The following is a 142,607-nucleotide window of genomic DNA, read 5'->3' as shown; positions in this document are numbered from 1 at the left end:
AGTTCAGTCTTTCATTAAGCTTCACAAATCAAGTGGATGATGCCATCTGCTGGCACAGGAAGCTAAACCTACACAGAAATGTTTACTGCTCACTCCTACTATTTAAATCTGAATTCTGAAATGTATAACCAATGTTTAACAATTGCTTATTATTTCTAATAATGTATTTTTTTTTTTATATAAGCATAGCTGACTTTCTGCTCATCAAGGGAAAATAAATTAATATACCAACCTTCCTCCCATTTTGTATCCCCCTCCATATCCACCACCACCACGGTCACCACCATAGCCGCCCCGGTCTCCGCCACGGAATCCTCCACGGCCGCGGAAACCACCTCCTCTGTCACCATAACCACCTCTGCCGCCACGATCTGCAACACAAGTGAATTTTTTCAACTTTCAACAAGTGCACACATGCAGCCAAAAGAGCAGATGATGATTGGGGGAGACAGGAAGCTGGCACCTCCAAATCCTCCTCCTGCGTCTCCAGGTTTGGGGGCACCACACTTATTACACTCTTGTCGCCGCGCAAAATTCATGTTGCCGCAGGAGCTGAAAACACAAAACGGGAAGATCTGAGTAAATCTGTAATGTACATCATGCGTGCACATTTATTGTCCATTGCAGACAAACCTGTTGGGGCAAGGCCAGTCTCCTCCCTTCATGTCAAAGCTGGGACCTCCACCGCCACGACCTCTGAAACCTGAGACAATAAGGGCGACAATATTAATGCGAACTTTGGATGTGTGAAATGCTTGTTACTACCGCTACTGACCTCGTCCACCACCACTCCCTCGTGTTCCACCCCGCTGTGTGAACTCAGCTCTGCGAGTGGCAAATGACACTTTGATAGGTTTTCCATTGAACTCTTTGCCTGCGACGACCAACGGGACCAGTTAGAAGATGCCGAATGTTGGAACCATTAGCAAGCATAGGTTGGTCTGTGTGCCGTTACCATCAAACCAGTCAATAGCAGCTTTAGCAGAAGGCGGGTCATCAAAGGACACTGTAGCTTCACCCTTTGGCAGGCCGGTGGCCTTGTCAGAGTAGAGGTTGATCATTGGTTGACCAGTCTTCTTATTCACCTGAAAAGTGCCAAAGTTCACAGCTTCTACTTCAGTTCGCCAGACTGTACCCCCTTTTGAAGCTTTCAACTTCTTGTAATCAAGTGCTTCTTGCATCAAGAAAGTTTTGATACCACACACACACAGCAGTGTGACATAATTGGGATGTTAAAGGGGAAGTCAAAAATTCTTTGTAGCCCCACTAGTTGTAACAATATTCTAATTGATGCTGTGTTTGTGAAAAATGAATTAAACAAAAAAAAAAAAAACACCTGTCTTGATCATCTCAGAGGGCAGCCATTTTGCTACTTTCTGCAGAATGAAAATTACATCACAGTGCCTAAAGGCTCAGGTAAACGACTAATCACAGCTCACCTGTTTTCTGAGTTTGGTCATGTGATGTTCACAAGCTGAGCCCGTGATTGATCGCTACATGAGCGCTGACCAACTGCGATGTCATTTTCAGTCGACAGAAAATGGCCGCCCCACGAGATGCATAAAAACGGGTGGATTTGCTTAAATTTATTTTCCACCACACATTAGCATCATCATTCCGTGTTTATTAGACTAGTGGGGCCACATAGAACAAAAAAAATGCAAAGACATTTTTTGACGTGACTTCCGCTTGAAGATGACATGAGTAGGTTCACCACCAGTGTAAACAACGAAGTCAATACCTTAATAATGCCAATTTGCTTGAAGTAGTCGCCCACTTCCTGAACCGTGGCATCTTCTCCCATGCCTTGGACAAAAATGGTGTTGTTGTCAGAGTTGTCCTGATCCCCAGCTGTGGAGAACAAGGGAAGATAAATGATCAGTAATCCTCATACAAGCCAACATAAACACTTTTAAATCGACTATGATAATTTTTTAGAAACAAACTCAATCTAATACCGTTTGTGATTTTAATCAATATGTCCAAGCACAATCTGATATTTACCAGAGTCATCCCTTGAGCCGTAGTCTCGAGAGCCTGGAAAACAGGTAAGAGGATGAAGAGCACATGAGCAAGGGATCTTTAACATCTCATTTTACTTCAATCACATCCTATCAGAGTATAACAATGTAGAAATTTAAGAAAGTCCATGTTTACAGTTCTGTTAGGGGTTTTCATACCGTAGGCTCACAGGCACCTTTCAACGACAGACTCATTCCGCTTTTTTTTTTTTAAACCACCAACTTTTCACGTTCTAGAAAGTTTACCTCTTCATCCCGGGAACACCTTTCATGCTAATAATAAAGCGTTGTCTCTTCATGCAACCATTACCATTATTTTACATCTCAGGCCCCATGTCTGTTACCGTATCTGTAGACTTAAGAGAAATCCGAATAACAATAAGTTGAATCCCTTGCGATCTTGGTGGCATTCAGAGATGCTTTATCCCCACTTTTCCTTTTGTGCTAACTCAAGTTTTTTCCTCCCCCACCGACACAGTTCTGATGCTCGTCACTTACCACCGAAATTTTTGAAGCCACCACGGTCACCACCTCTGCAGAGGAAAAATTGGAGATATGATGGCTTTTCCTTTGTGTCCCAACCGAGAGCTCAAAGCTCCCCTACATCCCATCAGTATGCACTCCTGCCAGGGTGTGTGACTATGTGGAATGTCTCACACGGGGAGCATTAGTCTTTGACAATTATCAGTGGACAGATGACCAGGTAGTTCTGACTCAAGCAGACGTGTGAAGTCAGTTTAACCAAGAGTTTAACCAATTTGATACTTGTTGCAGTTTTCTATCCAAAAAAATAAAACAAAAAACTAAATTAAAAAATTTGATGGTGTTGAAATGGCAAAGTGAGGCAAATTTGTGTTTTAACATGAGGGGCCAAATTGGTGAGAAGGGCTTGATACGCAATCTTCCACTGAGTGCGGTTTTGACATCCTTTAACTGAGGTCCTTGTTATAGTTCAATCACTGTCAACACCTGTAGTATAAAATGTAGATCCATGTTAACAGAACACACATGTTGGCCATTGTCAAACATACAATAGTTGAATGAAACCTGTTGAATGCGAAGCAGCTGACGACGTCGCTCCAGGTCTAACCGCTGCGTTTCAGCCAAGAGTCCCTTGTTCAAAAGCTACATGATCCTCAGAACACGGACAGACCAAAGTGTTTCACTCACACTTCCTCTCGAGATTCAATGGAACCTTGAAAGGCTTAGTTATTGGCATGTTAACGCTCCTCTTTGGTCGTGACTTTTGATTTGCGCAAATCTTACACCTGCGTGTTGTGTCATATATTCATGACAGTATTTAAGCCTTGCGGCACAAACGTTTCAAAAAAATAAATAAAAATAAAATAAAAAAAATAATCTCGTGTCTTCTTGTGTGACCCAGCATAGCAAAATGAGCCGGAACTTACAGATAAAATTCAGAATTATGAGGTAATAATGGTTCGATATAAATTTCACTCTCTTCCATTGATTAATTTAAGTTTTATTTACATGAAACAAACCTGTTCAAAAATTGCATTTTGTAAAAAAGGTACTCAACACAGAAGCCAGTAATTATCTCAAAATACAGTTTAGCAAAACAAACCGCTACACCATTTTCACGCATAGAACCCCCAACATACCTGTAACAGGTCTAACGTGCACGACTCCTTTTTGCCATTTCATACTTATTTTAAGAATCCTACATGAACTAAAATTAGGCTGGGAAACCGCAGGATTTTCAATAAACAATTACCATGAACTCTAGCGTAGCAACAATTTGTTGAGGATTCCAAAATACTGGCCTCTGACTGGGCTATCGCCATTCATTCAAGTATTTGCCAGCATGCTGCAGCAACTCCACCATGCCAACAACTATTTTTTTTTTTGTTAAACCTCATCTTTGAAATATGGGTAACAGTCATTTTGCCATGCTGGATCAAAAATGATAAAATAGTCATTTCTCACATCCTCAAATGCTGACAGTTTACTTAATGGCTTTAACTGCTGACCTGACTCATGTTCTCTAGTCTGGACACATTTAACAGTCTGGGGGAGGGGAATGAAATGAAACTACTGACATCCACTTGGAACCTTGTGCAGAATCAAAAACAGTCTGGCACTTCACGGACTGGCTAAAACACCTTTATGAAGAAGGGGGGAAAAGCCCAAGTCCTCTAAGAAGAGAGAATTGAGTGTGCATCTTGTCTTGTATTAAAAAAAAAAAATCATATGCCCGTTTACCCTCATCTTAAGAACCTGACTTATTTTCCTCAGAAACAATTGCTTAATAAAAATTTTTAGCGTTCCACAGATTGTCTTCCATGACAGGCATTGTGGCGTATTCCATGTTGATAAAACTCCTGCTGTAGTATTGGTACAATTGGTGTACCATACATCCCATCCCCATAATGACAACACCTTCACTGGTTTAACATTTTCTGAAATGCAGTTATGAGTAAGTCAGCAGTTATGAGTGTGAAGTGACCATTTAACCTTTCCTATGGTATTGAATACAGAGGGCCTTGGGTTAAAGACGCTTGCTCCCGACAAGTTTGCAAATGGCACATTTTCTGTCATACTTACCGAATTTCCATTTGACTTTCATATTTATAGCTTAGAAGGGTATTTTTTTCATACACATGACATTTCACTGTTACGAACAGCATAAAATGAATTAGTTTGTACATTGCACACCAACGCAAGAACGTCATGATGCAACAAAGGCACTATCGGTTACAACTGTACTTTTTCCATTCGTCTTATACAGTACTCATGTTTAAAAGGTGTTTCCAAACAAATGCTTACTGTAATTTTGAGTTTACTACTGCATGAACGTAGATTAGTCACAGATCGTGGAGTATTTCAATTTGTCTACACATTGAGATTATGTCACCATAGGAACAGAACTCTATCGTAAACCGAGGACCCCCTGTATACAAGTTTCAACTATATTAAAAGATCCACATAGAATTCAGGTTTTCAGACCTAATATAATGCATGTTGTTGATTCGAAGTTTGCTAGATTAAGTCGTGCGTCGTGTTAAAAAAAACATTCAAGTACCTTAGGGGTAGTGGCACTGTGCAACTTACCCCATACCAGGATGTCCGCCTCTTCCACCACGGTCATAGCCACCACTGCGGTCATAGCCGCCACGGTCATAACCGCCTCGGTCGTAGCCGCCACGACCTCGACCTCTGTAACCGCTGCTGCCGCCGCCGCCTCCTCCTCCTTCTTCTTCTTCTGACCGGTCTCCTTGGTCACGGCCATACCTTCCACCCTGTCCGCCACTTTCACCTATCACATTTGCAGAAAGACAAATAAGATCCACTTCTTTGGTGATACGACAACCTACAAATAGTGACTTCTTTACCTTCACTCCATCTTCCATAGCCACCACCGCTGCTTCCACCACCGCCTCCACCACTGCCTTGTCCCTGCCCACTGTATGAGCTTTGTTGGCCAAATCCATCACCACTTTGCCCTTGACCACCACCGTAGGACGACTGTTGTCCATACGACTTCTCGCTGTACCATGACACAAATGGGTCCGTTAACAGAAACAGTTCATTATTTCACCCAATGTAATGAGTGGCCATAAAGGCATGCAAAACAGAAAAACAAAAACTTTGTCCAACTTGTGCATTTAACAGGCTCACCCAGATGACTCCTGTCCATAATTATCGTAGCTTTGTTGCTGCCCATAGCCACTCTGAGACTGGCTAAATCCCTCTGTCAAAAAAAGAAAAAATATATATATATCATCATTTGACTTTGTACAAAGTCAACCCAGTTTAAACAAATCATTATACAATACCTTGTGATGCTTGTGATGCTTGTGATGCTTGTGATGCATCTTGCTGACCACTATAACTACCATAGCTTTGCCCCCCATAACTACCTGCACCATTTCCTTGGCCTTGACCATAACCCTATAAACACAAGAACAAGGACGTATTAGGTACACAATTTGTGGACACTGTACATCTAATAACAAATAATCAAGGGGTGACTTTAGATTTTACCTGTCCACTCTGCTGACCGCCATAAGAACCATAACTGGAAGACAAATTGTTTGACACAATTTAGTATCTCTAAAGATTTAAAACCTTCACGTGAAGAGAATAAAACGTCAATAGAAACTTACCTCTGTGAGCCACCATAACCCGAATCTGGAAGAACAGAATGTTTGAAAAATATTAAAATAACATACGCTCTTCATTGTAAAAAATAATCCAGTTACAAGGAAGGCAGCGGCTGAGCACGCTTTCCTTCACGATGTTCCGGTGAAAATGGCGGTCAAATGTGGCTACGACTAAACCTTGGATTGAGGCAAACGTTCAAACGCAAAATGAACTAATTCTAACAAAACGAAGAATTGGGATCAATGATGGTTCACAGAATATGCGCGCTGTTATGGAGCGTCACATATTAGTTAGATCATGCACATTAGCATCAACATTTGTTGACTTTAAACGGGAGACAACGGCTGAGTTATAAACAAAGAGACATTTATGCAGACGATCAGGCGCCTCAGGCCAGTTTAACTAGCGAAGAACGCAATTTTCAGGCCGACTTGAAATGAATACGTAGATTGATATTCACAAACGAAGAAAACTCGAGAATTTAACTAGCAAACGACAAATTAAGAAATCGACAATTTAAGCCCAAGTAGTTCAGCAGTTCAACAATGACAAATCCAGGAAGTAGACGGGCCCCACCTTAGGCCTCGCGGTGAGCAGGCTTGTTAGCCAGTTATTTAGTCACTTTCATTTTGCATTCACATCGAATAAATCAATCATCATGAAAAAATAAATAAATAAAAAATCTTACCGGTGGCCATTGTGCTATCTTAAAAATAAATGACGTGCTTCTCCAGAGAATCTATTGCATTAAAAAATAAATCCGCCCCGGTGACTGTCTGAACGCCACTCGGTTGAGTGCTAGGCTAACCTGCTGCACTTCCCTTATGGAGATTCTTCTTCTACCGGTTGAGATAGACGTAAGATCCAAATATTTTTTCTTCTACCGCCACCTACCGTTTAAGAGAGTTAGCGCGCCCTTGCTCTAATGCTCCATTTCGACATTACTGAGTAATTATGGATCCAAAACAAAACACCACACACCAGTCTAATGTCTTTGGTGTTCTCAAACAGCCCCTTACAGGAGGGAATGTTTTACAAGGACCCCTTGATAATAATACATGGTAATAAAATAATTGATAATAAAAGCATGTCAGGCAAGCTTTTAAGTTGTTATTATTAGGTGTAGACAGTCTACAACCAATGTTAGAGGCATTGCTTATCTTTTTAACTTGCAACCTAAATGTTCTGATTCATCAAATCATCCATTATCTGAAAGGCCCAAGGCTCCATGGGGCCCTATGCAAAATTTGATTTGGGGGCACTCTGTATAATGCAGCCAGTAGGCTACAATACAGTAGGCCTATTGATGATTGAACATTCATTGATGAATTCCCCTGAGCACAATAAACTGAAAATACAAATGTTACATCATAAGATTGGACTGGTATACAATATTCCAAGCGACAAAACAAAACACTAAATGGGATACAGAATACCATTAAGGCCTTCAAAAAACTACAACAGCAAAAAATGATAAAGTGAAAATAAATAATAATAATAATAAACTTTATTTATATATATATATATATATATATATATATATATATATATATATATATTTCGTATAAGTGGCCAAAATGAGCTTCCTCCGCAGGGTGTCCGAAGAGGGACTCAAAGTCAATCTGCTGCTCCTCTGCGTTGAGAGGAGCCAGGTGAGGTGGCTCGGATGCCTCCTGGACGCCTCCCTGGAGAGGTGCTCCGGGCATGTCCCACCAGCGGGAGGCCCCGGGTTTGGCCCTTGACACGCTGGAGAGACTATGTCTCTCGTCTGGTTTGGGAACGCTTTGAGATCTCGCCGGAGGAGCTGGTTGAAATGACTGGGAAGAGGGAAGTCTGGGCTTCTCTGTTTAAGATGACCCGACCCTGGATAAGAGGTAGAAAATGGATGGATGGATATTTTTCAAACACTAAAGATGCAAGACAATGTGCTTTGTAGTCAATGGAAAACACGCACACACACGCACACGCGCACAGCACTTATTGAGTGTAGAGACATGACATGGAGACAGGATCCAGGTGAGGGAAAACAATCTGTGGGAGCTATCCGAATCAGATGTGCAGCAGCCAGCCCTCAACCTTGATTTCCCCCCGTGAAGTTAAACGGACTTCCGACTTCCACATGTCAGCGTCGTTTCTGGCCACTGATGGCCGCGTTCCAACACTCACTTCTTCTTTTTTTTAGGTACATGTCAATATGAAATGTTACCAATGCAATATGAAAAATGAATTATTAGAAAATCTGAACATGAAATTGCAATATGAAAAACTCCCTATTCAGACCCCAGTATCAACAGTATCTCTGGGAACATTCTTCATTAGCGTAAGTATGAGAAACACTATTCAGCCACCTTCTACAGGCAATGTACTGGTCGCCAGCAGTGCACTTACATAAATAAATAAAAATCTTCATATGTCTTCCAGTGTAAGATTTTGACCAAACCTACCACATTTAGATTTATATATCAAGTTGTGTAGCAAATTAGTGTATCGCACCCTATTTGCATGAGTACATTTTAACACCTTTCACTTCTCTAAAAGTAATTACGTTTGTTAATACATTTTAAAAATCCGTTTTAAAATTTAACAGTTAAATTGCAATTAAGAAATCAAGCACACAAATTATTCATTTTATTATTAATTTACATATAAAAAATTGTGAGCCTTGCGATCAGACAATTTCAGCATAAAGAGGAATGGACAAAAGCGACATGTACATGAAACATCCAGAAGGAAGAATAAAAATAGCTAAAGTGATGTTGACTAATCCAATATGTAAGGCAGTGTTTAAAAGGCACAGGCTGCACTCTAGCTGGCTGGTAGAATGGCAACACTTGTTTACTCTCCAAATCCATGATTCATGTAAAATTAGTAGGGAAAATGCAGAGCAGGGACAGATAAAAAATTTTTTCTCTATTGTGGTAAATAAGCGACTGGACAATATTTACATCAGTTGCATCAAAATGTACAGCCAGCTGTGACAAATCACTTTGTTTTTCAGTCAAATGCATAAAAAAACATCCAGGAGGCCAGACACTGTTACAGGTCAGATTTTTAAATGCTATAACAATTATTATCATTGCACCTACACATTTTCATTGAGAGAAAAAAACTGCATGCTTGTATGAAATAAAATACAGTAAAGAATCCCCTTTGCATCACCTACCTGCATCTCAAGTGAATTACTGATTAAACCAAGCAGTAAAAGTCCCTTGTCAAGCATAAAACTGAACATTACATCATTCTTTGATGTCAGTTAATTACAAATATTTCCCTCAAAACTTCATATTTTCTAACATATTTTAGGCAACTCGTGTATGTATACAGTTGGCTCCTGCATAATCTGTTATTCTCCCCCAGTATTTACCCCCCCCCCCCCCACCGTATTCCCACCATTTCTCCGTATATCACATATATCGGATGTTCGTTTTTTTTTTTTTAGGTGAAACAATATCTCTTCCCCAATGCATTTCAATGGATGTCAATTATACACGTCAGCCCCACGAATGGCCGGGGTCGACTGTAGTGCTTATGTTAGCACTCTTTTAAGAGTGTTTACAATAAAAACTGTATGACTTTGCTAATTCACTCACTAAAAAATGCATAATCAACAAAATAACATAAAAAATGCCGGTAATTTGATTTGCTTCTTGTCATTCCTATTTAATGTTTAAAGAGAAAAAAAAATCCAGGGCCATATCGCTTTACTTACACCTTGTTACAGCCACAGCAGCAAATTTAACAGCACAGGGGACCTGCACACTGCTGAAGGATGAAGGGCAAGAGCTGGTGATCCAGTTCGAGACAACATTTCATAAATGAATAGTAGAATAAAGCTGTGCAATGGGTTTACTAAATAACCTGCAGAGGTAGGGCTTCCACCTGTAGCTTCATGAACCAGAATGAAAATAAAAGAATGTTAAATATTTTCAAATTCAGTCACAATAAAATACCATCTAAACAAACAAACGAAAAAAACACAGATGCCACAAATTAAAAACAGCCGCTTGAGTCGTGAGATTAAGGCCGGGTTTGAGGGTTTTAACTCCACACGTCTTGTGAGTAGCGTCCCTTGGTCATCAGTTTCTTGATGTAGTCTGTGGCTTGAGTGCGTGTCATGCCTTCAAGCTCTTCTGCTATCTCATAAAAGGCCATCTGCACATCCTTTGCCATGTTCCTTGCATCACTATAAATCAAGACACACCTGGTTAGACTTGCATGTTTCCATGTGTCCAACAACAAGGAGATAGCAGTGTAATGGAATTATTCAGACTATAAACCAACAATGAATAAAGCATACCCGCAAATGTAGATATGGGCATTTTCTGAGTGAATGAACTTCCAGATGTCCTCTTTATTTTTCTTCATGAGGTGTTGCACATAAACCTTGCATGCAGGAAAAAAAATAAGAAAACCTTGTATTGGTTGCATAAATCAAAAGAGAAGGTTTGAATACACAAACTATAGCATAGAGTATGTTAAATACACAAACACAAAAATAAACCACAATATATTTTCACTATTTAGCTGGCATATATCCTTACATCTTGTGAGCGGTTTACACAAACCAGTGCAAGTCAGAATACAATCTGATGAGAGTCGGTTTGTTTTGTAGTCATTTGAGGTAAATTTTACACAAGCAAGCAATAGGATAGTCTCAGATTCTACCTTTTGCTCCTGGTCTCGGGAGAAGGCGACATTAAGCCGTGTTAGGACTTCATTCTTCTCAGCCTCTTCTAACTCCTCTTGGTAGAGATAATCTTCATTCTTATGTCTGCAGCCATAGAACAACACTGTCGGTCCAACCTCCTTGCCTGTACACAGACAGCAGAGGCAAAACATCAACAATAGCCACTGAGTCTACAACATGTGTCACTAGTTTATCCACAGGTACACCTAATTATAATAATAATAATTATACATTTCAATAAACACTGATTTGAATCACGATATCTATACACTGGGGAGTATTATTTATTATTTTGTCTGCTTTTTTGTATTCTTATTATTCATTTACATCTATAAATACCTTGCTGTTTGAGCCAGCCCCTCTCCTGGATGAATCCCATGAAGGGAGCGATTCCTGTCCCAGGGCCAACCATGATCACCGGGACGCTGGCCTTGAAGGGTAGGCGGAACTGAGACTTGCGAATATACATGGGAACGGTAGATTTGTGGCCATTGTCAGTGACCAGTTTGTTCTTCAGCCAGTTAGTGGCCACTCCCTTGTTGATGCGGTTGGTCTTGGTCTTGTACTCGACCACAACGGCACAGATGTGGATGCTGTTCGGATGAACCTGAGCAACAAAGACGATACAATTTTTGTATCCAAATAAAGTGCTGAATTCATTCTGTTATCGATGAGAGACGTACTTTAGAGGAGGAGGCTATGGAGTAATAGCGAGCTTGGAGACGAGGCAGCAGCTCACACAAGTGGTCAATGGGGGGTCTTAATGAGGGCATGTCCTCCAGAATGGCAAGAATGTTTCTGCAGGGCTCCAACACCCAACTGTGGTAGAGCGCCTAAAGAGAAGAAGAAACACAAAAAGACGCTAAATACTATTGCCCTGGGGATAAAACCCACATATGTCAAGTTTACTACAATTACTTGAGTGGAATAACTTTGTTGCACTTGACATGCAATACATACATTTCATGCCAAAAATACACTCAGCAGTTTTCTGCCATTGCAAATGTATGAGGCAATATATTTTCTGCAATGGTTAGCATTGTTGCACCACAGCAAAAAAGGTTCTGGGTTCAAATCTGTATCAGTTCTAGCCTTTTTTGGTTGGGCTTTACATGTTCCCGCTGTGATTGAGTGGGCTCTCTTGCAGTAAGTAGTCCAGTTTCTTTCCATATTCCAAAAATATGTACAATATGTTATTTCACTGACGACTCTACATTGTACAATATGTAGCATGTACTGCATTTAGTTATTTAATGGCAACTCATGCAATGACAATAGATCAATCTTATACGATTACATTTTCAAGTATGAGGTAAATAAGGCAATTTATTTATGTCAATCTCCACCTGTTATCGCTGAACATTTTAAATGCATCACATACATTTTCACCTTAAACAACACCACACACACACGCTGACCTTGCCCTGAGGGGAGGAGGAGGCCATCTTGCGCATATTCTCCTGTTCTTTGGGTTCTGAAGCATACTGCGCCATCTCATAGAGTACGTTGGTGCGAGGAGGGTGTGTGATGTCGAGGTAGTGAGTCAGAGCTGTGCGGTACGTTGTGGGGCAGGGGAACGGGTGCTTCTTATTGGACTCCTCTGAAAAATTAACAACGGATATGTATACATTAGTTACCTCGCAGACGAGACATGTATGCACGTTTTTATATTGTGTTAAAAATGTGCAAATGGAGTCACTCCCTATCAGCTCAGCCTAAATAACTCTGGTATTAATCAATCATTGCTCATTCAGCAGTAATTATTATAGCTTTCATAACCAATAACACACAAATGCAGCAATCATAAAGGAGCTGATTATATAAGTGCAGATATCAGGGCAAAATTTCATGACGGATTGGAGGGGCCAGCTGTTTAATTCAAAGCACTTTGCGCTTTCAATGCCATACCATCAAGGTTGTTCAGAGAGATAACCACATCAAGGTCCACACCAAGGACTTGTCCCAACTTATTGACTAATGCTGCATCGTTAGTAGGAAAAACAGCCACATGGTCTCCTGACTCATATCTGCAATCACAGAATAACACAAGTTAGACTTTGGCCAGATAGATGAAAAGCACTCTCACAATTGTATTAGCTTCAACCCGTGGAGCCCAATACTCACCTAATCTTGGAGCCTGAAATGTCTAATTCAAGGTGCATCAGATGCCTCTGACCACCTTTGTTGAGTTTACGGTTGACAGTGACTGGGGCCAAAAAGGGATTTTTAGAATCATAAGGCCTGTAAATCAGAGTACATAACTTTAACCCGATACTGTAATACTAAAGAATATCTAAAATCATTGTAACATTTTTTTTCTTGGTTTAGTCTGTACATACAACACATTTTACACACTATAAGTATCATCTATACAAAATTTTATATAGTAAATTGCAGAGTGCAAAAATGAAAAACAATGTCCACTAGGAGGCAGCAAGCCTTTAATGACCTACAGTAAACTTCGCTGCAGGCAGATATCTCTGTTACAGTACTTACGGCTTCTGGACCTCAAAACCCTTCAGACGGCCAATCTCTCCCGTGAACACTTTATTCATGTTGATGTCAGTGTGCTCCTTCAACTCATACTGCCGTATGCTATGTGACCAAACAGTACTTTATGTTAGTTTACATAAACTTGAATTACACTTCATAATTTACAAAAGCATCATGCACACAATGAATCAAAATAGCTTGTTGTGTAACATTATGCAGTACGATTTTTTTTTTTACCCGTCTAGTCAAATCAAAAGAAAAGGAACAATATAAAACATTACAAAGACTATACATGCACCTTGAGTCATCTCCTAAGGCTTCCACGCCAAAGTGTTCACAGACAGCTGGCCAAAACTGTTCCCGCCACGAGACGAAGTCCTCTTCCAAACTGAGAGAAAAACAAAGAAATATAAGGTAAGAGGTCAAAAAGAAGTGAGATATTTACAGTCAAAAATATTTTAACCGTTCAGATCACTGAAATATGTTGCTCTTATCTGATGAGAAATGACTGTAGTTATTTCTGACATCTAATCTTTAACACCATCGGAAATGGCAAGGTATTTTTTTTCCTCACTTACTTGCCATCATCATCCCCTAAACCGAGGTCATAGATGCGTTTGGCCCCGAGTTCCTCCAACCTTTTGTCCACGTATTTCCCCATGGCGTTGTAATGCTCATATGTCTTGTTGCCCAAAGAAAATACCTGTAGGCAAAGAATTCTGATCAGGCATGTCCAACATGATGTTAATGGAGCCAGCTACTTATATTTGCAGCTGTGGACATTTCATCTGAAGTGCATCATGTGGTATTGAAATTGGTTCCTTTGCATGCCATTACCTAGATCTCTCTCTCTCTCTTTTATTAAACTACACCATACATAATAGTGTTGCTATGAAAAAGGTATATTTCTCATTAAAATGGAAATTTTTGTATGTTATTTCAAATAATGAATGAAAAGATCAATTATGCACTTGGACAGGAAATGCAAATAAATGTATGAACGCTCATATACACTATGCCCGTGAATATTCTTAGTCATTTCTTTCATAGGCCACTGAATTGATCGCAACTAGACTGTTGTGGTGGTCTTAACAGAGGTTTCGCTTCTCAACTGAGCAGGCTCAATCAGTTCATAAATCAGCCTCGATGGGACTGTCTTAGCTAGTGATAATGCTGGTATAATACATTTGGTGAATAACTCGTATTTTCTAATATCTAAAGCTTGAATCACAAGGTATTCAATCTGCAGTGAACAAACTTTCAACTGTTGGACATTCGAAAAATACAAACAATTGTTATATTAGTTGTGTTGAGCTATTTATATGGTTCTTGTTCTGATGGTTGATTAGCAAACTAAGTTTGAAACGTTTTCAATGGATGTTGAAAAATTTAAGAAACAATTAATTTTTTGCACAAGTCTTCAAAGGTGTTAACGGTGCCTGTTCACAGTATGATCCTCTGAGACATGGATAAAACATTTATGGCCCTCGTGATCAAAGCTGCCAGTTTCTGATGCAGATCAACTTATAAATACTGTTCTCACAAACAGCAACAACAACGTTCTTGTTCAAATGGCTGCCTGAAATGGATAACTTACATTGATGAACAACTTTAAAGCTTTAAAAGTAGTGACTTCAATACGAAATGTAGAAGGGATGTGCAATTATGGCCAATAAAATCTCATGTACTGCTATAAAGATGACAAATGTCAAAACATTTGAAAATTAACAGTAACGCCAGGTCCCAAAAAATCATTGCGGTTGCAAAGCGACTATAAATCCAATGTATCCCGCTCAATGGCCTAAAAATAATTGTCAGCACTCAGTAGGAAATTGTTTGAATTCTTCACAAACAAGAGCAACCCTCGAGACAGACAGAAACAATGGTAGCAACATTCAGCAGCTTCAGAGTTGGGCAAACTTTACGTGGCACTGAATGAACACTTTGACGGTAAATTTCACAACGGTGGGTGACTGCAGACCAAAACTTCAAAATAAAGCTACCTTTAAAACAATATTGGCATGCCATCTCATACTGGCACTATTTATTTGAAATTAATGCAACCGTGCCATCATAAACCTCACCGTGAAGTTCAGCCCAGAGAGGTCTTCATCATCATTTTCCTGCAGCCAGTCATAAAAATCCTGGGCATTATCTGTCGGGTCTCCTTCTCCATAGGTGGCCATGCAGAATATGGCTAGCGAGTTTTGGATCTCAGACAAACGAGACAATTCACCCTGAAGAATATGACAGAGGCAGACAGCAGTGAATAACAAAAGTTTGCAATTTCTAGATATGTAAATGTGGTGGTGCACATTGTTCCTGGAAATGTCTGAGGTCACTATAGTGCTTACAATTTATTGTGTTATTGAAATAGCACACACTCGCTCGAATCAACAAAAAACTTGACTGAATTGGTATAATTTCTGACATTTGCAATAAATTTGAGTTTTCCCCAGCAGAATCTGATGAAATGGAGGAAAGGAATGACGCAAAAATAAAAAGATGCAAGAAACTAGAAACTCCACATGTATATTGTACACTACACAGTTTTAAGTTACCATCTCATATTCCTCTGGGTCAGCAGCCATTCCTTTCATGCCATAACGCTGAGCGTCTTTGGAGAGTCTGTTGGCAAACTCCTCTGCTGTGCCGGTCTGGGAGCCATAGAACACAATGATGTTCTTTCCCTGAGGGCGACAATGGACAGAAAAACAATTTACACAAACTGAAAAGAAAACTAGTGAAATTGTGATCAAATCTGTACACACGAAGTTGCTATGAGAATTCACAATACAGACCAACAGGGTCTGGGCCAATGTTTTTTTTCCGCTATCACGATTGTATCTGAATTATTTGCAGCAAAACCACATGATTCACACCCTAAATATTTTTAACAATTATCCACAACCGTTCATCCTAACCCAAAGAATGATGCATGTGCCGATCGTAAATGTTATTAAGGACTTAAGTTTACATGTGTCCTGAGACTTATAAAAAAGGAAATACTGTACCAGTTTTTTTAGGTGTGAATATTGTACATATAGGATGCATTAAGAACACAAAGACACGAACACTGAAACCACATTTAAGATGCATGTAACCACATACACAATGACTGGATGGAAGAGAAAAAAAAACATTACTACCAGTGGTATTATGGTAACAATATGTTTATTATATTTGCTGTTATTCATATGAAGCTAAGAAGGCAACCAAAATATTAAAAAAACCTCAGTGCAGTTCCAGACCTCTGCAGACTATAACCACAATAATAAACACATTTTTGGCTTAATATCACTCAGACAGTTTCACTCTCAACTTGAGCTTTATTAACTTTGGAGAGTATTCTCAGACTATACAGGTTTCCTTAGCTGCATTTACAACAATTTTACCAACAGCAACACACTATGGCTGAGTTGTTTGAAATAACAGAACTTACAGTTTTCTTCATTTTCTCGATGAAACTGGTTTCTCTTGTTGGGGGTGCTCTGGAAAAGACAAAATATTTAACTTGTTATGGGAAAGCAGATGGAAAATTAAGATAGGAAAAATAATTTTGCAATCAAGCTTTTATGACATTTAACTTGTACTTCTATTGCATTACAGTGCCACAATGAGTTCAGTGACCTTCTTCTTTTCCTTTCGGCTTTTCCCTTCAGGGGTCGCCACAGCAAATCAGTTGCCTCCAGCGAACCCTGTCCTCTGCATTCTCTGCTCTCACAACAACTACCTTCATGTTCTCTTTAACTACATCCATAAACCTCCTCTTTGGTCTTCTTCTCGACCTCCTGCCTGGCATTTGGAAACTCAGCATCCTTTTGCCAATATACTCACTATCTCTCCTCTGGACATGTCCAAACCATCTCAGTCTGACCTCTTTGGCTTTCTCTCCAAAGCCTCTAACATGTGCTGCCCCTCTGATGTACTCCTGATTCTATCCATCCTGGTCACTCCCAAAGAGAACCTCAGCATCTTCATCTCTGCCACCTTCATCTCTACCTTCTGTCTTTTCCTCAGTGGCACTGTCTCCAGACCAAACAACATTTGTTATAAACCTTTCCTTTCATTTTAGTTGAAGCCCTTCTATCACACATCACACCTGACACTTTTCTCCACCCGTTCCAGCCTGCATGCACACGCTTCATCACTTCTTTTCCACACTCTCCATTGCTCTGGACTGTTGACCCTAAATACTTAAACTCATCCATCTTCTTGGTCTCTTCTCCCTGTAACCTCACTCTTCCACTTGGGTCCCTCCCACTCACACACAAATACTCCGTCTTGCTACGGCTAACCTTCATTCCCCTCCTTTCCAGGGCAAACCTCCACACCTCTAGCTTCTCCTCCACCTGTTCCCTGCTCTCACTGCAGATCACAATGTCATCAGCAAACATCATAGTCCATGGAGATTCCTCTCTAACCTCGTCTGTCATCCTGTCTATTACCATAGCAAACAAGAAGGGGCTCAGAGCCGATCCCTAATGTAGTCCCACCTCCAATTTGAACTCCTCCGTCACACCTACTATAGCACACCTCACCACTGTCTTACAGTCTTTATACATGTCCTGCACCACTTGAACATACATCTCGGTCACTCCAGACTTCTGCATACAAAAACACAGTTCCCCTCTGGGCACCCTGTCATAAGCTTTCTCCAGATCTACAAAGACACAATGCAGCTCCTTCTGACCATCTCTGTGATTCTCTAACAACATCCTCAAAGCAAATACTGCATCTGTGGTACTATTTTTTTGGGGGGGCATAAAACCATACTGCTGCTCACAAATGTTAACCTCTGCCCTCAGTCTAGCTTCAACTACTCTTTTCCATAGAGTCATTGTGTGGCGCATCAGCTTTATTCCTCTGTAGTTGCCACCACTCTGCACGTCTCCCTTGTTCTTAAAATTGGGCACCAGCACACACATCTTCTCACTATCTAAGATCCTGTTGAACAACCCAGTCAGAAATTCTACTGCTACCTCTCTTAGATACTTCCATACCTCCACAGGTATATCATCAGGACCAAGTGCCTTTCCACTCTTCATCAGTTCAGTGACAAAAGAACAAAAATAAATAAATCACATAAATAAAAATGTGTTTCTATTATTTTTAGCACAGCTAACATTTTAGAAGATTATGTGAATAATTACAGTCCTTGTAAATCTCTCATCACTGTAATCTTCATCACATTGTCAATTAAAGCCAGAACAAATTCAAGAGGTGATAAAAGGTTGAACAAATCAAAACAACAGACATGATGACGCGCAACATGTATTATTGCAGAAAAACAGAGTAGCAGCATCAGGGGGGGCCTGAGGAAAAACCTGTAGTTTGGTCTAATAAAATATGCATACTCTGCAGAAAGAAAGAAAAAAAAACTCACATTGCGTGACATCATATCATGCGAGCAATCAGTGTAACTCAGTACACCTGGCAAGTGTATTCTATGTGTTTACTTTGCACTGATGTCTGTTATACCTTTTGCCATTTTCCACAAAGATGACCAACAAAACACCTCAGCTGACTTAATTCTATTCAGTAACCAAATATTTTTGCCGTCTCCTTTGCCTTTTGTCACCAAGACAAAGTCTCAACCGGAAGTTACCGTGATAGTTGGCTATAACCGCCAAGTGGATGAGTGATGCTCATATTTTGCAAGGTTGTTTTGTTAGGTAGTTTTGCTCATTTGCTTGACTAATGCTTAACAGATAAAACAGCACCAATTGAAGATGCAAACCTTTACCTTTTCCTGCTAGTTACTGACTGTTTTACAGCCTTATGATTGTTAAGGTTATGCTAGTAGTTGATTAAATTTTAGACTTTTGTGACAAAGTTAGATGTATCATATGCATCAGTGACTACAAGTATTACCTGTCCACGTTTATCTTTTAGGCTTAGAGTGTTTAATTGGTTTCAACAATCATTTTATTTTGAAGTAATTATTTCTGTCGTCTACTTATACTTTAGAAAATTAACAATAAAAAAATATTACATAATAGATTGCGCACCAAAAAAATGTTTAATGATGGCAACAGTTTAGGCTCTGGAACCAATTACTGAAAATATACAGTTGTGCTTGAAAGTTTTAGGGCTATGTAAACTTATGAGCACATAGTATGGTGAGAAAAAGTCTTTAAGCCCATAAAATCCAAAATACCGTGGCAATTGTTATGATATTTTCAGGGGCTGAAGTGGACATAAGTAAAGATGTGCAGGTGATTTTTGGTGACAAATTGACAATTCATAGCATTTTTGTGTCATTAAGTGACGTTTATCTTTTGTACATTTACAGTTGTGCTCATAAGTTTACATACCCCAGAGGGTATGTAAACTTTCAAGCACAACTGTAATTGATCTCCATGGCAAATGTTGTTAAGCAAGCAGATCAAAGAGAAGTTCGACAAGCACCCAAGAACAAACAAATTGTGGTCATGCATCAAGGTGCCACTGTCATTATTTCACAGTGCATTTATACAGTAACTTATGGTGTCTAAATCCGCTTCACACAAAAGATGATTTAATGCAGTCTGTGCCCAAAATGCTGCAAACAAATTCAATTGTTGAGTGTGAAGGTCCTCGGCCTGGTAGACTGGTTCTCAATGGTCACACAGGTCATGTTCTCCTCTTTCAGTCACATCATTCATGTGCTTTCCTGAGCTATTAGCTTCCCCTTGGGATTTTGGTGCTACACAAATATTTGGGTTGTTTGTGCCACTGTTCAACTCATTCTCCCTTAAAGTCCATCCTATTAATCACAAACAATAATTCATCACAGTGATCATACAATGCTTGTTTATCTGCAAAATGTAGCCTAGCCAGACTACTGTAAACGTAAGAAACCAATTAGAATTCAAGCATGAGAATCTGATGCCAAACACGCCATAAAACAGGCTCCTGTGGTTAACACTTGTACTCTGGAGCGAAGATAACTCCAGATGGAAATCGAAAAGCAGACGTTTGCCCTCAAGCTCAAGCATTCCTGTCAGATCTAATAGAGAGTTGAAGAACATAATCAGATGGTCTTGGAAATGTCTGCATCATAAGCAACAAACCTGAGCACATGAAAAATACATCGAATTCTCAGGAGAAAGTCATAATGTATGAAAAGCAGAGTTTCTGTGCAGTAGCCATCTCAAATATTGTGCTTCCAAGCCCTCCTCTCTTTTCCTTGACATTCTTGTGTCTCTCTGTCACAAAATGAAATGGAAATGCGCCCCTCCCCCCACACGTGAAACTTACAGGATGGTTAAAAGTTAATTGTCCGATGTATAATTACCGAATGCACTTTCAAACAGTATGAGCCAGTTTTGTGTTTTAAGTAAAACAAGCTCATTGACCCATGCAGCTTGACAGTGTCAAGCTTGCGTACACAACGTTTTCTATTTCTTTTTTTTTTAGGTGACTCATTACTGATGGCAACTGAACAGTGCAATTATTGGTTTAAAAAACATTTGATCATTATCTCAAATAACGTTGCAAACACTGGGTCGCGTTTGAAACCAGCAGATTAAGAATTCACATCCTGATCTTTCATTAAAGAGCACCACAAACTACCCGGAGTCCAAAACTAAGCATCATTTGGTAACAGTTAACGTGCATATATGATAGGGAGACAAGCAAACAGGTTACTGACCTCTCGGCAGCATCTCTCCTGTCTTCTGGCAGGGAGAAAACACAGCCCATGGCATGTAGCCCTGTAGCTCAGCACAGCCACTATCACCGCTGGCTAGGCAACGCCACACCGTGAACCGCCACACTCCGTCTCAATAGCAGGATGTCAACACTCCACAGCCACAAGCAGACAAAAACAACCACAGTCCAGAAAGACACTTTTTTTTTTTTAAAAAAGTGGTCTGCTTTCACCTCAGTGGCTCCAGCGTTATCTGAATTCAACCTCTTCCTGTGCTGCTCCGTGAATCCAGTCTGTTTCTCATATTCGCTCTCAGACACACGCACACTGCAGCCCTGTCAGTGTCTGGACACAATGGTGGGAAACTGACTTTCCCATAAAATGTAGCAGAGCTGCAGACCCACACTTTTGACTCACACCAGCACACACTGAAGCACTCTGGGGCTGAAAAGCCTTCCCCCTCAGGCCCGCCCCCTTTTCCTCTTCGGCCTGAAAGGTGTTAGGCACGAAAAAGTCTACAAGATCCATTCTAAGGATTTGACTAGTCCACTAACCAAAGCCACTCCTCCGTGGACCACTAAAAGCGGGGAAAGAGCTGAATGGTAGGTTTTTGTCCCCCCCGCCCCCACATCACTGGAGGAGAGAGGTGAATGCCATTGCTATGGCAACCTCATTTATCATAAAAGGATTCCATTTGTGACAAGGGCCAATGGCAGAGGAGCTCATCTAACGCACATACACAAAAGGGAGAGGGGAAAGGTTGGGGGGGGGGGGAAAGTAACTCCGGGTAAAGAAAGGGTTGCTTGTCTTTTGCCTCAACGTCCACCTTTTGGAAAGACCTCACAAAAGAAGCTTGGCACGCAACTTTCTCATGATTTCAGGGCCAAAAAACAAAAGCACAGAAAATACATGAAGACTACGCCTCCTTAAAAACAGTTAGGTAATCAGCGTACTCTTAAATGGGGGAGAAGACCATCTTTCCGCTTGTTTCATTTTATGCTCCCTTCCTGCATTCCCTCCCCTCACAGATCGACTAAAGTAACAAAATGCTTCCTGATGGTCATTCCTCTGGTGACCAGCCCTCGCACAATAAGACAAGAGCTCACAAACTCAACAGTTCTTTCAGTGACAAAACCTCAACCACTCAGAGAGCATAGTTTTGGGTGGTTAAATAATTTGTGTTGTGGTTGGGGAGGGTCTACAAATGTAGCCAGTTCCCTGAGAGTTCAGTGGAAACAAACCAAGCCTCCATCCCTCGTCTGCTGTGACGTAAGGAGGGAACAACCAAGGGAATGCTTTGACTTGAAGGGGGGGGGGGGGGAGACAAGAAAGATAATGAAAGCTACATGTTGAAAGTTTAAGCTCAAGATGTAAGGACTCCTACTTAAATGTGTCTTTCATGTGTGACAATAATTGATGACACAGAGGGACAATTTCGGTTCCAAAACATTCACAGGCCTAAAGCATTTCAATTTCGATTCTTCCTTCAGGATCAGGAACTGACCACTACAAGCTAGAAATCAATCAATTTTGATACGACTTTCAGATCAGCGAGCTTATATAAGGATTCACTCAAAACTAAGAGGAAAGAATGCTTGAAAATAGTTTTAAAATACCAAATAAGTCTGGAGTACCGCCTAAATTGCCATTTTTCAAAAACTTGGAAGCCCAAATGTCCTTCAATTCTGGAATGACCCTTATACAGAATTAATTACAAAATGTTGGAGCATGATGAAATGAGACAACTGGCAAGCTTTGAAATCAAGTGATTTTCTTCCACTTCTTAGTATGTGGTTTTCATCAATTTAATATCTTATAGGAATTCATAAGAGGTCAAGAGTGAAAATATGATTATATGATAGAACTACAAATATGCAGGGGTCAAGTGTAGTTTTTATGTTGTAATATCGCCAATCACCACTAGATGGCATACATGGCTGGTTGCGCTTAACCGTACACTGAGTCTATACTTTCCAATACTAAAACGAGAGTAGGGCTTATAACTTTTTGCGGATTTGGAATGATAAGCAGGACAAACAGTACTGTACATCAATGATATTACAATTTTGAGTGAGTTGATTTTTGTGAATAAGTGCACAAAAATTAGTTCTTGCACTTAATGTTGGTTTCTCATTCAACAGTTTGGTGCCTTTGCACTGAGGAAAAAAAATACTGTATGTAGTAATGTATTTTGATGTTTGCGTCAACGCCTTTGTAGTTGGGTTAGGTGAGTGGACATTTTATACATTTAAAAATGTATTATCGAAAATAAAATATATTAAGATAAAAGTAGTAGTACATATTTCACACATATGCTCGTATTTAGCCCATATCCAAAATAGCATTTTTTTCATACATCTAGTTAGTAAGTGTGTGGTCCGATGTGGCCCCCTCCAGCATTTAATTTGTCCATCCCTGATGTAGGATGTTCGTCTGCTCGCCTTAACGGGTGCCTTTCTGATTAAGTGTCCACATAGCACTTTATATTCTATTTGAGGATATACCATACAAACAAATTTGGCGCTCTAATTTGTCCGTGTTGACGACTCACACTGCTCATTTAATTTGTAGGCAAAATATTTCTACACTGGGCCGACTTTTGGCTATGTAAATAGTAATCCTTTTTCCACTTAATTTCTCCTACTTTACCTTGGTTTGGTCCTCACAAAGCGCACTTGCTGCACGTGTATTTACTGTGAATGCTAGTGGCCCCATCTCGCCCCAAAGACTTTAAAGAGGGTTCACTCCGTTCATTCCAATATGGAAGGTACTTCACCCAAACTAAAGTCAGCACCTGTTCCAAAGTTTAGTGTTCACTTCTGAGATGGTTTAAATGCAATAGACATATTTTAAGTACAGTATATGCATGTGTTTATGACAATGAGGATGATTCTTGTCACTTTTTAAAACAATCGTGGCTTGATTTCAGTTGGCACTGTTTGCATAACCAGTTCAATGATCAACCAATCATGAACTGAATGTACAATTCAAAAAGCTTTTTGGATGACATTTTGAGCAGCCTCATCACAATTATGAAACATTAACAAAAATGTAGTGGATGTTCTTTTAAAGAAGAACCACCCCTCCCACCACCCAAAGTAAGACTACGTCATGATATTTCTCTCAAAATGTTTTTTTAAGCATACTTAAAAAAAATTAAAATAAAAAAAATAGATAAAATGAAGGAAACTCACATTGTTACAATCTTCTTAAAATCAGGCAGGGGTTCAGGCTTCTTGCGGGACATGAACCAATAGACGACAAGGCCAACGATCAGAGAGAAGAGGAAGAGGTCAAGGTTGCTGAAAAGAGGCTCGTCCTCGTCAGCCATGGGTTGGGTGGCGCTGTCAGGTTCCATGTCTGCCATCCTCTTTTCTAGAGACAAATAAATTTAAAAACGTTCTGAACAATCTCTTCAATGACAAAATCATTTTAATTGGTCTCATGAATTGTTTTTTGCAAACTAAAAGACAATAACTAATCATTTAACTTTACTGATCATATTATCATTGTTATTTGTACTTCCAGCTTTGAGCATACCTGAATTAATACCAAATATGTTTGATGAGTTGTAAGATGGGGGGCTGCAGTTTCGAGAAGGATATAGTGAATGAAGAGGGATAGTGGCACAGAACCAGTTCAACTGCACTGAGAAATATGATGGTTAACAGATGTGGCTAATGCGTTTACTTTCTCTATACAATGCCAGCTTTTGTGCAAGCATTATTGAACAATTGGTTGGAAAGCAACAGGAATCTCCAGTCCAGCTTCAAGAATAGCATCTCTCTCTCTATTTTTATTTTTTTTTTAAATGGGTGCAAAAGGACTTTGTGCTCTGAGCTCATGTTTCAAGTCTATGGGTGAACATAATGTTGTTTTTTCAAAGACTGTTCCGAGCTATATACACAGTTGGACAGCATAGTACAGGCTAACATGAAAACCACAGGCTTACTTAATCACTTAACCATTTCACTGCATTTGATAAGTAAAGTATAAGTATACTTGTCAATGACATTTTTTTCAACAGGGTTAAGATGGGGAAATAATCATATTATACTCCAACTTTACTGATGCACAACCACCAGTAGATGGCATCATTGCCCCATTTTATACGAAATAAACACATTTGAGAGTCCATGGGAATAATGGCTGAATTTTGTGCACCCTACATTTTTCTACTGTCGATTATAAAAGAACAGGACGAGGCAGAAAGGAGAGAGTCTATTCTGTCATTTGGCAGATTTGGTTTGTATATAATTATTGAACATAATATAATGTGGGTATTGAAAATTTTGAAATTTTCTAAAATAGCTGGTAGTGAATGAGTTAATCGGGCTGTCACAGCAGCAACACACAGATTTATATACATACTGTACACATACATATCGCTGGCATCAGGCTGAAACCTTGTACCTCCAAAATTGTCACTTTTGTTCAAAACCATTAAGCTTTCACACTTGTGGACTGATCAATAGTAGAGATTTGATTTTTGAAAACATTTACCAAATTGTGACATACGGTATGAAGTTTCGGCCCGACTTCGGTAATATATACAGTACTTACACATGTATACATGATACATAAAGCATATATACACATGTATGTATACATACAGTGGGGAACAAAAACAAACGAACTAATAAACATTCAATATTCATTTTCAACAGATAAACGAGGGGATGTGTGGACTAACAAGCTCTATATTTGTATTTGGTACTACTGTTCTCTCAACAGATGCAATGTGACATAACCCAGAATGCAAGCTTATAGCATTTGAGAAACGGTTTTTTGAGTACTTGTAGTCTAGCGTTTTCATGTTTTGATTTCCTATCTCAAGGCCCCTGCACAGGCTGCCGGAGCCACGTCTCACAGAAAAATAAACCCACTATCGTGATTTCAACATGAACAGGATCCCAATGTTCTGCTCTTGCTAACAAAATATTCTTCAATGTGTAGTCCCAAAGTTTGTGTGCACTCACCAACAAATGACAACCTCACATATAACATCCTATGCAGCATGGCACTCACATAATGTCAGTTCATGTGTAGGACAGACATAGCATTAATTCCTATTAAAGATTATCGGCAGAGGTGTCAGCCTTGGAAGAGGTACAATGGTTGAAGAAAGTGAACACACACCTGGTAAAATACCCAACTGAAGCCAGGATAAACCAGTTTTTAGAAGAAGAAAAAAACAATGCAAGTGAAATTAAACTAGGGAACATTTTAATGTTTAGGGGAAGTTAAGTTGAATTGTTATTGATTGATGATCACAACAGCCTGGTATTTGAACAGGGGTGTGTTTACACAAGAACCGGAAAAATACATTTTATAACTAATTTCTCTCACCGTTTGCAGAAACTCCTAATACTGTAGATGACCTTCCAGTTCCCCATGTTACATGTTGCACATTATTTAGAATCTGTTCCATTCTACTCCAAGGTGTTTCCTACTCAAATAGGTTTTACTTGCAGTGTATATGACTGACGTTAAAAGCGCTGAATTAATAGGAGCACTAAATAAATAAAAAGAGCAAAATGTCCAGTTTTGGTCTGAAGGTAATAATTTAGCCCATAGTCTATTCCTACAAAAAAATTGATGAAACTGATGAAAATTTGTGTACTTCTGCTGGCAGATGTGCTCATCTCGAGGTGAAGTAACAATATTCACGAAACAATTTGATGTTTGAAAATAACTTTTGTGATTGAGAAATTTAGTCATTCATAAAAGCAGCTCACAAGGGATGGAGTCACCATCATGTGAAACCTTGGTTTGTTGCTAATTAAAATCCAATGAAAGAGGCTTTAAAAGTCTTGTTGCCATCGGCGTGTTCAACGGAACGATGGATTGGACATACACGTTGTTCATCCACACAAGTCACAATTTCGCAAAGATCAAATACAACATGTGAATGAGTAACTGAATGTGCTGACAAAAGGTTAACACGTTACTCTCAACCACTTTACTTTACATGTACTGAGGTACATGTAAACACAATTTCGACAACTTGCTAGCAGGACTTGATTTTGGCCCCCGTTATTCTCTAAACAAACAAACACTGTATACACGCATTGCCCCTAAAATAACCCGAGTTTTATGAGAAATTACGATTAGCTGCCACATGGCATAAAGTGGTCATCATCGCACACAAAGGTAAAGAAACCCTGACTTTAGCCTCACATTGCGTAACTAGACATAACATTGGTCAGCTACTTTTGGTCCAAAACGGAACATTTACTCTATGTTTTAGGGTTTGTAACGACCGCGTCCTCCCTAAATGTAACTCGATTTAGCTGCCATTCACTCACAACAAAGATAAATCAATACATGTTATCATAACCGCGATCTTACCTTCTCGCCTCTCAAACTCACGTTCACAGTGCTCACAACGCGGAAGGAAACTTTACGCCATGTAGGATGATACCATCTCAGTCCTTACGGCGGGGGTGGCCACGTTGGATAGTCCAAGTAAATACTATAAAATTGCCATTTTCTCCGCTCCTTTTTCGCACTCGAGAATAATATTCTAGCGGTTTGTTAGATACATTTGACTGTGAAATGCATCAAACGTATTCTTTACAATCCGAACACTTTAAAGATGACACGTGTTTCGAAGTAGACACCCCTAGAAAAGCATTACCTAATGTCATTATACTATTGTAACCTACCATGATATATAACTGCTGAGGTATTCGAGAGCAGGGGTCATGGTTATGTAATCTAGTCAATAGAATACGCTGTGTATCCCTGACAAACTAAGAGTGACTCCTCAAAATCGTCCCCCCAATTTTATGTGTTTATATTCATAAGATTTTTTAGGAATGGGCCCGTATGTGATTAATCCCCCTCATTCCCGACTCCCAATCTGAACACCAGTATAAATCTAGCGAAGAAGCCTCACATAACAAATGGAAAAAGTGTAGCGTCAAGCAAAGCGCTCACACTCTGTACAGAGGTACAAATGTAATTCCTGATATGTCAGTAAAATAATAGTACAGATATTTACAACAATTAAAAAAAAAAGAGTTACAGTATTACTGACCAATACTCATTTTGATATATTGGCACATCGAGAGAGAAAAATATGCACACAAATAAATTTCAATCTTTTATTTTATATTTTCATATTTATTTTAATTATTTATTATTCATAGTATTTATATATGTATTTTATTCATGAGTGGTCATTTTCACAAGAAGGGGGAGAGATCATGTTACCATTGGCTAGATTTTTATGCTATCAGAACATCATGAAATTGTACCAGTCAGTATACACATTTTTTTTTTTTTTTAAGGGAAAGTGAGTACAAATTAAGAGTAACAGACATTTTTTTTTTCCAAACCTAAATATAGAACAAAACAAAAAGAACGATGTATTTCAACTCAAGGTGTTAGTTTGTGGAACTGGATTGTAAAACAAAATCATCTAAGCCTATCTGTATTTTTTTTAAATGCATAAAAGCACAATATATATAGCACAAGGACATGCTTTTGACACAACACATATGAATGAATTGCGAATAGCAGACGTCAAACAGTTGTCTTATCTTGCGTTTCAGAATCTGTGATCACTGTTAATGCTCCCCCCCCCCCCTTTTTTTTACATGATGTTCTGTTGCCATCTGCGGAGGTTGAAAAAAAAAAAGAATGACCCCATTTTGACAAATTAAGGAGTAGAAAGTCCAATCTGTTTTAAAATTAATAAAGTACCAGTAAGTAAAAAGTTATAAGAAAAATAAACAATCAAGTACAGATAAAATACAAACAACAATGCAAGGTGTATGTCTTTATTATTTATATACCTCACACAACAAAACAAATTAAAGTACACTCATACATGTAGCCTACTAATATATTTACCTTGAGGAATGTGAAAACCAGAGGTTTACTAAATAATTTATAACATTAGATAAAACGGCAATTCATAAAAAAAATAATTCAAATCTCAAATATTGATCTAAAAAAACAACAACATACAGTGCAATGTTGAACTAATCCAGTGTTTCACAACATTTATAGAACCAAGGTAACAATTTTACATTGCACAAAATCTATTGGCAAACCACTAAACAAGAATTCCACAAAAAAAAAGTATAAATACCTAAATACAAATGATGGGATCGTGTCAATTTACTCACAAATGAAATCTGGCCATGTTGAATTAAACAAAATGGTAATCATCACAGAAAGCCATGATTTATTTTGATGTATGAACGGCACCAGGTGAATAAACAGGTTTATTGTACATTTAAGTGTTCTGATTGTCACTATACAGCTCTGTTAATACACAACAACTTTTAAACAGGTTAAGTTAAAGTGGATAATTTTCAACGGCTCACTAGTGTGCCACAGCACCCTACTTAAGTTTACCTACTAGTACAGAACTGTTTGAATCACAGGATCTTCGTTTTCTGATTCCTCCGCTTTACCTTCTGATGGACCACAGCAAGTGTTGTGAAGAAGTTTCCCATGAACAGAATGAAGAAGCAGAGACTGCACACCAAGACCTGGCATTAATAACAGAATGAAGGTGGATTACTGCTCTGATTGATTCTCACTTTCAGAAACACAGATGATGGAGAGACACGTAGATACTTGTAACTTAAACTTATCACTATCTCAAACCGAAAATATAAACACTTCCGATATGAGACTATCGGATAAAAAATGTTGATTTGGTTTGCTCAAACATTGTAGTGCAATCTGAACAGGCTTTATCTTGAAAAGTAAACTTGGAAATTCTCAACTCAAAATGGTTAACTAAATGCACTGAGTAAGCCATGCCTCTTGAATTGACGAGTCTAAATGTTTAATGAAAGCAATAAGAGGGCTGACCTGCCATTCTTTGCAGTCTGGGAGCTGAGCCATTCTGAAGAGAGAGAGGCTATTGAAGAGCTGCCAGAACTACAACAAAACACGAGTGTCTGTTTTTATGTGTAAAGACAAATGCAACAAACATGTTATAGATCGGATCTTATCACGTAAACATGCAAAATGCTTACATGAATCACGTGCATGTGATTGTGTGTATCATGTCGAAACCATGACAAAGCGTAATTGTTAATGCAAACTCACGCGGGACTTATTTGCGGACGTCCCATTGACAGTATACTCACATGACCGAAAAACAGGAAGGGCAAAAGAAATGTCAGTCCTTTCCACATCCAGGACTGAAATCCCTCTAAGAACAGAAATCAAACATGTACTTCTAAGTTCTAACTATTTGTACAGACAGCATCTTTGTTCGGTGACCATGCTCTGTGTTTGTGAACCTTACCCACGGTCAGATCCATGTTGTGTCTTTCCCCCAGTGCTCTGAGTCTGTATAGACATCCACTCTGATAATAACACTGCAGACACTGAACAAAACCTGCACGTTCATGAGGAGATAATTAGATGACAGTGGAACAAAGATCTGCTTTAACTTACTTTTTCAAAGACTTGACCTTACTTTGATAGAGGGAGTAAGCCAGGAACTGGTTCCTGAAAATCTTGTACAAGTTTCCATCTGGCCTTGAGTGCAGAAGGGAGGACATTTCAACCATACAATGCCAGAAACCTGAGTTAAAATAAAGTCTGTGTGTGTTTCACGTTGGTTGTTAAGGACTTTCCAGTATTTACCCACCATGTCAATATTACACCAGACAAAAAAGCTGAGATGTAATGATGGAAAACCCACCAGCCTTTAATTCTGTAATGTAGGTGACACGTGGTGAATTAACTTCCAAAATATATTTTTTTAAAGTAACATTTCTTCAAAACTATACATAGGGCTGACCTGGAGCCATTGGTAATGAGGATACTTTCCCTGATTGTTAATGTGCAGTAATACCACACCAACAGGAAGTTGAGGATCGCATCAAGAAATCTGAAGCCACGTACAGAAATTAAACACAAATGTTCCATCGATATATGGGATGGAGAGCACTTTTTCCTGGGAAAGCTTACCTGTAGCTCACAAAGAAATAGCACATAAAAGAAAACAGCAGCAAGACGACTGTGAGGTACAGCTTGAACTTCTCATAGTCGTCTTTGTAGGCAAATCTAATAATGAGGATTCAAAATGTTATAAGCAGAAATATCCGTAACCGCACAGGTCCATGTGGACTACAGGAAGTTAATCAGATGCCTTACTTTAAGTGTTTGCTGAGCAAAGTGACATTCACATTTCCAAGAACCAGACTGAGGTATAGCCTGTAATACAAAATCATATTGACCCTGAGAAGATAATCCAATAACATGCTTTTAACTATTTATGATGAGCATGTATTCATCGCTATACTAAATATATTTTTTAGCAAAGTTGACTTATTCTAATTTGTCACCCATTTTTCCTTGGGAGGAAGGCTTCCATTTCGCAGAAAGCATTGGTTTGCATCTTTATTTTCCCTTGTATTTCATCAATGGCGTCTTCTGACAGTCCTTTGCTGCATCTGCTTGATGATAGAAAAACACAACCAGGGTTATCGCTGCGTTTGAGTGTGTTGGTGTGTGCATATTCATGTGCCTGTCTGAAAGTCTCCCTTTTCAGTGAAGGGTGTGTGAGTTGGCAGTTACTTTTTCACAAGCGAGGACAGCTCCTTGAGTCGTGTTTGTTGACGGTAAATGGAGGACAAGCAGTTTTTTTGGAGTTTGGAAATGTCATCCAGCTTTTGTAGGTAGATCCTGTGTGTCTCCTGAATGATAAACAGAACATCAATAACCATAGGAAATAATGTTAGCAGTGTTGACTTTATATGGTTACTTACCTGAGCATGCTGACACTCTTCTTCCAGACATTCCCACTGCTGCAGAACATCTGTTAAGCTTTGCGCCATTTTGTGAGTCGTTTGTTGTTCCCTTGAATTTTCGCTAAAGTATTTGATTTAAATGTCAGTGTAATTATTTGTCCACATTAAATGACTTGGACATGATGTGTGCTGAAGTATTATTCCTCAGGGTGTGTATGTCATTATCACGGATAGTTTATTGCACCCAGTGAACTTTGACTGGTACACATGTTGAAAATTCAGACTTGGACATTGTTCGAAGGAAGTTCTCTCTAGCTCTGTGTGCCATTATCAAACAGCTATAACTGGTGGTTAATCCAGATTAAATCACATAGATAAGGTCTATCGATTGGAACAGTTTTGATTGATCATATATGATTTTTTTTGTTTTTTTTAACATGCAAAAAAAGAAAAAAAGAAAAGGAAAATCAACAGTATGAATATCCCATACAAAAAGCACTGTGTACCACTGGTCCAAAAAGGGATAAGAAGAACATTTAAATGCATTTGCCCAGTTGCCCCTCTGTGAGCAGTCACCTTATCATGGTGAAGGGGATTGTGTGTCCGACTCCCAATGATCCTAGGAGCTAAGTTGCCTAGGACTTTGTTATGCTCCTGGCGGGGTCACCCATGACAAACAGGTCCTAGATAACCGAAGAATAACTGTTTCAGATGATTACCCTATATGGTGGTACCAGAAAGGAGAAGGGCACACGATTTCCAAATAAATAAATAGAAAGCACTTCAACTCTCCAAAACACAAGAAGGAAAGTGTGATAAGGTTTGATGGGGGTGAGGGGGGTGAGGGGAAAGAACTATTTGGCTACAATTCTTAAAAGTATATTGGACACAAACACATCACTGCACAACACCCAAAAAATAAAAAATAAATACTATTACTTGTGGCTCACGTCAACATATCTCAATCTATCCGTTAGGGGGTGATAGTGTGCCTTTATGGTGGCTTTCAACGCACCAATGACGTAGCCCGCAAAGAAGAGAAGCTCGTACTCGTACACAAACAACTCAGAAACCGGTGGGTTGTCTGTCACGCACAGCTGATCGGACAAGAAGCACCATATTTACCTCCATAGGACTGACCAAGAAAGACATTTGCCAAGTGAACTGGGACTAAAACGGTCGTCGTACAGCTAAAGAAGGAACGCTCCAAGACTCTTAAGAAATGGGTAAGCGTCAGACTGGAGAATCTTGACTCGGATCTTAGGACGCTAGCCGGCTAATTGTGTTGCATTATACAACGACGTAAAATATGTACTTATACGCTATTGAACGGATGGCACTAGGATATTCGTAACAGGTCGCATCTGTGCGTGTCCCGCAATTTGTGGGGGAAATGTATGGTGCTGTTTACGCCCTGTCCACGGTTACGGGCTACGTCCTCACCTCCGCACTTCTGCTCAAATGTCCAACTCTACTGCACCGCAAGAAGAAAGAGAGGTTCCACAGCAAGCACATTTCCCATCGCGGAGGTAAGTGACCTGTGGTAATCCCTCCAGCAATGTGTATGATTTCACATTAACATTCTAATTTATTGCAATGAGATCCCATACAGTTCAAGACAGATAATACATAAGGTGGTTAATTGACTCAACTCCATTACCGCAGTATGAAAGTACAGATGAAGAAATCGCAATAGAAAATGGATTGATAGATAAAGTTTGCCTTTTGTGTGGAATCTGTGGGTCTTATTATAATATGTAGCTGTATCTAATGTGATACTCTTATCTGCATTGCAGGAGCAGCAGAGAACCTAGAGAACACAATGGCGGCTTTCAAACAGTAAGTTCAACTTTGAACCACAGCGCCAGGTGAAAGTCTGCAGCTGAACAACGTGTGTTTGTGTTGGTGCTCCTAGCGCCGTGGCTCTTGGCACAGACATGTTGGAGATCGACTGCCACCTGACGAAGGACGAGCAAGTTGTAGTGTCACATGACCCGCATCTGCAGCGAGCAACTGGTCTTAACGCCTACATTTCTGACATGGCATATGAGGTAAGTAGCTGCTTTTGAACATATATTTTTGTGTAAACAGCATACAAAGACAATCCATTAATTGGCACCAAACTCAATGTATACACGCTCTAATTGAACAATACAAATTCAGGATGCCACCCCTCGCAGTTAGGGCTTCTATGTCTTTCTGTGTTATGAAAGAGTTGCTCAGGGTAGAAAACTTGTTCTAAGTCCAGATCACCTTAGTTCTTATGCTTTTTGTGAAATATGTCAATGTTGCGGACTTGCGGTATATACTTGAGAATATGGGTTGAAGGTCAATAGATTTTTGTGCATATTTGAACATGTACTTCAATTTATTGATTGTCACATGATGACCTTTAACCAGACTTATCTGTTGATTTTCTTTTTTTCTTTTTTAGGACACTCATCAAAATTTCAGTATACAGCCAAAGCTAATTTGTTTCATTTTTAATCATTTCTACCCTGTGGGAAATAATGAAAATTAATTTTCTTCCAGGTTCAAACTGTTGCCTTTTATATAGCATTTATCAACTATACAGGCATATATGAAGTAGTATTTTAAGATCCTTAACTCTCATACAAGTAAAAATAAAGCGGTAAATATTCAATGGTCATCGTCACGCTTATATTTGCCATCACTGGTACCATTCTGTGCCATCTCTCGTACTGTGCATATTATTTTAGTTGCCTTATACTCTTAACAGTAGTCAAATAAGTTAACTGAACTAATGGAAACATCACTCCGTATGTTATCAGTATTATTATTAGCAGTAGTAGTAGTACTATCATCACCTATGATTCATTGCAGCTCAGCAAAAAAATTGTGTTATTTTTGCAAAAGACATGGTTCATTCTTTTACTGCGTTACATTTATTATTATTATTATAATTGTTATTATCAATTACTATATAGGGACCAATCTATATCAATTATTTTTCCAGCTTTTTTAGCTAAAACGTAGACTGTTTTAACAATTTTAATCACTTTAACAACTACAGAATTTCAATACCACTTTATTTCAGACTGATACCAAGTATCAATACCAGTAATAATTTTGATGCATAAACAAGACAATTTTAAATAAAGACCTGTATATCCCAATATAGTATTTTTCCTTAAAATTGCATGAAATGAATGGCAATTTTCTGTTATTGTTTTGTTCTGTTTGTTTATGAAATCATATTTTGTATAGAACACACAATAAAATAAATTTAAATAAATAAAATGAAACTAATGGTTCAGTGTCCAGAAAAAGTCCCAGTTATAGTATGTGGTTGTATATCTAAATGGGCATCTGTCAAACATGCATGGCTTTAGTACCTGATCCTAAAATGCCAACAAGAGGCAGTGGCCGCCGTCGTGAGTACCAGTACCCAGGGCTGGACTGACCATCTGGCATACAGAGCAGATGCCCGGTGGGCCGGCCTCTTTTGGGGCCGATGCAGTGTTTTTTGATTATTATTTTCCTACATTTTACCCAAAGAGACTGGCCCACAATTAAGACGGACTAGTTTGGTAATCCAGTTGGAATATAGATCACAAACTGAAACATCATCAATAAACATCAGTGGCAGAACTACATGTTAGGCAGGAGTCAGGCTGGGCTGGTGAGCCTCAGTCAAAATGCCAGGGCCTATTTTTTATTTTTTTGTGCCAGTCCAGCCCTGCCGGTACTCGCGATCCTTATTAGCAACAAAAGTCTTTGTTGCTTATTGAAACCTTCTCTCTTGACACACACACATTGGGTTTACATTTCTAGTGGGGACATCTCATTGACATAATGCATTTCCTAGACCCTTACCCTAACCTTAACCATCACAACTGACTCCTTTACCCTAACCCCTACCAAAACCAAATTCAAACCTTGACTCTAAAACCAAGTTTTGACCCTCAAAAAGAGGTTTGGACTCACGGGGACCATCAAAATGTCCCCACAAGGACACGTGGTCCCCACAATGATAGTAAAAATCCAGAAAATTGTCCCCATGATGTTATATAAACCCGTGCGCACACACACACATTAAATCACATGGTTCTTAAGCCTTAGAGTTGTAGTTTAAGTTAGTAATTGTGGTACCTTGCCCTATGACCTCATGTTTTTAATCCATCTCAGGGGGTGGCCATTTTGCCACTTGCTGTTGACTTAAAATGACATCACAATAGCTCAGGGCTCTGATAATGATCACGGCTCATCTTTAGAAAACAGGTGAGCGATGATTGGTTGTTACCTGAGCAACTGTGATGTCTTTTTCAGTCGGCAGCGAGTGGCAAAATGGCCGTCCCTGAGATGGATAAAAACGGGTTGATTTTGCCACTTTATTGATATTCCACAATCATATTATTAATCTGAATACCGTGTTTAGACTCATGTGGCTGCTTAGAACATAAGAAAAACCTTTTGGGTTGACCTCCATATTTGACCTTGTGTTTCCACTCCTTCACTGTTTGGTGTGTGCAGGAGTTGCCACCATATCTCTGCAAGCTGGCTGTAACCTTTCAAAGGGGTGAGTATCTCCGACCGGTGCCCTCCTATCACGCTCACTAGTCAGTCGGAGCAATTAATCCGAGTGCCCACACTGTAAACTGATAAACACCCCACGCAGGTGCTATTACATAATTACAATCGTTTTGATAGGGTGGATGTGGCCTTGACCGTCACGTCGCCTGAAACTGACCGTGTTATCAACTTGTCCTTGTGTGTACAGAGTGCATTTGCGAGGGGGGAGAGGACAAACGCATTCCTCTGCTCAAGGATGTTTTTGAAGCGTTTCCCAACACGCCTGTTAACATTGACATCAAGGTCAACAACGACACGCTCATTAAGAAGGTGCGTGCGTGCGTGCGTGTGTCTAAGCTGCTCTAGAGCATGAAATGCTCCTTAAGTTTTTCTGTGACAGCTCTATGTCATATACACGTTTCCTTCGACATTGAGATTATGTTTGGATCATTTTCTGTATTTGTGTCAGGTGTCCGAGCTGGTCGTCAAATATGACCGAGAGCATCTTACGGTATGGGGCAACGCCAGCAACCAGATAGTCAGGAAATGTTACAAAGAGGTAAGTCTGCTGCTTCCACATCACCGTTCATCAGCCAAAATTGCTATTGTGGTTGTCGTCCGTGGAAATCCCTCACCATCTTGGATTCATCTTTTGCAGAACCCTCGCATTCCTATGTTGTTTAGCTTTCCCAGAGTGTTGCAGTTGTTGGGCCTCTTCTATACTGGCCTTCTCCCTTTTGTTCCCTTAAAGGAACAGTTCTTAGAGATCCCAATGCCCAATATTGTTAACAAGTAAGTATATGTATGGCAAAAGTAGACTTAATGTTTGTCATCATCCATATTAGCAGTGCTTCATTTTTTACACATACAGCCTTATTTTAAAATTATTTCAAATTTATTTTTCCAAAAAAAAAATCAACAAACACCACACTACAGATGTGCCTTTCTAAATCATGCCCAATCAAATTGGTTTATCACAGGTGGGCTCCGATTAACTAATTCACTGCCATTGACGGCTATAGACGTCAAAAACTCATTGGAACTATTTCTAGTTAGTCCCCCCCCCCACACTTTTGTTAACAAGAGTATGAAAACCTAGAATTTTTTTAAGTGTACATTTAAAACAGATATAAAATTTATGATTAATCGCGAGTTAACTATTGAAGTCATGCGATTAATTACAATTAAAAAAATTAATCGTCTGACACCCCTAACTTTAAATAATCTTTTTTTTTTATTAGGGGCATCGGGCGATTAAATTTTTTAATTGTAATTAATCACATGACTTGACTAATTAACTCCCGATTAATCTCAAATTTTATATCTGTTCTAAATGAACAATTTTTTTTCTAGGTTTTCATACTTTTGTTAACAAAAGTGTGTGTGTGGGGGGGGGGGGGGGGTGAAACTAATAGAAATTAGTCCAAATGAATTTTTGACGTCTATAGCCGTCAATGGCAGTGAATGAGTTAAGCTGTAGAATCTCAAAAAAGAATGATGCCCCAAGCTCAATTTCGAGTTTCCTTGCAAATTTACCGGGATGGTCATGTGAGTTGCTGTGTTTTTGCATATGGTTGCAAAAATCTCATTAGGAACTTTGTTCAAGTTGTGATTATGGAATGTTTTGTGTAGAATTTTGAAATGAATTGAAACCATTTTGGAATGAGCCTAACATAAAAAATGTGGAAATAGTGAAGCCCTGTGAATACTTTCCAGATGCACTTGAAGTAAATTTATCAAAGTAATTCATCTAATGAAATTGTTAATTGTAATAAAAAAAATAGTAACATCAAAAGTAAAAACAAACATTTATTCATGTTTGTATTTATTTTCATACCATTACATTACCGGTAATTACAAATGATGGAACTAAAAATGACTGACTTATTAAGATGAACAATTTTACATGCACACTTGTATTTTTTGTCTTTTATTATTTTTGGTCACATTTACAAATGAACCTTACCAGACCATTTTTTCATAAATAAAAAACCCCAAAACAAATGAATGTAGCATTATCGTTACTTGAGCTAACTAATGAAAAGTAATGGCATCTGAATGACACTTTTTTTGGGGCGATGAATTTTTCACTATACTAACTGTACTTCTTTACAGACTTTATGATCCAGACAGAATAAGCAAGAGTCAGCGCCTACTCACCTGGCTTGCAGACAGGCAAGTGACACACCACCTTTGGCAGCCGAGTCAATTAATGACCTTTGTGGCTGATTGTTGGATTTAGCTACACTTGCTAGTTCTCGTGCTATTATAACTATTCTAATGTTTCCTTTGCAGCTTGTTGATGAGGAAAGCGCTCTTCCAGCATCTCACTGCTCGGGGAATACAGGTGAGGATTAGGCAAGTCTTTTCATCCTTCACTTCTTTCGCGTTATCCACTTTTGTCCTGGAGTAACCCGATGTCACGGTCAAATTGATTATGTTCAGAAATATCGTAGTGTAATACTACCGTTGCTTCTGGTTTCAGGTGTACATTTGGGTGCTGAACGATGAAGAAGACTTCCAGAGGGCATTTGACTTGGGAGCTACAGGAGTTATGACTGATTTTCCCACCAGGCTTAAAGACTTCTTGGATCAGAATGGCCTTTCAAAGCCGCAGTGACTTGCCTGCAACCACCTCCGCTCCGCCATAACCAAGATAAATGTGTTTGAACACCACACATTTTCCCACTACCAATAACTTTGAACCTAAAAAAAATCAATTGAGGTTCTCTGTTAAATGTAAAATCATTACAACCGAAGCTTGATTATTTTTTACTTGAATGTATTTGAGACGTTTGCAGTACTTCTGCGCTACTTCTTAAATGTTCTATGAACGCAAACACCGACAGATGGAGCTGCCAATCACAATTTACCTCACGTTTCATTTCATGGCAGATGCTTTGTATTTCGGCCAGCTTTAAAATCTGCCTTGGTGTGTGCACTGATAGCAGCCCTGTCTTCACAGCTGCTGAAAAATAAACGTCTTCAGGAATGGCCACCAGACAAGTTTTGACAGTGAGTGAGTAAAAACACTGGGAAGTTAAATTAAATTTCATATGTCGTGCTTGAGGAACACAGTTTTCCTGAATGCAGAACATTTTCGATCCAAGAGCCATTTTTACATGAGGAAGTATTTACGTGTTTATTTTAATAAAATGTACTGTTGTATTGAAAGAAATCCAAACATGTTGTAATTGTAATTATAACAAAGAGGCCAGAGACATAATTGACTTTGCTACGCTCAAGTGGAAAATTAAACCACAAATATTCTCCAATACAGATTGGTGACCAAGCATCTTGTGTCATCATTGAATGAAGTGTTGGATGATTTTTTTGCTTGGCCATTTGCTGTTAAATGTTGTCAATGAATTTAGTGTTTATATTTATTGAGTACTCTCCCCACAGTCTTATGCTCAAGTTGTATTGCAGTTAAACAACTGAAATTGTTGACATTATTTGTATTCTAGTACTGTATGTCATTTGTGCATGCACGTTTGATTATTTCCTGGTGTGTTTTGGTGACCTGACCTCAATGTTTAATTTTATCTTTGCTCAAGTGACGAGGTTTGTGGTATCTCTCCTATTTTGTATAAATAATAAAATGTACATGATCTATTTCTAACAGAAGCAAACTTTTTCTGTGTAAATAACTGTACCACTGCAGCTGCATAAACTTTGGTATTTTCATTCTAACTTGAGACGCTAGTGTCGCCGCACCAGAGACTGTTAACGTTTTTCACCACTAGGGGGAGATCGTAAGTTGCACTAAGCAGCACCCAAGTCTTTTGAGTACAGTTCTACAGTGTTGCTAAAGCACTGATGGCAAACAATGCGTCATGACCAATGAAAACACTTTTTGGCTTTCTTAACCGACCTTGGTGTTTACACCAAAAGAAGACCATTCTTTAAACCATTAAAAAAATATATACTTTTTTTTTCTTGATGATACTGTAAAACGTGAACCTACAGTCAGTGAACTTGTAGTTAATGAGCTTTCTTTCTAAACCAATAAGCGCAGTGTTGCTATGCTGTTTCACTTAGATGATTGGCTTTTCGGCATGCCAATCGTCTTCCATCCATCCCTTGCCAAAGATCTAACAGTTAAGTTGAAAGATTGAACCTCCGTCGCTGACGTTTTAAATAAAAGTTTTAATGGCTTACATAAACACAATGTGCGAGTTTAGATGCGATTCGGCGTTATAGACGCTATTGATTTTTCATTCAAATAAAACTATCGTTTGTAAAAGCTAGAGAAGATATGATAGTTGTACAAATACGTTATCTGTCCATCTATCCATCCATCCATTTTCTGAACCGCTTATTCGTTATTTGACTAATTAAAAACACATATTTGATACCTTACGATACGTCAAAATCTGACTTTATCTTGCTGTAAACACATATCTCATTATTGTTATTATTATTATTATTATTATTATTATTATTTGCCCATGTGTACGCTACTCACCATAAACGTTACTGCAATAATGTTCTTAAAATTTGTATAATAAATAAGTTCGAAAATAAATTAAATGCTATAGTACTGTACTATTAGTATACAACACAGTATATAGGTTTTTGTTTTGTTTTGCGACCTTAGTGCGGAGTAAGTGGTATGGGAAATGGATGGATGGATGTTTTGTTTTGTTATTGTTTACAGCGAAAGCGGAAGTCAAGAAAAGGGAACTTTCTTGCTCCGGCTGGCAGCGTCCACACTCTTTACCTTCCTCTCCAAACTGTGCTGGGCATCGTTGCGCGTCAAAACATTGCGTCTGAGCACGACTTGCCAGGGCCCAGGAGAGCAGAGACAAGAAACGAGAAGACGAGAGGACGTTTTCGTCAGGGAAGAAGGGCCAATGAACGTTTAAAATTGGCACTGTCACGAAGAAAACGAGGAGGTGCGACATTTTTCAGGCTACGCGTTGGTCCCTTTTTCTCCCCCACAAAGGTAAAACTATTTGCTGTGCATTGTTGTTGTTGTCGTCGTCACTTTAGTGCATTTCTTTTGACACACTGCATTTAATCAATGTCATTATGTGCAGATTCAGTGTCGATGTCAGCTCATAAAGTCTGTGGTGCTTGATTATTTATCAACACAGTCGGCACCTTGATGTTTCCCTAAACGTGTATTTATCGGGTCGTGCCTTTACTGTGCATTGATTTATAGGGACTTTTAAAGCCAGGTTTACTCTTCTCATCCACTTCATCCTCACATGTTGTTTTGTGGCGTCTGTCCTGAGCGCGTGCGTCACAGTCGGCGTGTGCACGCGGGGATTTGTCGTGAACGTTGCATCGCATCGACCATACGTGATCGATGCAAGTTAGGCTGTAACCCTCTCACGTGGCCTGCCAGGTCACTGCAGATCTTCAAGTCAGTGTCCGATGGCAGTGTGTGTTTGTTTGAGTGTGTATGTGTCTGCCTGCGTGCGTTTGTGCGTGCGCACGGGATTGCTGAGCTCAGGCATCCCTGCCATCTGGGCTCCGTGTGGTGGCTAAAGTTCTGGCCCAGATAAAGTGTGCCACTGCCTGTGACCTGATTCATACAGTAGGCAACACACACACACTGCAGGCCTTCAGCGTCCCCACCAATTCACAATTTTGTGTGTTTATTGATGTGTAACTGTACCACCAATTGGTGACGCATAGCCCTTCCTTTGCACGTTTTGGGCAGGCTTTTCCAAAACGTTTTTTGAAGGGCTACACAAGTTTTATGTTGTGTAAAAACTTGCAGCCTTAGCATCTTGCGTCATCGTGCAGATATATTTTGTGGTTATTGATCATGTCATCAGTCAAGAGTTTATTTTCAGCAACGGTATCATCATGACCGCAGGCCTACAGTATCTCACAAATGTGAGTACACCCCTCACAGCTCACTCATTTGTAAATAATTCCTTTTCACTTAAGGAATAACACCTTGTGGTTAGTCAGTGTACAGTTTGTATAATAACAATGTCAACTTACTGTCCCTGCAAAATAATTCAACAGACAGCCATTAATGTCTAAAGCACTCCCAACACAAGTGAGAATACTTCTCAGTGAAAATGTTAAAATGGTGGTCCAATTAGCCAGTTACACGTTCTTCTCAGGTGTTAATTGGGAGCAAGTGTGTCCAATTTTGTGCAATTGCTCTCACGCTTGTGAGGGCTAATTTTTTTTGCGAGATACTGTATAGCAAAAATAAAACCCAGTAGAAAGTTTAATGGCTTCTTCCTTGGTCCACTTGGTCCACCTCTTTGCAATGTTTGATGGGAATATTTTGTGTACTTTATTATGCTGTATGTTCTTCTTCCCCTTTGGTTTTATCCCTATTCAGGGGTCACATCTTCTTCCTTGCTCCCTGTTTTTTTGTCCTCTCTTGTCCTTTGGTCCTATCCTTATTTAAGACGTGCAAGTATAAGTACCTATAGACCTTGTTCAGTGAAACTGCGAATGGCTCATTAAATCAATGGTTGCTTTGATCGCTTTGCCATTACTTGGATGACTGTGGTAATTATTTTATTTTATTTTTTTAAACAGAGCACAGAGAAGTAAGTAATGGTGTGATTATGTATCACTTCAATTAAAACATTTTCATATTAAGTATACGTACTTGGTTTTGTTGAGTACTGTACTCAAATGTAAGTACTTGAACTCGTACTCGGTTGGAAAATATTCCCAGCATCCTTCTCCCGATATAGCCACTGTACCTCTTCTGTACATGTCCAAACTTCTGTATGTCAATCCGTCCTCTCTCACCTTGTCTCCAAACCTTCTGGTCTGTATTCTTGATTCTGCCCATCCTCGAAGAGAATCTCACCATCTTCAAATCTGCCATCTTCAGCAATGTCTCTTCTTCTTCTGTTTCTAAACCATACATCATGTCTTATCTCACTATCGCTCTTTTTATCCTTTCTCTGAGAAAATAGATTGACCGTCGCGTTGTACAAAACGCAGAGAAAGAAAGCATGGGATTTCGTAGCTGTGGTATTTGATATGCGGGCAGGCTAAGTGATGTCATTAGCAGCACCGATCGGGGAACGCGATGAAAGTAGGTGGAGTGCTGACTTGTGCTTGTGGGTGCAGCTCGTGCGCAGCATTCGACGCACACTTCTACTTCCCACTCTGTCCCCGTCTGACACGCATCCCTCACTTTGCCCCCATCATCGTCACAAACGGCAGCGACGGCGGCGGCGGCGGCAGCGGCGGCATCAGTGGGTTATATAACAAAGGTTTTTTTGTTGGGATATACAAGGGGCCTTTCGGCTGGTGAGACTGATGGCACGTAGCCCTTTGTGATGACACTCCGAAATGACCAGAACGGCCAGCGCGGTGACCTCAAACGACGCGCGTTAGGACTGATGAATAGACAGTGGCAGCACAGGAAAAACAAATGCAATTGTGTGGTGGTGAGGCCTTTAGACAAGGAGAGCACAGGTGCTGGTGTGGGAGGGGGGAAGGGGTGGGGGTAACCAAAATAGACAATGATAGAAAATGGACAAACGCTAATATCAGACACTAAGGTTCTGTGTTTGGTAGCAGTCACAGCTTCTGACATGTCATCTTTGATTACATCTGTCGCTGTCCATCTCACAATCTTTTAGCGGAGTCTGTCATTTCTTGTCAAACAAAATTGTTACTTTAATAATGCAGTCATACAATGAGTTGCCGACTGAAGCTGCAAAATGCGTTCACTTCATAATCTATCGTCACATTCCCTGTGCAAATGTGACATTTTTTGCAAGCTATTTCTGAAAATGTATCTGTAAGCAAGCTATTCTGAATTTTGCAGCATTGTGATGTGGCAGTGTGTCTAATTTTAATAACAGAAGTGAAGTCAATGAATTATGAGAGTCCTTCTTTCATCATCAATCTGTCAATATTTCGAGCCGAACCATATTGTAATCGTCAATATAGCATTTGCACCTGAGGTGGCCAATCCAGGTCCAGAAAGTAAAAACCCTGCCACAGTTTGGGTTTAGCTACAGGTGCTAGCTAGCTCCGTCCCTAGCTAGCTCCCATGGTACTCGTTTACCTGCTAGGGAGCTAGCTAGCTAGCATCAATGGCTAAAATCAATACTTCCCCTTTTTGGGACCCTTAGCTTTTCCAATAAACCTGGCCTGACTTAAAATGGCGAACCAAAGGACACTTAGCTGTCTAACAATGTGCCTGATGTCAAATAAACAAACTTGAGAACTACAGTAAACTCATGCTTGCTCAACATAGCAGTAATGAGGAATTTAAAACAGGAGGAAAACATTATCATGGTGGCCTGTAGTCCCCAAGTAGCCACTTGCCTACTCACGACGTCTTTGGTCAATATGGCAACGATACGATAGCCACACTATGAATTAAATGTACAGGGCTGCCTTATACAGCAGTAGCTCATTTATATGAGTGTCATGAGTGGATGTTTAGTGAGCAGCCTTTGATTAAGATACCTGGGAGCTGTTTTAAATTGGAGCCGTGTTGTTTTCAACTATTACCCGCTTCAGGCACGATGGGGTTTATGTTTTTGGTTGCATCTAACTATTTAAATCAAAATCTCCTTTGACATGATGTCGCATTGACTGATGAGGAGCCTATTCAACATGGGTTAGAAATATATCTATTTTTCCTTGTACCATTATCACTGTGAAAAGGACAAACCTTTTCAGTTCAGACAAAAATTAAATAAACAAACAAACGTATACATACAGTTATATCATTGTATTTTTTTGTGATCGTCAACCCAATAAAAAAAAAAGTGAGCCATGACAAACAACTGTAATCAGGGTACAATTTCAAGACCACCCGACGAGGACAGGGTCCAGGTGTCCCTTCTCCCCAGCAACGTTTTATAGCTCCTCCTCAGGGAGTCGGAGGCGTTGAGTAGTGTATTGTGCGTGTACCCTCGGGTGCTCTACCAGCTGGACATGCCTGGAACTGCTCCAATGGGAGGCACCCAGAAAGCAACCAAATCAGATTCATGTCAAAGCATACAAATGATTGCGATTTATTGGAGCATTTATTTGCTGCTAAGGTTTGAACTAGAGGTCAGATAGGTTTCAGTTGTTGTTTTTTTCTCTCATTGCAGTATTAGGAGTCCAAGTAAAAGACAATGCACACGGGGAGAACTCGACATGTATTATGTTTAAAAAAAAATTAAGTGATTCACTCGGTGATTGTGTTCAGTTGTTGTTTTTCCAATCAAGAGGCTGAGAGAAATTCTGGCCACCTTTCCCACTTTCATATGCTGGAATAATGTAATATGATTTAGGCATTGTTCAATGAGAAATCAAGGACAATGTAAAATAAATGGAAAAACTAAACGGGAAAAACAGATTTGATGGGCTCTTTGTTTAAAGTAGTTACATACAGAACCCCCCCCCCCCCAATGAAAGTAATAAAATGAATAACCTTGTTCAAGGGGGGTAACTGAAATCTCAAATTAAGCACTAAAGTATATACAGTATGTATTTTTAACTTCACAAGTCATTATTGCCTGTGCGTGTGTGTGTGTGGAAGTGGGTGGGGTGTTGGGTTGACTGACATCTGTACTGAGCACCGCTTTGTGTCCCAATCCCACTCAGCTGGCTCCAAGTCAGACAAAGGCAAAAAGGGCATGTCCCACGTCACACTGCGTTATTTATTTATATTTATAACTCCATGCTCCCTTCATTACTAGAACCGTTATCAGCTTCTGGCCAATATAAAAAAAAAAAAAAACAATCATGTTTCAGGAGGCCAATGAAAGGGTCTTTCTTTCTACTTCTCTTGGACAGACAGCTGTCTTTCCATTCAGAGCTTTATTAGTTTTTACAGATGGCTCCTTAAAGACTGACAGGAAGGAGACACCAAATGGTGCAGCTCGTTCTGACTCTCATTAGTGGCGTGAAATAACACTAGGGAACAGCACCACACTTTTATTACGACACAATTTTTTTTCTAATTAGCCAACTAAGCTTCTATATATAATACTGGTCATATCTGATGGGCTCGACTACATTTTCCATATTTGACTACAGGAAAAATGAACCCGTCTGATTTTCCATCTCGTACTGCTAACAATGGTACTCATTTACTAAGATCACAAGATCCCAAATCGTGGGTGCTAAATTGTGTTTTCATTCTAACAGATTGCACACACTGTTGGTGGAAGTGTTGCGCGTCTACTAAAATGGTGATGATTGTACATTTAGAACAGATGTAAAATTTGTGATTAATCGTGAGTTAACTATTGAAGTCATGCGATTAATTACAATTACAAATTTGAATCGCCCGACGCCCCTAATTTGTAATAATCTTTTCTTTAAAAAATAAAATAAAATAAAAACATTTTTTTAAAGTCTAGGTTTTCATACTCTTCTTAACAAAAGTGGGGGGGAAAAAAGTGAAACTAATAGAAATAGTTCAAATGAATTTTTGACGTTTATAGCCGTCAATGGCAGTGAATGAGATAACAGGCGCTAATTACATGTTCATTTAATCTAATAGATTGCACATGCTGTTGTCTTGTGATAACTTTGTTTTGCATGCAAATTTGGCCATAAACTACAAAACCTATAGAACAGTCCAGGCCAGCTCACTAATCTCAGTCACCCGGGCAAGTATTTTAAGGACTCGGTCTATTTGGTATCATGGAGTGAGTTCTGCATGAGATTCACAGTTGTGTTAGGCTAAGAAGATTAACTCCGCAGCCTCATGCTAGATTCTATGTGAGCTCGCTTTCCTAACTCCATTGGTTGGGTCAATGGGAAGCGTGCCTGCAAGTGTGGACAAACACCCCAATGCAGCTGCTTGGGGCGGAGGTCTGCAAATGGCTCCAGTCTGCAGAAGTTGTTTTCAGCTAGGGTACAAAAAAAACCAACTTTATTTATTTATTATTATTAACAGTCTAGGTCAATAATTGCACATTTTAAACTTGATTAACAAATACTAAATCCTTATGTGTGCTGTCAAAAACAGAGTTGGGCCAAACAACGGACTCGATGATTGTGACTTGAAAAAGCAATAGCTATTTTATATTGCTTGCACACTTGTTGTGTTTTGTGTCTCACAAGTCATACACAACAATAACAATGACAAGGATGCAGTTTTGCGAGTGTAATGTTATGTTACCACATAAAACAGTTAGCCTAGCTTCTTCTACTATTACTATTACTTCTACCGTAGTTACTAATGAATTTTGTTATTTTATTAATAATAATTTAAATTAAATAAAAACAATCACTATTTCTTCTTTGTATTTTTCAGCAGTCTGAATGCCCTGTGGCACCATGCTGCCCATCACAGGCCAGTCTTGGTACTACAGTAGCTCTTGTTTGGGGGCGTGAGACTCGCGATGGTCCATGGAGATACCGCACACTATAAGAGCACTAAACTAGATCTTCCTTTTTTTAATTTTGAAAATAAAATCACAGATAAATATCAGAAACAGCTGTTGTGCAACCGTGGAACCATGAGCTCTCTCATTCTTCTCTCGTGGCAGGTGTTTGCCTCCCGACCCGCCGCCCACCACGGCCCTCACCTGTGTGTTGCGGTGCTTCCCTTGTGAGCCGACCTGGGCCGGCAGTCCCTTCTTGCACCGCCCGCCAACCCCGCCCATGGTCAGAATGACGCGCTCCAAGACCTTCCAGGCCTACCTGCCGAGCTGCCACCGGACGTACAGCTGCATCCACTGCCGGGCCCACCTAGCCAACCATGACGAGCTCATCTCCAAGGTAACCGGCGGGTGCCGGCGCCCCTTCATTGCATTCATTTCACTCATTTTACATTTCAATAGAATTACTGTACATGCAATAAGGTAAAGTGCGGCGGCGTATTGTATTAAAAACTCCAGTCTTTATGAGTTTTTTTTTGCTGTTTTGCTTTTTATTTTTGTATTTTTTTTTGGGGGGAGGGCGAGATTTTTTAATTATTTTGAATTTTTTTAAATAGTTTTTGTTTCCGTTTTTTCGGAATATTTGTTACCTGTCCCCTATTTTTCAGATTTTTTTTTCTTTCAGTTTTTTTGAAGGGTTTCCCCCCTGTTTTTTTTAGAACCCCCATCCCCCCCCCCCGGGTTTCTGAGGAATATGTTTTCTGTTTTTAGAAAACGTTTTTTTCAAACGCCCACCTTGTTTTTCATAATATTTTTTTCCCTGTTTTTTGTATTCCCCCCCATTTATTTTTTTTCTGTTTTTCAGATAATTTTTGTATGTTTTTCATTGTATTTTTTTCGTTTTATAGGGTAATGTGGGGTTTTTTCAGAATAATTTTCTGTATTTCGCAAAAAAATATATATTTTGGAGGCAAAAATAACCCCGAAAAAAATATTCAGAAACAGAACAGAAGAAAATATTCCATAAAACAAGAAAAAAATATTTAACAAAACACAGGCCCCAAAAACCTCTTTTTTTTTGCAAGTGAAAGAAGAAAAAAACCTTGCGTTACAGATGTGCTTCACTTTTACAAGCATTTAAAACAGTTACCATGTTTGAATCCTTTTATATTTTACAGTAAGATTATACAAGTGAATAGGCAATTTGGCCTCTCTTCTATATTTCCTGTGGCTGGATTATGTTCTAAGGTGGTTAGTGAGTTGTATTACGAATGAATCACTTTTACACGTGCAATGAAAACAGCACTCACCTAGCGCACAAAGACCTTCTGTTTCAGCGGATAAATGACCTGGAACTGCACGGCTTTGATTGTTTTCATTAATACCTTCTGTGAGAGGCCATTCCAGCAATTTAAAAGGGTTCATGTGTGTCGCAGCCTACTCATCTTGCTTTTTTCTTGCCTCTGCAGTCGTTCCAGGGCAGCCAGGGCAGAGCCTACCTGTTTAACTCAGTGTGAGTGTCCGTCTTTTGTTCTTTGTTCCCTCCATCTGTTTTCAATTGGCTTAACTCTGGCTGGTCGGAAATAAGCTCCTATGCACGCTACCCTCGGGAGATGAGCAATTTTCCATATGTTGTTATTTAGGGAGGGAAGTTTGCGATGCATATTGTTCCACCAGGCTGGCACATTGTTTTTGTTTTTCGGCTGCGGTGTAGACGGGTAGCAAGGATGCCTCAGGGGTCTGTCATTATCAGATGAATTTAGTCCGAAAATAAGGCTGTTTGAGTCAATGCTAGGCTGCCCAGTTCTCTACTGTGAGAGCGAGTGGGTGGGATTCAGTGACTCACTCGCTCTGTGCACATCACACTCTGTATGAAACTGAGCAAGTTAAACTCGCTTCTGTCTGTCTCTCTCTCTCTCTCTCTCTGTACCCATTCTTGTTTTTGCAGGGTGAACGTGGGGTGTGGTCCTGCAGAGGAGAGAGTTCTGCTCACAGGCCTGCACGCTGTAGCAGATATCTACTGTGAGAACTGCAAGACCACCCTGGGCTGGAAATATGTGAGTGCCCTTGGCTTATTTTCAGTACTGCACGCAAACCGCTTCAAAGGTTGCGAGTGATTAACAGCCGCGTCCTAATTTTATTTGCACCTCCTATTATATTTGGACAACCTCCTCAATCGGAATCAGTCAAACTGCAGGCAGGATTCAGTAATAAGCATCTTTATTTATCTTTGGGGGTGCGATTTGGCAGGTTGGGAATAAAGTATGACATTTAACTTGAATACACTGATGGCCTTTTAAGAGACCGGCTTGCTTTCACAAGAGATTACAACATTTAAAATTATGATTTTGTATAGATTTTTTTTGTAATTGTACTCTAAATACAGTTGTACATTGGGCTATGAACTGGATTTTTCTAGAAATGTTTTTCATAAAACTATTTCCTGTTATTATCACTTTTTACAAATAACTAGCTTAGCGCTAGCTAGGGTGAGGCTAGCAACAATGTAGATGTATTTAAAATGGGACCAAAGAGGAAAAATATTCAGTTCTGTAAAGTAAATTATTTTAAACTATAAAGGTTAACCATTCCGTGTAGTGACTTTTATTTTGGAGGTGCCGCGGGAAGCGTGTCACGGCGTGTCTTCCTTCACAATAAATATGTTAGCACAATAAACATGTTAGCACAATAAACATGTTAGCATTTTAGCAAGAGGCCACGTTCCTAGCCTGGAACTGATTCTGGGTTTGGCAATTCCAGTCATAGTGACATACTCATGAAACACTCGCCTAGTGTAATTAATAGTGCCAACAACAACAAAATAAAGCATAAAAACAAATCACAGACAGTATTGTCACTTCTCATGAAAAAGGCCCATCCCCATACATGACGGTCGTAATCAAACAATCACTGTCATGTACAGTACAACAAAACAACCGATACCGTCACCATTACGTCATCCCAGTAATCAATGTGAGAAACCGGTCCCACGTTCGCCTGAAGTTCTCAACGTCATCATTTATCCTAGCCTAACATATGCTCATATGAAACAATTTGTGACATTGATTCCATCCATTTCCATCCAAGGTATGTAGTGATGTATATTTCTCCAGACTTAACTTTAATTTAATATAACAATAATAGAAATATAATATAAAATAATCATTTAAAAAATGACATTACAAATTATTAGATTTTTTTTTAAGTAGTGAAAATAGTTACTTTGCCTGGAAACGAGTAGCTTTAAGTCATTCAATTACTAACTCAGTTACTTTTTTAAGCAAGTAATGAGTAAGTATAGCGAATTACTTTTATAAAGTAATATTTACAACACTGAAAGTGAGACAGCAACCAGTGTGGTCGATGAATAAATATTCCCAACTCTCGCATGTGTGCAGAGGCCCATCTGAGCTGAATTCCTATGTATGACTAAATACGGTGGTACCTTGACTTCCAGTTCCGTTGATCCAAAAAAATGCGAATTTGTTATTAAAATTCAGTAAACTATTTTACATGTGCATTCTAACTTTTTATTTGACCTCATCTACGAATAACCTGACCCTTAGTCTGTTTACTAGTCAAACGACACATGCAGCATATATTTAGCGTGGGTTGTATTTTAGGTCCCATGTCAAGGCAATTGAATGGGCAGCACACGTTATCTAACTTCATATATCAGCATAGCTGATTGAGTGCAGTTGTCCGAGGCGAACCCTGTCAGCACGGAGGTGAGAGTTTACACTGGAGGGCACGTGAGCGTATTCCTTGCTGGTGGACCCGCACAAGCACACAATATCCTTGTTGTTCGGCCCCTGAGAGGGCTCCATTGACCGCTTGCATGGGCCTCCCCTTCCAACTGTAACATGCCCAGGATAAACATTTTCCTACATCAACGTTACGGGTAGTTATTTTTTCGTCCGAGGTTCTATTCCTGTCCCGCCGATCCCACAAGGTGGAGAACACATGGCGGGCGTGTGCGCGCGCACACACACACACACACACATGAAATAGTACTTAATTGGGGGTTGGGGGCGATGACACACATATCAATGGCAGCTGTGTCGATTTTCTGCTGTCATCAAAGTTCTGTGAAGAGACCTTGACCCACTGCCCTTATATACCAGAAATCTGATCATGACACTCCAAGTCCACACTGTCAACGACAAAACAAGGTAGACAGACGCCAGTCCACAGTGAACCATTTCTGTATCTGGTAAAGGATCTAACACAAGTATAGTATATCCTCTAATTGGGACTTTTGGTTGCCAAACTACAGTTTGTTTAGTTTTAGTGTTTAAATGCGGTGGGGATTTGTGACATGGGACTGGATGAAAATGACGCCGGATTAGAAGGCAGCAGTCATTGTGCCTCAGTATGATCACATGACCGGCCACACTTGAGACACATGCTCCAAACTGGCCCCAATTGAAGCTTTTGTTTGGTGACAATTGTAGAGGAAGTTTAAAATATATTGAAATTAGAATATCAGAGAAAAGTTCATACACTGTGTTTATATAATTCAATTGAAAAAGTGAAATTCATGTAGATATTTTTTTCTTTCAGAGGGTCAATTTAACCCTATTTTCTATTTTAACTCATTCACTGCCATTGACGGTTATAGACGTCAAATATTCATTTTAACTATTTCTATTAGTTTAACATTTTTTCCCACTTTTGTTAACAAGAATATGAAAACCTAGATTTTTTTATTGTACATTTAGAACAGATTTAATACAATACAATACAATACAATTTGTGATTAATCACGAGTTAACTCGTGAAGTCATGCAATTACGATTAAAAAATTTAATCGCCTGACGCTCCTAATTTTTAATAATCGTTTCTTCTTTTTTTAGAATCGCGTCAGGTGATTAATTTTTTTAATTACGATTAATTATTGGCTTCAATAGTTAACTCACGATTAATCATACATTTTACATCTGTTCTAAATGTACAATTAAAAAAATTCTAGGTTTTCATACTCTTGTTAACAAAAGTGGAAAAACTGTTAAACTAATAGAAATAGTTCAAATGAATTTTTAACATCAATAGCCGTCAATGGCAGTGAATGAGTTCAAAATAATTAAAGCAAGTTTCTTATGTATTTTTGTTTAGCCGGTGAATTTGGTGTTTTCATTAGCTGTATGGTATGACTATCAAAATGATGACAAAAAATATCTAGTATTTTACAATGTGTTGAGAATTTATGTAATAAGCGTTTCATTCTTTGAATTAGTTTACTAAACTGGTCAAGTTTGCCTTGATGTTCAAACAATATGTGGACTAAAGAATCTGGACATAATCAAATAATCAATTACATTAGTTCCCTTAATTATTCATTTTGGACAATTTTAGGAACAGTTTTAAGAAGTCCCTTTTTTCTGTTCCAGTATGATGGCGCGCCAGTGTACCAAATGAAATGAAAACGTTCCCTTCAAGTTCAGTGGAATTATTGAATGTTGAAGGGATACCCCATAAAGCCAACTTCTATCCTCTTGATTGAGAATATAAAAGTGTTCAAGGTTGGATGTGTACACACCACATTTACCATTTGGGATGCTATTGTTGGCTGAAATCATTTCAAAATCATTAACTCTCACCAGGGTCATATATATCCTCTGGAAAACTCTTAAACCGTTCAGATTAACATAAAACAAAGTGGAATCTAATATAGTTCTTGATACGCATACTTAATCAACTTTTTCTAAACCCATTGCTTACATTGGATAGTAAACGTCTATACACTCATGTAAAGCAACACCTCTTATAAGTGGGATTCAAACTCATGCTAAATGGGAGTCAGCACACACCTGTTACCGTTCAAAGTGCCTCTGATAAACTCCAAGTACAATTCAGGTGTTTTTATTTTTCACGTCTTATGGGAGATTTTGGTCCAACCTGATCAAACCACGGTTGACTCTTTTGGCCATAATGCCAAAAGGGCCAATGTGAGCATGGCATGTCCAAACATAACACTGATCATCACCAAAAGAACACTGATGATGAAGCAAGGTGGTGGCAGCACCATAAACAAGGGCACTTTTTCTTCACGTGGAGACAAGGTGGAGGGAATTATCAACAGTTTTAAATAGCGTTAGCATAAAACTTTCAGGTTTATGCTAGAAATCAATGGGGTATATGCCACGGAGGAGGCGGGACTTCCGACTTCCTGGTTTTCACACATCAGCTTTGTTTCCGCTTCCTGTTTTTGCGACGTGTGTGCCACGTCCCAGTTCTTGCGCTTCCGCCTTTGTGCCCCTCGGTTGCGCGTTCCCGTCGACGGGTGCGAGTGTGTAGTGTGTCTGTCTCAGTTGTCTGAAGCATTTCACATAGTTGAGACGCCCTGTGTTGTGTGGTTCATTCAAGGGAAATCAATACCGCTTTTGTCCAAAGGTGCTGCCATAATCAACAAAAACCAAATGCTCAGGAAACAGGTAATGACCAATCATGGCTCAGTTTGCAAATGTCACATGACCAGAAAACAGGTCACCTGTGATTGGCCGTTACTACTTTGGCTCCTCTGTATATATTCAAGGCCACATGAATGGCGGCAAAAGTTTGTAAACAATTCATCTTGTTCTCATGTTTTTTAACTCATTCACTACCATTAACGGCTATAAACGTCAAAAATTCATTTGAACTATTTCTATTAGTTTAACTTTTTTTCCCACTTTTGTTAAGAAGAGTATGAAAACCTAGACATTAAAAAAAAAATATATATATATATATATATATATATATTTTTTTTTTCTTTTTAAAGAAAAGAGTATTAAAAATTAGGGGCGTTGTAATTAATCGCATGACTTCAATAGTTAACTCACAATTAATCACAAATTTTATATCTGTTCTAAATGTACAATAATTTTCTTCTAGGTTTTCATACAATTGTTAACAAAAGTGAACAAAATAAAAAGTTAAACTAATAGAAATAGTTCAAATGAATTTTTGACGTCTATAGCCGTCAATGGCAGTGAATGAGTTCATCACAGAAACCTACCTTTGATCAGGGGTGTGCATACTTTTTATATCCATTGTGTGCCAGTGCTGTAAAAATGTTACCGTACTGTCTTTGAGCGCAAAAATGTCATCCCCGCTGTCCTGTGTCGCACCCTCCAGGAACATGCCTTTGAGAGCAGTCAGAAGTATAAAGAGGGCAAGTTCATCATCGAGCTGGCCCACATGATCAAGGACAACGGCTGGGACTGAGCGACAACGAGCCCGCCAGGACACGAGCACAGCGGAAGGGGGACAGGGTTTGGTGAATGGATGGGGAGGGTGGGCGGGGGAGGGTGTTAGGGGGTTGTAGTGGGTGAGTGTGTGACTTTGGTTTGGCTGATTTACCATTAACCTCTGTAAGTCCCTGCCCATTCCTCCCCTACGACGCCTCTTGCAACACACCGACACTCACACGCGACACGCGTCAGGTCGCTGACATCCGAGCTGGGAGCTGCGGCAGATGGCCTCTGACTGCGGATGAGACGCCAGCTCTCCTTTTTCTTACTGAAACCCGATTCCGTATCTTCGCAAGGTTCGCTAGTGTTCTGAAGCAGCTCCGAGGAAACGCATCCAGCAGTCGGCCTCGCTCGGCTGTTCTGACACCCACCGTAGCTAGCGATGACCTAAGATGATTATAGCAAATCGACATGATTGGGGCGGTGCCAGCTGGGCCCAGTGACGGGGCTTGGCACGGACGGCGCGCCCGAGCGCAGCGGGGATTGACGCTCGGCGGGGCCGTTCACTAAACAAGGAGCGGGAGGGGGCGAGGGAAAGATCGTGTTCCAGTAATGCGGGAGCTTTGACGGCTTCTGGTTGAGACTCGGTCCAACTCAGGGTGGCCATTTTTGAAAGATATAGCTCGACCGTCATGGGCTTCTTTTAAAACCTTGCGTTTGGTTTCACACCCCTCTAAAGTGACCTGCAGTTTTTTTGCGTAAGCACAGAAAAGGTCTCGGCCGGTCGCCAAAGCTTCAGTTGGATGGCGAGCGATCCGGAACTGTGACCATGAGTTTGAGAGTATGACGAGTTTATGGGTTGATCGTGTTTCTGAATTATTTTCATGACCACATTGAAGTCGACAGCGGATGCTAAAAAGCTAATGATTCACATAGTGGTGTGCCGTGTCTGCGCAATCTCACTTTTAGAGGAAATTACTTCGTTGATCTGGGCTGACTTTAGTGGCATGACTTGTGCTCATCCGCTTCACACTCGCACACACACATGTACTTGCTATGAATTCCCAGGGCAATGTTGAGTATATAGTGGCAAATAATTCAACTCTACTTTTAATACCATGCTGTCTTTTTGTGTTCTCACACTCCAGTGGGTGACATTTACATGCGTTCTGTCTAGATTGCAGAAAAGAAGCAGTATTTCCTCATATTCTCCTCTTTTTTTTTCTGCTTGCATCTGTCAAAATTCCAAAAGCGGAGTTCTTATGCTACTCTGATGGAAATGTGCTTATTTTTTTTTCTAATGAGACAATCCATTAGACTTTCCATCATGTGGAATGCACCACAAATATACAGTATGCATGAGCTAAAGTGCCAGTTGGCTTTGAGTCTCCGCTTCTTCCCATCTGAGATTGTTGCATCATTTCTGATCCATCTGCATCATGTCAAAAACATAACAGAGGTAAATGCAATCCAGATGTAGGGCAGTAGAACGTGTCATCTTCCTGTGGTCGTCTCTTTTGTTGATGCTCGTTCCAACCTCTCCAGTTAGCAGCAGTGTAAGGTCATATTCAAACCCATCACAACCAAAGAAAGCACCCATCAACATGAACCTCACCACAAGCAAAAGGTCCTATTTTGCTCGGGGAAAGTTGTGCAAAACGCGGGTGTGTATAGCTGAAAGCCAAGGCTGTGGATAATACTTGTCCGTCATATGTATTTTGCATCTTTTATTTTGTAAACAACAGATCTTAATATATGAATCTATTGTATTTGCCATGAGGATTACCAGTAATGTAAATAATGTCAACGTGTCATGTTTTATCGACAAACCCCCACGATGATGAATGAATTTGATTTGGGTCACGTCAGGCTTTCTCTCTGGTTGGCTGTACAAAAGGACTTTTTTTTACCCAAAATGTTTCAATTTTAACGTCTTTTGTAAAGAGGGATGCTGATGTTGACTTCATGTTATTGGATCATCATCTAATAAAATGCACCTTGATATCTCTATCGACAACACTGTTTCTTCTCTTACGCGGATGCAAGAAATAATTAGTTTTGCTCATGGGCTCCCCCTTAAGGTGTGAAGTGTAATTGAGTCATTCGTATGAGTCGTAAATTATCATTTTATCGCTGGTCCATTGAAAAACATCTCCAATTTTATTTTTCTACCCTATTTTATATGAAACAGATGTGACTTTATATATATATATATTTTTTTTTATATGCCCAAACAAAAAAGCAATTTATCCTTGACTTGATTAAAAAGTTAAGAATCAATTTTTTTTCCCATTAAATCAAGACTCTTTCTGTTAGACAGATTTCCCATCAACTCTCATTTTCAATAAAACATTTTCAACAGACAGTAAAAATAAAATGCATGTGCTCACTAGAGATGTTGGGAAGTCAACACCACTAGTCTAAACGTGGTATTCTCATCATTACTGTTTTTGTCTTAAGCAGCACAATCCCCCCATTTTTATCCATCTTAGGGGGCGGGCATTATTGTTATTATTATTTTAACCCCTTCAGACCTGCAATTTTTTTTTCTGATAGGCAATTTATTTTTACAGATTTTGACAACGTGGAAGTTTTTTGGGTGGTTATCTCATGTTTTTAGTTGTTATAGTGGACGCCAGGATAGTATGGCTGTAAAGTGTTGTAAACGTACCAAGCTTATATTAAAATTTTTAACATGAACATCATATGCAAATCATCTTGCGATTGTGATTGGTTAGCTAGGATCCAATCATGAACAAGAAGTTCTGACATCATCTAAATTATGCATTTTTATCAGTTTAGACGCGCAAATATGTCATGTCCACTGCAATCACCTATGGGTCTGAAGGGGTTAATTGAACAAATATGTATTACACAAAATTCAGGCAAACCAATTTACATGTTTTGCAAGAGAAATAAAACATTTAAATAAAACAAAATTATATAATAATTAAAATAAGAGGGGGCGGCCATTTTGCTACTTTCTATCGGCTGAAAATGACATCACAGTTGCTCAGGGCTCACGTAACAACCAATCACGGCTAACCTTAGGAAAACAGGTGAGCCGTGATTGGTCGTTAACTAAGCTCTGTGGGTGCGTTCAGAAACACTACGCAGAGTGTGTATGTTCAGAGAGACAAAGTGTGCCTCGCTCCCATTATTTTCCGAACGCACCAGTGTTTTATATTAGCAAGACTACTATTTGTGTTTTGTTTACAACTCAACTCGGTAGTATTCAACAGATGGATAAAAAACGGATGGATTTTGCTGCTTAGCTCATATTCCAGTAATTCCATTAATGTAATATTAACTCATTCACTGCCATTGACGGCTATAGACGTCAACAATTCATTTGAACTATTTCTATTAGTTTAGTTTTTTCAATTTTTGTTAGCAAGAGTATGAAAACCTGTAATTTTTTGGGGGTACATTTAGAACAGATATAAAATGTGTGATTAATCGTGAGTTAACTAGTGAAGTCATGCGAATAATTACGATTATAAATTTTAATCGCCTGATGCCCCAAATTTTTTAATAATCTTTTCTTTTTCTTTTTTTTTTAAGAAAGAAAAGATTATTAAAAATTAGGGGTGTCAGGCGAGTACTATTATTAATCGTAATTAATCGCATGACTTTACTAGTTAACTCACGATTAATCACACATTTTATATCTGTTCTAATACAATATAAAAAAACACTAGGTTTTCACACTCTTGTTAACAAAAGTGGGAATTTTTTTTAAATTAACAGAAATAGTTAAAATTATTTTTTGACGTCTATAGCCGTCAATGGCAGTGAATGAGTTAATCAGAATGCCGTGTTTAGACTAGTGGGGGCACATACAATATATTATTGTAAAGAAAATTTGATTAAATACTACACATGTAGATTATGTGTTTTGTTAGCTGCAACAACTTTTGCTCACACCAACCAATCAGCGGATGAATAAAATGCGGACGTCATGACGTCCTGTGAGGATGAATTTGAAATGTGAAACAGTCCCATTCCCTCAATGCTAATTCAGTTGAAGTTAGATTGGCCAGCGCTACTGATTCTGAAGGCCTTGGGCAGATTAGACCGACATGGCAGCACATACAGGTGGGTGGCTACATCAAACGACTGCAGTGAATTGTGGTGGACTTAATCTGACAGAAGATTTGTCATTACAGATACACTTTAGTGTATCCTTTCACTCTGACTGGCCACATGGTTGTTGTTTATGTGAACTAAGTGCAAAAGTCAACATTAGCACTCAGCTGTGACCCTTGAAGATGATGTTTCCTCGTCGCCATGGAGATGAGAACATCATGTGCTCCTATTTGGGGACAGACATCCTGAGTGAAATGAGAACGTAGGTTGTGTTAGTGTACATGAGTGGGCTACGACACGTATATGTGGAGGAGGGCGATTTAGAAGTCACACCTGTTAGTCACACATGAATCAAATTTCACGTTGCACTTGTGTGATTGTTCTGCCTCCCACTCTATTGTCCTCCACGCTCCCATTCAGATCCACTCACTTGCAGTATTGACGCCTCCCGCTGCATGTCCATCTACTGTAGCTATCTGTTTCCCTGCGTTGTTGTTGTTGTTGCTTCCAACGATTCTCCGGGGCTCTCCGTCTCGCTCCGTCCGACTTGGCTAAACCTCCGCAAATCTCACTGCAGCAGATGGTGCAGTGTTTGCATCGGACCAGGTCTCCTAGCAACTCCATCTCTCTTTCTCTCACAGTTTTTTTTTTTCAATGAGAAAGCAGAACAGAAGAGAGAGAGGCGTCACGCGCCGCCTGGATGTGCCATGCTCGCCCTGGCCCTGCATCTTGCATTGGCCGGCCAGTTGAGGCCCATGTTGTTTATGTCTGCATGTAAAAATCCAGGGCAGGGGGCTGACTGTCTGGCTTGCCGAATGTGCATTGATTCAATGTGACTTGTACGATGAGCAAATCAGGACACAGACAACGTGTTCTCCTTTATCCTGCAGGGGAAAAAAAGTGATTCGTAACCCGACGTGACCTACATTTTTTACAAGTGGTATGGTTGAGTCACGTGGTGTTTAAAGGAAGTCGTACCCACATTTTATGTTGGATGTTCATGTCTCTTTCATCACAGCAGGAGGAAACATTCCAGTGCCTTCTTAGCACCCCAGCGCATCAGCATGTATGGACATGCAGTCTGCACTGACTCAAGTGGGCTACTGTATAATAAATGATAAATAGTAGAAGTCATCTGGGTCAGCATTTTCAAACAAATGTTAGGCTGTTACTTATGGAGGACCAAAACTGCCAAAATAAACTGTCAAAATAAACAAATGACTAAAAATTAAAGTAAAAACGGATATAAAAAAATATATAATTTAAAAATTAAATCCCCCCAAATAAATATAAATAGAATAGAATATATATATATATATATAAATAGAATAGAATATATATATATATTCTATTCTATTTATATTTATTTGGGGGGATTTAATTTTGAAAAAAAAAAATGTAAATTAAAAAAAATATATATATATATATATATATATTTTTTTTTTTTACATTAATTTTTATTTTCACTTTTTGTCATTTATATATTTATTTAGTCATTTATCTATTTTTAATCTTGGCAGTTTTGGTCCGTACTGCCAGGTAGAAATGGTATTCAAACGAATGCTTAGATCCGCATAACATTTCGTCCTGGCAGTATGGACCAAAACTGCCAAGATTAAAAATAGATAAATGACTAAATAAATATATAAATGACAAAAAGTGAAAATAAAAATGAATGTAAATAAATATAAATCAAAAATTAAATATATATATGGTTGTTTTTATTTCCATTTATATGTATTTTTTTAATTAAATTTTGTATTTATATATTTTTTATATTCGTTTTTATTTTCACTTTCAGACATTTATTTAGTCATTTATTTATTTGGAATTTTTGCAGTTTTGGTCCTCCATAGCTACTCGTTTAGCTGGTTCAATTACCTTTTTTATTTGAACATAGCAGCACGTTAGTCTAGTGGTTAGAATGTCAAAAAAAAAAAAGAATGTCAAAACACAACATTCCTATTAATATTGCGTTTGTGGAATATGAATAAGCAGCAAAATATTCATCTCATGGGGTGGCCATTTTGCCACTTGCTGTCGGCTGAAAATGACATCACAGTTGCTCAATGCTAATGATGCATTCGAGGGAAGTGGGGAGTCGGACTTTCCGATCTCCAACTAGGAAAAGTGCACTGGAAAGCCCCTTTGAACTAGTAGAAGGTCCGAGTTGTACTTGACAATGGCGACCCCCATGGAGACACAGACCGTGAATGACAAAACATAATTTATACGATTCCAAACATATATTTAACAGTTTATTTATTATCACTGTACATTAATTTAGTTATTCGAAATAACTATACTCAACAAGATTTGTACCGACTGCGTGAAGATGTATGCTGTTTGTTTACTCTCTACATAAAGTTATTTGGTGAAATGTTTTGGACATAATATTCCTTTATTTACATAAATAAAAGAAATGATGAAGGAAGGTTTGCTGGAGGTCAAAATGTGTTGTGATGAACCAGGACAATGAACGATTTATCAGAGTGAGCTTTCTTTGTTTTCATTTGCCTCAAATGCTTTGAGGTCGGAACTGTGACAATCCGAGTGGGATCATTCCAATTCTCACCTTCCTCGAATGTAGCATAAGGTAACAACCAATCACAGCTCACCTGGTTTATTAGTTTGGTCATGTGACATTTGTAAGGTGAGCTGTGACTGGTCGTTATATGAATCCTGAGCATCTGTGATGTCATTTTCAGTCGACAGCAAGTGGCAAAATGGCCGCCACCTGAGATGGATTAAAAACAGCTGCTTAACGCTTGTTTAGACGAGTGGAGCTGCATAGAAATAAAAATTTTGACTTGACTTCCCTTTTAATATTTGGGCATGCCATACAAATGTCTTTTTTTTTTTCAAGTTAACAAGTTGTTTTATCAATCATCCTATATAGAAGAAGAAACAGACTTTAGCTAAGGAGGACAAGTTCATAACACAAGACTAAAATGACTTATTACTGGAGGGTAAATTCATCTCAAGCAGATAGAAATGATTCATAATTAATAATGTGATTTTCCTTGAACATAGCCTTCGATTATGATCAAATTATCATATGACTTGCGCTGGTTGACTCACTTTTGTTTTGCAACCCAGGGGGGGACTGAAAATACGTAGATTAACTTTCTCAGATAAATTATGAAACAGACTCTTCTCATCCACAGCCTATCTAAAAATAATTACATTATACAAGCTGCGTTTCGTAATGCTTGAGTCTCATTGAATACAGTGGTTATGTTTGTCGTAATCAATTTTCAGCATCTGCTATTCCTGTCAAATCGAATTATGTCATGGAAGTAAGCACGTCAACGTGAACTTACCTACACAAGGTCAAGGTACCAAATGGCAAGCCCACAACTGCATCACAACCATCACTGCCTAGTTTATTGTTGCCCAAATTTCACAACTAGTATCACCAGCCAGTTCTGACACGAACCTGGGAAGGAATGAAAGCGGTTGCAGTGAATAGAAAATGTCGGATTACTGCCCAAGGAGTCATCACGAGCGAAGGCCTTTGAATGCGTCATTAAGTTGTCACCGCAGACCCCGACCTGACAAATCTGGCAGATAGACTGTGGACAGAAAGAAGAAACACACTCCCCCTTCCTGCTGATGCATGCAGGTACAAACAAACTACAAAAAGACTGCACTTTGCTTCCCCTAGAGGCAAACAATTCCGTTCATAGAAGAGATGGAGCTTTCAGCTGCTGCAGGGCCTTCTATTGATTAGCAATGTCTGGAAATAGAGTCACTTGGGTGCACAAAATGAAAAAGAGAAGAAAAAAATCAACAACAGTGGAGAACTGGTACCTGCTGCTAATTTACAACAGGCTTCGGATAAAGTGTTGTATGTGGCATGTGCTGAGAGAAAATTAAAACAATTAATCAGGAGATATTTAATCATGAGGTTATGTTTGTTTTTATTCCTACTTTAATGTAGGCTATTTCAAGACACAGAATATTGCAAAATACTAGTTAATTAACCTTACCAGCAAGCTGAATTCTCGCGGTATTTGTTCACAAATACTACGAGAATACAGCTTGTACTGCTCCCACTGATACATTCGCAACTAACTTTTCTTCTTTTTTTTTTAAGTCAGCCCAATCAGTTGTTGTTTAGCGGGACGAAACTAGGAAGTACCGATGGCGGGATGGGGGAAAGAACAAACCTAACAGATGAATGGACGCTGCAATTAATTCTGTTCTCATATAATTACTCACCGTTTCGTTATTGAATGTTGAACATTGAGAAGCGCTTCGTGTATTTTTATCTGGTAAAGATGTTGGTGTGTTTTTTCCTGACGAGACCGAAGATGACTTCTGTTGCTGTGATTGGTCAAAACAAACGCGCTCAAGATGCCGCATCGTCCAATCAGCTCGAAGTATTGTCCAGAATGTCCCTCCTTTCCCGAACGGATCTGCCGAGTGAAGTTCCAGATTGATAATGTGAAGAACTCCATTGAGTGAATCACAATTATCAATCTGGCTTGTGAGGTTATTGGTTAATTGCTTAAGTTTAAAAGAAGTTTCTTTGGGGAGAATCTGCAAAAATATTTTCATGCATTGCCACTATTTGTACTGTATATAAAAAAAAAATTTTTTAAAATGTATAACAAATTTCACATTTCTCATTATTTAAAACAAGCAATAAGATACATTTATTTTCCAAGTACACTTGGAATTATTTTATTCTTTAAGGGAACATTTTGGAATTTCCATTATAGCTTAATCACAATTTTAGCCCCTGAACTAAAATAAGTTTGCAGTGTAAAAATAAAAATGGCATATCGATGCCACTTGAACTATTTTTTTTAACTTTAGCTTGGTATGACGCCTGCTAGCCAGAAGCTGAGATGCTGTGAGTTTGTTAACAGTATAACTGTAACTCGAGCATGTGGCAGTTACACTTCTTGTCCCTTACCTAATATGTTCTGGGTGATAACCCTAATAATAAGCACCCCATCATGTTACATAATTTTGCCTCTATTGGGTTATTATCCTTTTTATGATGGATAGTTTTGAACACAAGCCAAGGAAAAATGGTGTCATGTTAAGTCATCCTAATATACTTCCTAAATAGAATAATTTTGTGAAGTGTCTTAAATTAAGTGTGAAAGTCGAGACGTGAATCCGTGGTATCAAACATACGGCCTGCGGGCCAGAACTGGCCCTTCACTGGGTCCAATCTGGCCCTCGAGGACAACACAAACAGCAGTTTTCAGTAAAATTATTGTTACTAATTTTGTCCACTAGGGGAGCGCACTGAATACCACTTTAAACTTTGTTAAGAAATTTCAATTAGTCTACAGTAAGATAATCAACTACAGTAGTTTCAGAATGTACACATAATTATTTATTATCTGTCATTATTTATAGGTTATTAGGCAACGGACATACTGGTCCGGCCTACTTTTGATCAAATATGGGTGAAAGGTTAAGGTTATCAGCTGTTTTATTGTGCAGGCCAACTCATGAAAACGCTGTCTTTTCCCAAATATTTCTTGACCTACAGCGGTGTAACTCCATTTAGAGGTTCGAAGCCCAGTGATCACAGCCAGTCTTCATCAACTGCCCCGCTCAGTGATTAAGGGCCTCATTTATCAAATGGGATGTTTGCATACAGCACCAGCACAGTATTCAGGGCTGCTGTTGTGTCACATGGGCGATGTGGTGGGTGGTGCCTGGGAGAAAGACAAGCTGATCTATTTATAGTCTCTGCAGTCCTAAGCTGGGCTGCCGAACAGCAACTCCACTGGAAGAACCACTGAAATAAACAAACGGCTCTGCTTCACTTTGGGTTTTGGGAGGTGAGGCAGATGCTCATTCATATTTTATAGACAGGACTTTGAGCTGCTCACACATACGCAGAATCAGGAGTCAGTTGCATTCAGGTCAGAATGTGACTCAATAACAAGTTAAGTCACACAGTATGTTCTCTCTGACAGTGTCAGAGTTCTTGTATTGCCCCTCATTAGATTGTATAGGCCAGGGTCTGCAATCTGCGGCTCTGGAGCCACATGTGGCTCTTTAGCCCCTCTCCTGTCGATCTCTAAAAACAAAATAATATTTTTTAAACATATTTATTTTAATTTCTTAGATAAAATATTATTTGAATTGATTAACAATTCAGTAAAAAATGCATCATTAAATATTATATATATATATATATATATATATATATATAAAAAGTCAGAATTCAAATAAATAAAAACAAATTTGAAAGAGACAAGGTAGATGAAAGTTTTTTTTTTAAATACCTAAAAATGTCCAAAAAGGAAGAAAAATATAAAAATACTAATTTAGTGTACACAAAATTTAAAGAGTCAGAAAATTTATTTTAAAAGGCAGAAAAGAAAATGTTCAAAAAGTAACCATAAAATGTCCAGAAACAAAAGGCATACAATTTACATATAATGTACACAAAATAGTAAAGTCCTAAATTTTTTTAAAAAAAAAAGAGGCAGAAAATAAAACATTCAACAAGTAACTATAAAATGTCCCAAAAATTGCCAGAAAATGAATAGCAAAAAAGGCAATCAAAAAAAGTAAAAAATAAAATAAAAAAGTCATAAAATGCCCAAAAAAAGGAAGATGTAGAAAATTACCAACATATGCGCACAGAATTGCCCAAAATTTTTAGAAATTTGGCAGAAAAGACCCCCCGGTTTTTTTAATGTATGAAAACTGGTCTGATTAAAAAAAAAACTGAAGCCAAAAAGTAGAAGAAAATTAATCTCAAAGTATTGGATGTTGCACAATTTCTGTTATGGTGTAACTCTTGGGCCCTAAGTACAGTAGACTAACACTAACGCAGTTTCATTCAACACAATGTTGAAAGGTTTTGTAGCTCCAGACAGACTTTTGGTTATTCATTTGGCCTAAAATAGCCCTTTTGACAGTAAAGGTTGCTGAACCGATATGGAAAGTGAATACTGTACACTGTGACTGCCGTTAGAATACAAAAATCCATGTTTATAATACAGTAGTGTTGAAAAAGTATGTTTTATACACTTAATGAGGCTTCTTCTGTAGGCTACCCACTGAACGACAGTGAATGAAGCAGACAAAGCAGATATTGATCCTGAAGCAGAAATTTGTATAATCTCCCCAATGTTTTCTGATTACACAACACTTGAGCAACAGGAAGCCCACAAAGTTGATCTATGTCGTCGATACAGCTGCTTCTTGAGTTCAAAACAAAACAAGCACTTTAAATGAGTCGATGCTTTTAGTGGGAAACTAACTGCACCCCTAAAAATCAATAAAGGTGCATTAGAATTCAATGTTGGGCTACACTTAGATTTTGGACATCAACACAACAGACACACCCACAATTGTATTAACAAGTTGAAATATTTATTTTTAAAAACTGAAAAAATAAAAACAAACCCACCAACATAGTTTTAGTACACGATACAAAGACACATGTCAATGTCGCTATGCGAGTGAGTAGTTTCTTGAACTACAGTAGTGTGAGGCAGTTTGAAAGGCTGGCTGAGCTGGTACGACGTCGGACCCGAGACAGGTTAAGATACAACATTTGGACAAAAATACAAGCGGTGGTTACTCAAGGTGCGTTCCAGTTCATCATCAAAGACGGATGTATTCTCGTCTCCATCCACCATCCCCTTCTTAAAGTATTCCGTCTGGGAATTATTTTCAACAAGTTTGAGTGACAGATGACCACCACTAAAGCAAGTATTAAAACAGAAACAACAGCACTGCAGTAGCACTTGTCTAATCTTTGCACCCACTTTGTCATTTAACACTAACTTTTTTTTCTTCTTCTAAAAACTACAAATACGGTTTGATCAACTGTGCCCAAATGAGGTTTTCGACACACAAGGATCATCCATGCCACCCAGACAACGTGGTCATAAGCCTCCCGTTGAATGACAAAATGATGACATCATATTTGCATTTCGCTCTTCAAATGAAATGAAGGCAGACTGTGAGAGAGAAATATTGATGCAGCTGAAGGTTTGACGATGGTGAAAGTTGCCAATTAGACACACGCACACTCCCGACTTGCTAACCTGCACTTCCAAAAATGCATTAAAAGGACAACAGCTAGTAAGTAAGGAGGAATATGTAATTACCAGATGATGGTCCAATCTTAACAGATTAAACATTTCTGGATTTTGCTCTCCAACGCTACTGCGAGGTGTTGAAGCTCTAGTTTGGCAAAAAATAAAATGAATAATAATAATAAAATAAAATGTATTCTCTAATAAGGTGTGACTTTATGAAAACACATTTTGCTTACAGAATGAATCTCTGCAGAATTGCTGGACAAAAAAGGCAGCAGAGCCCAATGTAGTAAAAAAAAAAAACTCTTACTGTAAAATGGCCATGAATCAGTTTCCTGCTACATTTGATGGTTTAGAATAAGGGTTGCAAGCCCCCCCCATCTTGGCAGTTTGGAGCAGTTTTCTATGGAAGCAACTATTTAAAAGAAAAACTAAATGAAATGGTGGTTCAGCTTGATTTAACAGTCAGGTTTGTTAAAAAGGTGAAAAAGGCAGACAGTCCAGTGAAGCGTTATGGACTTACAAGTAGTGACGTCTGTCAAACTGACCTCTGGCTCCTGTAGCTTGTTAGCGCACTCGATTAAGAGTCTTTTTTTTTTCTTCTTCCCCCCACTGATGTGATTTGCAGACTCAGATCTCGTCTTTGCTGTTCCTAGACGTGGAACTTGTGCTCATCATGTCTCGAATGCAACTCTTCAGGCAAATTTGGAGCAAGGAGCACAGATAATAAATAAGTGATAGACTGCTCTATACACACACACACGCACATCACACACACACATCACATACACGCGCGCTCACACACACTCTTTGAAGAGGAGGCGTGATGCCGTGAAGTCGGGTCGTCCTTCCATCCCAGCCTCGTTCCTGGTGGCTGAGCCCTTGGCGCCGTCTGCGCGGAAGACTCCAGACATGGATGTGAAGAAGCGGATTTAGAGAGCAAGCACCGTTTCATTTGGCTTGATTAACAAACGAGCGGAAAAACTAGCGAGACAGAGATGGAGAAGAGTGTATAAATACAAGTTTCTTCCGGGCCAAGGCTACGACAGGGGGTGCGGTCAGCCTGAGCCTGCAAGGAAGGAGAAAACGGCATTGTATTAGTTTCTTACACAATTTGGAATTCAAACAAAAATGCACATCTAAAGCTTGAACCACTGCAAAATGATTTATTTACAACTAATCGAGTAAATGGCAGAAGGTATACACGTAGATAACCTGGTTGGTACCCCTCTGCTAATGAAGTAATAGTAATAATAATAATAATAAGAAAGAAAGAACAAATAATAACAATAAAAAAATAATGAAAATTAACCAATGAAAATAAGACATTACACACACGCACACAAAAGATTGAGAAGAATTTGACCATACCGAGGTGCGTCCTCTAATTAGCATCACAAGTGTCTTCAAACTTGTGAGCAAGTCAGTCAGCCTATTTAAAGTGACAGCGTAGAGCATTTAGCGCCATCCAATGGTGAACTAGTAATTCATTCATTTAAAAAAACATTCATTTAAATATTATGCAAAAAAAATCCCTCTGCTTTGCTCTCGCTAGCTTTTGCTAGCTTCTCCCGCTAGCCGCTCCAGCGAGTTCTTGCTAGCCACTCTTATTCGCCGCTCCTCTTAGCTCCTGCTCGCTCACTTGGCTTGTGAAGTGTGGTCACTCTGAGCCACCGTAGCACATGCGTCGAACTTATGTCATTAAATGGCACCCAATACTACACACTGTCCGTTGAAAGCAGTGCTTAACAGTTTTCACCTTGGGGCCTGCATCTTCTAATGGTTGCCAAGTTGTGACCCATTTTATAGACATTAAGAAAAATAAAGTTTTGTTAGTTAAAAGAAAAGCCTTTGAAAATACATTTAAAGTATGTTACATTTTCAAATGAGTTTGACATAGCGCCAAAAGCATATTGCTAGCTATGACATACGCTAGCCAAAAGCTGAGCTGCTCTGTATTTATTTTAAGTAGCTAGCGACTAGGCGCTTACAGTACTATTGTGAACAAGTCTGAATACAAAATTTGTATCCAGACTTTTTATTGCATTTGTAGTGTATTTGTATTTCTTTACTAACCCACCAGTTGAAAATCACCGATTTATTATTATTATTATTCGAGAATAACAAGTAGTCACTGCTGTTTGGTGTCATGGTATATACCACACTGAACATGAACCAGACGAAGCAAACAAGCGAGTGGTCTCTTAGAAAGAAAATCAGAGACATTAGCCACTTAAAGGTAAAGGCTACAAGGCCATCTAATGCTCCTTGGCCCAATTAAAGTTGGGAAACACTGGCTCACAAGTTCCACTGTGTAGCGTTGGGCCCTCACCCTCCTTGTCGGGCCCCCAGCCCTCCGCTACCCCCGCCAGCTCGTAGTGTTTCTTCCTCAGCTCCCCGAGACGCTCGCGCTCCTTCTGCAGGCGTGTCTCCAGCTCCAACACCAGAACCTGTACAAACACAATCACACAGACACACTCTTGTCACAAAGTTTCCCCGAGCAAATGGCGGAAAAACAACAATCCTAAAAGGGTTATTTTTATGAGTCATGTACAGGAAATTATGATCCGGCCAGTGACAAAAAGTGGACAAAGGAGCCTTTTTACGTCATACAGACTTGCTAACAAATAAGCTAAAAAAAAATACTGCAGAGAATCAAATGATTGCTCTTATTGCAATTCATTTGTAATTTTACAGTGCAGCGCTGACTCAGATTTCAAAATATTAGACTCAATTTAGGGTCGTAACATGCGTGTTTTTGGAACATGGAAGAAAGGGGGAATATGCAAACTCCACACAGTAAGCTTTATTCTTACACAAGCCTCAACTCATTTCTTTATTGGGCCTTTTCATGTCTTTGTATTACAATTTGTGGAGTTTATTGGCAACCTTCTGACTGCTGAGTGCTTAAATGCTCACCTAGAAAAACAAATAAGAAATGAAGTAAACTATCAGTGGCTCACAGTATTTTAGGACCTTGTTTACACAAGTTAGGTTTCTGTAAATACGCTTAATGCACTCTGCCAATAGCAGTTCCCTCTTTAATGTTTGCGTGTGCTTGTGGATGTGTGACAAAGGTCTGGCTACTTTTTGTTTTCCTTTCTCTTTATCCTTGTACATTTAAGTTCAACTTCCTGCTGGATGAAAAACAATTGAAGTGTCAAATGTGGAACAATGAGCGCATTCCTAAACAGGTCTGCTTATCGTTTGACTTTTGACATGGTGCGCGCATGTCGCATATTGCTGCCAACCTGGGCGTCCATCTCTTGTCGCTTGATCTGTGTCAGCGTCATGCTGGAGAAGTCCATTGTATCTGCGGCGCAATCCGAAACAAAAAGCCATCAATTGCTTGTATGCGACCAAAAATTAAACGGCAAACCGCTTAAGGTTAGGCTCTTAATATTGTTGTCTGGATCTAAAAGCCACCATGGTGACGCTGAAATGTTCTTACCTTTGTCTTCAATTTGGGACTTCCCAGACTTGGTGGAGGCCACAACAGCAGCGGTAGCCTGGGTGACACCTCGAGATGCCTGCTGCAGGCGCTGCAAGTTGGCACTGTCTTTGTCCGCTTTAACCTGGGGAGGACAAAATCAATAAACACCGGAGCACATCTCGATTCGCTCCTTTGATGATGAAAGAAGACGGCTTGACATTTCACTGCACTCATCACTCACCTTGGAAGCAGCAACAAGTTGCGCCGTGCTGGCCGCAATTTCATGGGAACACACCATCAACTCCTCAAACTTCCCTTTGCCTTGCACCACAAGATCGGCCGCGTCTCTGGAAAGACAATACAAATACAACGTAGTCAACTACATTCATATGTATAATCGAAATGTTCAAATTGGAAGAAGAGGTTACAAAATGACTCACATTTGCGTGTTTTGTTCCTGTTAAGATCAGCGCTTAAGTCATTAAGGAGTAATTTAATTAGAAGATCATTTACTTACACCATGACAGTGGCGCCCCATCCAACCGCCTTAGAAGCAGAAATTAGGCCCTCTGTCCAACGGGAATTCTTGACATAGAATTCCTTAGTGGATGCTGCACCCTGGTGGACAAAGAAGGAATTCGAACCAAATCAAGGCAGGGAAAAAAACAAACCACAAATTAACCGCAGATGCCAACTGGCTCTAGCCTTATCATGTTAAATTTGCTATACTACTTTGTCAGCAAATGAACGTTTGACAATAATGAACGTTCTGCATCAATTAGTAGAATAGCAGCATTCTATTTCAGAGTTACACTACAGGCACAGCTCATTAAATTAGGCAACGCATCTTCATTAATGAGACTATCAGAAAAGTTCATTTGTTTGGCTCAAAAACTCATTATAAAGATTCCTTAAATACATCCAAATACACTTTTCAAAATGCCAATTCCTACCAAATGAATTTGACTGGGTCCGATTCGATTAATGCTCTAATTCACTGGTTCTCAGCCCCGGTTCTCGAGTACCCTTTATCCAGCCTGTTTTCCATGTCTCCCCAGCCAACACAGCTGAGGATCGTTATCAGGCTTCATGCAGAGCTTGCTGATTATCTGATCGTTTCAAACACCTGTGTTGCTTGTGGGAGACATAGAAAACGGGCTGGATAGGGGTACTCGAGGACCGCGGTTGACAACCACTGTTCTAATTTATTGAGATAATGAATTTTGAGATTTTCTTTAGCAGTAAACTACTAAATAAAAACAAGGTTTCACTCTGTCTGTAGGGAATCAACATAATTTGATGTTTTGAATCGGATTACTTCAAAGATAATCCAATTTATTGAGATGCCCAGTTTTTTTTTTTAATGCCATATGTTATGGCATTAAAAAATATATTTTTTTGTGATTTGTTTTGGTTACTTTTTGGGGGAGACAGATCTTATAGTGCTTAGTTGTACAAAAGGGCAAAAAATAAATACATTTGATACAATTAATTACTTGCATAATTTAAAATAAAAATAATTATGTTCATTGCCTAAACACAACCTGTGCTACCTTAAACGTAGCCATCCACAATTAATAGTGCGACTAATCTGCGCTAATTCATGATTAATGCGATATTTTTTTGTGATTAATTAATTAGTTAACGCTTTAACTTTGACAGCACTAGTTTAAAGACGTATTACTGTGTTTAGTTAATTACTTGAATAGCAACTGAACTGGTAGGTCAACAGTGGGTGAGGTGAGTAAACAACTTCTACTTTTCCAAACCTGGGGACCAAGACCAAGAGAACGTACCCTGCCACTCTCGACAATATCCCTTTGCAGATCTTTGGAGGACAGAACAAGTGCCTTGATGGCCGTCATCAGATCCGTGCACGAAGCTAAGATCCTGCAGGGGCCACAAGACACGCACAGACAAACATTAAAAGTAGAAGATGAGTGAAGAGAGCAAAAATTGCATAATTTATAGACAGTCCAAACAAAGAACGATTACTGATATTGTTTCCTACAAAAGAAGCATACAACTCAGGCACACAGCGTGGTGTATTAAAAAAATTATGGGGTGAACAAGCAGTCACATTCCGAAGAGGTTTTGTGGTCCAAGTGGTGAAATACATCGCGCGCTCTCATGTGAGCTTGATTGCAACGCTACTTCTACAAATTCACTTCTCATATTTACAGCATTACATTACAGGAGGGCAGTTTTGAACTGAACTGCAGACAGTTCTAAATGCAGAGATCTCTATAGTAAAAAGCAGCTGGTTGTGTTACATATGGGGGGAAATACATGAATTAATTTCCCACATTGCCATAGCACTCGTTACGACGTCACCTAGTTGAAGGCAATACAATGCTACTCCAATGCTAAATGGTGAATCTGACAGCCAACTTGGAATGTGCAGTCCAATAGCAAAGACTGCCGTTGCTTATTTGTATTGGTTGAAGAAAATGTGTGTTCTGATAATGAGGGTATTTATAGCAGAGCTAAATTAAGACGCACGTGTAAACTTGTTATTCTGTCATCCTTCCATTTTCTATAATTGTCCTCAATAAGCTTGCAGGGAACTACCACTGATTTTAAGTTTGAAGCCTTTCATGCAACATATGAAATTAACTCTAAAGACTTTTACATAAATAAATCTGAATGTGAAGTAGAGGTTTGATTTTGTTACCTCTCATTGACCTCCATCTTGATTCCTGTATCAACTGCTCGAGACTTGTTGAGCATTTCCTATGGGGGGGGGATAAAGTGGAGAATTTTCAAGCCAATATGACTGCAAAGTGAAACGACCAGTTCCCATGCTAAAGATGATCATGCTTGTTATGCGTAGCGGCCATACTGAATTTACAAACGCATCCACACCTCTATCCTTGCTGCAGCAGATTCCACAGCTGCAGACGTGGCCGCCATTTCCTGCTCCACAAGATCTCCCAGCTCTCCTTGCTGCAGCTCCAGACCCCGAGGACGTAGTTTCTGAATTCAAATTGGAAGACATGGGAAAGCAAACTTTTCGTTATTGTGGCCATCATTTACTAACACCCAAGAGGACAACGTTTAGACGGGTACCGACCTCTGCGGAGGCCATAATGGCTTGGAGAGCCTCCTTCAGCTTGCAGTTGTCTACTACTGTTATGTTCTCCTTCTTCTTCATGTGGCCCAGCAAAAGCAGAGCCTCAGCGCCACATGCTTTCACGCTTTCTGAAAGGACTGTTACAGGGTGCACATAAAAAAATATATATACACTTGTCATTTTATATGTAAAAAACCCCCCCGCTATGTTCATGCTTACATGCATCATATTAGACTTATTTAATAAATGGAGTTTTTATTTATGAGAGTAGCATTTTCCAATCTCGGGAGCCAAGGCCCCTATTTTCCATAAGAAAAACTTCACGGGAAACCACCAAACAATAATCACAAAAGGTATGCATACTGAAATAATGATCTTGTTTTAGTTTAGTCACAAATGTACTTAGTGTGAAATCTGAGTTTGTATAGTTTAGTTGAACACAAAAGCTATATTTGCAGAGAGCAGGTTGGTTGTACCTTTTGTCATCTAATTGAAGAGCATTTTTATTGTTATGCATCCGTTTCCGTTATGCAGCAATGAGCAATAGAAGACAGCTAAGTTTCATCATTATTGACATTCCTGGTGAAAACACTGACAAAAAGAGCTTATTGCAACATGGCCCTGGTTGATCTCTTATACTCTGCTGCCACCCGCTGGCCGTTTTTTGTAATAACTACCATTGCTTTAAGCGACCTCTTCATGTCAGAAAATGCATCAAAGCCTTCTGTATGCTATTGAATTTTTAAAAAACAAGTTTGAGTTAAATAATAATACAATAATATTAATTAATAATGCTGTCGACATGATTTTTCGGCCAATCACAGATCAACAAGTTTGAAGGAAAAAAAAAAGATAACCGATCACTGATTCGATCATAAGATGGAACAATATATCTATTTGAAAAACTTTTATATTTACTCTACAGAGGGGTATGGACCGACTCGGCCCACAAATAGCGAAAACCCACGTATAATTGACGTCAATTGAAATGGAAAAGGAGGGGGGGGGTGTAATCCCCATAAAAATGCTGATAAACATTAAATATAACATGTAAAGCTGATCAATGATGTCGCAAATGAAGACATTACAGCCGATCACAGATTTTACATCAAAATGCTAAATATCGTCCGATCAAAATCAGATCTGTGTAAAGTCCACCAGTTCTTTTAACCTAACGATACAAGACATGATTGATTTTTCTCAAGGTCAGCACATAACGGACCAAACAAAAAACTGTGAGCACAAAACAGAGATACAAACTAAACCGTGGATTATGTGAACTGTTCCACCCCTTGTTGGGACATTTTTGTTTGGTGATGTATCATGAGGTTTTTTTTCTAATGTAAAATATGTGGCTTGTATCAATAAAAGGTGGGAAACACTGGTTTAGAGGTGATGGACTATAAAATAAGTAAGATGATAGTTTGATGGATAGCCATTTCTAAATGTAACATAGTGACCCACCAAAGGAACTCTCAACTCAAAGGGGCCTCACAACTACTATGATAACAGGCCCAATAAATAAACAACTTACCATCAGCCTGCTCCACAGGCACCATGTGAGAGGTAGCACTGCCTTGAACAATGGTGTCGCCCACTAGGTGGCCACACTGGGTCACCACTTTAAGCAACTGAGACACACCTGTACAATAATAATGGAACACAAAAGAGAATTGATCTCATTTGCTTTATGGGCTTTGCATAGAGCAAGTATGCAATGCATAAACCGGCTGCATACTTGTATCATCAGCTAGAAAGGCGTCTCTGGCAGGATGGAGCTGCTCCACACAGTTTAAGGACGCTTGACATCTGGATGCCAGGTAGTCTGCAGATGTAGGCATCATTGGACATTACTATACACAACGCACTGTCACACTAATGAGCACCCCGCAGCGGAGGGAGGCACGGCAACCTGCTGAGCTGGTGCAGCTGATGTGGGCTGGGTCATCGATCTGGGCCAGCGAGTCTTGGATGATTTTCTCGGCCTCTTCGACGGCTCCCTGCAAACTGGACCAGCGGGCTGCTACGAGCTGGCTCTCTAATGCTTGCTCCCTGCTCTCCTACGGACACACACGATATGGGCGCTCCGATTTGTTACACAAATCTGATTTGAATCCCCTTTGCTTACAGAAGAAGCAAATGACATTGACATAATTCAAAACGTTTTTTTTTTTTAGAATAAATACAACATTACAGTAGTCATAGCCAACATACAAAAAAAACACAACCGTATCCATAGCTGGGCCCTGTTGATTTAATCGCCAAGTGTTTGACCTTTCACCTTGTCATTGAGCTGATTTTGCAGGGTTTCGGCTGTCTTCACGCCACTCTCCCTCTCACTCGCCAACGAACTTTGGACCCGCTCAAGCTCCTCCCCTCGAACGGCCAGCTCGGCTTCCACTTTGGACAAGGACTCAACGAGTGCCGCTTTCTGACATTCCATGGCCGCTAGTTGAGTGCTGAGCGCATCACCGGACTGCAAAACAATGAAAAATAAATGATGTGTTACAGAGCACATAAACAATCGCAAAATACGATGGGAAGTCTTGATCGGGACAATATGAGGATGCGAACATGTTGTACTTAATAATACAAGAGACCTCCAGTGCTACTGCCTTTTTATAGTTTGTGGCTTGGCGCATAGTCTCAATGGAGCTCTAAGTGGCGGTCAAGTCAAATCAAAGAAAATGTGGGAAGTTGTGGTTTGGAAACTTGGCAAAACAAACTATGACAAAAGACTAAAGTTTCATCAGATCCTGCACGTTGAAAGCTTGTGTGTGAACAGCCTTTGCAACTCGTTGGAATAAGCTCACTAAAAATATGAAAGGGACTTCAATACAGCATGAGCAAACGGTCAGATGGTGGAAAGTAGGGGTGTGCCCCCCCCCCCAAAAAAAAGGATTCTCATAAGAATCTCAATTCTCATTTAGTACGATTCAGAATTGATATTAAATGTCCCAAAATCGATTTTATTTCAATTATTTTAAACTGTCTTGCCCTTGTTTGTGTGTGCCTTTATTGGGAGCACTGTTCATGTTGTACACGATTTGGCCACTTAGGGGCAGTGTGGTTCAGCTTGTTCTGATCTACTGTCAAGTTGTAGCCACATAGAAGCAAAAAGTCATGATCAAGTTATTCCAATAAAAGATGCTTCTCTGTATACATTCCTGAAGCGTTTTGTATGAATAGTCGTTCTTTTGAGTGATAAAAGTGCCACGAGCAGCGCGCTAATTAGCATTAGCGAGTCAGACTGGAGTAGATCATGACAATTCTTTGCATATCTATAAATTAAAGCAGAAATCATTGTCAGTCAAATAATTTTTAATCTAAAATCGATTCTGAATCGAATCGCAGGCCCAAAAATCGGAATCGGATCGTGAGACAGTCAAAGATTCCCAGCCCTAGTGGAAAGTTAAGAGTGGATGGGAAATTACAAATAAATTGGCATAGAGCTGTTGCAGGAGGCATATATAAAAGCAGGTTTGTCAATAAAAACATTTTTTTAGGGTGATATATTTTCTCACAAACTAACTTGATAACTTTTTTTCATGCCACTGATAAAACGATACTAGAGCATAATAATTCCAGTACATCCTAGTTGAGAGCAATTTAAATTCAATTATCAAGAATACTGAAAACTGGCATTGAATGTAGAGCAATAAGACATTAGGTCAATGAAAAGTATAAATAAAGGGTAAGTTCACAAATATCACATAATATACAGCCAGTGTTGTATCTGAATGAGTTCAATGAACTAAAGTTCATGAACCTGTTCATATTTTGGGCGAATGTGCACTGAATGTAGGGCATTTCTGCTTGATGAAAGTTTTCGCAAATACACTTAATTCTGGCATCAGTGAGCATTTCCCAAATGAAAGTTCATTTACAGTGCCGGGTTTTCGTTAGATTTCCAGGAGAAAACGTTGGCCAAACACAGTAAATGAGCCTCATATGCGGTGGGGAAAAAGACCTTATTTGGCAACACAAGCCACAGACACATTTGCATGGAGGCATTAAGATGTAAAGTATAAAGGATGGCTGTGTTGGGGCGGATGGGTGGGCGGAGTCTGTGACAGATACCTCACTGGGAAAATCTGGTTGGTGACAAATAGTAATGTAAGTTACTGCTTGTTAGTCCCTAGTAAGCATTCAAGCGTTTTCCCTTTGTATTTTGTGACGCGAGGAAGGGTGGGGTGGGCGTCTGTGGGCTGGGTGGGCTGGTTTTAGGGTGCTGAGGTCGCAGCAAGTCGCAGGTGCGTAGTGGAAGGTTTATTTAGAGCGTGACAGCTTAGCACAGAGTCTGTGACTGTTTACTCATTGTCCATTGGGTGTTTATTATTATTTTTTAAGTGTTTCTTTTTTTTTTATATACCTGATTTCATTGTGAAGTGTTTTAATTGTAGGTGATTTTTATGGCGCACTGTAAATAACAGATTCAAACTGCAGCTGTCTACGAGTATGAACTGAATGAGTGGCAACAAAAAACAAAAAAATCAAAAAGTTCGTTTTTTTAGAACAATGACCTTAGTTCAAAATGTTGAATTATGAACGGAACTTGTTCATTATAAAATTTGCGAACTGAACTTTGAACTAGTTTGCGTAGAAAATCAACTTTTAGAACATTGCATACAACCACATAGGGCAGTGGTGTCCAAACTACGGCCTGGGGGCCATTTGTGGCCCACCATCCATTTCTCAGCGTCCCGTGACAGACTTAAAATGGCATTTTCAAAGCAAAAATTGTTACTTCCACTTTCTGCTCTGTGTCAAGGTCTGATTTATGAACATGAATCATCCTCAAGTGTTTTAAAAATGGTCAATTCACTACAGTTTTTGTTCTGAATGTGAAGATTTGGTTGCTGTTGAGTTCAGGGATGCATTTAGTCTAGTGTGGTACAGGCTAAATCCGAAACTATTCGGCTCATCACCTTGAACAGAAAGCTGTGATGCACTTTTCACAAATAACTACAAAATATAAACAATATGTAATTGCTTGCTTGATTTCAGTGTGTTTAATAATTTATGGTCACAAATTCAAAACAGCCATTGCATTCTTCCCTTTTTCTATATGCAGCCTTTAAATGAAAACGTTTGGACACCGCTGACACACTATCTGTAGTGGCATCAGAATAAAATGAGATTATCCTATTTCTAAACTGGAATGGTTGTTTGGGGAATCCCAAGGGTTTTTTCTCAGGCAATTTGTACTTGCTATCAAAACTCTGCAACGGTCCTTTAAACGCAGTACTTGAATGAGGCGTTACAATTGCAAACTGTCAGGAATTGAACGGCCATCTGAACAAACTGGTGAGATGGTTGTGTTTTAAATGGACTTTGAGGTTTGAAGTTGCGACTTTCTTCACACCAACGTGACATACTCGCTCATTGATGTTAACTGGGCGCTTTCTGCGTTCGTCTGGCTTGAATCCAAAATTTTCCCACATTGCTGCTGCGACACAGCGGCTTTGGAACTAATTCCATTTATGTTCCTCATTTCTACGTGTGTGTGTACAACTACAACCGTCAGAAAACTTCGCTTCAAGTATGTTAATTGTTTCGCTCTGCTTTAATGCTTTTCACACAGTCTGCCTCGCTCTATGTGTGTGTGTGTATGTTTGCGCGCGCAGGTTTATATCACATCTTGGGGACCATTTTCTGGGTTTTTAGTATCATTGTGGGGACCAGGTGTCCTTGTGGGGACATTTTGGTGGTCCCCTTGAGTCCAAACCTCTTTTTGAGAGTCAAAACTTGGTTTTAGAGTTTAGGTTTGAATTGAGTTTTGGTTGGGGTTAGGGTAAAGCAGTCAGTTGTGATGGTTAAGGTTAGGAAATGCATTATGTCAATGAGATGTCCCCACTAGAAATGTAAAATTTTTTGTACATAGTGGGGCCCAACCGTCCATGTGGGGTCATTTTGCTGGGCCCCACAAGTTTAGACCTCTTTTTGAGGGTCAAGACTTGGTTTTAGAGTTTAGGTTTGAATTGGGTTATGGTTGAGGTTAGGGTAAGGAATAGGCAATCATTTTTGGTGGTTGGGGTTAGGGGAAGGGGCTAGGAAATGAGATGAGAAAATTATGTCAATGAGATGACCCCACAATTCTATAAGTACAAGTATGTAAGTGTGTGTGTGTGTGTGTCACCTCCTGCAGCAGCGAGCAAGCTAACTGACAGGAGTGAAAGAAACCCGACTGAATATTGACATATAGTATGTATGAGTTAGCATGCATTGCTTTAAAAGAGTCTGACAAAGTGAGTAAAAACTGAAAAGGACAGCAGTTTTTGTTGTTGATGTAATGATGAATAACATCAGACCTGTTGTGAGGAGGCCATGGTGGTCTTGAGGGAATCCAGCTCGGCCCTGCTGGACACCAGCTCTCTCTGCAATTTTTCAACATGCTCCCGCTGCGCTCGTTCCTGGGTTGACAACATTTTATTTTTCTAAGAAAGTGGCACACCTGATTATCTCTAACAATATACAAGTGAGCTGCAGCATAATGACTGAGAATCACTACTGAAGATAAATTACACAAGCCATTTTATGAATTTGGTTAAAAAGTAAATAAATAAATAAAAAACAAGCAAAGTCTAGGTGACTTTGATGCCCACCTGTCTGTCTGCACAATCTTGGGCGCCCTTCACCTTGTCCTGCATCTCTTTCCTCACTGCGTCTATTTCATCCTGCGCTGCCCGAGCTAACGTCATCTGCCGGGTCACCTCTGCATTCTGCACCCAGCACACAAACATACACTTAGGGCAGTGGTTCTTAACATGGGTTCGATCAAACCCCAGGCGTTCAGTGAGTCAGCCTCAGGGGTTTGTGATGATACATCCACAGGTGACGCTACATAACTTGGCCTATCTGTGCTGCATAGAATTGTGCGCTCAGTAGTCGACTTGTGGCTGTTGTGATGGCACGTCGTGTGATTTCTTTATTATTGTGATCCCTTCATACTAACTACGTTGAGCAAAAAAAGAAAGTGGTCAGACAAATTTATGCAATGTAAATTTATGTATAACGGAACATATGGTGTTCCACAGGGTTCAATTCTGGGGCTTCTGCTGTTTTCATTGTATCTGCTGCCCCGAGGTTCCATCTTAAAAAAGAAAAAAGTGGTGGTTCTTAAAACACTATAAATATAGAGTCGAGTTGAGTGAGTAACTGATTTGCAATGTCAAGTCGAGCAATTCAATTCAAAATTTTTTTTTTTAAAGCGCCTATAAATATAATGCAATATTATTATTATTATTATTATTCCAGCACAACTCTCTCTCTCTCTCTCGCAAGACTAAAGGAACCGTTCCTTCAGCTGCATGGAGATGGGGACTACAAGAACAACGCTTTCTGAATTCAAGGTAAATAGAGCCATCTTTGATGAAAAGGTTCCTCTCCCTGTTCATTTTGTTCACCAGCAAACTTTATATCGGCCTTGAATTTGAAAGGAGAAAAAACATTTTATTTTTCAATCAAGAAAGGTTCGGTGAATGCGCACAGGAAACTGGTGGGATTCAGTACCTTCAACAAGGTTAAGAACCACTGACAGACGACGACAATGTGAACGGGTTTTCAATATGAACAAAGGTGTTTTTCCTCACCTTCCTCAGCAATTCTGCATGACCTTGTACCAGCTCGCTGTACTTCTCCTTCAGCTTGGTATAGCGCTGCTCATTGGCCTGAGCTTTTTCTGCAAAATGACCAAGGATACAAAAAGCGTTAGCCACTTTTCTGGATGGACTTTGACCTATTAAGTTAACGCATGTGATAAACAAGTTACCGGTACATACATAATCCCAAAGTTTTTTTTAGAGTACATGTATGTACACATAAAATGCACAGACCAATTTTGTGTATTGGAAATCCTGTAAAAACAACAAATTAAGCGTGTTATTATTACTATTTTGTTTTATAGTCGTTTCAATTGTTTCCATCTAAAATATTTTTATACTCAAAAGTGGTCTAACAAATTTATTATTATTTCTTTATCTGTTTATGCCTTATTTTTCAATTTCTAGGCCCTTTAGGACTCCTTGTTCCAAAAAAGTACTGTAGGTATTTGTCTAACTTTATATTTATTTAAGAGGTGAATTAAATAAATATTTTATATTTCAAAAAGCTGCACCCACTTTGTCAAAATACTATAAAATTAACGTGTTTTAATTCTATTTTAATCGAAATACAGTACATGCAAGAAAAGGAAATGGAATGACATGAAATTATTGTTATAGTATATATAGTATTTTTTATATTTTTTTAGCATATATTTTGGCTTTAAGCCTTTAATCGATAGGACATCAAGAATTGACAGGAAATTGGGGGGGAGGATGACCTGCAGGAAAGGACCACACAGCCTGGGAATCGAACCTGTGTGGCCTGATCTGAGGATGAGCCTCTACACGTGGTTCGGGTGCTCAAAACAGTGAGCTAACCATCGCCCCTCAGAAACCTCCTTTGAGCGTTTAACATACTTCACAAGTACATTTTGTCAACAAGCTCTTTTGCTCCATTTAATATTTTTCTCCGCGCTGTCAGGTTAAAAATAAAAAAAATGAAAAAATAAAAATAACCCTGTAATATAAGAGTGCGAGGACTTACTCTCTATCTCTGTCAGACTCCGCTGCTCTTTCTCCGTGTCCTCCCTGACCCTCCTCAGGTCGTCAAGCTCAGCCTTCAGGAACTCGCTCTCTCCTGCTGCCTGTAGCCTCAAGTGGCTCTGTTCTGCTAGCTCGGCCTCCAGCTCATTGACACGGCCCCTCAAAGTCTGACATAATCGCCCACTCTGGCAGATGGAGAGAAGGGGGGGGGGGGGGGGTGAAATTACATTTGCTTAATCAAGGAAATTATGAGCAGATTAATTTATCGTGTACTTGGATTAAATTATGGATCGGGGAGGATTGTTTCCCTTTTTACCTCCAATCGGAATGATTCCAACTCGTCCTTAAGGGCCTGGATCTCCCTTGTCAGCTGTTCAATCAGTCGGTCTCTGGTGGATAGAGAAAGGCAGCGCCTGTCAATCAAAAGCTCCAACCATATTTCTTCTGAAATTCACGTTTTACATTGAGAACATATTTATCATTAATTAATGTACAAAAGAGTATTTGGATAAACATGACTTATCTTATGCTGTGCTAATGACAAGTGAGCAACCAAATTAAATACATTTTCCACTTTATATACAATTTCTTCAAGACGTACTTTTCGTCCTTGCGCATCCCATTCTGATTGTTGAAGTTGAAGGGGTCAATTGCAGCGGAGTTGCCAAACAGGTCATCAAATTTTGTCTCCACTGGCGCCTAAGCAGTCAAAACCACAACATATGAAAAGGTAAAGATCCAAAGTACTTAATTTCAAACATAATTTATTAAAATAATTTCTTTAAGCCTGGGATTTTTGACTCCTTTGGATTGGCGATATAACTAAGAAGTCAAAAGTGAATAAATTCTGCTATGAGGATAAACCAAATTTATATTAAATCTCACTTTAAATTCACATCTGAAAACAAAATTCAGAGCTGTGTGTTCAAAATGTGATTGATTATCTCACTATCCAATGTTATTAGGTTCATTGCGTATTTGTAAACTCCATCCGGTCATCTTAATTGAGACACTTGTCCTGAATTTACCGGAAGGACGGGCAGGTCCGTGTCCACCAGGTCGTCAGTTTCCACCATGTGTTCCGATTCCGGAGAAGACGACTCGGCGGGGATCACGACCACAGGGCTGATGTGCTCCGACAGGGCAGATGCACGCAGGAAGTTTGGAGGATTCTGCGAGGAAACATTTCAATCATTTAAAAGTGTTTTGAATTTGTAGTATTCAAGAAAAGAGAGGAAGCAAATTGCACATTGCCATTGGCAAACATAAACATTTCACATTCCATGGCCTTAGCAGAATGATCCGGCACTTTTCAACATAAAGACCAAAAAGAACAGGCTTTTTTTTTTATTAAAGTAAACTATCAATAGGCTTTAGGCTGGAAATTGATTTAACTCCTTAGCATTTCTGATACGACCATTACATTAGTATAGACTAGGGATAACATCTGGATGTGTTTAAAATACTTTTAGGACAGACCTTTTAACTCATTCACTCCCAGCCATTTTCACTGAAGCAACCCCCTTCGCTCCTGGCTGTTTTACTGGATTTTGACTGATTTTGCAAGGCCCACACAATATTGGGTTCTATTGCTATAAAAACATGGAACCTATCAAAATAAAGATTAGAGTCTCTCCTTACATCAGGGGAAAAAAGTATACTTGTATCTGTCTCCGTTTTACAGCATTAGAATATAGCTAAGTTTCATCATTATTGACATTCCTTTTGAAAACACTGACAAAAAGAGCTTGTTGCAACATGGCCTTGGCTAATCTCTAATACTCTGCTGCTACCTGCTGGCAATTTTTTTGAAATACCTACCATTGCTTTGTGTCAGAAAGCTGCATCAAAGCCTTCTGTATGCTCTTGCATAAAAAACAACAACATATAAATAATTTTTGGGGAGCGAAGGGCAAAGTATTAAAAACGTATTTACACGTTATTGGGTTTGAATGAGTTCATTTACAAATCAGTCTGAGTGGAAACTAGACCCATTAACTCCCGCTGAATCAGTCTTTAACAATTCTATGCCTAAAATTACAACAGTTTGGAAAGTCCTTTTCTGATCCAGCATGACTACAAGGGGACATTTGACTGTACTGTAGTCGTGTAATTGTCATGTTTTCCAATATTTCTGTCCATACAATTAATGGGAGAGATTTGGGTCAATCATCACCTCTGGCAACTGTGGGATCTGAATCAACCGCTTGAAGTACTGCAAGTTACTGGAGCGATAAAACAGACTCTTCAACCTGCAATAAGGCAAAATCAAGGAGTTGAAGAATGACATTTTAACAGGGCGATCGACAACGTTTGGGTTTCGGCACCAGTGGCCATTCATACTTCTTAAACTGTTCCTGGAAGCGATCTCGGTGGCCTTGGAGAGTGTCTGCAGGAAGGCCTGCATTGAAAAATACAAAAGAGAGAACACATCAAACCTTCAAATCACAAATGAGATTACCGTCATGTTTTCAGATTAGAAGACTTTCAGAAAATATTGGGAGAATTTAAAGGAGATGATTGAGTGGAAAGTTTGAATGTAATTAAACACATTCCACATTTTTCACAAACATCTTATAGGCTTTCTGTCAGCTCACTGTTGCTTACACTCTGGTGGCAGATGGATTTATGTTTTCTCATTTGTTCAAATCGTGTTGCACAACAGCATTTCCACATTTTGCTTTTCCGTCCATGTGCATCAACTGGCCTCGCTGGCTCCTTCACCAAATATACATACACTCATGTTTGGTGTGTTTGACCGACTTAATATTTGTTTCACAATAACTTTTGGATCTTAAAACGTTGCTTCTAAATCACCAAGATTGTTGTAAATAAAAAGTATGAAATCTATAGAGAACCACAAAAATTAATGAATGAATAATTTGAGTTGATTTTTAATGGAGCAACAGAGTTGTGTGTTACTCACATGAGTGCAGCTTAAATAGCAGCTTGACTGTGTAGTCGTACAGGTGGCTGCAGTCCAAGATGACTTGGATGAGCGGAGCCAGACGACATTGGCCTGCAGCAGTCACCGACACCGACCGAGACATATCCAGCGAGCTGAATACTGGGAGAGAGGGACACACACACACAATTCGTTTTACAAGGCATCTCTTGTTTTCACGTCCGTTGCATCCCACATTGACAACAAAACACACGTCAGTCACATGTTCCAATACTTTTGCTCTCATAACAAATGGATGGATTCGAATCTTATGAGTTGTGCATTTGATCCAGAATACAAGCTTAATGTAAATAAAGGAGTGCGTTTCAAGAATGATGACAGAAAAAAAATAAAATAAAAATAAATAATAATAAATAAAAAAGAATGATGACAGAATGTGAGATTTTTTCTCTCTTCATAATTAGATTAGTATGGAGCTTGCTTAATATACAGAGAATATTTTCTGTATGAATGTCATTTGATTAGTATAAAACGGACTACTGAGACTTTTTTTTCTTTCTTTCATAAAGTAAAGGTCATTACATTATGCTACTTCTCTAAGGAGGTGCCAGGCATCCCTGTTTAATTTGACTCATTACAGAGTCCCACCTCTGAAAAAGGTAGGAAAAATAGTCTAAACGAGAGGCATTTGCAATGTCAACACTAGCAGGTTTGTCACTCTCTCCCGATCGTCAAACCTCTCTTGCCCAAAGGTGTGGTTTCCTCACAGACTCAAAAACACTCACAGAATTATTATTATTATTTGTATTTTATTTTACAAAAACACAGACATATTGGGCTGCCTCTTAAACCCTGAATGATGAAACATTTTGGAAATAGATCAGAAGTGAGAATGAAGGCTTGAGCTACACTTCTGACTAATCTGACTGTTGTTGATTTGTAGTGAACATTAATGTCAAAATTCTCTTTCCTCAATGGTAATGCTCAATGTTAATGCTAATTAAGCCATGTGCCTGAATAAGTCTGCTATTAGAAAGCTGCCAGAAAAGGGAGAAAATGTTTTAGAAACACCTCTCGCTCTCAAGGCAATTCTTGGAGTGGATATCCATGTCGAGTTATCGGAGAAAACGGCCCCTCAAAAATGTGAATTGTATGAAAATACTAAGCACAGGATGCAGATTGAAGGCCATGATAAAAAGAAACGAGAATGTAATTTCCTTCGATTCATTTATGAGTAGATGAGAGCAGCTTTTGCAGCATTTCCTCTCAGCACACATCACATCCCAGCAGCCTATTTTTAGCCATGTCCATATACTGTGAGACACATGCACCTTCGATGACTCACCCCGACAACAACAGAGTCTGTAACCACTCAATCAGAGGCATCGCTGCTCCGATGGTAAAAGTGTCTATTTTTGTATAGCATTAGAACTCTACCACTCAACCTACTACTCCTGTCTGCCCAAGTAGGAACTTTGCGCCCGAGTGAATGTGTGTCCACAGCAGATTTTCCCATCAGTGCAAAAAAGCTCACCGCCAAGGAAGAGGTTGAGTTCACACTCCAGGTAATCAAACATCTCCACTGTTAACTGAAAGCTGTGGGCAGACACAAAGAGAAGCACATTTCACACTCCTTTAGCGTATATCAAATGTTTCCGTTTTGCTACTTTTATGCAAAATATATGTACCACATACAACACTGTTGGCTAAAACTAGGACTGTGCAAGAATTGATGCTATATTACAAAACGAATACGGAATCAGAAGTTTTGGATTCAAGTAAAAAAACAATCGTACACATCAGTAGCTGTAGCACAACATATGCTATGTAGGCTCTGTGCCCATCTCAATGGAAAATGAACTTTAGTCCTCTGTTTCACTTCAGATTTTTATCACTGTACAATTGCGCTTGAAAGTTTACATACCCCAGGGCAGTGGTTCTCAACCTTTTTCCAGTGATGTACCCCCTTGTGAAATATTTTTTTCAGCCAAGTACCCCCTAACCAGTGAAAAACATTTTTGGTTGAAAACAAAAAAACCAAAAAAACAGAGTGCTGTGCCATAATTTTCTGATTTATTAAACTTTGGAAATTCATTTGGTCGCTCTTGAACTATTCGGAAACCGAAAGACAAAAAAAAACCGTAATTTTTTTTAAATAATTAATTTAATTACAAATAAAAATAAATAAATAATAAAATTACATAAATTGCACATACAAATTATTTATCACCATTAAGTGTCCAAAATAAAGATCTGTTCTCAAAAAGAAATCATTAACTTAAATTTAAATAACATTTTCATATGATTGACAGGTGATCCTAGATGGCATATGACAGTTTGGGTCGAACTATTCTGGCTTGAGGAGACTGGATTTTGACAATGACAATGAAATAGCCTACTGAATATAAAATTCATTTGATTAACTTAGATTCTCCTAAAATATTTACAGTACAAAATATAATAATTATTTTTAAAAGATGTTTGCGTGGATGCTGTTTTTTAAATTTATTTTAAAGGTGGGGTCTTAAGTTTTGACCGCTTGTGATTGTAAACAAATAATTCAAAATGGACCCATGGCTCAACCCCCACTCTTCTCGTCAACATTGCCCCTGAGAACCACTGCCCTAGAGTATGCAAATTTATGAGCACACTGCATGGTGAGAAAAAGACTTAATGCCCATAAAATCCAAAATACAGGTGCAATTGCTTTGATATTTTATTTCACATGTTGAAGTTGACATGATTAGAGATGCACATGCAAATTTTGATGAAGATCCATAGCATTTTGGTGTCATTAAGCAACATTTTGTACATTTACAGTTGTGTTCATCAAAGCACAACTGTATGTTATAGTTTTATAATGGCAAAAAGTTGACACCTAGTACAGATTAATTGTGATTGCATTCATTCAAATGGGAAAGATTATTTTGAACAAAAGTCAAACTGCCTTGCAACTTGCATCTTTCGGGGTCCAGTGTGTAAATGGAGTGGCAGCTTGCCTTACTTACAAGTTGTTGACGTCATTCTCTCCTGCCTCTTCAAGCTGTCTGTTTGACATCTGCAGGTTGCCGGGGAACCGAGGGTTCTGAAAGAAAAGACGACACAAGAAAGGTGGAAGCTCAAATAACATGAGTGCCACAACATGGTCTACCTGTGATACAATAGGTTGTACAATGACATTTAACTCATTCACTGCCATTGACGACTATAGACGTCAAAAATTAATGTGAACTATTTCTATTAGTTTAACTTTTTTTTTTTTTTTCATTTCATTTTTTATGAAAACCCAGAATTTTTTTTTATTGTACATTTATAACAGATATAAAATTTGTGATTAATCGTGAGTCAACTATTGAAGTCATGCGATTAATTACAACTACAAATTGTAATCGTCTGACGCCCCTCATTTTTTATATATTTTTTTTAAATGAGGGGCGTCAGGCGATTACATTTTTTTTATTGTAATGAATCACATGACTTCACTAGTTAACTCACGATTAATCACAAATTGTATATCTGTTCTGAATGTACAATTAAAAAAATCTAGGTTTTCATACTCTTGTTAGCAAAAGTGGAAAAAAATGTTAAACTAATAGAAATAGTTCAAATGAATGTTTGACGTCTATAGCCGTCAATGGCAGTAAATGAGTTAATAAATGTTTAGATTACTGAATTGAATCATTCTACTGTAAGTTACCAACTAAGCTTTTTGGCATAGAGTACTGCATTTAAAAAAAAAATGAAAGAAAGAAAATCAGGCTATCATCATGACTTTTTGTTTATCTACGACTGGCCTCAATCGTCCCATTAAAAGAAGCTTCATTTAAGATGCTTGAGAAGCCATTAGCATCACAGCCGGAATGTTCTATGAGGACCCACCCGTGACTCCCGCAGAGAAACGATGGCAATAAAAAGAGACTTCAGGCCCAGATAATAAGTGATGAGGGAGTCTTGCTCGGTTTCATAGGCCATGCCGACTCACTTTGATGTGAAACTCCATTTTGGTGATGAGCAGTTTGAGGTAGACGCTGCAGAGCTTCCCGTAGCCTTCACTCAGGTGACTCTGCAGGCACAAAAGACTGAATCACAAACGGAGGCAAACATTTGGAGAAGGGTAGAAAGTTGGCTGCTTAAGGAACACTGGGAAATTCCAGATTACACGTTGGCCCGAGGCGGCGTTTAATTAAGATTCAAAGTGTGAGCAACTTCGTCTGGTGGAGCACAACTACAGCCGTAGTTAGGACAAAATATTCCATCTGCCTGCTTTGTGGAGTGGAGTCGAAAAAGGATCAGTTAACCTTGCAGTAGCTTCTCATATGCAAGAGCATAAGTTCACTCTGAGAATGGGGACAAAGTTGAAGTACTGTACTACAACTACACTCATTACTTCACCAGTCGGTAGTGGTTACACAACAGGAAGAAGAGATTCGGTATTTCCCTAAGTGATGTAATAAACACTTACTGCAAAATAAAGTAGAACAGTATCATGCAAGACGATTTAATTCAACAGTTCTGCCTATTCATGATCAGTTGTTTCAGCACCAAACCAAACTGTACACCTTTATTTGGCCTAAATCTAATGAGATTTCAAATTTTGCAAATGGGAAAAAAAATAAACAAAATTAAATAGCTTTCTTCATGGCCCTTGCAAATACCTCTGTGTAAAGTTTTGTCGAAATTGGTTAGATTGGTAGCTAGGGGTGTGAATTGCCTAGTACCTGGCGATTCGATGCGTATCACGATTCATAGGTCACGATTCGATACCGATTAATCCCGATACAAATCTATAAATTGATTATTGAGATTTTTTTTTACTCAAATTTAGAAAATACTAATCAGTAAACTTGCACATTTACACTGTAAGATTTGTATGAAAATGTATTTATTTATCTGAAAATTCAGGCTTATATCTGAGCCACTGCATTTAACAAACAGGTTGCAGTCCGTTTCATGTTTAAACAGCACTGAAATAAAATATTATGGCTTAATGTTCCATTAATATAACATTCTTCCATGCTTAATGTGTGAATCCTAATCCTAAGTAAGACGTTTTATTGAATATTTCCATAAAAAATTGATGGTTAAAAATCAATTCGGCCGCTGTAATATCGCGATATATTGCCGAATCGATTTTTTCTAACACCCCTATTGGTAGCTAACAATAAGAATGACAATAAAAAAAATCTCAGAGCAAATGTACTTTATTATAATATCACATAGGAGGTTCAATTGTTGTAATGACCCCAAATCCCATTTTTACAAAGCTGTGTGATGTGATCCACTCAAAATAATGCTATAGCGAGTGTCCTCCAAATAAGCCATTGCGATGATTGTGTGTGTGAGATCTGAGTGCGGACGCATGCTGCCAAGTCTGTCACTTTGCACCTCAAGTACTGTAGATACTAAACAGTTCATTCGATTTTTGGAGCAGTCAAGTGAATCACACCCTGCAGGCATTCTGTTTTACTTCGATCTTTCACACGTCCTTCTTGTGGTCACAACCCAGGAAGTGTCAGCACTGCAAAACTGGAGACATTTCCATGTATTTGTGGTTTCAGACTTTTCATTGACCTTTGAAAATGTCCACTTCCATCATAATTCAATGTTTTCCGATGTTTTATGCACAAGATCATGAATGCCAAACTTGTGTCAGAGTCATGTCAAAATGGGCCTGTGATATGGTTTAAGGTTGACATCAATAAAAAGGCAAAAACAAGCAGATCGTAGGATCTCATTAGTCGAGTATTTTCCCAATTCATGGTTGCTACGTGCGCACGCAATTCAGGAAAAATGACCGATGGTGACAAAAACTGCACAGTGTCTATAACTTTAAATCAGTTGCCTATTTGAGAGGAGTTGAGAAATAAATCGCTTGAACTTATTTTGGGGGATGAACTATGACACATTCAATTTGGAACCAGAATTGTGCTTTTTCTGGCATATTTCATGAAGGATGGCTTTGTGAACTTAAACCCTCACAAATGCTACAAATACATTTCCAAGTTTTAGGCCACACAGCCACACATATTGGTCAGCCAAGGTTGCACAGCGTCACTATGGTTTTTTTTCTCCAGGTCCATACTGTGCTCTCCTGTAAAGCAACACAGATTATTCCTTGTTTTTTCCCCCTCTTCCTCTTTCCTCCTGTTTTTCCATCTAAGAATTTCGGGGCGCTAAGTAGCGAACCGCAAAGCTTTGTTGGTTATTGTTATTTTACAAATTATTGTATAAAGTAGAGAAAAAAAAGACAAACGTCATTAACAATAACTCAGACAGCTTGTAACTGTGAAGACAAATTAATAAATCTGATTCTGATGGTGATGTTTTTTTAATCTGAGTATAGCAGAATTTGAGAAGCAGCCGGGTGATGTGCCTTTGTTCGTGCTGCTCATTCTCTACCTATTTTGTGAATGTTAATGAGAAAACGGACCATATTCTGACCAACGAAAATACCTTCAAAAACGGGCATCCTGCTCATTTCCAACACAATTAAATATCATAAAACAAAATTAAAAGCTAAAAGAAAACGACCTTAAAAGATGCAAACAATTTCACATTCACAACACCACCTACGATTTGATCATGTATTAATATTGATTTTACAAAGTCACCAGTATCGGCATGCAATGATGTGAACAGACAGTCGTGTGTCCTTGCTTACCCACATCCTGCTCATATCCGTCAAATCCGCCTTATTCCTCATAGAGTCCTTTATCACCTGGAATGGTGGCAACAGCCACAGAGGAAATGAAGAAAGGAAAAAAAACGGAGTTTATACAAATAAAAAGGGTTATTGCCTAACGTATAAATGGAGAGGAAATTAATAGTTCAATTCATAATGGAACATGTAGTCTTTACGTACGTTTGGATGTCCATCTCGTAGTAGTTTGTGGAAGACGTGACAGAACTTCCAGCAGAGGACTGCATTGCTGGAGAGAGGAAGCCGGTTGACCGCTGCCCAGAAAGTGTGGCCGCCTTTCTCATGATGAGTCCCCAAAATGCAGGGTGACACAGTCAAGGACCAATCGCTTAAACTGCAGATTCATTTCTCTAAACCTTTGATTCCCAACTAAGAGATCATCAGGGGTCTTATCTAATTGCACATAATTTGTCTGAAAATTATTATTTAATAAAAACAGATATCTTTGTTTATTTCTCTATGAGTTATAGTAACAGGAAGAACAATGTATGTGTTCTTCCATTAGATGGCAGAAGATGCAATAAAATGGCTTCCTCCAAGTTTTGTGTTCAAACAAACGGGCTCATATTTCATACTGCATAAATGAATACATTTGTGAATAGATTGAGCCAAGATAATCATTATTTCAGTATTCAATTGTAGTGGTGTTGGTGATGATACATGTACTGTATGACGGTGCCATATATAAGGTGCCATATATAAAGCGGCTACTTTGGCTTATGATAGTTTTTCCAAACTAGGATAAACACAGCATCAAAACCAGTGGGACCTCTAACAACAGCTCAGTCGAACATTGCTTAACCCAGGGGTAGGCAAGTTCGTTCCTAAAGAGCCGCCGTCCGGCATGTTTTTGATGTCTCCCTCCTCGAACACAGCTGTGAGGCTCCTGCTGAACATAATTATGAGCTGATGATTTGAAACACCTGGGTTGGAGGCAGGAGACACCGAAACCATGCAGGAATGCAGCTCTCTAGGGCCGAACTTGCCTATCCCTGGCCTAACTTATCTGAGACCGGCAGTTTGTGTTGTCATAGCTTTTGGGTCAGTAAACAGTGAAGTGCGACAAATTGTAATACTGATTGTATCAATTCTAATTTCCTCAATCGATTCAATTTCGATTCACAAGAGTTCAGTTTGATTTAGATTTGTTTCAATTCAATCAGATACTGATTAATTATGGAACATCAATTCTTCTTCAATATCAAGTACATGATAAAAAAAAACTCCACAAACGTTAAATTAAATAACATTTTTGGGATGCAGTAACTGATTAAATTATTTAGTTTATTAATGAAAGTAGCGTGTTATAATCACATAAGTGTTACACAAACATTGGCATCATCAAGGATGAGATGAAAATATTTTCATAATTCTAATTCAATCATTGTAAATAAAAAATAATAATATTCTGCATTCCTCTAAAGTGCAATAATTCAAGTCTTTCATAAATGTAAGAAAATACTTCTAATTCATGTGAACAGTAAATTTCAAGAAAGCAATAAAATACCCCCAAAAAAAGACCTTTAAAATTAAATTTTCTTACGAATTTATGGGGGGGGGGAGATTAAAATAATTGATTTATGGTTTTAGGAATATTAGGCTCGAAAAGGAAAATCGGTTCAATATCGATTATTCGATTTTTTTTTCTCCAAAACCCAGCCCTACTATTGTTATGTTGGTCGGACTAAGCAGCAGTTTCCCCATCAGCACAGGTCACCCCATGGAGCATAGGCGTCATGTACTGGCACCTCTTCTGCTCTGCAGTGCAAATAAATGTTTATTGTTTTACAGACTGCATTGATGCAGTAACTTAGCTTAGCTGTCGGCTGTTTACTGTACTGTATTTTTAAGATATAGCAATCTTTATAAGTGTTTGAAATGCTATTAAAGTGTTTTGAGGTCAGTTTGTGTGTAAACTATTAATATAGGCAATTATAATCCCTTTTAGGGGAGCGTCAATTATTCATAGGAATTCGCTATTCCGGTCAGTTAGTTTCTATCCCCTGCAAATAGCGGGGATCCACTCTACTGACTGATGATGACTTTGTTCTGTTATTTGTTTGGGACACAACACAAACAAAAAGCAGAAAATAACTCCCGGAAAAAAATCCCAAAACTTTCATTTTGTCCGTCTGTCCACCCAAACAGACAATAATATTAGAATCAATTCTACTAACAATCTTAAGCAGCTCTACATTGCTGTAAACGAAATACAGAACTGCACCAACTGTCTCGCCTTCTATTTTGTATCCCAAAGGATTAAATTAGCTTCAGCACAGATGAGGCTACCCTCAGTTACTTGTTTTGATCTTGCACTAACGTAACCTCAACCGGAGAACACGCGTCACACGGGAATGGCAATTTCACACACAAAAACACACACACACACTTTTGTGTATACAGACAAAATATAAGGATATTCCTAGCATGCTTCTCTTTGACAGCAACCTCCTGTGTGTTGATGGCCTTGTTGATGCTCACTGCCTGTGAGGAAGAGGAAAGGAAAGGAAAAATCAGCCACGATATATATTTTTCAAACCTTTCAAGTGTTTTATTTCACAACTTGACACACTTTTATCTTTCACAAAAGTGCATTCCTTTTTCAAGCCGCCCGGAGAATGAGAGTCGGTCAAGTTTGAGTGAAGGTGATTGACCTATTTTCTGTCGAGTTGGTATTCAAGGGAGCAGCTGAGAGGCCCGACTGAGCTCTTCTCTGTATTTGATGATTATGGGAGGCTGACAGCAAACAGTCTGAACATATGAGACAGTTAACCCGACTCAATCATACAGTACAGTAGCTGTCTAAAATGAGATATAAGCCCCAGTACCTTAGCATCTTATTAAAAAAACATTCAATTTAAATTTGGTGAGCCCGCACATAATTCCATGCAAGTTCCTGGTCTCCAGACATGATTTTCTTTTCTTTTAAAGACTGCAAAATGACAAAAGAAAATAAATCACAAATGGCATTCTGTCAATTTCCATTTAGTTGTGGTTAGGAGAGCACGGGAGGCTTGTTTCATAATCTCGCTTCCCACAGATGACCCGAGTCTACTTGTGCCAGTATGCAAGCAGTCAAGATCAGGAAGTAAACCACAATGATCACAAGGGGAGGAGCGAGCTCAGTACCACTGCACCATCAGCTTTTACACAAATACCTTCTGTTATTACTTGAGATTTCGTGCGTTTTGCATGTTACAATTCTGAATACATTTTCATCCCCCATTTTTCCCCTTTTAAAATCCCACAGTATTCCACTGCAACTGCTTCCCACAAGAGGATGACCCAGTTAGTCCACAGTGACACTTTGTACTTTGGTTTGAAAGAGAGGGGCAGCTGCCCAGGACTCCTTGAATTGGCTGAGGAGGCTAACTGGCATCAATAGTCAATTAGCTCTTCACATTGAAACCGACTGACAAATCCAAGTGAAGAGAGAGAAAAAACACAGTCAGAGGTGAGGTTTTTTGGTGAAGAAGAGAGAGGATTTACTCCGGTTAACTAGTTGATCTACTTTCTTTTAAGACTCCAGCAAGCCTTCATTTTTTCCTTACACATTTGAAAAAGTAACTCAAGAAGTACAGAAATGATACACAAATGACTTTCTAAGTGCTGTCACAATTATTATTTTTTTTTTTCAAACCACAGTTGTACAACCAACGATACTTTAAGGCATGTTAACTTGGCCCTGGCAGGCCTGATTGAGCATAAAAAAAAGCAGGGCATTGATATGCTGATGGTAGGCTAGCTGTACTGGGAGGAAGCTTCTTCTGCTAGTGCCTACTTAAAGAAACAACTCAGTAGTCAAACGGATGTTACAGTTTTTTCGCATGAAAAACAAAAGGGCGTTTAGTCAAGTGATAAGTCTTTTACACTGTTAGATGATATTATTGACCAATAATCCATCCATCTGACATTATGAGCATTAGGATATCATATTACATACATTTATACAATTCAGAGACTAGTTAAATACTGTGCTTCTCGCCCAAAGTCGGCTTGGTATAAAAATAAAAAAATCTTCTGTTTTGATGCCAGCGTCGTATTGAGCAGAATTATGCGGCCTATGGAAGTGTCATAATGGCAGTCTGCAAACTTTCCCGCCATTTTTTATACTGGAATGATCTTCAAACGACTCAATCAGCATATCATTTTCTATATTGCTTATCCTCATTATGGTCACAGGTGTGCTGGAGCTTATCCCAGCTGAACCAACCACAATCAGTGAATTGACCATTCCCAATCCTGACTGTATCATCAGTTAGCCTCCATTTTTTTGAGTGTGGGTACCTCACAAGAGTGGCAATTCCAATAGTCAAATAAAGTATTTTTTATACACGTTGATGGTCAAGAAAAAAAATATTTAAATGAGATATTGTTTCAATATTTAAGTTAGAACCATTTTGCACCCCTTTCATGTCATCCCATTCATAAACGCGACTAAACGTGAATGTTCATGCATACGACGAGCTAAGGTGAACATGAGCTGATTATATCTTCAATGAACTACACCAATTCTCATTGTTGCCAAATCGGCTGTTTTAGATCTTGAAACAACCAAATGGTAGCCAAAATGTTTGCAAGTGCTCTGTCATGCTTCCTTGTCTTGGCACACCCAGCACTACCCATTTCCTGCACAGCTTCTACTGAAAAATACACTGCTCCACTTCCCAAGATAAAAAAAGCGTGTTAAATGCCCCCCAGACAGTGGCAGGAACACCAAAGTGAAACACTTTATTCCTTCTATCCCTCTCACATTGCTTGCAAATGCTTTAGGTGGGTACCAAACTTTTAATTGAACAAATATATCATAAAAAAAAAGGCGCGAATAAGTTTGCAAAACAGCACAAAGATTTGTTTCATAAAACAACATGAGCAATTCGGTATCTCCTTTATACTACAATCAAATAAGACCAAAACTAAATTTGGCAGGCTGGGTTAAAATTACAGCCATTCTTTTTTTAAACATAACACACCCATCTTCCTGTTAAAACATGCATGGCCATTACGAACATTAAAACCTCGCAGAACATGCTTCTCAAACACACACGCCATCATCAAAAGTTTACAACAGCAACTAAAAAAAGTTTTTAAAAAAATTAATTAAAAAAAATACAAAAATCAATGTGGAACTAAGGTGCATTTCCAAATGCAACACCACTCCATTTAAAAGTCATTCCTCTGAACAAGAGTCCCCTGTGCTGCTTGTGTAAGGACCATTTTACTTGTTGCATCAGACACAAACATCCGTTCCCCTCGAACGTCACTCCACACCTCTTGAAAGGCTGGCACTGAGGAGAGGAAGGTAGTGGAAAACAGTCCGCTTCACCAAACTGAATTTAGCTTACAAAAACTCACAGTCTGAGGTCATTATTAACAGGAGGAAAGTCTGTATACATCATCCAACACAGAACTAATATCACCACTTTGGGAACATGCTATGTTGACTTAGATCTAATCACAAGGTAAATTGTAGCCTGGCTAACACATGAAGTCTACTGTAAATCATGTAACCCGTTTAAAAGTGTTTTGGTTATGCAGGGGCACGGTGGATTACAAATATCTCTTAAAGAGCCTATTAAAAAGGCATGAAAACATTAGAAAGTCAAATGTGGGTAACAGAAGTTGAAGACAGAAGCAGAAGCTAGTTAAAGATAGATAAACGTGCTGAAGGCCGGAATCCGGCATAATTAAACTCTTAAACCGACACCCCCGTGGCATGTTTATGAGCCCCTCCTAACGGGATGTCATTCCTCAGCCTCGAGTGAAGCCTCAGCTCTTAAAGCTCTACTTCTGGGAGGACTGCTGATGTCATGTGGACACATCATAAAAACGAACATCTGTGCAGCTCAATGAAGCTGCTCAGGCCACTTTGTCAATGCACCCACCATTCATCACGTGTGGTCATCCATTACAGACTCCCAGTGTGGGTGTGTTTTCCCGCAGGAAATGATTGGAATTATGTTGTGACCAACTACCACACAACAAGTGTGAAAAATATGATGTTACGTCGATAAAACCTGGAATGAATTAGCTCTTGTGTGAAAATACGATTTCGGAATACTAATGTGTAGATTCACCAGCTGAGTTTGTTAGGAAGAAAACTCCCAACAGCCCATGGTACAGCATGGTAGGGAGCAAGGAAAGCCTGGTGGGCGGCCGGACTAATAAAATGCTGGGGGAAAGCCTGTCGTGATGATGGTGCTGCATTGGACCCTGGTGACGTGGCAGAGACGGCTGAGAAAGTTCAACTCCAGGTGGATTACTACAAAGGGGAATACTTGTACTTTGGATATAAATCTTTTGTGACGCCAATCCTGGAACCTTTCTGACACCTGGTACTTGGCGTTGCCGCAGATAAAGTTTTCCATTTTCTATTGTTTCTCATTCTCTAAACCAGGGATCACAAATGTCTTTGAAACCAAGAGCAACTTCTTGGGTACTGATTAACACCACTGAAATACCAAATTTTCTTAAATTACCTTTATCCATATGTTATTAAATTACTGTATATTTATCCATGTGAAGACATTGACCAAGTTGACCAATGATTTCTCACAAAAATTATGAACAACGATTTAATAAGTAGGTTAGGAAACAGATTAATATGAATATTAACTAACTGAACAGGGTTTTTCCTGTCCTGGTATCATCCTGACTATGACGGGTGACTACCGATACCAGGTATTTATATTGGTGCCAATACCAGTCTTATTTTAAGGTATCAGTACTCTTGGCGGTGACTTATGCCATCATCAGCCGCCCTCTTGCAGCCATTTTACGATCAGGGACTAGAAATGAGAAATTCTATGAATACAAAATTGCCATTCATTTTTGCAATTTTTTAACTACACACATTAAAAATTCATCCACTAGTACATATTAAATTGTAAATATAGTTCAGCGTTGTTGTAAAATACTTTTATGTTTATACTTTGTTTTTATTTAGGGTGACCACATTCTCATTTCCCCAAAAAGAAAAGAAAAAAAAGGCCACTTGCCCCGGCCTTGAAATTGTAGTACCAGTTGCAGTTACACAGTGTACTTCACCTCCTATTCGTCATGCAATGCCAACCGGACATTTTCATGAATTTATAAAAACCCCGGACGCCCGAACAGGAAGTAAGAAAATGCTAATTCCTCCCAAAAGAGGATGTTTGGTCACCCTATTTTTATGACTTTGCCGATGGCTGGAGCGCACCACCTCTGCCTCACAACCAGGAAATAGGTGTGTGCAACTGTTGCTCCATGATATGTTTCATCTTTGGTACATTAAAGTTTTAAAAAAAGGGGAAAAAAGAAAGCCATTTCTTCTTTGATTGTTGCTTCAGGTCTTATTGCTGAACTGCTGTTGATATAGCGCCTCCATAATTGCGCAACACTGCAACTGCAGTTAAAATGAGTTGCTGCCGAGCTCAATCAACACAGCTGGAGTGCTGTGTTGAGCGTTATCAGTGGCTCAGGCAAGAGGTGGCAAACAAATGAGGTGGAAGGTGGCCGCCTCTGAATTTTGTACACAAGAAAAACCCTGTCTCATTGTTGGTGAGCTATTTTTAGAATAGGCCCACAGGTTACTCAGGTGGTCCTTGGGGGCTACCTGGTTCCCGTGGGCATATTGATGACCCCTGCGCCAAACTCACAACTAATATCAGCATTATAATGGGAGCTGTGAACCCAGCTTGTAGTATCAACTATTTGTTGGGCTTGTTTTCATTCCACACCGTCTCTAGACAAGCTCAACAACCTAAACAAAGATAATCACAAGGAACAACCTTGAGAATTACAGTATACTGACTCAACTCTTTCCCAATAACTCCAATTGCTATCACAAGAGACGTCAGTTCATGTTGTCACTAAAGATTTAGTCTACAAAAACAAAAAAAAGTTGGTTATCAAATTAAGCATCATGGTACTAACATTTGAACTCATATCATCTGCTCAGCCACATTAGCAGTACCCCTCTTTGACAAGGATAAAGAAGGTGTGTTCTCGGTGTACATTCACCTCCCCACTCCTACAAGTGCATATACCAGACATGCTTCCAATGAAAGCCTGGTCTTGTTTCTTACATGCACCTGCTTCCAGTGCATTCAGAACACGGCCCGCTTGTCTCCATCCCATCATTTGCTGCCACGAGTGATGCAAGTCAGTCTCTTTTTGTGAGCCCTACTGCACCACATCTTTCAAATTACAATGCATTATTTTGTACGCAATAGCATGCTTTATTTTTCTTAAGCTTACAGTGAAAGACTATTTTCTCAAAGAATTTGATTGCTTAATAAAGCCACTATTTCTGCAGTTAAACATCTTGAATCTATCTGGGTGGGTGGGTTATCATAGTAGAATATTTAAACCAACACATACAACATAATAGTTTGAAATTAGTCTTGAAACAAGTTATAACTTGCCGGCACTTACAATGTTGATTTTCCTAATCACATACTGAAAAAATATATATGTATATATATTTTTTATTATTATTAGCATTTGCTGTACTATTCTGTTAGTTCATTACTTTGTAGTTGAGCTGGACACTTTAAGCAAATACATTTTACTCTTGTTCCCCAAAAACAGTTCAAGAAGCAAAAGAAGATCATGTTAATATATGTTAAAAACACAGGATGCTCTGTGCTGTTGTTTGGCTTATGATGGTAGTCATTTTAATGATTTTTGCATTGAACTGAAGCAACTTTCCATGAAAAGCACCCCCATGCCTTACCCCCCACAATCAAAATACACAACTTCTCATTGGCACGTTTAGCCACACGTAGACAACAAGTCCATACTTGCAGTGAGAATACCATCTACGACTTCTTACATACCACCAGGACCTAAAACAACACCGTTCTATTGCAGCCTATAATGTCATGAAAATGCATGTAGGCTACCTTTGAGCACTTACAATTTTACTGAGATCCATGGTCCTTTCCCTCCCCACAGCGGTGGGTCGAAGATCCGCTGGCTTGATCCAAACGCGAGGAGGCAACAAATGTGTTCGGTAGAAGAAGGGGGAGGTGGAGGAGCGCGACGTTAGCTCAACATGTGTCCCGTTTTGGTATTAAAATGCCTCCCTGTCCCCACTTCCTTCCTTCCTTTGGCGTTCCTGCTCTCTCTCTCTCTCTCTCTCTCCGCGAGCTCCATACAACAGGCGACCGCGGAGAAACTGAAGTGTCCGCGACTCGAGGACCGCCGCTAAAACAAGCACATTTCACATCCCGCTCGCCAACACGTCTCTACACAGCTTGGAGCGAGACTCTCGTGCTAGCTTTATTTTGCAAATAGTCCGCTTCTATTTGAGACAATAGCAGCACGGGATACTGCATAGTAGGATGGCTCAAACCCCGGAGGTTCTCAAACTGTGTTCCGGGGCCCGCCAGGGGTCCTGCAAAGAATTGAGAGAGAGAGAGGGGGGGGGGGGGGGGGGTTCCTTCCAAAACAAGCTTCCGGAGAAAGAATGATCCGCTTTCTCCTGCTCACCTGTAGACTGTAAACTGTCCCAGAAAGATGTTCAACATCTCTTAATCCTCACAAAAATGTTACATCAAAAGCTGTTGTTGAGTATAAATATGATTTCTGTACGCATGCAGAAATGTTTTATAAGGCAGCCCAAAAGTATGAGGACTGTAACGGGACTGTTAGCAGGTATGACATTTCTGTCTGTCTGTTGGATAGTTGTTTGTGTAGAAGAACAAGCTTTGAGAACAAAAACTCAATTCATAGCATCAATTTAGAGCAACTCTTGGTAACTGATGCCCCCATCTGGATTCTTGGAAAACGTGCCATGGTATTTTTTCCCCAGGGGAAATAAGTGCATAATCTCTGTTTGTTGGGCCTAATTGGTTTAATAAAAATTCAAATGTAACGACCGAGCAAATGTTCAAACTCCATTTTAGCCTGGTCAACTCACAAACATTCTGAATTTCCACATTGTATTAAATAATGATGAGACTTTGAATAGATTTTCAGGTTTGCTCACTAGCAAGCTTGCACATTCATCACAGTCACACTCATTGAGGACGTTATTTCGTTTTTGATACATTTTTACTACCCATCAGATGATCCATAGTATGTGATGCACAGTATCTCTAAGCCACACAAATGAACACACTGGTTCAAGACAATGCAGCTTCTTTCCCACTGTGTCTTTTCACTTCCTGGTACGACGAGGGGCCTTCACACTGACCATTTTTGGCATATGAAGTACATAATCTATTGAGGTCAGGTCAGTTCAGCCATTAGACAAAATGTACTTATGTTTTCCTTTTTCTTTGGCTTTTTTTATATGACACAAAAGGACAAGTCTCGACAAGGGGTACACATTTATTTGCTTAACAACATGATAGTTAACAGTTGACAGTTAAACGATTCCCGGTAGATTTGTTCCACGGATCTGCAACACAATTAGTCACCCCGTCCTCGTTTGCTTAGTCGATAAATGTTAAAATATTATTTAAAACATGCCTTTATAGACAATAAATGTTTCATTACAGCTAGTTAGTTACACACCAAAAAAACAGGATTTAATATGGGAAAAAAATGCTTAGACGTCAGCCATTTTAGAAATAGACTGCATCTCCCTGGTGCCACTGTAATACGCGGTGGATATTTAAAATATATATTATTTTTTTAAACCTGCACACAAACACCCCTGTTAAATTGCCAGGTTTTTGTGACATGAATAAAAACGACTATCATTTACAACCTTTTTCTATTATCATTAATGTGATCTACCCTGTGAAAAAAACTAAACAACTGAGATGATGTGGTTGTACAAGTGGTTTTAACTGGTGACGTGGCTGTGTTCAGAATTAATTTGACCCATGTTAAATGGGAGTTAGCACACAACCTGACACTATTTAAACCCCTCTGATTAGAAAAGTAGGCTTTTCCTGACACTTGTTTTTTTTTTTTTGCTTTCTTGTCTCCCTGAAGGTTTTGTGCTAATACTGACTGGTATTTCAAACTGTTCATTATTCCCTCCACCTCACATAAAAACAGCCCCAAATCCACCAAAACAGCCCCACTGCAGGTATGATGTTTTTTGAGCGATAAGCAATGTTGTTTGTATCAGACATGATTTTTAGAATGAGGGCCTACAAGTTCAACCTTGGGTTCATCGGATTGCAACACATTTTCCCACATTGGCCTGGGATATTTCAAGTGTGTTTTTGCTAAATAGAGCCAGACTTGCATATTTTCTTTTTGAGATTGGCGTCCATTTTGCCACCAAACCCCATAGCCTAGCCATATTAAAAAGGCAGGAGATTGTTTTCACATGTCCAAAAAAGCTGATATTTGCCAGTAATTCTTGCAGCTACTTCAATGTTGCTGTCTGCCCTTTGGCAGTCTTCATAACCCCCCCCCAAAATCATCCTTTCATCAGTTTTGGAGGGACATCCAGTTCTTGTTAGGGTCTCAACATTGTGCTATACTTTCTCCACTTGATAATGACTCTTTATTTTATTACATATTTTGTTTAATGTCTTGGAAATTAGTTTCTACCCTTCTCCTGACTGTTACCTTTGAACAATAAGAACCCATTGATGCTGTAGGGGGCTCTTCTGCAGGCCATAAGTTGTGCGATGAGACTGTAAAAACATCCGAAAAAGCATACGAGAACATCTGAACTTTACTTGGGGGTTAATCAGAGGCACACTTTAACCTTCCTGTTGTGTTGGTTTCTTAACAATGTTTATGGGTCAATGTGACCCGTTCTAATGTTTAATAAAAAAAAAAATCACATAACGCAATACAATATTTTTAATATTTAAATAACTAAAAAAAACAAAGGCCAGCATACAAAGTTGAACCAAAGTTGTTTTGTTTTTTCTAGATTTGAATGTGAATTTTTATTCCTTAATATAACCACATCCCTAGTTATAGGAAAGCACATTTGTGCACCCATATTTTCCCAGATATTTGTATTTACCGTCTTGAAAAGTTTAATTATTTTTCAACTGTATTGTACAAGTTATAATTCTCATGGTGGAACAGTTTTGAAATTATTTATTTTAGTCCAACTGTAGTCTACCTAGCATTTCAGCAGGGGTGTGTAGACTTTTTAAATACACTGTATATTCCTACACAGCGAGATAATTTCCCTCAACTATCGCTCCCTATCAGCACTGAAGCAAAGTCCAACAATAGTGACAACAGACATTAAATAGTAATATGATTATAGCATTACAGTCAAAGGTATCAGGGCATAATAATCCACAGAAGAAAAATAAGACAAGCTGTCCAAGAACATTATTGTTGATGTCTGATTTTTTATTTTATTTTTTAAAGATGGCATGATCCACGAGGAAGAAATAAAGAACAAAATAAAAAGTGTCTTTGATCAAATCAAATAAAAAATACTTAAATGTTTTTAGCCAAGCTGACAAACTAAAATAGCATGTGTCATGCCTGCCTACAATAAACCCAGTGGACTGTGATTAAAGTCGTCTGACAAAGACGTACTTGGCAATAAGTAAACTATTAAAGTTAAATTCACTGTATCTGCAAGTAGGTAATAGAAGAGTATTATGATGTGGTTGAATACTGACGCGTTTGGATATCAGGATTGTAATAATAATAATTATTTTTAAAAACTCCTAAAAGCCAAATAACAACGAATCCAATAAACAATATCAGACAGAGCATAACAGTTTCCCTTCTTTTTTTTTATACATAGAATTCATAATTGTCTGTACTAGTGGCTTCCAAACTTTACCTTGAAAGAGCCACCTACAGAAAATTTGAAGGGATTTTTTTTTAAATACTTCACCTCTTATTTTTAATATGCTAAAATCAATCCATTAAGGTAAAAAGCTGCTAAACAATTATATATTATTTTTTATATAAATATATATATTTTTAAAGGCTGCCAGTAAAAAGCTAAGGATTTTTCACGATTTTGAGGCGGCCAGCAGCCCACTGCAATAGATCCGACTGCACTGAAAACCCACAGAATCCCAGCTCCAAATTCTGAGCCAAAACAAGAGAATTCTATGAATTCTATTTTCTCTTATTCTGCCTTTGCCAGAAATTAAGTAAGTACATTGCAGGCAAATGACACAGGCCGGGTCAAATGTTTAATATTTGTATATGTTACATGCTGTTGAAAATAGATGGTGGGCTGCAGGCCATAGCTTGGACACCAATAGTCTATACATACTGGATTCAACTTTGACTGGATAGAACAACAGAGATGTAGTGTAACCTTTGACCACTGTGCATGCGGTTAAAACACTTGGGAGCGACTTTCTAGTTTTCTGCTTCACAGTAGTGCTGAGCAGAAGATGACAAGTACAAACATGAAGCAAGGCAAAGCCATTGGTACTGTCAACCAGGGACTCATCAGTGCACTTTGTTGCACAAACTGGCCTGCCACTGTCCAACGCTTTCATTCTGTGTCCAGTCAGTGCAATGAGGCCACCATCACAGTCTGCAGTTTCTGCTGTCTCAGTACATTCAGGGCTTGTTCTTTCACGCTCGCTTTCTGCGTGTACATGGGTAATCCATGTGTTACCTTACTGGATTTTGATGTACCGGACATAAACATATGAAGAAGTACAGTCCAGACATGAACTAATATATGTGAAATGTTCTTACTCAGCCCATCAATGTGCATGTATTTATTTCTTAATATCTTGCAATAAACTTGTGAAGATGAGTGTTTTATTTCACTTACATGTTCATATTTTGTCTTGTGTTAAATTGAAGATTCAATACTGCCCATTTCATGGTTATTTAGTCAATTCGTTAGCAAATTCCCCGTTTCAGTTACTATTATCGTTACGATGTTTATATTGATGTAGTGTCATACGTTTGCATTGTTGTGAATGAGGTCCAATGAGAGCTGGGGACAGCCAAGCAATTTGGAGACCTAAAATTGCTCCCATGCCCTCACAGCAATAACATAGCGTAACTGTGCTAAAGAAGGAACGGTATGTAGATATCACAACCAGCCTAAACACACATGCTTATTTACAACAGCAAGTGAGTAACTGTTTGAATAATGAGAATGAGGAGGCTGGTAGTCTAATTTTAAGGCCTTGATTTGGCAACGCACAATGTGATGTCAGTTAGCAGTTCACACTGCATACCCCAGCAGCGGAACTCATGCCCCAGAAGCCTTCCACAAGCTTTAATTATGGTTCATGTATCCAAAGATTACTACCTTCACTAGTTCTCAAATTTAAAAAAAAACAGCCCATGGAGCAATGTAGGAGTGACTAGATATCTTCAGCATAAACAACAAACATAAAGCAGTAACAACACATGCTTCTACTTACAAACTCACAGGCACAATAGTGAATCCACAAAGAACATAAAAACATGTCTGAAACAAACCTATTTGCGGTTAACGTCCAAATACTAAACTAAAGCGAAGAGTCAGCTGCCATATTGAGGCCAAACAGGTTGTTAAAATCAAGCACTATGCGCCATGTTGCCACCCTCATCCATTCTTATATCCCATGTGGACACAGAACACAGTGACAGAGAGGATTTAAAGCCCTCCCTGGTAGTTTACCCCGCTTAGTCTGAGTGACAGGAAAGTGGTTCCAAAATTGCAAAATGACATACAAAGCTGTATAAACAAACCTGTAGCCCGGCCGGCGTACAAGTTTGTAATATTGTATTTAAATTAAATAAGAAAACATTTTGCTGCATACCTCAAGCAAGTTTGAGCATTTTTATTTTGAGAAAGTTAAATCAAGTTAGTTAAGATAGTTCATGTAAGTCAAACAGTTTTATCCTTCTTTGCCAGAAAAGCTAAACAATAACCAATTAATCTAATCTATGTGACAAAGCATGCAAGTCGAAAAGGAAATGATTAACAACGAGTCCAACTGGCAGCCAGTCATGACAATGCCAATCCCAGTGTGGGCTTGCACAAACAATGCAGAACAGTTTTGTATTTAAATTGATGGACACAAGAAGCTATTGTTCACCATTCTCTCTCAAATCATGTCAACTACAGTCCAAATGCCTACGACTGCGTATCAAACAATAGTTGTGATTTAGACCTATTATATTTTATTATGTTTCTTCCATGTGGAGAATGTGTAATGCTTCCTCTGATTGTACTTAATGGCAGGAAACGCAGAGATCTAAACCACACAGAGATTAATTTGGTTTACAACAAAAGAGGTGAAATCGACTACACAACAGATTTAGGCGGCTTTAGAACAAAACAGATCAAATGGATTATCTCTCGTTGATCCCTTGCCACGAAAAAAAAAGTGGATTCATTGATTCCTGCCATCACTTGACTCAGCTCCCGGGTCAAAAAATCAGCCAGGAGGCAAAAAAGTAAACAATCACGATCGTTTTTGATCAATATATTTATCATGTTAGGGCAAACATCTGTATTTTTAAAGCACTATTTTCCAACAAACAATATGTACAGTTTCCACGCAATGAAGGGATTATCATTTTAGAATAAATTATTCAAGCTACAATTTACCCAGGAAATTCTAATTTACAAAGGGCTAACTGAATAAAGATGCTATTATCTTATTTAGCAGCACTCGCCCTGAATCTGAAACAAGTGCAAACAATGGATGCTGACCCCTTTTCGAAGCACAGGCTTCCTCATCTCCAATTTGTGCTGTACTTTCTTCTCTCACTGTGACTCAGCAGGGTGCACTTAACGGTACTTGTTATTTAGGCAGCTTAAATTTGAAGTCAACCCAAAAATGTTCTTTAAATAATATGTTCAATGCAGCCTGACTACTCTAAAGACGGTATTCTGATTAATCTTGTGTGTGTCCAGCCATTTTTATTCCATCTCAGGAGTGGCCATTTTGCCACTTGCTGTCGACTGAAAATGACATCACAGTTGCTCAGGGCTCAAGTAACGACCAATCACGGCTCACCTGTTTTCTAAAGCTGAGCCATGATTGGTCATTATATGTGACTAGTGTCGTATTTGTCGCACAGTCATTTTCTGGGTTCAAATCACTCCTCTAACATTGTTGCTTGCATGTGTCTCTGTTAGGTTGATTAAAGACTCAAAACCGCCCACTGTTGTGAATGTTCGTCTGTACAGCATGTGCCCTGTGATTGGTGAGTGGTCAGTGCATCCTGTCTCTCACCCAAAGTTGCGAGGATAGACTGCACCTTCACCAATGACCCTAAAGAGTGATAGAAAATGAATGGATGGATATACTTCCAAGGAATATGACGTAGGAGCCTGACAGTGACCTAGTGACCACGCGTGGCTTGGAACAATCCTTCTAATCCTGGCTGCTGCTGTCTTGCCTGAGAGAAGTGTGTGAGTGCAAGGGGGTTGTCAACTGCATGACAGAGACTATACGCAGGCTAGCCAGATCAATGCTGTTCACATTCAAACGTAATGTCTGATAGTGTCTATAATCGGGACCGCAGCAGCAGTTTGGCTGCCTTGATTCACTTGACCTACTTAACCCCCACCCCCTTTGTGCCTGGTCAGCGGGAGAGGGTAAGAGTAAGACTACCAGGCAGGAAACAGAAGGATCCATAACACAACAGCAGCATGCATGCATGCATGCTCAATGGGAGCATGAGTGATCAAGTCAGATCTTTTTTGTTGCTATGCATCTTCATCCCAACAGCACATGTTCATGCATTGCCCTTATGACAATGCAGGTCTGGCTTGGCATGGATCCTTGTGTAGTGAGGGTGGAAAGTCATACACAACGCTCCTGCATGGTTTGTATCCAGCTGGTAGGCTAAACAGTACAATTATCTGAATTCGAAAGGCCACTGACCTACATTTCAACAGCTCTTTTGTTGTGGGTACTCATTGGTATCTGCTGATCACAAACAGTGACTGACAATGAACACAGCACCGACATGCTTGGTGAAGAAAATCAGCATAATGTGTCACTGTCACACATCTAAAACATGGGGTCATTTATATATATCGTCTCTATCATTTCAGACACGTTTGTTTTGCCTCCATTAGCATCGTACATCCCCACTTTACAATACGACTCATCTAGCTGTCGTGAAAATGTGTTGTCTGTTGTGTTACACACCTGCCCTCTCTCAAAGTTTTCTTTCTCCAGCTCCAGACTGTTGGCGCCTCCAGTGCGTCGAATCACTTTAGGGATGGCGTTGGGTACTTGCTGCATGGAGTTTTTCACTCGATCCATCGTCTCAGGCTGATAAAACGCACCAAGAGAAAAGCGATCGTTGATAAACTCGAGTGTAAAAACAAGAAAACTACATTAACTATGGCGGGGAGCAGTCCATTGCTGTACTGGACTCGTCGTTCCGTTTAACGGACCATTTGGCCTCTGTAAATAACACCCCCAGTCAATGACAGCAGCAGTTGAAGTCCATCTTCACAAGATTGAAAGCTTCTTCCACCTTCTATTATTTCAAAATAAAAACAACACCCATTAGTTCCCTTAAGTAAACACTGCCCGCCCATTGTTTTACAGTTAGCACAAAAGTAGTAAATACAATATGATACATGATCGTAGCCGAAGAAAACTAAAATGCCAATTTTCGTCAGAGGGGGTCTATAGTTTGAATTGTGCTATTTTTAAACGATTTTACTTTGTGAGGCCAAACCGACAAAACGGAAATAGTGTGTGTATCCATCTTCTGGTGACTTAACAAATTCCCACATGCGCATTGCTGCCTGCAGCTCTAAACACATGTGTACGACCTCTGACCGTTTCAAAAAGAAATAACAATGTAGATGTACTAATTAGAATACGATGGAAAATATCACACTTTATAAATAAACACTAAGGCGGCTTATGTATGTATTGACTATGGTCGGTCTTGGAATTTTTCCCTCTAGCAACGGGCAAAAACTCCTCCCAGTCCCAGCGTTGGCAGCCACCAGCTGGAGGCACAATAATTCCCGCCCACAGGCTCCTCTCATTGGTCGGTATTTTATGGTATCATCAAGCCTATTGCTTGAAGAGGGGGAAAACATAGTGGGAGAGGCAAAAAGTTAGGTTTTAAAACAACAAAACACCGTAAATATGTTTAGAACTACAAATTAACTTTCTTCAGTTTTGTTTTTTTTAACTTTTATTTATTTTTTTATTTTGCCTTTGAAATAGGCCATCTTATTACTTCTCAAAATATCTTCATGACTTAAAGCTGCTACTTGTAATATTTTAGCCAAATATATCTTCCCAATATCCTTTTTAAGTGACCATTTATGACTGGGTGTGTGCAGTTGAATTTTTCATCAACAGGTGGCAGTAGCAACATGAAATCGAATTTTCTGCGTTCAGTAGCTGCTGCTCTTTGTCACAAATTACACAAAAATATCTTTAGAAGCCGCCTTGGGTTGGTGCTAATGCTGACAAATCAAAAGACAGCTTTTGTCCAACTGATCTTGCCAAAGTCTGGAGCGTAGACAAGACCCAAATGCAAAGTATGCTGGCATCACAGTCCAAGACACCTGATTGGAAAGTGAAGCTTCCTTTTTTTTTTCACTAAAGGTTCCAAAAAGTGTTCAAAAAAACGAAGGCCTCCTGAGAAACGATTTTTGGCCCGCGGCTAGCAAAACACGTCAATGACACTTTGGGCATTTTTAATTGGAAGTAAATGATGTTGAGTGAAAGGTTGAAAAAAAGATGGGCGTGCACAACATTATCATGTGTGCTTTGTATGTGTGCACTATTCTAGTTCACGTTGTATAGCATATTGCCCACTCGGCATCCATGCAAGCCTGTTCAGCCTGGAAGGGGGATTCCCACATTTGCAGTCCCTTCTCAAGGTTTCTTATTTTCCCCCTGATGGGCTTTTTGGAGTTTTTCCTTGCCCTCTTGGGGTTAAGATCAGGGGATGTTGTTAATATTTGCCAAATGTGGGTGTGTGAAGCCCTTTGAGACTCTTTTACGATTAAGGGCTGTAGAAATAAATTTAACGTGATTTGACTTTGGGTTGTTTTTCTCCCCTCAATTATTCTCGGGGTGAACCGTTAAGATGGGGTGGCACACTTTTTTTTGATTAGGATAATCATTCCTTCTCCTTTCTGTCATTTTCTCATCGCCAATCAATTGCATGCTGATTGATTGATTGATTAGCTCACTCTGAAAGACTTTTGAAGTCAGTTAAGTCTTTTTTTTATTTTTTTTAAGAGCTCAGTATTTTTAAGAGCTCAGTATTAAAAAATAAATAAAAATAAAAAATGAAGTCAGTTAAGTCAAATGGACTTTGTGACTCATAGAAGATCCATTCAGTCATCAAATGGTTCTAAAACTCAGTGTCATCATTTCCTCCTGACATGTTGAAGCTTTGATGAGTTGGCTTGAACGCAGTTGACAAGCTGCCATTATTTACTTGATGTTATTTTGACTTATTTGCTGGGAGAGGCTCCAGCACTCCCGCGACCCTTGTTCGGACAATGAATGGATGCTTTAATGTTACCATGCATGCGGTCGCCGCCTTCTCTTTCTCCTCTGCCCAGTAGATCACACAAACGGCATCATCAATCATTTTTGACTTGCCTAGTGTCCAGGGGACGGGAGGAACTGGAGGTAAAGTTCGAACACAACCGCCGCATCATCCTCACTTGGATCATCTGCTGCTTTTTTGACTGAGCTTGGCAGCCACAGGCGAGTCCAGTTAGCATGAGGACATTACTCCCCGCGACGCTGCTTGTCTTCTTTGACCTGTGTCTGACCTGTGCAGGTGAGCAAATATTCACTTGGGATGGAAGTGGCCTTTTTTTGTTTTTTGTTTTTTTTGCATTCACCAAAAGTAAAGTGGAGTTGAATTGTCAGAGTGTAAATCTATCGTCGAGGTTTGAAGTGTCTTTTCTTGTATTTTAGTGCAATTACGATAGTTTTCCGGTAGCAACTAAATGACTGCCATTGAGCACTACAAAGTGCGTTGCGTGCCGTGAACACATCCTGGCCTATTTGTTGTGAGTGAGTGTGGATATGGGCTTGCAAGGATGTGCATGCCTTTGATTTTTGGGAGTTAACAAGTAGGGTAACACATGCAGATGTTCCAATTTACAAAAATAATCACATTCTTAGGAAGAATGTTCTCGACTACGTTCTGAGCAAGACCGTACCTGGCGGTTTCACAAGACCGTACTCTATGTTCTTCATATTGAGTATTTGTCCGCTTTTTGCCGGTAGGTCGTGGGAAGCAAGTGTCACTTGACGTGGTCGAAACGTGTGCACAGGCTGGCAGCTCGTCCCTGGGATTCCTTGTGGCTGAAGGGAAAAGCCGCTGGATGGCAAGCTCTTGTCTGCCACGGCTCTTTGGCACCACCGGCTCTGGGTCAAAGACAGTTTCAGGCCCAGGTAGGATACTCTCAAGAATGGCAGAGACTGCGTTGCAATGTCCAAATCATCAACAGTGGAGAATAGCTGGAACAAGTTCCCATGCAAACGTGATAAGAGGTTCATCTGCGAGCTTGCCTTGAGTGAGTCCACACCTTGTTGCTACGATGCTGAGATTCAGGGATGCGTCTAGGATTAGTCACAGTCGCTCCCCGCCAGCATGCAAGCAAGTGATGGTGAAAGACGTCACAGCAAAGTCGGGCTCGGTTTGTTTTCTTTGACGCTTTGGAGATTGAGAAGAGTTTCGTGGCCGCGAATGGCGCAGTAAAACCAGGTCCTATCCCATCCAAAAGCATCCATTGGCCACTTCATGGCCAAATGTCAAAGTGCATGAACAACAAAAACATTTGCATGTCTTCTTAAGTGCTCTCTCATAAATGTTTCCCTCCAGATCAGTGCCCATGTCCTGCTTGTATCTGTAAACCTGCTCCTTGTCCTGAACCTGCTCCTTGCACCTGTAATCCTGCTCCTTGTAACTGCCCCACTTGTCCTGAGCCCAATCCCTCCTCCCACCTGCTGACTTCGACCAATCGGGAGCCAGAGATGTGCTCAACAACCACCAGTCAGAGATTGTGCTCCTCCCACGACGTCACCTGCTTGTGCCTGCTGGTCATGTTTGCCACCTCGGTGACTCAACGGTTTTGCGCTGTGAACGCTGGAAAGCATTTTTACTCTCCCGCTTTTTGTCCGTCATCCATTGCAACGTTTTTCCAACACCTTCAAATTTCAAGCACATCATCCGTCCACCACTTGGGATTTTCCCCACAACCAACCGTACATTTTGAGCTATGGGAACGTCAGCGCTCCTGCGACAAAAACTGTTAAGTGATCAGCTACATCAAAAAGAGGACCTGATTAAGGACATGTGTGGAAATGTTTGTGCGCTTGTCATCTTCCTCTGTTGCATACCTCGGTGGATTTCGAGTGGCGCTCAACGACGGTCTTAGCGTCAACCGGAGCCATCCTCATCAGAGGACAAGCTAATTTCAATGTTGTGGACGGGTAATGGGCGGCGCCCCTCCCCCCCAGCAAAGAAACCTGTGTTATCTTGGCGTGTTTGTGCGGCAGTCTCACGGTCAACCTGCTGGTGCGTAAGCTCGACAACGACAAGAACGAAGCTGTGGCGCTGTGCCTCAAGTTGATCTTTGCAAGCAAAATCATCCTGCTAACTTCCAAAGTGACGCCTTTCCCAGAATGCGCCCCTTTGGACCCGGGATCGACTTCACAAGGTCACGTCGGCGTCCCATCTTGACGCAAATGAATGCGCACGTCGGCACTTGTACCCACTCCAACCTGCCAAGTTCTTCCAATCGTCCAGGAAGCAGGAAAAAGGCTCGACATTGGTCAAATCCAAAAGATCCCCTTGCAACATTTGCAATGGTTGAAGTGGGAACAAGTGTAGACGTCTGCATCACATTTGCTACTTGGAACTTTCGGTTTTTGACGTGACTGTCCATATTGTCATTCGGTGTGATCATAATGCTTTCCACCTGACCTTCAATGACATCTAGCTCCCAGCGAAGCGTTAGGTGGCTGGAGGTGTGGAGCGCATCATTGACGAGTGTCAAGCTGTTGTGACGACGTCGCCGTCTGACCGCTGCTACTTTAGTTTGTTTCTTTGAGCGTTTGGTGCTGCCACATTTTGTTCCTTGTCCACTGCTTACATTAGCCATGCAACTGTATGACAATTTCAGCGTAAGACATCTTCACGCCATTCAGTCCACGAGTGTGTAAGTGCCAGCAATGTGAAGCGTAAGCACAATTTCTGTAATTGAAGAGAAACATTTTCAAGTTTTTTTCAAAAAAATTGACGTAAAGAGTTTTGAAGCTTTTGTCACGTTTCCGTTTCAGCCAACGTGTATGATGTTTTGTGAGTAAATGGCTTGTAAACATAAAGTGAAACTGAAAAGTGCCCATGTAAACAAACGAGGGAATGAAATTAACAAGATCGAAAGCGTTGAGTATCTTTCAAGTGGTTTGTTTGTTCGTTGGTGGCTTGTTGATGAATGCCACTTGAAGTAGATTTATTTTGGCCACGAGTAGCCCCCCAGGTCACATGCAGTTTTTATGCTTGCAAACAGTATTCCTTGTCACAAGGAAAATTTGAAAACAATTTGATCAATGTTTAAAACGGCATTCCGCCAAATCAAGGCTTTAGAACAGTGGTGTCAAAGTCCGGTCCTCGAGGGACTGAGTCCTGCATGTTTTAGAGGTTTCACATGTTCAACACAGCTGATTCATATTTAAGCTCATCAGCAAGCTTTGCAGGAGCCTGATAATTGTCCTGATCATTGACTCAGGTGCGTTGAAATAGAGAAACCTCGAAAGCATGCAGGACGCAGTCCGTTGAGGACCGGATCTTGACACTGCTTTAGAACATATCTTGAGCTAAAATCTGTGGAGTAAAGTTAGACTCGCTTGGTGAGTGGCTACGCAAGATGGTTGCTGGTGGTTTCACTTCCTCCGATGTGAGTAAGCGACATTTTAGTCCATTTGTGTGTATAAGTCTGTGATTTGTTTACACTGACGGACGAAAACACGTCCGTCATTACATAGTCCGCCAATTTTTTCAAGTTTCTCGTCATTCGTCAGCAAAACTGGGGTCCGTCGGTGACGGACCAACGGACAGTGAGTCCGTCACTCCTGACGGACTGCCCACCTCTCATAATGATGGACACCATACTCTGAACATAAAAAACATTCAACATCTGTTGAAGCCTTCAGTGCACTAATGGGGGTGAAAACCACCAAACGGTTTATCTGCATAGGTGATATAGTCTTTGCTATGCTTTCTTCACCTGATGGGAGATGTTGATAGACAAGGTAAGGTCTGCCTCAGAGTCTATATCTCTACAGACCGAACCAACATTTTCCATTAGGTGAGGAAAGCACGGCAAAGTTGCTAAAGTACTTGAAAGTACTTTAAGTGGTAGTAAAGAACTTTAAAGTACTTTCTTAGGAAACTATGCCAAGCGCAGCTACCCCAACAGCTGCTGATATACTTCGAAACAGTTACCAAGGAGGGCCTTCTGATACTATCACAGATTGGTTTAGCAGCTGTACTGTCAAGGAAAGAATGGACTTGTGAAAGAAGCAGAGTAGGTGCCAATCCTCAGAGACACCTACGCTGGCAGACTACTGCAGAAAGCCAGTGGCACGCCTGCCACACCAGACACTCCGTTTTCTCCTCCCTTCCTTCTAAAAATCTAAAACTCTAGGCAGGGGTTACCTCACTGATGTGGTGCTTGTGGGCACCAGGTAGCCCCCAAAGACCACATGAGTATCTCGTAGGCCTGTTCTAAAAATAGCTAAACAGTGATGGGACATTACGATTTCCTAGGAATGTTGTTGAAGTGACCATTTGAAAATGTAAACACTGGCAATAATAGTGTAGTGCAACATTAATATTCTCTGTTTCCTAATTATTTTTGACAATTCATAAACATGATCAGTGTCTTCAAATAAATGAACATAATAATTATTAATAACATATAATGACATTAAATAGTTAATTAGAGCAAATTATTGCATACAGTAGTGTGTCTCAAACTGGTAGTCCTACACGTAATCAGTACAAAGAGGAGAATAGCTCTCAGCTTCAAAAAGGTTGGTGAACCTTAGTCTAGACTCTAGAGCCACAAGGCTCAAAAACAGCTACACTTAGGTATGAAATGCATCTCAAACAATTTTTAAGGGCTGACATTTGGTTGAATATTTGTTGAATAAAGCACTTCTCGTATTGCAAGGTCTACTCTTCAGAGATAAATAAACGATTGCCTATTTTTATGGCATATTTCAATTACAAGATAAAGTTGTGATTTGTCTATGTACGCTCTACATCAGAGCCGTATATAGAGAGAGTTTGACCACAGTGTGATTGGTCAACTACTGGTCTCATGACATATGGACGCCATCTTGTTACCCTGCCGAAGCAGAGTTGGCAAAACTCTCCCTATATACGGCTCTGCTTCTACATGGCTCAATACTACCCCCACCAGGACAAAGAGGGCAATGTGATAAATAGACCAAGTTGTGGACTTGAAGCACACGCTATTTAAAATATTGAACGTATACGTCTATATTGTAATGGTTTCTGATCAATAGACACACTACGTTAAACAAAAAAAAAACATAACGTACACATAATTGTACGCGCCCCATAATCTTAACTTCCCAGATGGCGCTCCTAGTAGTATGCATCCAGTCTGTCTTTTTTGTGTGTGTTAAGTATTATTTTAACAAACATTTTTCATCTGCTGGATATTTTCTGCATATCAATCAGGGTCATAGTAGTGCTTCCAGATTCTATCCCCTAACGGGTGACTGCAGGGGTTGTAGCCAAAAACGGATAACATAATGCCTGCAACCTGACTGTCGATACCCAAATGCTCTAAAATCTGATGTTATTTTAAGCGAATTATATGTATGTGACAACGTACTTTAGGCCTACCTCCATTTTCAAGCTGGGCGAAGCAACGATGGTACAAAACCCGCATCTGTTTTTTTTTTTCTTTAAATTTTTAAGGTGAACAGTTGTGCACTGTCATATGTTCTTTATTCTTTACTCTTTCATGTGAGCTAATTTTTGTGGGCTGTCTCTTCCACACACTTACTAAAACACTACATTTTTGGTCAAGGAAAAATTATTTTTGGTCCTGTGATGTCTATAAACGGACAATACAGGCTGTTTATTTTTTTATTTATGGGTGTGTGTAACGTCTCTGGAATGTATATAAAATATATATTTTAAGTGTACTTCCAAAAAGAGATATACATATTTCAAATTTATTTTTGGGGAAATTCTGTCGCACGTGTTTAGCTAATACCAATCCAATAACATTATTTGTAACATAAATATTGCAGCGAACTCAAATGTGACGCCATCACCACTGCCGCTTTCTGATAATAATGAAGCATAGTATGTGTACTTCAATTCATTCATCTGTCTTTATTACTTAAATACTGTGGGTAGTACAGTACAGTGAAATAAAGTACTGTACTAGCATATAAGCACATATGCGAGAAAAGGAGGTGAAGGGTGGGGTGGGGGGGGGGCGGGGTGGTTAAAAAGAAAGAGTTCAGAGGAGATTCTCGCGAGACTACCACAGTATAGAAGAAGCGGGGGCTAGGCCTGAAGTTTTCCTCATGCATCATTAGATGATTCATATCAGCGTCAAGATGTCGGGACGTTCAGGCCGCGCTGAGACCCGGAGTCGCGCCAAGGACGACATTAAAAAGGTTCTGGCCGCAATCGAGAAAGTTCGCAAATGGTACGTAGGCTGTCTAGTTTACAATATGGAGGAAATGCTTCAGCGGACCGTCAGTCGTTAGCTGCTACGTCGCTCAACTAACTTCAGTCGGAAAAGTTAGATAATTGACATAGCGTCTAGCCAATCGGTGTTCCTGTTTGTGAAAAAGGGCGGGGCTATCGGATTTTTTTCCGCCAGGAGCTGTCAATATGGCTGCAGCTCTGCACAACTAATTACGACGTCGATTCAGTTGACGTTTCACAATGATAATAATAAACACGATAATTTGTATACGAGAGCGTGACATTCATTCTAGAGATAAGTACTTTATCTGGATACACAGAAAACGTGACCATCTATATCTGTCGAGGATCAAATTGAACCGATTAGAGGAGATCATTGTTAGCTTTTGTCTAAATATAGACAAACTACTTTAATCCCCAGGGAGAAAAAATGGGTGACTGTTGGCGACACGTCCTTGCGCATATTCAAGTGGGTGCCCGTGACAGAAACAAAGCAGGTGGCGTTTCAATTATTTATTATTTGAGGATTCCCTGTTATATATTATTTGTGTGTTTGACTTCATCAGTGTCATTTCTAATATCAGATCTATCGCGCCAAATCTACTGGTGGAGAAACTAGAGGGTTAAAAGACGTGGTCCTTGAAAACACTAACTCTTTGCCAGATTTGACTGGTGAGTCTCATGGTGTGATGAGAAGTACAGTATGACCAAACACGAGTTGATTTAATGCACAGTGTGAATATTGTGTTCTTTACATCAGATGAAAACAGCAACCAGAGCTTTCTGTCTGATGTTTACCACTCTAAAATGGATAACAGCAGCAGCAACTCTAGCTCGCAGCAGGTCAGCCCTCCGCATACTTCCAGTCTTCGAACTGAAGACTCCCAACCACCAATGCTTGGACAGGAGAGCGTGGATGGTAGGTTGATGACCTTCTCACAATTCTCCTACTTTAAAGTGTTTACGTGAAAGGGACGTTTGCTGGGATTTTCTTGATTTATGTGTTCGTATTAATCAAAAGCAGAAATACACATTTTGACACTGTCGGCACGTAATTGATGGTGATGTCCTCTAATGAATCCAGATCCAGTTCACTCTGGACAGGATGGAGCAGACGAGCCTCCAACTCTCATCAAGGAGGATCTTCTGTCGTCAGGAAGTGCCAGACGAAGTGCCATACACACACAGGTTTCATACCACTTTCCTTAAGCGGCTTAACTGATTAAAAACAGCATTTGTCTCAGTGACATTATGTAAAGGTAATGCTAAGGGTCTATTTTTTTCTATTCAACAGGAAGAATCAGACGAATCAGGAGCACCTCCTTTAAAGAAGATTTGCACAAGAGAAAATGCTGTCTTAAGATAGTTTTCTATGTGAAGATGTACACATAACCTGTCCGCAGTTATTTCACTTCAGCTGAATGTTGAACTTTCAGGTTTTAAGGCTCTGTTGTATGCTTCACATGCATTCACCTTGCACTTCACTTGGTACACCTGCACAACCTAATCTGTTCTGTATCAGAGGTCCACAGTTAATAATCAAGAAAACTATTTAAATTACTTTTATCCTTAAAAATATTTCAATTTTGACCTTGTACTTTTATTATCTATGTATACACATACATATTTGGGCTTTTTTCTAAATTGAATATACTTATATTAATTACTACAAGATAGAGTCTCTGTAAACTGTCATATCTTGTTGCCTGCACACAGAGCCAATGCACACATATGCACACATTGTTTGTCAAGCAAGAAGATTTTATGCAACAGTGTCCCACCCCTTAGTTTAGTGTTTTGTGCATGAGTACCTTGATAATTCTCTGGAAATGGGCAAGTATCTCTCCATCAAATACTCCCAACTTCAAAATTTTTGGGCCATAACATAAATGGAATATTTGACTGTCTGGTTCTAACATGCAGTGATACACTCAAAGATAAAAGTGGTTAGATTAAAAGGAACCACAAATTATGATACTTTGTTAGGCCACATTTTGGATATTTGGAGACCAGTAAGTGTTTGCGTTGTTGATGTGAAACGAACATGCCGCAGTTGGAATAACACCTTGGAAACATGAAATAACTTTAGTAGAGGAGTTTCACAACAACATCTTTGTTTTGCCTGTCTGTCCATTTACTGAAACACATAATGCAGATGTTAGTTTGAGAGGGGATAATAGCTGACTATGGCTTAATACGAAAGTAATGCAGCCCAGTTGAAGAGCTTAGCGTTTATAGTGTGATAAGCTGCTACGTTGCCCATCATGTCAAATCTATAGTATTAATTTACTGTAATAGTACAGTATTATTATTGTAGTTTGCAGCAGTGAGCTGAATTACATCATAAAAAAAGAAGCAATTGTGATATTTTGGTCATGTAAACACAAGATTAATATTAGAGATACCTCTTTGTGATGAGTGCAGCTTTACACTGCAAATTACAAGCACTGGTGTCAGCAATTGTTAAATATGTATTGGGCACTGTCAAAAACAAAGATTTTTTTTTTGTATGTGAAAAAGGAATTTTTGGTTATAAGATTGTGGAACACTTAATCTTGTGGTCGGTGAGTGTACATATGACAACTATTCTATTCATTGATATACTATAACTGACAACGCAACATTCCCTGCTAAACGTTAAGCTTGTTGACGTATTTTTAAACTGATGAATATGGACAGTGCTGTGCTCTCCATTTCCATATTGTACAAGACTATACATGTAAGTGCGTCTTTATGCTGTTGACGTTTGCCTTCGCATATTTACCAATCATTGTGCATTATTGATTTTAATTGCAGTACACTTTGAAAATGAGTAAAATGTGTAGCTTATGCTTTGAGAGACAATCGTGATACCATGGATGAGCATATCTTTTTTTTCCATTTTTTTTTTTTAGCTTAACACAATTAAAATGCTTTGTTTAAAAAACATATTTATTTTCAATTCTGCACTTGTTTATAATGGATGCTTTAACCATAATAAACATGTTTTAATTTGAATTTGTTCTTAATCAGACGCTGAGACAATCACTGAATTAATGATAGCATTGTTTTATGAGGCTGTAACTGTTTTGTGTATTTGTGATACTGATAAAATAATCGAAATGCTTGTCTTGCAGCGTTCCAAATGTTGGGTTGTTCTTGACTAACAATGAACATTCAATGACAGCCAATAGGACGCCACTTCAGGCCAGTTTGACAAGGCCGCCTCGCGAACAGAGCCAATGGCTGCCAAGAGAGGGCGGTTCTCTGTTGCTACGCCGCTTGCTGCCGGGGAAACGAGTCGAGGGCGTGCGGAATAGTGCCGGTGTTCGAGAAACTCCCGCCATTTGGACAAGAAATTAACCTCTTCACGACATCATTTTTAAGAGCTACCAACATTAGGCTTTTTTTTTTCTTTCGTAAAACGAAGAAGGACCGAGACCTCGGCTTGTACAGTCGAGTGAATTGTTCTTCGCGCCAGACCTCCTGCTGGATTGTTGCCGCGAATTTGACTTCGGCTTGGATCGCATCCTGACAGGTCAAGCGAAAAGATAAAAGTTCGCCAAATACCTCGACACAAGAATAAAACGCTTGTGTGTTTTTGGGAATGTCCTCGGAACAGCTATGGCGTCGCCGCTGAAGCAGAGAAGAAGAATTCGATGAGGAGGCGAGGAAGAAGGGACACTGTTTTGTTTTGCAACGCGATAGCAAACCTGGCTAATAACTAGCCCGCGAGCTGCTGCACGTTGAGTTCCAGGCCTACCGGTGAAAACGTGATACATGCTATCAGGCGCTGTGATACAAGCTAACGTCATATTATTTTACACCAGAGTGTTAAAGTGATTATTTTTATTGCACAGCCGCCATTTGATTTACAATGGCGCCGCTTTTGGGCCGGAAGCCTTATCCATTAGCTAAGCCGTTAGCCGAGCCGCCAGGCCCAGGAGAGGAGGTCTACATCATCGAGCACACCAAGGAGGCCTTCAGGAACAAAGAGTATCCTCTAAACTAGATGCTGGTAAACTTATCAATTTAGAACCGTACATCATCAGCCTTTGGTCACCTGTCCCTTGATGAGGGTGTTAGATCACACATTCCCGTGTACAAATGTGCGCAGCTGCGCATAATAATTTGTTATGATCTGACATTTTCCATCGTTTTAGCTGCTCCCCGTGCACTGTTACTTCTCGTTGGCGACCGTGTTAGTTTCTGTACGCGTTTGCTAAAAACAACAAATTACCAAAAGCTGGATTCATCAGTTCAATTTCGAATATATTCCGAAAGCGCCCCTATTACGTAGCTTCTGTGAATCGGCTGTCAAAGATAATGGCGAACCGGGTGTGCTAGCACAATGCTAATGTTGGTGTTATGTCACCATAGCCCGTTCATATCAGTTAACGCAGAGTCTCAAGTGTGATTTTGCAACCCTAAGTTACCACTAGAGGTGTAGTAATGATGACTGAAGATGGTACAGAATACCTGCATGAAGGACACAGCCCGTTACTTTCCCATTTAGAGTAGTTTTTGGCACAGTCTGCGGTGATACTACAGATGAGCACTTGTATAGCACTTGTAATATTCACAGACACGGTAAAACAATTACTTATTTACAATTCAATATCAGTCTGATAGACTTAAGTCAGAATTCTTCCTTTTAGGATTGTCCCAATGTATTTGTTCATAAGATGAATCTTACATTAATCCAAGTGTTTATGAAGTTCATGATTCTTTGTTTTTATTTTGACTGATGTTTTGTGACCACATGAATCCTAGATGGCTCGTATACTTTTCGTATATAAAAGTTGTCCTTGACAAAATGTCAATAGTGAGTATGAGGCCCGCTTGAAGAGGTATGAAGAGCGCATCTGGACGTGCAAGAGCACTGGAAGCATTCAGCTGACACACAAAGAAGCATGGGAGGAGGAACAAGAAGTCACAGAATTGTAAGTATTGATTATTGCACGCGTGTGTGTGTGTGTGTTTAAAGGTACAATGGTAACATTCTGAGTGGTAGTGGTACACATATGATCATACGGATTGTTCATGCAGATGTCATAATGAAACCAAAGTGTAAATGACTTGCATGCAGTGTTTCACTTTCTATCCACAATCTCCAGTTGTCTGTAATTTTAAAATCAATGTTGTGGCAGTATCTCACAAGTCTGCAGACAAAGCCATGCTCTCAGACTAGTGAAGGTCGTGAGGCTTTCAGCTGTTCTGTGATTGGATAGCGCTAGCGCTCCACCTCTCTTTCTATTTTGGAGGATGTGCGTGTGATTGAGTCATCTTAACACTGCTGTGGTCTTAGAAAAGCTCGCTTATTGCAAACAGTGAAATGTAAATGTAAAAAAAAAAATGGACAGCATTCACAGTATGGCGTCACAACAGACACATGTGCAGCAGATATGTGTCATGACAAAGCACAGAATTATGCAGTGATGTAGAAGTTGCTCCAGATTACGAGCCATATTTAAAATGACATTGTGATGCTTCTTTTCTGCTCCCAAGCTTCCGTAATTGTTGGAAGTATATTTTAATTGTAAGCCACAGTTGTGCATAAAAATAGACTTGTATATGCATTTGTTGAAAAACTGAGGTGTTCGGAGGCCATAGTTTAATGAGAGGCAAGTAAGTTGCTAATTTTAATGGCTGTTTAAAGACTCCCCCACTACAGCAAATGTAGGTTGTACATTAATCGTTCAACTTATTCTGGTAAGAATAATGTTGTTAAAAACGACATGTTTTGTTTATTTGCATTTTTGAAAACTTCTGTACATGTGACAGTTGTAAGCCTGATAAAAATCAGAAGGGAACTAGCCTCTTTCACACATCATCTTAGCCAGTTAGGTCACTATTTACCGAACTCGTAAGAACAATGCCGGCTGTTTTTTTTTTGTTTTTTTACCTGATGTTATCATCAGCATTTAAAAAAAGCTTCCGTTCCAATGGCCCTTTTGAAAAGTTAGGCTATAGCTAATACTCTAGTTAAATTGTATTGTTATACAAACAAGGGACCAAAACACCCCCCTCCCTAGCCTTCATATTTATATATAAAAAAAAAAACTGTTTTGTTTAATTAAACAGGATCTTTGGGCCAACGGAAATTAAACAGATGTGGCAGTCACAAGCTTAGACGAGGAAAGTGTGATAAACACATCTACATCGTAGCATCTTATGTCATTGTGTTTGTATAAATACTACATGGTTGTTCTCCGATATTGCACACTAATACAATGGGTGGTCTGGGTCACAGTATACTGTAAATATATTTTCCCTTGCTGTCTTAAAAAACAACATGGCATCAAAATGATTTGTAAGCTGCAATTATTTCACACTGTTCTATTAAGCCATGTCCACTTGTATCTGTGAATACATTTTGCTGCCTTGAGAGGCCAAATTCAGTATTGAGGGTAAGGTTGTAAAATGCCTACAATGTGATAGAAAACACATAAATTGATCAATAGTGTTTATGAAAATATTTCACGAAATGGTGCTTTTTAGGAGCACCTTTTCTACCTATGTAATGTGTGTGAAAAGTACATATACTTATTTTTTTAGTTTATTTCTAACTACAAAAAGGACTAACTATTGTATCTGTGCAGGCTTCAAGAGGAATATCCTCACTGGTTTGAGAAGCCCATCCTGGAGATGGTCCACCACAACACAGTGTCTTTAGACAAGCTGGTTGAAATGGCCTGGGTAGAAATCCTCACAAAGTATGCTGTTGGCGAAGAGTGTGACTTCACGGTCAGTTTAATCTGCAGTTATTTCTTGTCTGTTTTGTAAGATAGTACCTCTTAAGCATTGGTCAGTATTCAATGCTTTATTAGTATTCAATCCGTCTGTTTAAATTCAATAAGGAGAAGTGTGATCAAAATCTTGATGCTTAGTTGCTAAGATACTCACAAACATTTTAATTCAGGTGAGCCAAGACAAAAGTTTACAAGTGAAGGTGGTAAAGATTCATGCCCTTGAGAACCCTGAGGGTGAAGCTGGAGAAAAGAAGCTTGAAGGTGCCTGTGATTCTCCATCCAGTGACAAAGAGAATGCCAGTCAAGAAAACCAGAGGAAAGAACCTGTTCACAGAGAGGAGGAGAGCAGGAGAGAGAGTCTCGGTAAGTTTGTGCAATAACAGCTTCTTTCTTTTTTTTGGTCATTGAAAAGGATTGTTTTGGCGATGCAAGTATACCGCTGTGTTTGGTGTGTAAAAAAGCGATTTTAATCCATATAGCAAATGAATGTGTGGTATAACACTCACATCCATGCATTGCAGTGCATGTTTTGCAGCTGGTTGTGTTTTTACTTGATACTTTAATGTCAGTGGCATTTGTTGTCTTCTTTTTCAGGTGACAGAGCACGGCGTTCACCAAGAAAACTTCCCACTGCCATGAAGGAAGAAAGGAAGAGGTGGGTAATTCCCAAGTTCCTTCCTCATAAGTACGACGTCAAGCTCGTCAGTGAGGACAAGGTTTGTATGGTTGTTTTTTTTCTTGTCGACATTTTTTGTGTTTTTTTACTATGCAATTATTGGTCTTTGAAATGTTTTGTTGCATACTTAAACACTAAATTAAGACAAACATTTCTGACCCGTACCACAGGTAATCAGTGATGTGCCAGCAGACAGTCTTTTCAGAACAGAGCGCCCGCCAACCAAAGAGATCATCCGTTACTTCATCAGACACTATGCACAGAGGCTGGGCATGGGCGAGAGTGCACCCTGGGTGGTTGAAGATGAATTAGTGAAAAAGTTTAATCTGCCCAGTAAATTCAGTGACTTTCTTCTCGACCCTCACAAGGTACGGCACTGGTCATTTCTTCTTTATATGCTTATAATTGTGAATTATATCAGCTCACACTCTTGTTTGACTGAAGTTTTTAGCGGAGAATCCTTCTGCCAAGCGCAAGAGCTTGACTTCTCCTGAAGGAAAAGCAAGAAAGAGGCAGAAGATACCCGGTACACCGGGAGAGACCTTGGGAAATGAAAAAGGAGAAAAGAAGAGAAAAAGCCAGAAAGATGCTCTCGGGAAGCCCCTTAGTCCCACCATCTGGGGCCATGTGCAGGTAAGCTCAGTTGCATGCAAACATTGATACTGTGTAATCAGTTGTGGTGTTCTTAAAGCATAATGGACTTGTGTCTTCTCTGCTCCCCCCACCCCCTACATAGAAAATAAAAATGAATGGTTCGCCATTAAAAGTAAAGAACTCTGGAACACCCAAGAAAGGAGAAGGTACAAGCTCAGGTCTTTCCAGTCCAAAATCTGTTAAAAAATCTGCCGACAAGAAGGATGGAAAGACACCTGGAAAAAGTGGTGATAAGAATATTCTTAAAGCTTATAGAAAAGATGCAAAAGCAAATGCCAAGTCACCAAAGATGAAGCAGATGACCCTGCTGCATCTCGCCAAGAGCCCTGCTGCAGGCAGCCCCAAAAAACGAGCCCGCAGTAGTAGCACGGGCACTCCCAAACTAGGGAAGCCATTACATCCAATGGCTCTCCACCTTCTTCGTTACTATAAGGAGAACAAGGGCAAAGAAGACAAAAAGAATTTCCTGTCTGTCCTCCTCTCCAAGGCTGCAAAGGCCTTGTCACCAGATGACCGCGACAGACTACCCGATGAGCTGAAAGAGCTGGTTGAGAAACGCTGGGAGAGATTGGAGCAAAAGAGACGCTGGGCGGCCATGAGTGAGGAGGAAAAGCAAGAAGAAATGAAGAAGCGGCGTAATGATCTCAAAGAGAAACTTCGAGAAAAAGCCAAGGAACGTCGCGAGAAGGAGATGCAACTCCGTCTTGAACAGTCGCGCAGATACGAGGACCAGGAAATCCAAGGTGGCAAGGCTTTGCCGACATTTAAGCTGGTTGACATGCCCGAGGGACTGCCCAACACCCTGTTTGGGGATGTTGCTATGGTTGTGGAGTTTCTTCACTGCTATGCTGGCCTGCTAATGCCAGATGACAAATATCCCATCACATCTACTGCTCTGATGGAATCGTTGGCCGGAGTGCGCTCGGGTTTCCACTACCTGAACCGTGTGCTGGTAGTGCTACTTCAAACGCTGCTGCAAGATGAGCTCGCAGAGGGCTACAGTGAGCTTGATATCCCTTTATCTGAGATCCCCCTTACTTTGCACTCTGTATCAGAGCTGGCCAGGCTGTGTTTGCGTCCTTTTGATGCTCAAGGTGAGGAGAGTGGTCAGGGGTCTGTGGACTTGGCCATGAGTGACTTTGATGATGTGGTGACAAGCGAGTTCCTGGAGAAGCTTGAAACTGTCGAGGTCTTTGAGCTTGACCCAGAAGAAAAAGTCAGCCTGCTGGTAGCATTGTGCCACCGCATTCTCATGACATACTCGGTGGAAGACCATGTTGATGGCATGCAGCAACGAACCGCTGAACTGTGGAAGGAGCGCGTCGCAATGCTGAAAGAGGTCAATCGTAAGAAGGCTGAGAAGAAGAAGCAAAAAGAGGTTGAGGGCAAAGGTAATTTGGAATTATATTAACAAATGAAATGTGAGCTGAAAATTCCATAAATTATTCTAAAATGTATTTTGTTTATTTATTGTGCATTTAGTAAAAATATTGGTATGGCTTATGACACACCACAATGTATTTTTTTCATGGCCCCAGATGAGAAGAAAAAAGATCCAAAGAAGGAGATCAAGAAAGAAGTAAAAGTAGAGCTGGTGGACTTGATCAGCTCAGTCAAGAGCAGGCGGCTGATGAGCATGCAGGCCAAGAGAGAAAGAGAGGAGTTGGACAAACAGAACAAAGGTGATTCTTGCTTCCCTTGATACACTTTGAATCAGTCAAGTAGGCAATTGGCTTTGGGGACTTATTTGTTTCTAAATTATCATCCCATAGAACGCATGGAAGTGGCAGCTGAAGAAGAGCGACTACGCAGACAAAGAGCGACTGCGGAAAAGAATTTTCAAGAGGGTATAACAAAAGCCAAACTGGTCCTGCGTAGAACTCCTCTGGGTACAGACAGAAATCATAACAGGTCAGAGAAACTGGTCTAACCATAAAATAAAGGCGTGTCAATTAACTTAAAAGAAATAAGGCACAAATATTAATACATGTTTGTTTGTCCAGATATTGGTTTTTCTCTGATGTTATCCCTGGGCTGTACGTGGAGAAAGGCTGGGTGCATGACAGCATAGACTACAGCTGGACACCTCCTCTTGAAGAAAAAGCAACTGAGCCTGATGTGGACGACGAAGACGATGGTAAGATTGCCGTGGCACAAAGAAGAAAATTTTTTTGTAGCCATAAGCATGTGCAAGTAACGTAGTGCTGGGCGATATGGGGTGGGGAGCGGGTGGGGGTGTGTGGGGGGGACCTATAACGATATACGGCGATATATTTTCAGGTTTTCTATATAAAAAAAAATATATACAACACACTGACTGTTTATTTTCTTGTTTTATTTTTAAGTGATTAAACAGATCTGCATCAAAAGACAAATGCATTCAGTATATAACTATATAAAATTATAAAATGTTCACAAAACAGGTGAAGTAACCACTGACATTTTTTTACAAATGTATATATGAATCTAAATAGGGGATACAAAAAAAAGTTTCAGACAGAAATTGTTAAAAAAAAAAGATGAGATCTACTGTAACGTTGTTTTGAAAACATTTTTTGCGCAAATAAGCAAAAATATGTTTTGATGTTATCAAACTTGTTTGATCAAAATGCTTTTGTAGATGCGGACGATAATGGAAGTACTGATGGTACTAATAATGATGGAGCCCTGCTGGGGGCAACAACAGACGTCTGTATAGAAACTACATCTCCTAAGCAGGGACAGAATCTCTGGTTCGTGTTTTACATTTATCTTTATCTTTGCTTTTTGGTTTGAGTATTTGTACGCTGTTTTCAAGGCCATATCTGCTTTCTAACCTCCTAATATTCCCAGGTTCATATGCGACAGTCCTGCTGAACTAGAGGAATTGGTGGACAGTCTTCATCCTCATGGAGTAAGAGAAAGTGAACTGAAAGCAAAGATAGAAAGCAGGTGAATGAATGAATTCTCAAGAGATGGATAGTTACATATTTTATTTCTATTCCATTTGTATATGCTTTGGCCCCTTAGTTTCCCTTATTTCTATATCAGTTCAAACCATTTACGATTTTAGATTGCAACTCCAAAGTAACAGCAAATATGTTCCCGTTGTTCTTGTACAGTTACCAGGACATCTTACACTCCATCAATTTAACCCGGAAGGACAAAGTTGGCCTCGGAGTCCCTGACGAGGACACAGATCTGCAGAAATTTCTACGCAGTGATATTCAGGAAATAGCCTCACGCCTCCTAAAGGGTGGCTTGGGATACTTTGATGATGACATGGACATAGAAGACCAGGTGAGCAGGCTATCTGTGTCTGGTAACTTGCAACAGTTTGTATTGGCTTTTACTGAAGACTGACATAACTGTATGCAATTGTTTTCAAATTTTGTGTAACACTAAATTTTTGAACTTTTATGGACACATATTTTTTTCCCCTTTGTGGTCCTCAAATTTTGCACAAACTGCCTGTCATTGATTTGTCTGTCTATTTCATTATCTGTACACAGCTGGAAAAAAATGACAACTTGAAAGAATTAGGCGAGTCGATCATCAGCATTCAGGCATGTGTGATCAAGAAGTTCTTGCAAGGATTCATGGCCCCCAAGCAGAAAATAAAGAAAAAGTCTGGCGGGGAAGAAAACAAAGTTGAAGAGGTGGATGAAGAAAAGAAACTGGCAGAGGAGGCCAAGGTAAGTGAAAGGAAGGAAGAAAAACATGTGACTATGGAAGAACCTGGCTGTAGTTAAGTGTCACCACCTAAGATGAGCATTGCCTACGGCTCTTTGTTGTTGTGCTACCCCACAATGAGTCAGGGCTCATATAATGTCACCCAAAAAAAACAGCAGCAGTCGTCATTCCATCAATCTCCCCAATGGGTTTAATATAAATGTTACATATTTATATAAAAGCTGTAAATTACATTTTGCATGTATATATTAACTAGGCATGCACCAAAATTTGGGCCACAAAAAATTGTATTTCCGCTTTTCAGCTTAAAGACAATTAAAACCAAAAAAAAATATGGCTGAAGCAGGATGTTGTGGTGACGAAAACAAAAACCGCAGCCTTGGTACAGTATAATACCAGGATTGGTCTACCATTATTTTATTTTATTTTAAATGCATCTCCTCAGGTGGCAACAGCAATAGAGAAGTGGAGGACAGCTATCCGTGAGGCCCAAACCTTCTCCCGCATGCATGTGCTGCTGGGAATGTTGGATGCCTGCATAAAGTGGGATATGTCTGCCGAGAATGCCCGTTGCAAAGTTTGTCGGAAAAAAGGTAAACACAATAACCGGTCTGTAAAAATTGTTTATTGTAAATGCGCACAGTATAGTGTAAGCTTTAAGGTGATGATAAACCACGGTCATTAGCAATGGATCACATAACCGTACAAAATTGTGAATTCATTATTAAGGCAGTCTTATTTAAATGACAACATTTTCAATCCTGCTCAGGCGATGATGAGAAACTTATCCTCTGTGACGAATGCAACAAGGCCTTCCATCTTTTCTGCCTGAGACCCGTGCTGCACCGCATTCCCGAAGGCGAGTGGTTGTGCACGGCCTGTCAGCCCACAGTGGCCAGACGGGGCACACGCTCGAGGTAAGTGTTCATATCAGTGAGTGGTGAGACTAGTAGCACTTAAATGCTGCAGTGAAAATGTCTGCAATAAAGTTGTGTTCTTCAGGAACTACAAACAAGACAGCGATGAAGACGATGAGGATGAGGAGGAATCTGAAGAGGAAGACTCTGATGGGGAGGAAGATGATGAGGAAGAGTCTGAATACAAGGCCATGGGCCACAGCTGTGAGTATCACAAAGAGCAACACTTTATTTTTGTTACAAACTGAGTGTGGAGTAAAAAGGGAGCCAATTAAAGCGACCATTTTTGGAAATCTACCTTAGTACTTTTTGCCCTGTCATGTTGCTCTGTACAGCAGTTGGACTTTCAATTGAATCCGTTTCGGCCTAGTTCCAAAACATCCCCCAGCACCAAAAATTTAGTTTTGTGAGTTATTTATTCATTATTTATTTATTTATTTTCTGTTGAGAGTAAAAGTTATTAGAGACAGCAGTGAGTGGCACACAGTTTCCTGGCCCTCCTCCCCTATTTCACAGTGAACTGAAGTTTTGTTTTTTAGGGTGTACATTTTCCATCCTAATTCTCAAGCGATGACATCATCTGCACCATTTTCTCAATAGTGTTTCATTGTCTCTTATTTTTGTTTGACAGTGAGGCCAAGAAAAAAAGCTAAGCAGTCTTCAGCCGTGCAGAAAAGTAAACCAAAAAAGAAGCCGTCCTCTTCTAGTCAGAGTGCTAAGCAGAGGACTGGCCCCAGTAACCCTGCGGACATCGATGAATTGGTGAGAAAACAGATCAATCCTGATACTTGCTGTCAACTGAATTGTGTTTTTTCAAAATTGTAGACCCTGTCAAAATATTCATTTGGTATTAGCGCGATGTTCTAAAAATGTTGCCGATGTGTCGTTTCTGAAGGTGCGTCAGAGCTCCCAGACAGGAGTGCGCAGACAAACACTGGAGCTGGAGAAGTGTGAGGAAATCCTTAAAAAAGTGGGCAAGTTCCGATACAGCTGGCCCTTTAGGTGAGAGGGCATTGTTACCGATGTGAATGGAGCTTCACGCATTTGACCTTTTTACTACCGGTATATATTTAGTCACAATTCATAAGATGTCCACAAAGGAACCAAACTAGCTTCAGTCATCAGGCCTAAATTGATTTGAGAATGAGACTACAAAACCTTACCTTCAGATGTGAGAAATGTTTATCAACAAAAACATTTTTTATCCATCCATCCATTTTCTTGTGCTTGTCAAGTCACAGGGGCAGCAACATGCCCAAGCTACCCGATCTGACTCGTCTTAATGCAAAATAGAGCACAGAAGTCATTGCCTGTGAAGTTATTTGCGTGGGCGTTTGTGCACGCAGTTGTTTCATGTGTTCCGTCAATGTAAACAGTCAAAATGGATATATGTCACTGCCGATATCGGCATTAAATTGGAATTGGGTACTTTGACCGGCAGTGTAAATCCATTCTAATTAACATCAATTTGTCTTGCCCTAGTCTTAATGTCTTTCCAATCGATCCAACCCATAGTACATAGATTCCATAAAAGGCAATAATGGTGATTTCATACTGGCTTTGCTGTGTCCAATCTTGAATGCTCTTACTCCCCTCAGGGAACCCGTGTCCACAGAGGAAGCAGAGGACTATCTGGACATCATTTCGCAGCCCATGGATTTCCAGACCATGCAAAGCAAGTTCAGCCAAGGCTCGTATCGCCACGCCAACGACTTCATGGAGGACATGAAGCTAGTCTTCTCCAATGCGGAGGAGTATAATGAGCAGGGCAGCACCGTGCTCTCCTGCATGACCAAGAGCGAGACGGTCTTCATGGAGCTGCTCCAGAAGCTGCTACCCGGCCTCAGCTACCTGCGGCGACGCTCACGCAAGCGTGTCACTCGAGCTCCTGCCTCGTCAGAGGAGGATGAAGAAGCGGAGGAGGAGGAGGAGGAGGAGGAGGAAGAAGAAGAAGAAGAAGAAGAAGAAGAAGAAGAAGAAGAAGAGGAGGAGGAGGAGGATCAGACACCACCGCAGAAAAGAATTCAGAATGGCAAGTCAAACGCAAAGAAAAGCAGAAACAGACGGGGAGCACAGGATGAGGAGAGTGAGGAGGAAGAGGAGGACAGCGGCAAGCGGAGAAGTAAGAGGACCTCTTCCAAAGCAGCCGGGAAGAATTACAGGGAGCAGGATTGCGACGATGAGCGCGACGCTCGTAGAACTCTGCAGCGGCGGGGCCGGACGGAGGCCGACGGGGAGAGCAGCGATGACGAGAGGCCAAGCCGGCAGCGACATTCCAAGAGACAGAAACGCTCGTGAAGCGCAGGAAGCTTTGGATTTTGTCATCCTTTTGATTTCTTAGTTCCAAGCCAGCAGGGAATCAAACCTCACAATGACTCTTTGTCTTATTGAATTTCTGTTCATATTTTTCAAAAAGGATTTATATTTGTAACATTTATTGGTGTGTTTTATTTTTGCTTTGCTTTTTTGTTGTTGAAAAAATAGACACACTTTAGAAGGGGCCTCGTAGCCCTTCAACTTTTTTTTTTTTTTCTCTAAATGAGTGCGTTCCTCTCAAATACCGCTGGAACGGAATCGGCCGGACTTAAAACACATAAATCCTCGCCACGTTCTTGGGGCTTGTTCAACAGTGTCACAGCAGTGTACCGATTTTTGTGTGTTTTTTATTTGGGGGGGGACTAATAGTCCCAAGTCGGTGTTCATGCAGCCAAGACCCCCTATGCATACCATGAACACTTTAAATAATGTACAGTATGAAGGACGACTACATTTTAGGTATCTCTGCAGGAGGCCCTTGTCAAATGCAAGTTTTGTACAGTAAACTTGTTTTCTTCATTTGGTCACATGCTGTGTTGTGCGTTACTGCCCTAATGTGAGTATTGAACCAGCAAGCTAACCCATAAGTGTCATCATTTGGATCTTCTGTTCTATAGTGGCCTGCCACTTTAAACAAAGCGGTACCTCAAGGTTCTGTCAAATGCACTACTTTGTGTAAAATGTACCAAACAAGCCAGCAGCTGCAGGACCACTTTGTTAAAATAATGTGCATAAACATTTGTACAACAATAACTTTATTATCAATATGGATATTTTTAAAGAGTTAATATTTTTTGCACATTTCATTTGGGTTTTGTAAGTCACGTCTGCATAAATGTTTAATCAGGACTCCTCTAGTTGTGCAGAAAACGTGTTTAGTGTTTTGGGTTGTTGTTTTTAAAAAGTCGTCTGCCCTGGCAGAAATGGCCGGGTTTGTCGTGCGTTTTTGTAAAGAACACCTCAAGAAGGATTTACAACAAAAAAAAAAAAATGCAGCTCCTCGGTGAATGTCTTCACTGAGTCACCAGGTGGCGCTCCTCTCCTATATTTTTCTTACTATTATTCCTACGTCGGACCCAGTGACAGCTCTGCTCATACCTTTTGTAGCAAGCCACTTTTTGTTCTTAAAGGTTATACAGGGAAGGAAAACTCTCACATCACTTGAATATTCTCCTGCGTAGGTTTTCTGTCACACAACCAGCCTAGATAGCCCCCTTGTGTTCGTCTTGTTATGTAATTTCATCATAGTGTTCTTTTCTCATGCCTTAATGTTTGGATGTTAGTTTCTGCTTTACTCCACAACCAATGTGTGAAATTGGACTGCCCGTCTCAAGATGTGACCTGACTGTATTTTACACAACCCCTTTTCTATGTATATTTATAGTTTAGGCAGGTTTAAGGAGTAATTACGTGTAAAGATTTTCCAATAAAGGCTATGAGCAAGAGTTGTCCTTGTTTTGTATCGTCACTTTTTGACAAATCATTGTCAGTTGCTGCTTATAGTGGTAGCGTATTAATGATTATTTCATTAAGATGAAAAGAGTTACTATATATGAGTATGGCTTTGTGCAAGTAAAAAAATAAATAAAATAGAAGATGACACTGGACATGTGTCCAGCCATAATAAATGAAATTTTGAGTCAGCAAGCCATCTTTATTTGTTAACAGGTGAATAGGTAGCAATGGAGCGCAGGATGAGCGAAAGGGAAATTAGAAGAAATGTACGTGATGGGTGACACAGCTTCATCCCTCTAAAATCACATTTCAATCAAGTTCCTTTCTATGGTGAAAAACAAATGGAGGCAGAAAAATCATGTTCACTTGACTGAACTTAATTTCAATAATTTTGCTTCGGGGTTAAATTCTTCGAGTGAATCATAATAGTGGACAAGGCACACGCATCTGTTCAATTGTGATTAGCAATTAGTGAGGTCCAAAAAAGAACAAATATTGACATTTTCCAATTCATTTGAAGGCATTGACAGCAATGAGTGCAAATTTAAGGTTTCAAATCAGCAGCAGCTCTTTAAAAAGAAAAAAAAAACAGGTCGTGCGCAGATTGACCTTTGAACTCTGCACAAACTGACAAGTGGGGCGTGTGGTTGTGGAGGAGCAAGTCACCCGGCAAATATTTACCTGAGGTCAAAGTCAGTCATGGGGGTGCGAATGGAGAGGAGGGAACAAGTGTGTGTTGACTTGCCAGGCATGATGCCAAATGCATTGCAGTCCAGTCTAGCTTCTGTATATAATAGACACGCAGCACGGTGTACACAACTTGACACTCTAAAATCGAATACAGCAGTGGCATCAAAAATCGATTTTCAAAGATAATACCTCATTTTAATTGACGCAGATGTTATACTTTATGCAAGGTATAGGCGGACAACTGTGGCACCAAGCTACACAGCTACAGCCGTAGTAATAATAATAATAATAATAATAAACAAATGATTTAATTAATAAAAATATGACATCTGTCAATCAGGAGTTTAGCGTCATTACCTTTGCAAAGGAATCCTTTTTGATGCAGCTGACAATCAGATCTGGTCATATAGTTGTGGCTGCTTGGTGTCTACAGTGGATGTAAAATGTCTCCACTCCCCAGTTCAAATGCCATTTTTTTTCACAAATCCTTTATAGAGGGGAAGTGTGGTTGCACAATTGCTCACGCCTTTTATAACTGGGGGATATGACTGTGTTTCATTCTCAAGTCCAATTTAACCTCAGCTTGCAGGAAATCTCTTATCTCTGTGGTTTCCAGCATCAGACGTCACAAAGTTCCTATCTGTAATGATTCACTTCAAGTTTACCCTATTTGGTTAATAAATCCATTATAGTGAAAGCTTTGGTCAACACTTTGTGATCTCACTACAGTATGTGATCATCAGTGGTGGACACTTTCTATCGCACCAATCTAATCATTAAACAAGAGCATCCTGTTTTCCCTCTTTGAGATAACCACGCATGAGTAGCTATAAAGTAGAAATACAAATCAGGGTGACAACGTGGCCTTTTTGATGCATCTTGACACCTGTCCCACCCATCCCATTTTAAAAAGCAACACATGATGGAACCATGGAGCTGTGAGCGTAAATGTGATTTATGTCATATCAAGGCACACTTTCAGACTGAGCTCAGTCAACTGTGCCAAAAAAAGAAGTCACACATTCCTTTCCAGAGCTTAAAGGTGCCCTGAAAATCATGTGTCATCTTACATGACTGAGAAGTGAAATGCTCTAAATTTCTCTCCCTTTTTTGCTTGCAAGCGCGAGTTATTATTAATGCATTATGAAAAAAAAAAAAAATCACAGTCTTCTCTCTCAATTTTCTCCACTGATGTGCTTCCTTCCTCTTGCTTTGATGATATAACCAAAATATGAGGGACGAAAAGTGGGTGAATGCAGCAACGGAGGATTTCTGAGGATGCCATTTTCTCTCGGGAGTTTTCTTCCCAAAAGGGATCCGGCACTCATCTGAAAGAAGTCTTCTCATAGACTGAACTCCCCCAAACAGAATATTTGCATATCAGTCATTTATCCTTTCAACCACACACATCAACAGTACGATGCGCGCTCCTTGATATGCCATGTCTGGCCTCTCATCAAACAACTAGTGTATGTGTAAGGTATTGCTGTTCACATCTTCACCAGTCCTCCTGAAACATGTTGATAAAATAAGCACATAAGCAAAAGGAACTGGGAGAATAAACCCAGTCACCCGAGGATTTCTTTGAACTCAGGGATCCAGATACGGTGGCGGAAACAATTGGATGAGCGTGCTGTGGGGGAGATGAAAGGCAGTCAGACTTGTCGATGTAATAAGTGGGATGAGGCCTTTTATGATTCATACTAAGGCTTCATCTTCCTGCTCAGTCAAGCTCCAAAATATATCTCGCAATTCTTTGTAAAGCTTAGCAAAAATGTAATTAACTTCCTCCAACGGTTGTGTGCTTCAGTTCCCTTTCACAACACGTGCCTTTCAGACAGATCACGCTTTTATTCTCTTTGATTACATTTTTTTTTCTTTGCAATTAGGAACTATATGGATGTTTGATGTAAGAGAAAGGAATAATAAATAGGCCTCTGGAGACTTAAGTCGATTAGCTTAGCATGAAAAAAGTGACACAAAATTATGCATCACTATCCACCTACCAGCTAGAACTACCTCAATACCAATCATGTAGTTTGTAGTACATGGAGGATGGGGTCACATCAATATTGACACATGATAAAAAGATTCATATTTGGATTGTAAATTTAAAGCTCTACAGTATATTTATGTTTATTTAGTTAGCAGACTTCTCTATTTTCATTTGTATTTCGGTGGATAAACTAGCTTAGCTTAGTTTAGCTAGCTAATAGCTAGAATATCGCTGGCATCTAGCCAAAACCAGCTCCTATGTCACAATTTGATATAATTTCATATTTTTTCATAAATCTACACTAATGGTCAGTCCATATGTGTGGATGTTGTTATATTTGCAAGTTATTGACCACTCTTAAGTGTTGAAAATGACTTGTTATGTTTATGCAATGTTTATGGTTGAGCAAACATGTCGTTTTGGGGTCTCCTGAAAAGTGATTTTGGAGGTACAACAATTCAGCTCGATACCAGTCATGTGTGACAGTGTCTATTTGAGATTTCGGTACAGCTCCAAGCATAGATAATTAAGAGAAGCCCATTGATTTATTGTTTGGCCTGTTTTAACCAGTTGATAATTTCGAACATTCTGACATTTCTGCTATTTCCACAATGCAATGCTTCATTTCCACGGCGTATCGTAGGTATTGCTTTTGCCTGTGACTAGCATACAAACTTGGCATATTGTTATAGTAGTCAAACAACATATTATCACAATTTTGAAATCAAAATAGTCCTCATAAATCAAATTACAACGATCCAAAGTCCAATAATTCAACGAGCGTAGTTTCACCTAGGAAAAATGCTGCATTTGAGGAAAGTGGGAAATCAGATTGATCCCTCTCAAATTGTGTCAGTTCCAACCTCAAATCGTTCGAGGCAAAGGTAAATACAACACATATATGTTCACGTGACACGAATGTGATTTGGAATGACCGTGTTAACCAGAGCAACAAAGAATTTATCGCAATCAGCTATCTTTGTTGTTTACAGTTGCCTTAAACGCTTAGAAGGCGGAATGGGACCCTCCGAGTCACGAGTGCTATGAACCTGACTTCAAACCTTCCTCGAATGCAGCATAAAATCGCCATTTTGACTTGTGATGTGATTTCGGAATTGTCAATAGCAATCCAAGTCCACAGACGACTGAGACATTCGCTCATTCTTTGTTTTATTTTGACAGTCGACATTCAAACTAAGTGGGACAGCAATAACCCATACACGCATTGTGTTCATGTTTACAGTGTGTATTGCTAGCAAGCTTAAAGGGACAGTTGACTCATTGAGCCATTTTCAACAGTAAGAAGCTAATATTTTGTGTATAATTAATGTGATAACTTCATTATTTTTCATTAACAATTAATACCTTTAAAGACTTATTTTGCCACTCGTTGTCGACTGAAGATGACAGCCTTGCTGAAGAAGCAGGTAACGACCAATCATGGCTCAATTTGCTGATCAAACCCAGAAAACAGGTGAGCCGTGGTTGGTCCTCAGCACAGATGATGTCATCTTTAGTCGACAGCAAGTAGAGAAATTTTTTTTTTTAAAGGTAATTTACATGAAAAATAATGAAGTTATCAAATTAATTCTGGTCAAAACTTTTTCCTGCTGAAAATGGCTCAATGAGTCAAGTATACCTTTAACTTGAAATCGCAGGTGATTTACTTGATCAGTGTGAGTTGAACTTGGGGGATGCTTTAGCTCCATCTTGGTGTACATACTTCCGAGTAGTTACTGTACATACATGATGGCCTGCTGTTCTATCATCTCATGTTTCTTAACTCGTAGAGTGTGCATATGCCTTGTGAGGGGGCGTCTGCAATAAATAGATTAAAGTGTGCAATGGACCACTAACCACTCCTTTGCTGCTCCAGTGGGTGACTCACTTGAAGAAAAAAAAATACTGCAGCTGTCAGGGCTAACTTCAATTCACTCTTAATTTTTGGTGGAGCGAAAAAAAGTAAGGTGTGCAAATGTTTACGGCATCAAGTCAAAGAAAGCAACAGAACAGAAAAGCGCAACACATCATTACATAGATGTGCCTATTTAAATGGAAGTGTTTGTGAGAACCAGGCAGCGTGTGTGCGTGTGTGAAGGTGTGCTTGTGTCTTAATAGGAGGCCGTCACAGTGCTGCCGATAGCTCCATAAAGGAGCCTTTGAATGGCTGGCCTCTGCTAAATTCATAGCAGATGTGAGGGAAAGAATATCCACCCAGGTTGAGTGGCCCTTCACTGGGAAGCCGACAGACGTCCAATTCGGGGGGAGGCAGACGGATGGCAGACGGGGCTCACAAACGCCAATCAGCCAGGACACGGCAGCTCTGACCAAAGCGCTCCTTTATTTACTCATGTAGTGTGTTTATGTAATCGACTTCACATACAGGATTTATGCCACCTTTCTTGGCTCAGGCTGACGCTGTAAAGAAAGGGGTGGTGGTGAAGGTGGGGGCGGTCTGGGTGCTTGTGGGAGACTGGCGCCTCAACTCCAATTAGCATGCCCTCACACTGAGAGCGTGGCCAGGTAACACAGCATCACGGAAGATGGTCGAGGTGAGACTCGTTGATGCGCAGAACATTCATGGCATAGAACATACAAGACAAGTGATGCTTATTGTTTTAATGGTGACTTTTTAATTGTTTGTATACAAATAGTTGGCCATCCGAGCTGGAGCATATTCCTTTTGAGCGTGTGGGGGTACACCCTGGATTGGTCACCAGCCAATCACAGGCCTCTGTACTGTACAGCAGTGATTCTCAACTGCTGACATCCTGGCACCAAGGTTATTTAAGTTAAAGATGCCCTATGCAACAATTTGCCCAAAAATATCCTTTTTATTTGACCTTTTATGACTGAAACATATTCTAATTAGTAGATAAAACCTTAGCAATTCGCAATGGGTACTTCTGCAAGCCTCTTGCCAATAGTTTTCAGACGGGATTCGGGGTCAAATTTCCCATCCTCTGCGTGCGGATGTGAAGTCATATGCGCATTGGGTACGTAACGATGGGTGTGTGCAGTTACATTTTTCGTCAACAGGTGGCCGTAACGATTCAAAATAGTTTTCGTTTCAGTAGCTTTGATGACAACTAACAAAATAACTCAAACTAAAATTGAAAGAACAACAACATTTTACCAAATATTGCAAAAATGCTTACAAAAAACCCTGAAACTACATTTTAAGTTTACATATCGTACACAGTACAAACGGGTATAATACTTCTCAACCGGAAGCCACAAATTCACTTTAGATGTTGTCATGTTGACAACTCCGCAAACAAGAGATGGAAAGCGAAACCATCCTAGCTTAATTGAAGATGTTTGGATTGGTTCTTTTAAATTTTTTAATTTTGCACAGAAGAAACACACAAAACCCTAAACTCTAAAACGAATATGAAAATTAATAAAATCTAAAAAAAAATTAAAATAAAGCATTAAACAATACAACTAATAAAAACTAACAAAAAAACTCTGAAAACTAATTAAAACTAGTTAAAAAAAAATCTTAAAAGGAACCCCGACTGTAATGACAAGTTTGCTCTATTATTTATTTAGTTGTTACTAACATAACTATGAGATTAATTTATCATAAATCATTTCCAGTTTAATACATTTTGTAGAAACATTATTTGGACGTACACAGCCATTGTTATTTACGGTGCAACGCATTCAGCGCGTAGTGACGCAGAATGGCGGCGGCTCTCTGCCGTGCAAAAACGTAGCCTAAATAACAATGGTGGCGTACGTCCAAATAAAGTTTCTACAAAATGTATTAAATTGGAAATTATTTTTGAAAAATGAATCTCATAGGTATGTCCACTACCCAGAGGCTGAGCTGCACTGTATTCGTTTACGGAGGAAACTAGTGGATAAAGTACCAGGCAGCATCACCTCCTGTCGCTTACCTAATATGTTCCATGTGGGAACTTGGGATGCCTGTGTAGAGTAAAAATCAAAATAAGAATACATACATTCTATTTTTTTACTGTCCGTCCCGCGACCCCCCCCCCCCCCCCCCCAATGGGTTCGCCAACCACTTTTGAGTCCAGACCCATCAGTTGAGAATCACTGCTTGTAGACAAACAACCATTCACTAACGTGCATGTATTTAGAATGTGGGAGGAAGACGGAGCACTTGCAGAAAGCCAACGTAAGCATACATGGGCAGAACATGCAAACGGCACACAGGAAGCCCGCAGGTTTGGAACTACCAACATCTGAACCGTGAAGCAAATGCTAACCACTCACCCAGTGAGGTGCTTTAATTCTATAAATTTAAGATATTCTAAAAATGTTGTTTTTGCACTCTCATTAGAGGATCTTAGTTGGGTTGAGTGATTTAATATAGCCTATCCGTATATATCTCTTAGAGCTGCCAAATAACAAACGCGGCAAGATTGAGCAAATTGGTCGCGACCATGTGAAAGTTAGCTATGTGACTCACAACAGTGACAAATATGAAAACAATTCCAAGTCCAAATATATTCCCAGTGTTGCAAAGATAGATATTTAAAAAAAAAATACTTCACTGGGCTTCCTAGACACATTTCCTGTACCCGAGCCAATCACAACTGATAGACGGGAGGTTTGGTTTTACTACCTGTGTTGCTATAAACACAGAGTACATACAGAGCGCTTTTTTTAGTGAAACATGATGAGGGAATCCATGTGCCAGATCATAAATGTGGCCCTAGTGCTTGTATCCTCAGGCATAACATAATATGAGCTCATTCGCGAACTATTGCTCTCACTGCAACCACAATGCAGTTTACAGTATTCTAACACGAGGAAAAATTATTCTAAAGGGGATTCATTTTCTGACACACATTTAGCACTTATTGTGTGCTGGCCGAACTACAACACTTTTTATCTCGGTGTGTCAAAGAGCGCGATACAAAATATCTTCTGTTTTTGATTAAAGACAGGGAAGAATGGCAAGAAAAGTGTTTCATCTATGGGGTGTGAACTGTCAACACATTTGAATTTTCTTGAATTTATTTGTTACATTTTGTCAAAATCATATTATTATCGCTTTGCAAAAACATAATTTGGCATATTCTGCTCACCGCAATCTTAAAGGGGAAGACAACTACAAAAATGTCATTATGTGCCCACTAGTATAAAATTGACATTAATATTGTGCTTGTGGACTTTGAATTAAGTGGCAATCCACCTAAGGGGGCAGCCATTTTGCCACTTGCTGTCAACTGAAAATGACATCACAGCTGTTCAGGGCTCAGGTAACGACCAATCACAGCTCACCTTGCAAACATCACATGACCAAATTCAGAAAACAAATGAAGCACACTGGTCGTTACTTGAACGCTGAGCAACAATGATGTCGTTTTCAGTTGACAGCAAGTGGCAAAATGGCCGCCCCCTGAGATGGATAAAAACGGGTGGATTTTGCTGCTTAATTTATATTCTGCAAATTAATTATCAGAATGCCATGTTAAGACTAGTAGGGGTGCATGCAACACAATGTCAAGAAACGTTCTGGGTCGTCGTCCACTTTAACTATAGTCAATCTATACATCAACAAAACGGCTGAGACGGCAAAAATATTTTCTTTTCTTTTTTGTTGTTGTTGTTACCAAAACGGTTGTTCCTTCAATGGTTGTTTGCTGTTGGGGTCAGTTCAGTTGATAACACTTCTCCAGCAAAGTGTGCTTTGCATTTACTTGTGACCAGCTGAGACACATTTTTCCAGATTTCAAATGATGTAAGACCCAAGAGGACAAGCAGTTTGTACAAGAGCGTGACGAGTGGCTGGCATGCATGTTTTTGTTTGAAGAGGGATCATTTCGACAACATCATCTGTATGTTAATTTGATATCCAAAAGCGTGAAGGGAAAACCTTTTTTCCGCTTGACAAATGTCGCGTAACCGACACGATGCAGAAAGGAAGCATACTGAGCACCTAAAGGTGCTTCCCGTATCTTATCTTCTGAATTCCTTTACTGTTTTTTATTTTATATTTTTTCTTACCTGACTCATTTTTCTCTCATAACACTTTCGTTCTGCAGTGCACGCTCAGACGGAGCTCAGAGGAGAGACGGATCTGGAGGAGGTTGCCTGGCGGGCATCACTTTTCCCTTTTTAATTAAAACCGCACACCCAAATAAATGTAACACAGTCTCACGCCCACTCAAATTCATCCTATGAAAAGAACCCGCCAGGGTCTGAAGTTTGCCTTAGCGAGGATAAATATCTAAGTGGCAGCTTTCACTGTAAGCGAATCTACTCCTCTGTCGTTTTGTCGGATTAGCCGGGGTAAGGAAAACATGAGGATCGCGTTCCGTGCGTTTCCCACTCTCTGGCTGTTCAGCATAAACACCCAAAGCTCTTGGCTGTCCTCACATCCGCCTCCTCTGCTCCAGCGCCACTCTCCTCCGGGCTCGGGGTTCCAGCGCGGGGTTTGTTTTAGTAGCGCAGCTCCA

General features: G+C 39.6%; 8 protein-coding genes and 1 long non-coding RNA gene across 18 annotated transcripts in view; 4 read left to right on the top strand and 5 right to left on the bottom strand.

The window, feature by feature from the left end:
• taf15 (TAF15 RNA polymerase II, TATA box binding protein (TBP)-associated factor) overlaps window positions 1-6,983 on the bottom strand; it is a 7,577-nt gene extending 594 nt beyond the window's left edge. The window contains exons 1-15 of one of the 3 annotated variants that reach the window (XM_086080980.1): window positions 6,835-6,982; window positions 6,149-6,173; window positions 6,027-6,060; window positions 5,819-5,933; window positions 5,661-5,733; window positions 5,375-5,529; window positions 5,094-5,298; window positions 2,520-2,554; window positions 2,005-2,037; window positions 1,742-1,851; window positions 956-1,085; window positions 776-874; window positions 634-703; window positions 464-552; window positions 233-371 (exon numbers count right to left, since the gene is read on the bottom strand). In XM_086080980.1, coding sequence (XP_085937106.1) covers window positions 233-371; window positions 464-552; window positions 634-703; window positions 776-874; window positions 956-1,085; window positions 1,742-1,851; window positions 2,005-2,037; window positions 2,520-2,554; window positions 5,094-5,298; window positions 5,375-5,529; window positions 5,661-5,733; window positions 5,819-5,933; window positions 6,027-6,060; window positions 6,149-6,173; window positions 6,835-6,844 — 1,322 coding nt within the window. In that variant the 5' untranslated portion in view covers window positions 6,845-6,982. Of the gene's footprint in view, window positions 1-232; window positions 372-463; window positions 553-633; window positions 704-775; window positions 875-955; window positions 1,086-1,741; window positions 1,852-2,004; window positions 2,038-2,519; window positions 2,555-5,093; window positions 5,299-5,374; window positions 5,530-5,660; window positions 5,736-5,818; window positions 5,934-6,026; window positions 6,061-6,148; window positions 6,174-6,834 lie in introns of all 3 variants that reach the window. The other 2 variants (XM_086080981.1, XM_086080982.1) reach the window with 2 other exon arrangements.
• A 1,776-nt stretch (window positions 6,984-8,759) lies between these two features.
• On the bottom strand, window positions 8,760-27,459 carry porb (P450 (cytochrome) oxidoreductase b). 2 transcript variants are annotated; one of them, XM_086081182.1, is made up of 16 exons: window positions 27,311-27,459; window positions 24,154-24,334; window positions 16,769-16,817; window positions 15,888-16,016; window positions 15,411-15,563; window positions 13,905-14,029; window positions 13,625-13,714; window positions 13,330-13,428; window positions 12,958-13,074; window positions 12,742-12,860; window positions 12,252-12,433; window positions 11,517-11,666; window positions 11,173-11,440; window positions 10,812-10,957; window positions 10,444-10,529; window positions 8,760-10,329 (listed from the first exon to the last, which is right to left on the bottom strand). In XM_086081182.1, exons 2-16 carry the CDS (start codon window positions 24,324-24,326, stop codon window positions 10,185-10,187), a joined length of 2,031 nt encoding a protein of 676 aa, XP_085937308.1. In that variant the 5' UTR covers window positions 24,327-24,334; window positions 27,311-27,459; the 3' UTR covers window positions 8,760-10,184. The 2 variants fall into 2 exon arrangements, with proteins under 2 accessions (XP_085937308.1, XP_085937309.1); XM_086081183.1 differs by lacking the exons at window positions 24,154-24,334; window positions 27,311-27,459 and adding an exon at window positions 20,963-21,370.
• A 1,537-nt stretch (window positions 27,460-28,996) lies between these two features.
• On the bottom strand, window positions 28,997-31,835 carry tmem120ab (transmembrane protein 120Ab). Its single transcript, XM_086080385.1, has 12 exons — window positions 31,708-31,835; window positions 31,517-31,635; window positions 31,285-31,392; window positions 31,094-31,153; window positions 30,908-31,003; window positions 30,738-30,827; window positions 30,585-30,650; window positions 30,411-30,472; window positions 30,237-30,329; window positions 30,076-30,140; window positions 29,795-29,863; window positions 28,997-29,466 (listed from the first exon to the last, which is right to left on the bottom strand). Exons 1-12 carry the CDS (start codon window positions 31,774-31,776, stop codon window positions 29,353-29,355), a joined length of 1,011 nt encoding a protein of 336 aa, XP_085936511.1. The 5' UTR covers window positions 31,777-31,835; the 3' UTR covers window positions 28,997-29,352.
• Window positions 31,836-32,710: 875 nt separating this feature from the next.
• gdpd1 (glycerophosphodiester phosphodiesterase domain containing 1) lies at window positions 32,711-39,837 on the top strand. The gene is made up of 11 exons (XM_086081455.1): window positions 32,711-32,915; window positions 33,033-33,218; window positions 33,486-33,528; window positions 33,605-33,740; window positions 36,184-36,229; window positions 36,431-36,552; window positions 36,692-36,781; window positions 36,881-37,014; window positions 38,338-38,397; window positions 38,518-38,569; window positions 38,708-39,837. The coding sequence occupies exons 2-11, from the start codon at window positions 33,083-33,085 to the stop codon at window positions 38,840-38,842; spliced, it is 954 nt and encodes a 317-aa protein (XP_085937581.1). The 5' UTR covers window positions 32,711-32,915; window positions 33,033-33,082; the 3' UTR covers window positions 38,843-39,837.
• A 1,105-nt stretch (window positions 39,838-40,942) lies between these two features.
• ypel2b (yippee-like 2b) lies at window positions 40,943-56,681 on the top strand. Its single transcript, XM_086080386.1, has 5 exons — window positions 40,943-41,170; window positions 47,670-47,901; window positions 48,971-49,014; window positions 49,450-49,558; window positions 54,618-56,681. Exons 2-5 carry the CDS (start codon window positions 47,785-47,787, stop codon window positions 54,705-54,707), a joined length of 360 nt encoding a protein of 119 aa, XP_085936512.1. The 5' UTR covers window positions 40,943-41,170; window positions 47,670-47,784; the 3' UTR covers window positions 54,708-56,681.
• Window positions 56,682-58,417: 1,736 nt separating this feature from the next.
• Window positions 58,418-63,078, bottom strand: LOC147170769 (uncharacterized). Of its 5 annotated transcripts, XR_015095605.1 has the most exons (5): window positions 62,987-63,054; window positions 62,086-62,201; window positions 59,745-59,865; window positions 59,096-59,646; window positions 58,418-59,007 (listed from the first exon to the last, which is right to left on the bottom strand). It is a non-coding gene; the product is annotated as an uncharacterized LOC147170769 (long non-coding RNA). The 5 variants fall into 5 exon arrangements; XR_015095608.1 differs by lacking the exon at window positions 62,086-62,201 and having other exon boundaries at window positions 62,987-63,078; XR_015095607.1 differs by having other exon boundaries at window positions 59,741-59,865; window positions 62,086-63,028.
• A 3,021-nt stretch (window positions 63,079-66,099) lies between these two features.
• Window positions 66,100-108,800, bottom strand: hip1 (huntingtin interacting protein 1). 3 transcript variants are annotated; one of them, XM_086080703.1, is made up of 31 exons: window positions 108,501-108,800; window positions 93,915-93,978; window positions 91,657-91,799; window positions 91,456-91,512; window positions 88,777-88,857; window positions 87,803-87,879; window positions 86,329-86,390; window positions 84,816-84,956; window positions 84,233-84,290; window positions 84,066-84,141; window positions 82,918-83,061; window positions 82,491-82,588; window positions 82,206-82,278; window positions 81,891-82,074; window positions 80,894-80,982; window positions 79,907-80,023; window positions 79,613-79,714; window positions 75,583-75,777; window positions 75,214-75,361; window positions 75,040-75,126; window positions 74,836-74,943; window positions 73,302-73,438; window positions 73,094-73,204; window positions 72,903-72,961; window positions 72,025-72,118; window positions 70,746-70,846; window positions 70,470-70,575; window positions 70,247-70,370; window positions 70,047-70,108; window positions 69,098-69,245; window positions 66,100-67,864 (listed from the first exon to the last, which is right to left on the bottom strand). In XM_086080703.1, exons 1-31 carry the CDS (start codon window positions 108,615-108,617, stop codon window positions 67,854-67,856), a joined length of 3,174 nt encoding a protein of 1,057 aa, XP_085936829.1. In that variant the 5' UTR covers window positions 108,618-108,800; the 3' UTR covers window positions 66,100-67,853. The 3 variants fall into 3 exon arrangements, with proteins under 3 accessions (XP_085936829.1, XP_085936830.1, XP_085936831.1); XM_086080704.1 differs by having other exon boundaries at window positions 69,128-69,245; XM_086080705.1 differs by lacking the exon at window positions 108,501-108,800 and adding an exon at window positions 100,394-100,837.
• Window positions 108,801-116,876: 8,076 nt separating this feature from the next.
• bcl7bb (BAF chromatin remodeling complex subunit BCL7B b) lies at window positions 116,877-120,057 on the top strand. Its single transcript, XM_086080398.1, has 6 exons — window positions 116,877-117,058; window positions 117,482-117,557; window positions 117,645-117,732; window positions 117,821-117,979; window positions 118,145-118,248; window positions 118,355-120,057. The coding sequence occupies exons 1-6, from the start codon at window positions 116,946-116,948 to the stop codon at window positions 118,424-118,426; spliced, it is 612 nt and encodes a 203-aa protein (XP_085936524.1). The 5' UTR covers window positions 116,877-116,945; the 3' UTR covers window positions 118,427-120,057.
• Window positions 120,058-120,313: 256 nt separating this feature from the next.
• On the top strand, window positions 120,314-133,471 carry baz1b (bromodomain adjacent to zinc finger domain, 1B). The gene is made up of 21 exons (XM_086080397.1): window positions 120,314-121,035; window positions 121,866-121,982; window positions 123,642-123,786; window positions 123,962-124,154; window positions 124,386-124,507; window positions 124,638-124,835; window positions 124,912-125,100; window positions 125,204-126,512; window positions 126,660-126,803; window positions 126,894-127,032; window positions 127,125-127,258; window positions 127,742-127,853; window positions 127,954-128,052; window positions 128,223-128,400; window positions 128,613-128,795; window positions 129,239-129,386; window positions 129,563-129,710; window positions 129,796-129,914; window positions 130,342-130,472; window positions 130,606-130,712; window positions 131,309-133,471. The coding sequence occupies exons 1-21, from the start codon at window positions 120,917-120,919 to the stop codon at window positions 132,006-132,008; spliced, it is 4,734 nt and encodes a 1,577-aa protein (XP_085936523.1). The 5' UTR covers window positions 120,314-120,916; the 3' UTR covers window positions 132,009-133,471.
• Window positions 133,472-142,607: the final 9,136 nt, after the last annotated feature.

The sequence above is a fragment of the Leptonotus elevatus genome, chromosome 7 (assembly GCF_054856555.1).
Source record: "Leptonotus elevatus isolate MCC_2025b chromosome 7, RoL_Lele_1.0, whole genome shotgun sequence".
Classification (NCBI taxonomy): Eukaryota; Metazoa; Chordata; class Actinopteri; order Syngnathiformes; family Syngnathidae; genus Leptonotus; species Leptonotus elevatus.
Note: the sequence above shows the minus strand (reverse complement) of the source record. Positions and strands in the feature narration are given on the sequence as shown.

Excerpts from the sequence above, each read along its gene's own strand:
- porb (XM_086081182.1), bottom strand. The coding sequence starts at position 24,326 with ATGGCAGACATGGAACCTGACAGCGCCACCCAACCCATGGCTGACGAG. Across the intron at positions 12,861-12,957 it reads ATTTCAGGCTCCAAGATTAG|ATATGAGTCAGGAGACCATG; the intron begins GTGAGTATTGGG and ends CTGTGATTGCAG. Across the intron at positions 10,958-11,172 it reads GGGCTGGCTCAAACAGCAAG|GCAAGGAGGTTGGACCGACA; the intron begins GTATTTATAGAT and ends GTCTGTGTACAG.
- tmem120ab (XM_086080385.1), bottom strand. The coding sequence starts at position 31,776 with ATGGCGCAAAGCTTAACAGATGTTCTGCAGCAGTGGGAATGTCTGGAA. Across the intron at positions 30,828-30,907 it reads TATTTCTTTGTGAGCTACAG|ATTTCTTGATGCGATCCTCA; the intron begins GTAAGCTTTCCC and ends ACGTGGCTTCAG. Across the intron at positions 29,864-30,075 it reads CCTTCCTGTTTTTCGGTCAT|TTCTGGCAGCTCTTCAATAG; the intron begins GTGAGTATACTG and ends GTTTTGTTGTAG.
- gdpd1 (XM_086081455.1), top strand. The coding sequence starts at position 33,083 with ATGTATGGTGCTGTTTACGCCCTGTCCACGGTTACGGGCTACGTCCTC. Across the intron at positions 33,219-33,485 it reads GCACATTTCCCATCGCGGAG|GAGCAGCAGAGAACCTAGAG; the intron begins GTAAGTGACCTG and ends TCTGCATTGCAG. Across the intron at positions 38,398-38,517 it reads CTCACCTGGCTTGCAGACAG|CTTGTTGATGAGGAAAGCGC; the intron begins GCAAGTGACACA and ends TTTCCTTTGCAG.
- ypel2b (XM_086080386.1), top strand. The coding sequence starts at position 47,785 with ATGGTCAGAATGACGCGCTCCAAGACCTTCCAGGCCTACCTGCCGAGC. Across the intron at positions 49,015-49,449 it reads GCCTACCTGTTTAACTCAGT|GGTGAACGTGGGGTGTGGTC; the intron begins GTGAGTGTCCGT and ends TTGTTTTTGCAG. Across the intron at positions 49,559-54,617 it reads CCACCCTGGGCTGGAAATAT|GAACATGCCTTTGAGAGCAG; the intron begins GTGAGTGCCCTT and ends CGCACCCTCCAG.
- hip1 (XM_086080703.1), bottom strand. The coding sequence starts at position 108,617 with ATGGATCGAGTGAAAAACTCCATGCAGCAAGTACCCAACGCCATCCCT. Across the intron at positions 84,142-84,232 it reads TTCCAGGAACAGTTTAAGAA|GTTGAAGAGTCTGTTTTATC; the intron begins GTATGAATGGCC and ends GCCTTATTGCAG. Across the intron at positions 72,962-73,093 it reads CTGCTGCAGCAAGGATAGAG|GAAATGCTCAACAAGTCTCG; the intron begins GTGTGGATGCGT and ends CCCCCCCCATAG.
- bcl7bb (XM_086080398.1), top strand. The coding sequence starts at position 116,946 with ATGATTCATATCAGCGTCAAGATGTCGGGACGTTCAGGCCGCGCTGAG. Across the intron at positions 117,059-117,481 it reads ATCGAGAAAGTTCGCAAATG|GGAGAAAAAATGGGTGACTG; the intron begins GTACGTAGGCTG and ends TTTAATCCCCAG. Across the intron at positions 118,249-118,354 it reads GAAGTGCCATACACACACAG|GAAGAATCAGACGAATCAGG; the intron begins GTTTCATACCAC and ends TCTATTCAACAG.
- baz1b (XM_086080397.1), top strand. The coding sequence starts at position 120,917 with ATGGCGCCGCTTTTGGGCCGGAAGCCTTATCCATTAGCTAAGCCGTTA. Across the intron at positions 121,983-123,641 it reads GAACAAGAAGTCACAGAATT|GCTTCAAGAGGAATATCCTC; the intron begins GTAAGTATTGAT and ends GTATCTGTGCAG. Across the intron at positions 126,513-126,659 it reads AAAAGAGGTTGAGGGCAAAG|ATGAGAAGAAAAAAGATCCA; the intron begins GTAATTTGGAAT and ends TCATGGCCCCAG.